Below are 144,179 nucleotides of genomic sequence, written 5' to 3'. Positions count from 1 at the left end.
AAATCATGCTTTGATTGGCTGGTGGAAGTGGAAATGCTTTATCTGAACCCTAGGGTTGGCCCTACCATTCGTAGTGTGAGACAGCTGTCTCAGGCAGCAGATGCTGAAGGGTATTGTTTAGGGACCGCTTTGTGAGTCCCACTTGTCCTTCCCTACATTCTCTGTTGTTGTCCTTAGGTGTGGTGAAGAGAATATGTTGGACTAATCTAAGAAAAGTTCCACATTGGAATACTGGCAGGTCTCCATATGCAGACACTTCATTTGATTTCTCATAAGTTGATTATTCAATACTTAGTGATTTGCAGCTGAATGTGAGAGCCAATTCCAGGGGTGGAGCTTGATAATATCGAATTCTGTGCGAGGTCAAAATTTGGCACCACTGCTGTGCTGGTCCCAGGGGGGATAAGGTACTATTACCGTAGCCCAAGATCAGTCCAGAGTCTCTAGCAGGGTAGACGATCACTAGATGAGACGCGAGGTCCGAGACAGGGAGCCGGGCGGGGTAACAGGAACGCTGGTAGGGCAGAAGCAGGAAGCCAGGCGAGGAACAGGAACACTGGTAGGGCAGAAGCAGGAGTCCAGGTGAGGAACAGGAACACCGGATAGTCAGGAACAGGAAGCCGGGCGAGGAACAGGCACACTGGGAGTGCAGATCAAGGACTGGGTAAAGCAGGTACTCCACAACGACGTTGCTGCCGCAACCTGGGACCGGGCTGCCTGACCTTTATCTTCTTATAAGGCCGGGGGCGGTCCCGGCCCCCAGAAGCCCCGCCTCTCTTGGCCTTAAGGCGAGCACTCCTCCTGGGAGACACCAGTTCCCTTCGCCTCTCTGCCCTAAGCCTCTGCAGATCAGGAGAGGCCGAAGGGTTACTGGGCCCCGGGGGAGGCTCACCTGTAGCCACTGAGTCTTCCAGCACCTCTGGGGCCAGAATGGTTTCACCTGGTGCCTGCTCTTGAGGTTCCTCAGCATCTAGGCCTTGCCCCAGTTCAGCCGGCCCTGGAGGCGGGGACTCCTGTGCCGGCTGGGATTCCTCCGGATCGCTCTCAGACTCTGAATCCCAGGCCATCACAACTGCCCAGCTATTGTGTTGCCTTTTCAAAGCCAACTAAGCAAGGCTCTGGACTTTGGGAAGAAGGCATGAGGCTCTGGCAGCATCCTAGAGCCCTTCCATCTCCTTTTCAAAGCTGAGCAAGTGCTAACTTGGCTTTGGGAAAGAGGTGGGAAAACACCCCTTGGACCCTGAACCCTGTGCAAGGAAACTGGTCACACTGCCCTAAATCCACCTCTGCCAACTCTATGGAAGAGCATTATGTTGGAGGGGATGGGTGTTGAAACATAAGTTCTACTTGTGATGTTTGATCCATGAGTGAACCATATTTCTGGATGGAACTCTCCTCACCAAGAGCATTGCACCAGACTCATGATAATTTGATTGCACATTCTGTATTTGGAGAATATTAGAATATTTAGTTATTTTCACAAATATGGAAATTGGCATGTCAACCCAAGAGAATCTGATGCAAATTAAAACAAATCAGTGCTAGGTTAAAATATGGCTGAGGGGTTGTCCTATTCTAGTTTGCATTTTGAAGCTCTTCAGTGGTTTTTAAAAATCTGGGTTCCACTAAATCCTTAGGTTCTTTGGAAGTTACAGATTGTAAACTCACATTTCTTCTGGTTGTGTGTGACTTTTGCCTCAAGAAGCTGTTGTAAGATCTGTCACAGTCGTGTATAAAGTAATTCCATATTGTGCACCATGATTATAACATTGTCCATATCACTCAGTACCCCCTCAACAGCCTCAAATTCTTTTCTTTTCTTTTCTTTTCTTTTCTGGAAGTGCTTGGAATTGAAGTGATTCTGAAGGGTATTGTTTTGAACTGGAAACACCCAAAGGGAATATTTTTAATTTATTTATTTATTTATTTATTCAAATTGTATACTGCCCTTCAGCCATAGATCTCAGGGCAGTTCACAGCATGAAAATACAAGATAAAACACAAAATAAATAATAAAAACAAAACAGTAATGAATTTTGTTAGTTTTGTTGAGCTTTCTGTCAATGAAACTGGTCAGAATCCACTGTTGGCATCTAATTTAGAAAAGAATTTGGACTTGCCTTCTCAACTGGCATGGGATACGGTTCTCTTCTATATTTCCATTGGGAATAATCAACACAGATCCATTCCAGTAATAACCATTGGACCGCACCAATCTGTGGGATCACCAACAGGTTCAGTGACCTCCATTTCCATTTCTTCCAGCTTTTTCATGAGTAAAATTGGCACTTGTCTGGGAACAAATATGGGGAAAAATGGAATTTGGTTTCAGTTTAATTTTATTTGAAGTTCCTATCCAGCCCAGACCCTGGAAGAGTGTGGGATAGTCTGTGTGTGGGTTGACTGCTGACAATGTTTCATGCCATTTATCCCAGCCATTTAAGCAACACCAGGTCCTCATATGCTCTGAGACTTAACAGGCATTGATCTCACATAAACAACTTTTCTTTCTTCACCATTACAATGCATAGTTGCTTTGAACCTTTCTGCTGTTGCAGAGTGTTTCTCTCATTGCTGCTTTAGGTTTTTATCTGACTCTAGAAGGCTCTATCTTGAATGTAGTCTAAATAGTCAGTGAGATAACTGTGACATCCACTCCAGCGTCTAGCTTACATTCAACTGGGTACCCATCCACATTTGTTTGTGCTGCCAGACTCTCATATTAACTACTGTATTGTCTGCCAATTATTCCAGAAAGTATTTATTTGTTGTACTGTTACTCCTGCAAAACATGCTCTTGTAAAATGTCTCATTTACATGCAGTTGCAGCAAACAGAACCTTCTGGTGGACAATTTTCCATTCTGGGTTTTTCTGTTTCACCACTGTAATTTTCCCTCCCTGTTTTTTGGTATGCCTGCTAAAATTCCCCGTACCTCCCATTAACAGCATGTGTGGTGGGCCATGGAGCTGCCCTTCTGACACTGGCATCACTGCTGCTTACCTACACAGAGCTGGGGCAGGGCAGGTTGGTGGTGAGGTTAAGGGCACTGGTGGAACCAATCCAGCACTCCTAATACAGCCCCAGCCTTGCTACTGCTTTGTCCCACCCCAGCCTGATAAGCAGCAGTGACACTGGTGTTGAGAGGGTGGGTCTTCCCCACCACACATGCTGCTATTAATACCTCTGAAAACTCTTTGTTGTGGCCCTTCCTTCAGCGTGTGAACATCTACCTGCTGTCATTGCTGCCATGGAGGTCTAATTGTTGCTTCCTAACTCTCTCATGGTGCCTCGCAGTAGTGACTAGGGAAGGGAGAGAGATTTGATTCAGTTCTCATTTAAAGCTGAATCTATCAAATCTGCACTTTCAGAAGCAACCTGAAAACTGGAACATAGCAATCTGTTGAAATTCTCACTTACCTGAAATTTTCAATGCAGTTCTCCAACCAAACCAAGTTTATAAATATATGGGGAAAGTGTGCATAAAAATGAATATATTAGCTTTTCTGCCTCTGCAAGCGAGCGGGACACGGGGAGGACTCCATAAAGACTGACTGGGAGACAGTCCCTGCTGTGGCAGAGACCCCTGATATCAAGTTGTTTGGAAAATGGGCCACAGATGATGTGCAGATCAGTGACATCTCCTTGCAGGATTACATTGCAGTGAAGGAGAAATATGCCAAGTATTTGCCACACAGTGCTGGGCGCTATGCTGCCAAGTGCTTCTGCAAAGCCCAGTGTCCTATTGTTGAGCGCCTCACTAACTCAATGATAATGCATGGATGCAACAATGGCAAGAAGCTCATGACTGTGCATCATCAAGCATGCCTTTGAGATCATTCATTTGCTCACAGGATAGAACCCCCTTCAAGTCCTGGTGAATGCCATCATCAACAGTGGCCCTCATGAAGACTCTACCTGTATTGGTTGAGCTGGCACAGTGAGGAGACAAGCAGTTGATGTGTCACCTTTCCATCGTGTCAGTCAGGCTCTCTGGTTGCTCTGCACTGGGGCTCATGAAGCTCGTGAAGCTGCTTTCTGCAACATAAAGACCATAGCTGAGTGCCTAGCAGATGAGCTGATCAATGCAGCTAAGGGTTCCTCCATCAAGAAGAAGGACGAGTTGGAGCATGTGGCCAAGTCCAACCATTAAGAGCTGCTGCTGCAGGATATCCAAAGCAAATACATTCTCATTTTCAAAATAAAATAAAAATATGAATATATTAGTGAAAATAACCTGCAAAAACTTGTTCATTAGTCTATATCAGTGGTTTCCAATTAGGGGTCCAGGGATCCCTGGAGATAGGCAGAACACACCTAGGGAGTCTGTGGCCCCATCCCTTCCCCCTCCAAATTATTTTCACAAATTATGGAGGGACGCGGGTGGCGCTGTGGGTTAAACCACAGTGCCTGGGGCTTGCTGATCAGAAGGTTGGCCGTTTGAATCCCTGTGATGAGGTGAGCTCCTAGCTAGCAGTTTGAAAGCACGTCAAAGTGCAAGTAGATAAATAGGTACTGCTCTGGTGGGAAGGTAAACGGCGTTTCCGTGTGCTGCTCTGGTTCACCAGAAGCGGCTTAGTCATGCTGGCCACATGACCCAGAAGCTGTACGCCGGCTCCCTCGGCCAATAAAGTGATATGAGCGCCGCAACCCCAGAGTCGGCCACAACTGGTCCTAACGGTCAGGGGTCCCTTTACCTTTACCTTTATCACAAATTTTATGGTCTGTTTTAGTGCTGTGTGATTTTTCAATATATTGGTCAAAATTGGTTTTGCAATCACACCACGATAGTGATTTTGACCTGGCAGTATGCAGCAATATATCACTTCTCGGCAAGGGAGAACAGGGCAGCCAATTTCATGGCACTGCCAATATTGCATGATAATCTCAGCCGATAATCTGAGCTGCCTTCCCTCATGCTGAGCGAGACCAGGGCAGCCAAGAATGCTGCAGTTTTCCCTCACGCTGAGGGAAAACAGGGCAGTCCGATTGTGAGGTGCTGCCTTCCCCTCACACTGATGGAGAACAAGACAGCTGATTGCCCTCACTTCAAGGCCTGTGGCATTACCTTCCCCAGGCACTGAGGCAGAACAGCTTTTCTCTGTTTGAAGGAAAGCAGCCACAGTGGATGTGCATCTTTGCTGGCTGCCCCACTGATGCACCCCCCAACCCCTTCCACTCAAACCATGTGGTGGAGTTGACTCTGCTTTCTCTCCTCCCTCCACCCATCCGATTTCTGTGACTGCTCCTTCCCTCATCCCCACACCTGATCCCTAATTTCAGACATCGTGATATATCAGAATATCACAATGTTTAGCTGCTGATATATCACAATGTTGAAAACCAGATGTCACTCAGCCTTACTCTGTTTTTTAGTATCCCTAAAATCCTTTGCTTATTAGGGGCTACACCACATTTTATTCAAAAAAATTGCTTTGCAGAGGTAACTAGCATAGAGTTATCAAAATTTTCAAAAGTAGGGGGTCCATGGCTTGGCTTTTGAGAAATGGGGGGTCCTCAGTAATCGGAAACCACTGGTCTGCATACAAAAATGTGTTTATTGGAAGAAATTTGCATTAAATGCTGCAGAATTTTTATGAGGATTTAAAGTAAACAGCAACAACAATTTTCTCCAGAAATATGGAGAATGGAATTTAAGATTGGGGAAATGAGCAACTGATGTTTGTTTTCTCCTGCTCTTGAGGGTAGGACTCGAGGCAATGGCTTCAAGTTATAAGAAAGGAGATTCCAATTAAACATTTAGAAAAACTTTCTGACAGTAAGAGCTGTTCGGCAGTGGAACAGACTACCACAAGAGGTGGTGGACTCTCCTTCCTTGGAGGTTTCTAAGCAGAGGTTGGATGGCCATCTCCGTCATGGATGCTTTAGCTGAGATTCCTGTGTTGCAAGGCGTTGGACTAGATGATCCTTGGGTCCCTTCCACCTCTATGATTCTATGATGAACTGAAATTGGCAGATCCTTCCATCCCTGGGAGACTTCTTTTTCCTAGGTGAGTTTCCCACCTAATTGTAGTTGTTCAGACATCTCTGGCCCCCACAAACGTTCTGTCCCTAAACATCTTGTCATGAAAGCTCAACTGCATACTATAGAGGTAATAAAATAATCCATGAGTTCATTTTCTCTTTGCAAGTTTGAGTTTCCCCTTCGTAAATCACTTTATATGTCAGAGTGAAATCTTCTTCAATACTATTATTCCCTATATAATATTTCTTTAATTCTTCCTCACTGAGCTGGAATGATAACAGGATATCATCTGACTCACTCTCCATTAGATTAAATCATTGTGTTAATCTGCTCCTCTTGTGGTTTGCTGTTTAACTCCTCCTGAAGACACAGGTTCATAGTTAGGGCATGCTGCTGGACTCAGTCGCGAGCATGGATGCTCAGGTTTCTGTGGTGGCCAGGAGAGCATTTGCACAGTTAAAGCTAGTGTGCCAGCTGTCCATCCCTTCTGATTTGGCCACAGTGACACACAACATCCTATTTGAATGACTTTAGTGCACTCTGTGTGGGGCCTGTCTTTGAAAAGTGCTCAGAAACTTCAACTGGCTCAAAGAGCTGTAGCCACATCGCTGACTGGGACTGGTTATAGGTATCATAAAGGTAAAGGTACCCCTGCCCATACGGGCCAGTCGTGTCCGACTCTAGGGTTGTGCGCTCATCTCACTTAAGAGGCCGGGTGCCAGCGCTGTCCGAAGATACTTCCGGGTCACTTGGCCAGCGTGACGAAGCTGCTCTGGCGTGCCAGCAACAGCACAGCACACGGAAATGCCGTTTACCTTCCCGCCATAAAGCGGTACCTATTTATCTATTTGCACTTAGGGGTGCTTTCGAACTGCTAGGTGGGCAGGAGCTGGGACCGAACGACGGGAGCTCACCCCGCCGCGGGGATTCGAACCGCCGACCATGCGATCGGCAAGTCCTAGGCGCTGAGGTTTCACCCACAGCGCCACCCACGTCCCTTATAGGTATCATACAACTCCCTTATTAGCTACACTGTTTCTGGGCACAATTCAAAGTGCTGGTTATGACCAATAAAGCCCTACATGGCTTAGGTCCAAGCTATCTGAAATATGGCATTCCCTCATACAAAACTGGCCAGGTTTTGAAGTCTTCAGTGGAGGCCCTTCTTTCAGTCCTGCCCACCCTTACAAGCATGCTTGGTGGGGATATGAGAGAGGGACTACTTGGTGGCTTCTGCCAACACCCTCCCTGGAGAAGCTAGTCTAGCTCCTTCCTTGTTGTCCTTCCACCTGCAGCTGACAACCTTCTTATTCCAACAGGCTTATCATGCAATGGCTGTTATCATGCTGTTTTTATTATAATTATTTGTATGTTTTAAACAGATTTTATATGTGTATGTAGTTTTAATTATATTAATCTTTAATTGTCCCCCCCCCCCTTGTTTTTAGCATTTCTTTTTTTATCTGTATGCCGCCTTGATTCCTGTCAGGAAAAAAGGTGGGGTATAAATAAATATATCATCATCATCCTATCTAAAGCTATTCAGAACCCCTCAAATCTGTACCTCCATTTGGACTAGTAACCTCGAAAACACTGTCCAACCATCTCATCCTCTGTCGTCCCCTTCTCCTTGTGCCCTCCATCTTTCCCAACATCAGGGTCTTTTCCAGGGAGTCTTCTCTTCTCATGAGGTGGCCAAAGTATTGGAGTCTCAGCTTCAGGATCTGTCCTTCCAGTGAGCACTCAGGGCTGATTTCCTTAAAAATGGAGAGGTTTGATCTTCTTGCAGTCCATGGGACTCTCAAGAATCTCCTCCAGCACCATAATTCAAAAGCATCGATTCTTCGATGATCAGCCTTCTTTATGGTCCAGCTCTCACTTCCATACTTCACTACTGGGAAAACCATCACTGCCTTGCCGTGGCGAAGGGGCTTGAATAACTCAGAGAAGCTATGAACTATGCCAAGCAGGGCACCCAAGATGGACAGGTCATAGTGGAGAATTTTGACCAAACGTGATCCACCTGGAGCGGGAACCGGCAAGCCACTCCCGTATCCCTGCCAAGAAAACTCAATGGACAAAGACAACAGGCATATAAAAGTACATTCTTGTTGTTGTTTAGTCGTTTAGTCGTGACCGACTCTTCGTGACCCCATGGACCAGAGCACGCCAGGCACTCCTGTCTTCCACTGCCTCCCGCAGTTTGGTCAGACTCATGTTTGTGGCTTCGAGAACACTGCCCAACCATCTCGTCCTCTGTCGTCCCCTTCTTCTTGTGCCCTCAATCTTTCCCAACATCAGGGTCTTTTCCAGGGAGTCTTCTCTTCTCATGAGGTGGCCAAAGTATTGTAGCCTCAGCTTCACAATCTGTCCTTCCAGTGAGCACTCAGGGCTGATTTCCTTCAGAATGGAGAGGTTTGATTTTCTTGCAGTCCATGGGACTCTCAAGAGTTTCCTCCAGCACCATAATTCAAAAGCATCAATTCTTCGGCGATCAGCCTTCTTTATGGTCCAGCTCTCACTTCCATACATCACTACTGGGAAAACCATGGCTTTAACTATACGGACCTTTGTTGGTAAGGTGATGTCTCTGCTTTTTAAGATGCTGTCTAGGTTTGCCATCGCCTTTCTCCCAAGGAGCAGGCATCTTTTAATTTCGTGACTGCTGTCACCATCTGCAGTGATCATGGAGCCCAAGAAGGTAAAATCTCTCACTGCCTCCATTTCTTCCCCTTCTATTTGCCAGGAGGTGATGGGCCCAGTGGCCATGATCTTCGTTTTTTTGATGTTGAGCTTCAGACCATATTTTGCGCTCTCCTCTTTCACCCTCATTAAAAGGTTCTTTAATTCCTCCTCATTTTCTGCCATCAAGGTTGTGTCATCTGCATATCTGAGGTTGTTGATATTTCTTCCGGCAATCTTAATTCCAGCTTGGGATTCATCCAGCCCAGCCTTTCGCATGATGAATTCTGCATGTAAGTTAAATAAGCAGGGAGACAATATACAGCCTTGTCGTACTCCTTTCCCAATTTTGAACCAATCAGTTGTTCCATATCCAGTTCTAACTGTAGCTTCTTGTCCCACATAGAGATTTCTCAGGAGGCAGATGAGGTGATCAGGCACTCCCATTTCTTTAAGAACTTGCCATAGTTTGCTGTGGTCGACACAGTCAAAGGCTTTTGCATAGTCAATGAAGCAGAAGTAGATGTCTTTCTGGAACTCTCTAGCTTTCTCCATAATCCAGCGCATGTTTGCAATTTGGTCTCTGGTTCCTCTGCCCCTTCGAAATCCAGCTTGCACTTCTGGGAGTTCTCAGTCCACATACTGCTTAAGCCTGCCTTGTAGAATTTTAAGCATAACCTTGCTATGTACATTCTTAGTTCTTCCTTATTCTCCTTCCAAGCTCCTTCCCACCCCCTGAACCAAGAAGTCCCATGACACTCTGCATGTCATGCTAGTCAAGCTGTTGTAGTATAATGGCTATCAGTGTGAAGACTGGAATGCTTCACTTCAAGTTTCACCTCAGACTGGAGCATGCTACTGGGTGACTTTAGCAAGCAACTGCCTCTAAAACACACCCTTGCAATAGAAGGGTAATGATGTTGGCCTACCTTTGGGTAGTTTCATACATTATGCAGCAGTAAAGTCCAAGTTTGCTCTTGAATATACACTTGACAGCTGTAGCCAGGAGTCCTCGCCATGTACACCAATATGATATACCAGAGGTTATATCTTCAGCTGAACCTTTAGAACATCTCAGGTACACTTACAGAAAGGTAATGAATAAAGTGGCCTTTGTAGGTTGTTGTAAAGATAATTACGATAGCATCTGGCCAATAGTTTGAGCTTTAAAAACCTATATAAATACTATTATTATTGCTACTAATGCATTAAAAGCCCTTTGCCCTTTCCTTCTCCTTCCATGATTCTTCCTCTTCTGTTTCCCACTTTTCTCTCTTTCAACTCTTATGAGCTTCCCATAGCTTTATAGTTGCTCTTTCCGTTTAATGTTTGTGCCTTTATTAGTCTACTGAAACTTTCAGGCTTCTAGCCTTGTCCCAACTTGTGTTTAGATTGTAGGCTGATCTAAAACAAATTTCATAAATTATTTTCCCCCCTTAATTTTGTAGAAACAAAACCAATGATTGAGTCAGCATATTATGAATCTGCCCTTAATGGGACAAATTAGTGGAGAAGAGGCTAAGAAATCACCAGCAAAGTATTGTTTTACGTGTAGGTAAGGCCCCCTGTGTTTTAAATGGCCTTGACAAAACTAAAAATGGGAAGGCATAAATCTCAAGGAAGCAAATAAGAGGAATGAGTGCCTAATTGCTGTACATTCTGTTCAGCTGACATACAGATATCAGGACAAACATTGCTAAGAGCATCCTGACAGCAATGACAAAACAATGCAATTGAAAAAGACAAACTAAAAGCTTGTTGCTTTTAATAGAAGCAGCAGTAGAATGAATGCATTTATGTAACATATGTTAGTGGTGTTTTTTTGAAGAGGTTGTTCCATAGGTTCTGAAACATGGTAGTTGGGATGTGTCATCCACACATACATGAGAACCATGCAAGTCCCATTAATTTTAGTGGAACTTGCACACCAAGTGATTTATGCCCTGGACTCCAGTGCCCGCTTCTCCAAAGGATGCAAGCCCAATAAGAGACAAACTTTCTGTTATGTGCAAACAGATGCATTTAAATTACAACAGCTGATTCTTCTAGTGAAAAACAGAATCAAGAGGTGGCAATTTTCAGTGTCAAAGTGGTGGGGTGCTTAACCCTTGCCTTTTCCCACCTGCACTTTTCTTCTACTTCTCTTTTGAAAATTGCCCTCCTCTCCTGGAGCTGCTTTTCTCTATCAAAAGCAGCTGCCAAGGTTTAAAATACACATCTTTATTCGAACATGTCATTTGGCCCTAAGTATTCCCCCTGTTTGACTGCTTGAGGAAGAATGAGCAAGGGACTATTACACTTCTGTAGATAACAGAAGTCTGTTTTTTCTCTCTCTTTGAAATCCTCAATGTATTCACTATAAGAGTACTCTCTGTTAACATTATCAAATAAATGTATTTTGATTTTGTGCAAAAGTAGCCTAGTATGTCTGTCCAAAGCTCAAAATATCTTTCTCACAAATTGCTTTTTTAAAAAAGGAAAGAGTTGGCAAAATACAGAAATTCCCCTTTATTCCTTATTTCTAAGGAAATAATATTGATGCAGCTGGTCCCTGAGTGCCTACTAGCAGCTGGTGAATTCAACAATCTCTTTTCCAAGATTGTGCACTGTCAGTCAAAGCTCTAGGGCCTACCTCCTCCTTGTTGCCTTCTTGTTGCTTTCCAATGTCACCTCCTTAGTCTTCTCAAGACAAGAGTTCTACCTGTTCAACTTTCATAGAATTGTAGAGTTGGGAGGAATCCCAAAGATCATGTAGTCCAACCCCCTGCAATGCAGGGATCTCAGCTTGCATACGTGAATGTTAACCAACCTCTGTTTAAAAACCTTCAAGGTCGGAAAGTCCTGAAGGAGTCCATTCGTCTGTTGAACAGTTCTTACTGTCAGATAGTTCTTCCTTATGTATAGTTGGAATCTCCTTTCTTGTAACTTGAATCCATTGGGTCAGGTCCTTAGCCTGCAGAGCAGGAGAAAAAAGCTAATTCCATCCTTCCATGTGACAGCCCTTTAGATATTTGAAGATGTCTGTGATAAAGAACAAAGACATGGAGGAACTAGCTACAAAATTCAAACATGGAAAAAAGGAAATGTGTCAATTAGCAGTCTAATCCATATGTTCCGCCCCCCCCCCCCCAAAAAAAATTAAACCAAATTTTCATATCACACTTCTGAAAACAAGTTACTCACCTATTCTTAAACCAAAAGTAAGAAATTGCACTTTGCCTACAAATGCTGCAATACCAGATCAGTGCATGAAGGCATCTCACTTGCCTTATTCAACCACAAGAACTGATGTTAAGTAACACAGGCTGGATCAGGTGTGACAGAGTTATGGAGTGTTATGGAGAAGATTTCCTTCTCCTCAAATTTAAAGATGTAAAGCTGATTTATGTTCTGCACAACGCCCTCAGCACACAACTATTGAAAATAGACACACTTGGAAATGGGCATCATTTCGGCTGTCGCAATAAGCAAACAGAAGTGGGTGTGGAGGTAAAGAACACCTGCCACCATCACCACACAGCTGGAGAATCACCAACATAACTTCATGTAATATTCTGTGTCTACACTTGCACTGGATGCAATACGAATTCAGATTAATTTCTGTTATTGAATTATACAGGGAGAGGGTAAATGTAGATTAAGGGGTGAGGAATGAACTGCCCTGAGACCTCCAGGTATAGGGCGGGTTATAAATTCAGTTATGGTAATAATAATTGCCAGGGGTTTAGGGAGAGAGGCACAGATGAGGGAGGAGACTGAGAGCGAGGGGGAAGAATCCAGGAACGAGGAGGAGGAGGATGACAATGACTTGAGGGCTTCCATGAGTCTCTCAAGTGAATCGGAGGATTCCCAAAAGGGGGCGCCCCTGGTCAGGCCAAGGGGAGCCACAGGGGGGACTCGTCAGGAGCAGGGGAGCAGCAGGGAAACCCCGAGTGGGAGTGGGAGATCGGGGCAGGCTTCCCAGCCGGAACGGAGTGAAGAGGGTGGAGTTCCCAGTGTGACAGGCGGAGCAGAGCAGGAAGCAGAGAGGGGAAGGAGATCGGGGCAAGACGTCCTGCCGGAAGGGGCGGAGAGTAGTACAGAGAGTAGTATAACTGTCAAGAGGAAGGTCAGGGGTAGCGAACGCGCGCCAAGTTCAAATGTGGAGGCGCGCGGAAATGCGGAGAGTCCGGAGGAGGAGCCTGGTCCCAAAGCACGGAGGAGGGGGGAGCAGGCGTCTGGGGACTCAGCGTCAGAGGAAAGCAGGAGGGAAGGAACCCAGGGGGGCAGAAAGACCCTGCGGAAAAGGAAGGACAGGAAGAGGTGGACCAGCAGAAGCCTCTTAAACTGGTGTGGAGGCAGGACTGATTCAGAGGGGACTTCAGCGGTCTAAGCGTAACAGACGTGGGGCTGCGCGCCTCGGCTGTGGAACAAACAATGTACTTCAATAAAGACTTTTGTAAATAAAGTGGACTTGGCGTTGGTCTCTTGTGAGCTGGGACCTGAGGCGGCCCTGACAATAATAAATAATGAAATAATAGTTTAAATGAGGAGGAAGTCATGTGGATACTGGGAAAAACTTGCACACCTGAGTAACAGCGAATCCACATTAAATTCCTTTGTGCATGCACCCCACCTTCCCAGTTTGAAGGTTTAATGCTACAGATCATCAGCAACTGTGTGAGCCATATGCCAACTGAACATGCATATCGTCTCAACCCTCTTATGTACATGTCATGCCAGGGATATTGTCCAGAAGCAGCCACTGCCAGCATCACTCTTGAAGCTGTGCAGGCATTTGGGCAACCATTGTATCACCAATTGCAACAGTGTGCAATTTAAATTCTATTGCAGCTGGCACTTAACTAACAGCACAGTGCAGATCCCATAGCTGAGTTGTTCCACGAACATCATTTATCTAACCTGTGAATTTCTGCCAAAACTTTGGAACAAGGCTTATGCAAGCATTACATGTAGTCTGGAATTTATTCCCCAAATCTGCCAACAGGCATAAACCACCAGAACCTGTACACATTTCTTTCAAATTAATAGGAGATATTCAAAAGCGCATCATAACTGATTATAGATTGAGACCATCCATGCCTCTCATAGAGGATTCTGATGTCGCTTAGTTCCATAGGAAGCTTACAAACTACCGGGATGGTTTGGGTTCTGTAGTTGTTGGCATCCATCTGTCTTGGGAGACAATAAACGGCCTCGGCCCAGTATACCTGAAGGAGCGTCTCCACCCCCATCGTTCTGCCCGGACACTGAGATCCAGCTCCAAGGGCCTTCTGGCGGTTGCCTCCCTGTGAGAAGTGAGGTTACAGGGAACCAGGCAGAGGGTCTTCTCGGTGGTGGCGCCCACCCTGTGGAACACCCTCCCATCAGATGTCAAGGAAATAAACAACTATCTGACTTTTAGAAGACATCTGAAGGCAGCCCTGTTTAGGGAAGTTTTTAATGTGTAATGTTTTATTCGGTTTTTAATCTGTTGGCAGCTGCCCAGAGTCGCTGGGGAAACCCAGCCGGATGGTCGGGTATAAATTATTGTTGCTGTTGTTGGGCGGGGTATAAATTGTTGCTGTTGTTGTTACTGCAATGTCCACTATAAACAGACCCAATAAATCAATTCACAAAACCTCTGTTTGGGAATGAAAGCAATTTAACTAGGGTAGAGAGGGGGAAATGGCTGCTGAGCGATGCCTATTACTTTGTAACTTATAAAGTAGCTTTATACCTTGGCAGCTAGGAAGATTAAAAAAGGTAAAGGACCCATGACAGTTAAGTCCAGTCGCGAACGACTCTGGGGTTGCGGCACTCATCTTGCTTTACTGGCCGAGGAAGCCAACGTTTGTCCGCAGACAGTTTTTCTGGGTCATGTGGCCAGCATGACTAAGCTGCTTCTGGCGAAACCAGAGCAGCACTTGGAAACGCTGTTTACCTTCCTGCCAGAGTGGTACCTATTTATCTACTTGCACTTTGACGTGCTTTCGAACTGCTAGGTTGTCAGGAGCAGGGACCGAGCAACAGGAGCTCACCCCGTCGCGGGGATTCAAACCGCCGACCTTCCGATCGGCAAGCCCTAGGCTCAGTGGTTTAGACCACAGCGCCACCCACGTCCCATGCTAGGAAGATTAGGGTGAAATAATTAGATAAACTAGTGGTCAACTTCAAAAGAGATTTGGAGATTTAATTTTTACATTTTATATGAGAACTACCTTTTATTCTATGTGACAAAGAATTTTAGTAGATTTGGCTGTGGTTTTACTGTATATTACTGTTTAGTGTTGGTGTTCTTGAATGATGCCATGGCCTTTGGCTATTGCCTTCTCTCTCTGTCTTCTCTCTTTGATCCAGTCTCACAGCCTCCACATGGTCAACTGGAACTGTGCAGGCTGGAGCTGATGCAAGACTCCAGTTTGTAAACAGATTGGTTAGATTTGCCTGTGAATTTGAATAAACACCTTACCAACAAATTGGCATTACTTTTCATAAGTTGCAGCTGACTCTTATTATATTCTCTCTCCCTTTCTGTTTTGCAAGGAGCAAAAATCATAAATCTGTGACTTAGAACAAATTGAGAAACAATTTTGTCAGTGTGTATGTATGTCCACGCATTCATTTCCTAATGGTGCTTTCCTCCACATGAAACCCTCAATAGCTGAGGTACTTGCAAAGTGTGTGTGTGTGTTGGAGAACACACAGAATGGAGAGATGAGTAAAATTCTATGCAACAGGATGCTCCTTTTTTCCTTCCACTCGTTTCTGTTCTAAGACCCTAACCCAAGAAAGCAAGAAAGGGAGCACCGCAAGCTCCCTTACAGGCATAGCACTTAGTCTCTTGGGAAGTTCTCATGTGGGAGTGGGAGCTATGCAAGAGTACTACTCAGTGCAAGAGCTCTTGTGCAGCTCCCATTCATTGCAGAGGGGCTTACACAGATGAACTTCCCAGTGGATTGTGCCCTTATTCAAAAGGCACTCTGTTTCTTCCCTGACCTGCTTTGCCTTCTCTTTCGTGTGAGTCGAAGGCATACAAGGGGTTAAACCATTAGCTTGCTTGTGAATAGCTGCCATCGCCAGGGATTGTGTGAAAAGCTGAGAGCACTTGGGATTCTCCAGTGGGCAGCTGCAGTAGCTGCTGCCTATTTTGACTGTTGCAAAATTAATTCCTGCCAACAACATATTTCTCTTGTCCTTTCTGCAATAAGTACTGTAGGAGTGCCAAAGAATTCCAATAGCCCCTCTTTCTATTAAACTATGAAGTCTTTTTTTCTAAGAAGAATAGTGTATGCAGTCCCTTATTTGACATTTGGGCTTGATTGGATTGTGACGCAATGGCGGCCTTGAAGTATTTTCATTTCAAATCCAAAAAGGGGACCAGTCTGGATGTGTTCCAGCTGAAATGAATCAGTCCTGTTGGGATCTCTCTCTGTGTGTGTGTGTGTGTGTGTGTGTGTGTGTGTGTGTGCGCGCGCGCATGTGTGTGTGTGTGTGTGTGTGTGTGTGTGCGCACACGCTTGGAGCCCCTGTGTGCCATTGATTACGCAAAAAACCCACCCTTTTACACACTCTGTAACATAATTACTAGATCTGAAAAGCATACTATTCTAAAGTGCGTATTTTAATAAATACCTTTAGCACTAGTTTTCTCCCTATGGGCATATTGCCAGTAGGTGGTATTCAAGGCTAAAGTCCTTACCTTTGTGCAGTTGCTAAAAAAGTATCAATTATAAAAAAGGTCCAACAATGTTCAGCCAATCAGATCAGTCTATTAACCGAACATTCCAATGTCTCTTTCAAAAAGAGTATGCAAGAGTGTTAATGGACCTTTCTGCCGTGCTTATTGTTGAAGGAGGGAGAGAAGGAGCAACTCAAATTTATGGGTGGTTTTTTTTAATTGGGCATCTCTGGAATTGAATAGAGTTGTTGTGGGAGAGGTTGTAGCACTTTTTATGCTACAGGCATTTCCAAGTCCTACAAAGCCATACAAAGCAACGTTGCTGTACTATATACCAACTGAGTATATAAACCCTTCATCTTTTAAACCTCACATAGAGCATAGCCTTGAAACCACTTAAACTCGAATAGTCTCATAAACATCAACAGTCTTACTGTAGGGGTTGTTTTTATGCCATCTTTTGCAATTTCATTCCTGTGGAAAGGAGCTACATGAGTAGCTTGTCCACATAATGAACGTATTCCACGGTCAGTGCTGAGCTGAAGTTGATAGTCAGAAGCAGGCTCTCCAAGACCATGGACAGCTCCAAGGCATCAATGTTGTTTCAAGCTGCAGCCCTCAAATAAGCCTCATATCTTGGTGGAAGCCCTTACGACTGCTGGAAGCCCTGCCCCACAGTGGAGCGTGAACAAAGACTAAAAGGGCAATTTTACAGCCTTGAGCTTTGATTTCCTGTAAATATTATGTAGCTTTTAGGAAGGTCTTTGGATCCCTGCATAACAGGGTCGTGACATTATATCCCCTTTGCTTCATCCCTGTGATGAAACGCTCCATCATAGCTTTCATCTACTCTTCCATCCGTAACTGCAGATAGTCTCAAACTTCTGGCTCATGTTTTAAAGTTCGGTTTTTTATTTCCCTGTCTCTGTGTTTCTACAAAACTTTGCATGGAACCTGAATTATGCCAAACATCCCTCCCCCACAAAAAAATCATATAATGTAATTATGTTTTTCCAGTGGATATATTGCAAGTAAATACAATATTGAAATTTAGCACCAAGTGGGGAGTCCTTTCCAAGTCTACAATTCTATGAAAAGGAAATACTATGTGCAAGAGAGCCCTCTATGGGCACCATACATTGGGTCACTCAAGCAGCTAGCCCAATGGTGGCCTGACTGTCATACCTTTTGGCTTGTGGATGCACTGGGGGCCAGACCTGGATGTTTGTGACTTTTCATTCTTGGATTGCATGTGAGAGAGGAGGGAGAAGAGAGAGAATTTTAAGGCAATGAAATCTATTTCTGTTTCATTAAGAGATAGACACCCTCCTCCCCATGTAAAGAATATAATAAGAGCCTGGCTTCTGAATCAAATCAAAGACCTGTCTAGTCCTGCAGCCTGTTTCCACAGTGGCCAACCAGGTGCTCTCAGGAAGCCCACAAGCATGGGGACATGAGGAAAACAGCTCTCTCATACTCTTCTTTGCCAGCAACTGTTTTTCAGAGGCACACTATATTAAAGAATGCATGTTAAACTAAACAAAGAGAGTCCCTGGCCCTCATGATTGTGTTGGAAGCAGTGCTTGAAACATCAAGTGACTGAAATTGTGATCTCATTGTTTTGTAAAGATACAAAAACAAAACAATGACTCTAAGGAATCTATATTTTATGCTTTCAAATCAGGAATTGCCTATCCCTTAAATAATATGGAAATCCTCAAAATCTCTGGAGATTCTATGCCTCTCTTAGACACTCGAGAATTAATGCTCTCTACATCACCAGTCAATTTGCAATCCTTATCCTCTAGATATTATCATCAGGATGTACTTGTGGCCACTCTCTTTTGAGATAGCTAAATGGCCTGAAAAGGTAGCTTGAAAGTCTGTTTGAATGTTCTCTCCTCTCCCTTCTTTCTTCACCTGTTCAGAGGTTTCAGCAGTCTTGGCTTTGGTTCAGAAATGTCCTACTGGTAATTACCCCACTTAAGGTTTTTTCCCCTCACTGCCCGGTAGGGACAGAGACCGCAGCCACTGTTGCAAGGTGATCCTTTTCTTTCCAGGCTGCAGAGGTTGAGCAAAGAGAGGACCAAATGACAGTAAGATTGCCTGGTATTGAAGATCTCTTGGTTTTCTAATAAGGGAGAAATATACAATTTAGCCACTGCTTTCCCGCCGGGCAAACTCGAGATGTCAAGTTCCTTCCTAGCTTTGTCTTTACTTATGGCAAATCAGTTGTTAGAGCATAAGAACATTTTACATTTGCCCTCTGCTGCTATTTTGTTCATGCTAAGCTTATCAGATCCTAATTTGTAGAAGCACTTTTTTAATATATAAAACTCAGAACTATCAGCTAGCGTTTTTAAAAGACCAAAACGTTCCACGTAGTGTATTTCCCTTTTCTTTGCTCCCCCCCCCTTTCCTTTAAAGGGCTCTAATGCTCGTTTTACTTATTCAGAACATTAAAATAGCAAATGGTTTATACGAGGTGTTGCTAATTACCTATATTACTGTACTACTGTGACAGATGTGAGCAAAAAAGAAGCTGAAAATGCCCACAGCTGCGCACTCCATGACACCGAGCTGATACACAGACAGAAGGCTAACAGATGTTCTGAACTGTCACTTTGCCTAAATCTCTCTCTCTCTCTCTCTCTCTCTCTCTCTCTCCCTCTCCCTCTCTTTCTTTCTTCTTCTTCTTCTTCTTCAAATAAGATGTATATACTTTTGGGGCTTTTTTAAACCCTCAAGTTAGTTTATCTTTTTAAAAACAAGCAATAAATAAAAACAGTATTAATGTAATAAAAATGCAAAGAAACTACAATTAATCCAATAGCAAAAAACAAAAACAAAAAAACCCATCAGCAACATTTTAGGATGATGCTTGGCAGAAAATGGAAGTTTATACAGCCCACTTAGCCATTTGTCAGGAGAGTGCTAAATGTGTCTCTTTTGGGCTGATGTTCCAGTGCTTCAGGGCAGCCATTGGGAATGAGGTATGCTGCCTCCCGCAGATCTAATGTCCCATGCAGAAAGAAGAAAAGGAAGAGCACCATCATCAGAATTTAGGATGGGGTAGTGGTCATCAGGGCAAAAGTGTTCCCTTAAGTCCACTAGGCCTGAACCATTTTTAATCTGAGGAGTGGAGTTCTTTTTAATTCACTGGGACCTGGTTTCATTTCAGATTCTTCCTCAGAATTTCCATTTGTGTTAATGGCCGTTGGAGACTTATCTTTAAAAGAGCTTTTTTATTTACTTGGGTTACACAAAATAATGAAGTTTTATATTTCCACTATCAAAACTGTTTTTATTTTCAAAACATAGTTGTGAAAAACTGCAAGAAAACATACAAAGAAGGAGCGACAGGGTAAGGCTAGATGGATATATCCACAACAGTAACCCCAGCATATTGCTGATGATCTGTCACAAAATATACTCTGCTATCTTCCTGCTGGGAATTTGCCGCATGGATAGAAACTGTTGGTGACTAAATATATTATGGACATTGTTTTAACCCAGCAGACTTTGGGCAAGTGCATTGAAATGTGTGCTTGGCTTCGGAGATAGTCGCAATATGATTTGACACATTAAAACATATGTCCTGCCATATACATTAAATTGTTAATTTGCGCACTGACAATGTTTTTTAAAGAGAAAGGGAGTATAAATTAAAGTCCACCCAAGTTTTATAATGTACCTTTCAAGTAAAAAAAGGGGGGGGCACACATCTGTCATGCAGAGAAACATAATACCTTCCTGAGAGGTATGGGGGGTTTTTAAGAAAGGGGGGGGCAGCAAAAGCAAAAGAAGAAGCAGGATCCCCGTCGTACAGAAGTTTTAATGGCTTAAACATTATGTTCAACATAATCAGCATTTGGCCTTTCCTATTCCTTGGTTCTGTTAAGAAACACGGCTCCAAAATGTACATCTTTGCTGGGTTTGTTTCTAAATTACTCCCCACACTTAATTACGAGGATGAGAGGAATGCCTTATTCCTCTTTGTTATAGGCTAAGCTCTCAGTAATCCCAAACAAAAGAGCCAGTTCTGGAAGATATAGGATTTGCTAGCAGGATTATGGTCTCATAGATAATGATGTGCAGTCAGCAGAAGCAAAGCTTTATTTTAATTCAAATAAGCCAATAAACAAACCACTGACAAGAGTAACTGGTTTCTGTTGCCACATTGGCAGCTGAATGATAGAAAATCTATTATACCCTGTTCACCGTATGTTTAATTTAATAGAGATACAAATTAAACTCTCTACATGGTCTATTAATATAACAATGTTTTTTATTAACAAGACCGATCTGTGTACATGTTGTGTACTCTGTGTGTGTACTCTGTGTGTGTACTCTGTGTGTGTGTGTGTGCTTTCAGATGTGTCCCCGTGACTATATGAAGGGCTTTGCTGATACTCATAATTTGAGCGAAGCATGTGATGTAATAGCCCACCAGATTTTCTTTACAAAAAAGGACAATTTGGAAGATATCAGACGAGCAATAGTAGAGTTTTGTCGGACATAATGAGGTAATTGGGGTTCATGGACCCTGGTAATTTGCTTTTGCATAGCTATTTCCTCCTTCAGTATGACTGCTGCAGCCTTAATGCAAGCTACAAAACTTAGGTGCAACCATAGACCTCCCCAGTGTGGCCCTTAGCTGATGGAACACCAGTTCATGCTGAGCCAAGCCGATACACTTGTTGGGCAGAGGTTGGAAAGGGCTTGCTTGGCATAGGTTTAATGAGATCAGCTGATAGAATTGCTCTCTGGCTCTTTTTTGACTGAACAAACAGGACTGTTTTTAATGCTTAGCTTACTCCTTAAGGGTGTTTTAAAGACTGAAGGAGAGTGAAGGGTTGGGTGCTGGAAATCACTGTCAAGGCCATATTAACAGCAAGGCCAATGTGACTGAGGGTTCAGAATCCTCTGCCCAGGAGGCTCCCCAATCTCCCTTCCCCTTGAACTCCTTCTTTTTTGTGGCATCTCTGAACTGTGTATTGGTGATTTTCCTGGGCTAGCAGAAATGTCCATCTTTAACACAGTGTGATAAATGCAATGCAATTATATTTTTATGGGGCAGGATCTCTACATGTTTCAGTGGGAATTCTGAACTTTGGTTGGGTTGATGTTACACTACTTGAAATGCAAGCAATTGCTATCAGTGTTTGTGGGCCATGGGGTTCTTTGGAGTCAGGGAGAACTAAATATCATATTTTAAAACTTCTGAAATATCTTTCATTGATAATGTACAAGGTGTTGTGAAATTTGAAATCCCACTCTTGGAGATAACCCATCCTTTTGGCTTTTGGTGAAGCCTCCTGATTCCTACTCCCACTTTTGTTATCATAGAGTCATAGAATTTTAGAGTTGGAAGGGACCCAAGGGGTCATCTAGTCCAACCGCCTGCAATGCAGGAATCTTAGCTAAAGCATCCATGACAGATGGCCATCCAACCTCTGTTTAAAAACCTCCAAGGAAGGAGAGTCCATCACCTCTCCTGCGAATCTGTTCCACTGCTGAACAGCTCTTGCTGTCAGAAAGTTTTTCTGAATGTTTAGTCAAATCTCCTTTCTTGCAACTTGAAGCCATGGGTTCAGGTCCTACCCTCCAGAGCAGGAGAAAACAAGCATGCTTCTTCCACCATGTGACAGCCCTTAAGATATTTGAAGATGGCTATCATATCTCCTCTCAGTCTCCCCTTTTCCAGGCTAAACAAACTCAGCTCCTTCAAGCGCTCCTCATAAGGCTTAGTTTCCAAACCCTTGATCATCTTGGTTGCCCTCTGCACACTTGCCGCTTGTTAACATCCTTCTTAAATTGTGGTGCCCAGAATTGGACATAGTATTCCAAGTGTGCTCTAACCAAGGCAGAATAGAGTGGTACTATTACTTCCCTTGATCTGGACACTATACTTCACTTGACCATTAGCCTTTTTTCGCTGCTGCATCATGCTATTATCTCATATTAAGCTTGTGGTCCACCAAGACCCCTAGATCCTTTTCACACATACTGCTAGTAAGCCAGGTGTCCCCCATCCTATATTTGGGCATCTGGTTCTTCCTGCCTAAATGCAGAACCTTACATTTGTCCCTATTGAAATTCATTTTGTTAGCTTTCGCCCAGTTCTCCAATCTGTTAAGGTCATTTTGAATACTGATTCTGTCTTCTGCGGCATTAGCTACCCCTCCCAGTTTTGGGTCATCTGCAAATTTGATGAGCATCCCCTCAATTCCTCCATCTAAGTCATTTCATTTATAAAGACAACTACGGGCCCAGGACAGAACCCTGTGGCACCCCATTTGTCACTTTTCCCCCAGGATGATGAGGAACCATTAATGAGTACTTTTTGAGTTTGGTCAGTCAACCAGCTACAAATCCACCTAACAGTTACATCATTCAACCCACATTTTACCAGCTTCCTCACAAGAATATCATGGGGGACTTTGTCAAAAGCCTTACTAAAATCAAGATACACTATGTCCACAGCACTTCCCTGGTCCACTAAGTTTGTAAATCCATCCAAAAAGAAAAAAGAAAAGAAATCAGATTCATGTGGCATGACTTATTTTTGAGAAACCTGTGCTGGATCTTAGTATCACAGCATCCTTTTCTAAATGCTCACAGACTGACTGTTGAATTATCTGTTCTAGGACCTTTCCTGGTATTGCTGTCACACTCACCAGTCGGTAGTTACCTGGGTCTTCCTTTCCCCTCTTTTTGAAGATGGGAATAACATTTGCCTGCCTCCAGTCTGTTGGGACCTCACCTGTTCTCCAATAATTCTCAAAGATAATAGACAAAGGCTCTGAAATTACAAGTGTACACATCCTTTATATACAGTACTACTCCTCCCTTCCTGTTTGGTCTACAGTGGTACCTCGGGATGTGAACGGGATCTGTTCCAGAGCCCTGTTCACATCCCGAATGGAATGCAAGACGTGACGGCGCGTATGCGCGTGTGCCGGTCGCGTTTCGCCGCTTCTGCGCATGCGCATTACGTCATTTTGAGCGTCAGCGCATGTGCGAGCGGCGAAACCCGGAAGTAACGCGCTCCGTTACTTCCGGGTTGCTGTGGAGCGCAACTCGAACACGCTCAACCTGAAGCACATTCAACTTGAGGTATGACTGTATTCCTTTTGAACAGGAATATGCATCTGACCTACGACTTTGTGCGGAATGCCAACATATTCCTTATTTATTAGTGTTCCTAGTAATTACAACTGGAACACATCAGGAATCCTCAAAGTTGCTAGTTATTACATGGCAGGGAATATTTTTACTAAATTTCATCTCTGCCATATTTAATCAGTTTAAAAATCCCAAGGAGATACCAGATGTTCACCAGATACTGCAGTCTTGCACATTAAAATTATCATGACTGTTGACCAAATGAAACAGCCATATCAGCAGGACAAAGGACCATTGAGCCCCATTGAGACTTTTTCCCAGGAAAGTGTGGATTTCTGTTCGGATTTCTTTCACAACCAATAGTATGGAAAGCTATGCCAACTTCCCTTCCCAACCTGAAAGAAAGGCACAAGAGTGACAGAGAACATTGAGTCTGCCCTTAGCAATTACTGGGGCTCTTTTATTTGCAGTACTTATTTATTGTTTTTCAGGTGGGGTTAGGTAGTTCTGAAAATGGTTTTTTGTTTTTTTAAAGTATTAAATAATAAAACTTCATAAAACCAATCCATTAAAAAAAGGAAAAAAATGAAAACAGTTAAAACTAATGTACAAACCTAAACCCAACCATGTGGCAAACTAAAAATGTCTTCCACTTGCCTCTCACAAAACAGCAATGTAAGAAGACAAATAGACCCTTGTAAAAAAGGCATTCCAGAACGACAATTGCAGTGCTTATAGTGGAAATTAACCTAACATCTGAAAAGGGCAAGATCTGGATCAGGTTGGATCATAGGAGTTGGATCATAGGAGAAGCAGAATGTTTTGAGATCAAGAAACAAACTCTGGTTCCTGATTATGACAGGATTTGGTATTTTAGGATTTTAAAGTTCAGCCAAAGCTACTTCAGCTGGATTCAGGAAAAAAACAAAACTGAATTTCATTGCAACTGTTAATAATTTCTTCAAAGTAATTGAGTCCAGGGGACTGAGGCCCAAGTAAGTGTAAATAAGATTGTGCCTTCAAAGTAGGTATAATATGATCACAGTATATTATGCTCTTCAGTCCTGAGGCAGTGGTTTCTAGACTATCTTCAAGATAACCCACATATATACACTGTACGTTTGTGAATCAATCAAAGCTGGAAAAAGTCACTCTAATCCTGGGCCTCCAGGAGTGAAGCTAGGTCCAGGAGCACCCACTGGCTGCAAAGCTTTTCCTTTGTGGGGAGTGTAGGACATTAATTTTCCCATCCAGCTCATCTACTGTGTCCTGTCCAATCATAGTCTCCACTTATCTGGCTGATTAAACTTAAATATATTCATCCAGTGTACCACTTACCCAGTACTCTGATCCAACTCCTTGAAAGATTCCATCAACGGTATCTCCAAAATATTTTACACATCACTTGGGAAGACAGACGAACTAATATCAGTGTACTGGAAGAAGCAAAGATCACCAGTGTTGAAGCAATGATGCTTCAACATCAACTTCGTTGGACTGGTCATGTTCTGCAGATGTCTGATGATTGTCTTCCAAAGCAACTACTCTATTCCGAACTTAAAAATGGAAAGCGTAATGCTGGTGGTCAACAAAAGAGGTTTAAAGACTGTCTCAAGGCAAATCTAAAAAAATGTAATATAAACACTGACAACTGGGAAACACTGGCCTGCGAGCACTCCAGTTGGAGAACAGCCTTTACCAAAGGTGTCATGAGCTTTGAAGACATTTGAACTCAGGACGCAAGGGAGAAATGTGCTAGCAGGAAGGCACGCTTGGCAAATCCACACCATGATCAACTCCCACCCAGAAACCAATGTCCCCACTGTGGAAGGACGTGTGGATCCAGAATTGTCCTCCACAGTCACTTACGGACTCATTGTTAAGACTGTGTTTATGGAAGACAATCTTACTCGGCTATGAGTGATCGCCGAAGAAGAACTCTGATCCCATTGCAATATGTGGATCAGACAAAAAAAGAGAAAAGTTTTCCATAGATATATGAATCCCATCTCACACTTGAAGAATGGTGGACCTAGGGAAGACTGTGACTGAACTTGATGCAAGCTTGGGTAAATTATCTCCAAAGCAGGGCACAATAGTATGCTGAAAGTTCCTAAGACCATAGCATGCATTGGCTAGAGAGCTGACCTCACCATTAGGTAAAGTGAGCCAATTGTTTCAGGCAGCAGATATTGGAGGTACCCTGGTCATTCTTCCAGAGCTCCCTGGTCATTCCCCTCTGCTGGAAATCAGTGGTGTATGTCACAGTCTGTCATGTACCCCAAAAAACTAGCCTGCTGCTGTTAGGTGCATAGGGGATGCTATTCCATTGCCAGTGTTAAAATAAGAGTCAATTGCCAGTCAAGTCAGCTTCTGTACATGAGGGAGAACCATCTTGTCTTTTTCATCAGACAGCAAAATGTCTTGGGCTGGCACTGCTTAGCTTTCTAAAATCAGGCTGATAGTTACAGGGGCACCACCTTTTCTCTAGTGTTGCTTTCCCAGTCATACTCCCTACTGAAGGAAATTCAATAGACAAGCTTTCCTTGGTCTTTTAGATCTTACGTTATGGGCATTTTCAGAGATCTGGCCAGATAATATATTGCTGCTGTTTCTGTCCTCTTTTATAGTTTCCAGTTGGGTTTAATTGTGTCTTAGATTTTTTAAAACAAAGCAAATGTGGATTAAAAGGTATGCATGAGGTGTCTTGAGGACACTTTCTAGGACAGAAAAGTGACAGAACTTTTTAAAAAGAAATCCATCTGAATTCAGCAAATATCCCATTAAAGTTGGGATATCCTGGATCTCTGTGTGAGTAACCAAGGCTTTCTTTATAATAAATAACCAATATGGACAAAAGCAATGAAGTTGGAAAGGAGGTCTGGGTAGGAGACTGTATGAAACCACAAAGATGAGTGCAGGTCTGGTAATAGCCCTCTCCACATTCCTGTTATGGCTTAATTATGTTGAATACACAAAGGGAGGCAAGGACCAGGTGGAACTCGGCTTTATTTAGCCCAGAGGAATTTCCAATTGAGGGCTGCTCTTTCCTTGCTAATTGGACGAGTGGAAGACACACACATTCTCTCTCTCTCGTTCACTCTCGCCACACTCATTCTCTCTCTCATAAGTCTTGGTAAATAAGAAAATTAATTCAGGATAGATTTATTTTTACTGGGCTGGCTCACAAACAATCCAATAGATCACTTCAAATAGCAATGTTTTTAAGGGAAGCCAATGTGGAGTGGTGTGTGATCTGAGAGGAGGACCCCAGCAGCATCTGCTACAGTGGGATCCTGGATGATCCCTCTTCAAGGCAGCAAAATGCTTTGGGGCTGGGATGGGTCCTGTCTTTCAGTGTAAATAAAAGGCTGCTTTCTCTGGAGTTATTCCATCAGCATCATTGGAGAAAAGGTAGAAAGCTTCAAACTGCTGTCTCATTTAATGTTAACCTTCTGTACCTAACCGATTTCATCAGCGTTCTCTATCACCTTCATCTGCCATTCTTCCAAGGTGGGTAGTTCTTGTAAGGTGATAGACTATATGGGACTGGCAGAAATGACTGGCAGAATCCGAGACCAGGGAAGAGAGACAGTGGAAGAAGATTGGAAGAAATTTAAGGACTACCTTAAGAAACATTGTAAAATTAATGAATGTTAGAATGACGTTGGTTTAGAAATTATGTGGTTTCTAGCGGTAATGGTTAAGTAAAGAAAAGAAAGATTAAAAATTTAAATGAAAAATAAGGGTGAGGATTTGCTGAATTAATAATTGGAAATTGGAATACAGAAAGGGGAGGTACGAGGAAGTCGGGGAAGTAAGTTACAAGAAAACAAGGGATTGAAACTATACTTGTTTTTGTTTGTTTGTTTTATTGTTCTGTTTTGCTTTTATATAATCTTTGAAACTTTAATAAAAATCTTTTTTTAAAAAAAAGCATTATCCAGGACTAGGAATCCTAAACATAGGCTGTATCAAACTAAGTTATACTCAAAGTAGACCCATTGAAAATAATGGACCTAATTTAGCCATCTCCGTTAATTTTAATGGGTCTCCTCTGAGTAGGACTAAAGTTGGATACAACTCCATGTGTGCTACTTGAAAATAAGTTCCATTGATTTCAAGGTCACAGCAGATGCACTGAGCAAGGAATGTCCTCTTCTCTTCAGGGTTGTGGGTATGTTCAACCTGTGTATACTTACAGGGCACTCACAGTGAAGTCAGTGGCACTGACACAGAACTCAGTCAGTCATTGCATCAAGGAAAATCTGTTCAGGATCAGAATCTGCCAGTTCTGAGTACAAGTACATCAGCTTAAGTGGTTAGTATTTTTACATACATACATGCATGCATGCACCCATCATTTAATTTGTATGCCACCTTTCCATAGTTCAAACCATGCTCAACAACATGAAAAAAATTATATAATGTAACAATAGTAGTCATAAACAATAAATAAAACACCAAAAAGTACAGAACCAAATTAAACAATTTCCACATAAATTACCATAAGATAAAATAAATATACAAATAATAATATCAATAACAGCAACAACCTCCCACCCAGCAAAAACCCCTAACAATGCCCCAACCCAAGAGTCTGTTCAGCAACCTCAGCTTTTGTAGCTGGAGTCAATCAGGGCCCCACCCTCCCATGAAGAACTGTTTTAGATTGTTGACTTTTCTTATTGCATGTGGCACTTTCAGAAAAATGTTACAGTATAGAGTGCTCCAGTTTAGGATTCCAGCCATGCCCTTTTCTTTGATGTGCCATTTGATTCCTGCTCACCCAGTTTTCTGCTTCCCTACATAGCATAATATTCCCACCGAACATGCTCTGTCCTCATTGGTCTATTTTGGGATTCCACACACCCCTTTAGGGTTTTTATTTATTTATATACTTCTATATACTTCTGCAAACCTTGGGATTCCCCCAAGCCTGCTGATACTTCTGTTGTTGTTGTTGTTGTTGTTGTTGTTGTTTAGTTGTTTAGTCGTGTCCGACTCTTCGTGACCCCATGGACCAGAGCACGCCAGGCACTCCTGTCTTCCACTGCCTCCCGCAGCTTGGTCAAACTCATGCTGGTAGCTTCAAGAACACTGTCCCACCATCTCGTCCTCTGTCATCCCCTTCTCCTTGTGCCCTCCATCTTTCCCAACATCAGGGTCAGCGATCCACATTTGAAAATAAGTTTACTATTCGTATGTTTGATTCTTGTTTGTTTATTATTTGAAGAGCTCCCCTGAATCAGACCAAAGTCTCATCTAGTCCAGCATTCCATTCCCATGGTGGCCAGCTAGATGCATATGGGAATGGAATGCTAGAGGACATGAACACAATGAACCCCAGCAAATGGTATATTGAGGCATGCAGAAGGCTCTTTCTGTATTACAGTGGTACCTTGGAACTCGAACGCAATCCCTTCCGAAAGACCGTTCAATTTCCGAAACGCTCAAGTTCCAAGGCCTGGCTTCCAATTGGGCGACAGCTAGATTTTTGCACAGCGTAAGCTGTGCTGGACCTTTGTGTTCCGAGAAACATTAAAAAATTGGAGCACTTACTTCTGAGTTCTCAGCATTTGGGAGCCGAAATGTTCAAGAAAGGGGCCGTTTGAGTTCCGAGGTACCACTGTATCTATATCTATATACCGTATTTTTCACTCCATAAGATGCACTTTTTTCCTCCTAAAAGGTAAGGGGAAATGTGAGTGTGTCTTATGGAGCGAATGGCGCTGCACAGAGATGCAGCACCCCTTCAGCGACGCGCCTGTCCTGCGAAGCTGGAGGAGGAACAGAAGGGTCTCCTGTTCCTTCTCCAGCTTCGCTTGAAGGGGTGCTGCGCAGTTCTCCCTCTCTGCACAGCGCCTCTCCTGCGAAGGAGAGGTGTTGTGCAGAGAAGGAGAACTGTGCAGCGCCCCTTCAGCGACGCGCCTGTCCTGACTTCTGCCTTAGCCATGCACAGCCTCTTTGGGCAGGGGGAGCCTTCATCCCGCTGCCCTGAAGAAGCTTGGCACAGTTATCCCAGAAGCCAGAACAGCCACACGGTATCCCAGAAATCAGATCCCTCTTGCTGTTCTGGCTTCTGGGATTCAGAATATTTTTTTCTTGTTTTCCTCCTCCCGAACCTAGGTGCGCCTTATGGTCTGGTGCATCTTATGGAGTGAAAAATACGGTATGTTTGCCAAAACTATCCCAAATGTATATTGCAACACTGAAAGTTGAAGTTACTCTGATTTGCTTCCCATTTCATAGAATTGTAGAGTTGAAAGTGACCCCAAGGGTCATCTAGTCCAACCCCCTGCAATGCAGGAATCTCAGCTAAAGCAGCCATGGCAGAAGGCCACCCAACCTCTGCTTTAAAACATCCAATGAAGAAGAGCCCACCACCTGCCAAGGGAGACAGTTCCACTGTCTAACAGCTCTCACTGTCAGAAGGTTCTTCCTGATGTTTAGTCGGAATCTCCTTTCTTGTAACTTGAAGCCATTGGTTTGAGCCCTGCCACCCAGAGCAGGAGGAAACAAGCTTTTTCCATCTTCCATAGGGCAGCCCTTAAGATATTTGACCCAGGACAGACCCCTGCAGCACTGCACTTCTCACTTTTCCCCATGATGATGAGAAACCATGGTGCAGGGGGCAGCTGCCCCCGTAATCAAGTAAATGAATAAAAATACTTAACTAACTGACCAGTTGCATCACAGATAACTCGGTTCTGCCTCCCCTGATAAGGCTGCCTGCCCCCCCCCCCCAATAAATCCTGGCTATGCCCATGTATACCAGTTTCCTTGTTCAACCCACATTTTACCAGCTTCCTCACAAGAATATTATGGGGGGCTTTGTCAAAAGCCTTACTGAAATCAAGATACACTATGTCCACAGCATTCCCCTGATCCACCAAGCTTGTAACTCCATAAAAAAAGAAAGAAATGAGATTTGTCTGGCATGACATGTCCCCTGTGGAACACCCTCTCATCAGATGCCAAAGAAATAAACAACTATCTGACTTTTAAAAGACATCTGAAGGCAGCCCTGTTTAGGGAAGTTTTTAATGACTGGTGTTTTATTGTATTTTTAATATTTTGTTGGAAGCGGCCCAGAGTGGCTGGGGAAACCTATTCAGATGGGTGGAATGAATGAATGAATGAATGAATGAATGAATGAATGAATGAATGAATTTATTTATTTATTTATTTATTTATTTATTTATTTATTTATTTAACTAACTCATGCTGTGTCTTAGTATCACAGCATATTTTCTAAGTGCTCACAGACCAGCTGTTGATTTAGCTGTTCTAGGACCTTTCCTGGTATTGATGTCAAGCTCACCAGTCAGTGGTTACCTGGGTCTTCTTTTTTCCTCTTTTTGAAGATGGGAATAACATTCGCCCACCTCCAGTCTGTAGGGACCTCATCTGTTCTCCAAGAATTCTCAAAGATTATAGACAGAAGCTCTGGGATTACATCCACAAGCTCCTTTAGTACCTTTGGGTGCAGCTCATCAGGCCCTGGAAATTTGAATTAATTTAAAGTAGCCTAGTGTTCCCTTACCACCTCTTTTCCTATCTTGGTCTGCAGCTCCCTCCTTGCATCATTTATTCTGTTATCACAAAGTTGGACACCACTTTCCTTTTGGATGAAGACAGAGGCAAAGTTGTTGAATCTCAGGTGGTTTTAATCTCAGTGAAGACAGCAGCACCCATAGCCTGGTCCTAATGCAAGTCCCATTCACTTCAATGGGATTTGTGCAGAAATTCACTGGTAAATTGGGTGAAGACTACATCGTAAATTAGCTCAGTTTTCAATTGGACACATTTTCTTGCAGGAGATGGTGCTGAAAGAGTTAAAATACATTGCAGGATTCTAAATCCCATGCTCTTATATTCTGGAGGAAATCCTGAACTATAGCAAGTGGTTACATAGCTTTCAAGGTATTTCTGGCACTATAGCAACTGGTGACAAGGAATTCTGTAGCAAATAATGAGAGTTATTTTCTCCCTGTAATATGAATGAGACAGTTCTCAGATATCAGTATTGGCCTAGCAATCAGAGCTTGTAAACATCCCTCTTTTGGGGCCATGAATTGCAACTGGGACAAAGACAAATCTGTTCCTTAAACGTTTTGGTCGTTTGAAGGTGCTTTCGATCACATTTAATTGTCTGAACAATTTCCCCAGCACATTATAGAGGAAAAGTTAATTTGTGGTTTATAGGTAGTATGTTATAATGTTTGGAAAAAGTGAGCAGATCTAGTGGCCTTCTCTCACAGACTTGCCATTTCACCATTTTCCCTTGGTTTGGATGCTGAACAATAATTCAATGGTGGGTCAGTTTGTCTTATCTACCTGTAAAAGACAGAAAATTGGGAGGTGGAGGCGGGGGAACAATTTATGGAAGTTCTAGGAAGCATTAGGGGGGTGTGATTGACCCACCAAGTGTGTGTCGGGAGAGAATTCAGCGGAAACATTTCCCCTGTGATAAGCTGCAATTTAATTTGAAAACTTTAAAACCTCTCAGCCTCCTTTAATGGTGGAAAGATACACAATACTTTTCACATTATAATATATGTAATGCACTACAATTGCCAGCCGTCTTAATTCTGAAAGGTTTCTTTCAACCTCCATTGGCTATGGTGTGAGGCGATAGCAGTGGCAGCAAGCATACTAAAACCAAGTTCCAGCCTTGTTATGGGGGAAATGTTTAATGGGGAGAGGTTTTAATGCTAACCCTTTCTCTATTGAAGAGATAATGGATGTGGAATACAGAAAATATTTTTAGAGGAAGAATTTCAGGAGGAAATGTAAGAACTGTGCTACCAAAACTACTCATCATGAGTTTATTCAGTGATATTTTAAGCATCATCTTCCTATCCATCTGTATAAACTTGTCAAAATCTATGCTTTGGGGAAGGTTGTTTTGTGAAATGTTCACACACACACACACACACACAGAGAGAGAGAGAGAGAGAGAGAGAGAGAGAGAGAGAGATTTATACTGTAATAGCAAATGGTCCTTGTGCCTTAAGATAGGATGCTAAGGAATTCTTAAGATCTAGATTGAGTGATTGATTGATTGATTGATTGATTCAGAATAAGTAGTACCATTCCTTGGTTTCATACATACTCTTCTGGAAATCTTTTACAAAAAGAAAACCCGTCTTTGACCACTCCATAAATCCTTTGACTGTGAATTGTAGAAATGTACCAAGGAAGGGAAACATATTCGTGGGTGTTCAGCTGAGCAGTGGCTGCTGTGCAGGATATCGCTCAACAGTCAAAAAGCACATCTGAGCCCCTTCTGCAGTTTGTGATTTCACGGGGGTAATTTCACATGTATGGCTCAGAATGACTGTTAATTCAACCAGCATTACAAATGTCTTTGTTATTTATTTAACACTTTAGAGTGTTCAAAGGTATTCATATATATCGAAACAACCTTATAAGGAAAGCTCTCTCTGCTGTTATCCCAGTAGTGTGGGTGCAGAGCTGATCTTGCCAAAGGAGCTATTGAGTTCATGGAGAGGTTAAAACGTGGGTTTTTGTTGTTGTTGTTCGCAGCTCAGTTTCTTAGGCATTAGCCAGAGTGTATGGAAAGCCAGCATTGGCCAGAATGCTCATTAGCATTACAAATGTCTCTCCTCCACGTTCTCTTCTACATTAACAGTGATTAGAGGTTGGCATAAATACATGAATAGGGGCTGGCTAGAAGATCACTTAAGCCTCAGGTGCCAAAACACGGGAATGCCGTTCATGTGGGTTGAGAAATCAAGTGTTCCTTCTAGCCAATGTAAAGTTTTTAAGCACAAACCAGTTTAAGCCTGGTGTGAAAGCACCCAAATTGCTGCTAATGCAGATTAGAAAGGACATCCATTATAGTTTCTAGCAGTTGCAGATTTTAGATTTGAAATACGGTAATGCAAAATAATAATAATAATAATAATAATAATAATAATAATAATAATAATAATAATAATAATAATAATTGTTTTAAGTATCAAGTGTGGAAACGCCTGGTGATATATTTCCTGCCTCCCGGCTCTCTCTCACGGGACTCTCCGCTAAGCAAAACTTTCATTCACTTGGGTGGAAGCTCAAGAAGCCGCATCTCCGAAGAGGCAAGGTTTGTCTTGTCTGGATAATGTGGCTGTAGGCTGTGGGTGGAAACTGCGAGGCGCAGACTTTCTGCACGCGGCTGTTCATAACCTAGATATGTGAGAACTCAGAATTAAAAATACTATCCGGAAAGGACCTGGGGCCCAATCCACCGGGGCGTTCTTCTTGTGCAAGCCCAGCTCGCTTTAAGCAGGGCTTAAGCAAGAGAGTTTCCAGTTTCCAGTTGTCATTTCCCGAACCTTCGCAGCACTTTGGTAGTTGGTACCTGTGTGTCTTGAAATGCTTTAGGGCGGAGGGCTTTCAGAGGAGGACTGCGACCCACCCTGGAGCGCACGTACACACCGGCTTATCCGTTTCAAGTGGCGCAGTAAAAGATGAGTTAATTCCTCTTGCTGAGTGGTAGTTTTAGGGGCAACTTCCATAGACAGCGCAGCTCCTGCGTAGACGTTTGCTGGAGAAATCTGTAGCAGTTGCTGCTCCGGCTGTAGAGAAATGATGCCCACAGGTTTTGCCTCCTCACCCCAAAGACGTTTACTTGGAAGTCAGACCAATTGATCGCCATGGAAATGGACTTCTAATTCTGCTGTGTTTAGAATCGGGCTGTTGCGGACTCCGGAGTCCGATCCTGCCGTTTGGCGGGTAACCGGTCTTGCGGCTACAACTGAGCTCAATCATTGCCGGATGCGACGACAAGGGTGTCACATAGGATGCCAAAATTGCGCTTCTCTTCCATAAACATGGTTATCCAGTTCTCAGCCCAATTAAACTGAAGTCACGCATTAAAACTGTGTAGATAGCCCGATCCATAATCCTGTTGGTACATTTCAGATCCAATTGCTGTGAGCCACAATATCTTTACTCCGAAATAATTTTTATGTCAATGGGCTTCCTCCAGAGTAAGTGGTGTTTGGTGCATTGACGTGATGAAAAGGTAAAACGTGAAACCCTCGTGTAATCGAAGTACTTTCGCTTTACTCGACCACAGACTGAGCTGTGGTCCGATTGACTTCAATGAGATTTAAATCTGCTCCAATCCGAATTATTCCGTCGTGTTGCTAGATGAATGAATTTATACGTGTCGGTGAATAGAAGCGAGTTCAACTTAAATTTGTACGCGGCACAGACACCCATTTACGGGGAAGTAAATCGATTTCAATGGGACTTCACCTCCAGGTGAAATATGTTAATGAAACTTAATTTCTCCTTGGAAGTCTGTCTATATGAATGGATTGTGTCAGGACAGTCTTTTTAAGATCCAAAACGTTATTTGTGTTGGGTTAATTCAGGACAAACATATCCGGTCTAGATAATATAATTAATATATTTCCGGAGACGTTCAGACGGAGGTGAAGGAAAATTCACAGCACTCAACAGATGGGAATTTATTTATTGATTAAAAAAAATAAAGTAAAATCATTTTGGCTCCTGATAAGTCCACTTAATTAGAATTTGTTCCGTTTTAGGATACAGACGTTATTACTGTGTAAGAAAAAGAATATCAACCCCGAGTGATCATTTCTCTTCTTTAGCTCTGGAAGTTGGGCAGAGATACAGTTGCCTCTTCCTTTACCCGCAGGCGTCCCTAATAACTAAAATCAGTCATCCCCGGTCCTTGAACTTAAGCCTTTGGCTCCCATTAAATTTAGCATAATTTAAGTGCATCTTCTGAAGCTGGCTGTGGATGGAAGTGCCCCAGAGGCAAAGAGAGAGCGGCAGACTTTTTGGAACTTGTTGGATTAAGGAGATTCGGAAAAGAAACTTTCAAGACTCACAAGCTTTAGACCGGCCAATTTTTAGTTTAGGAGCCTGAAAAAGATGGATATAGATTGCGGAACGACGTTGACTGTCGTTGTCCCGACCCCATCTGTTCTTAAAATTGTTCCACCGCGATCGACAAATCATCTAAGCCGAAGCACTTAGAGGATAAAACGGGAGGCGGATAAAAGAAGGGTGTAGCCACCTTGTGCTTTTGGGAGGTCAGTTAGGATATAGATGTAATGATAAACGAAACAAACTGTGGCGGTAAAGTGCGTTCTGCCTGCGATGCACATTCCAATGGAAAAGTCCTGACTACGTTAATGATTCTGCCTTGTGCAATGCAACTGTACAGGCTTGAATCCGGAGAGGCGGAACCAAGCTGTGGATCAGGCTGCTAGAAGCAGACATTGGAGCTAATTTGGCTCCTAATCCGTGTATTGCTTCGCCTGAACCAGTTTGGGGATCACGTTATTTGAAAGCGACATAGTGGTATAGGATTATCAGTCTGCCTTTCTAGAAAAAGCTCTGCATACATACACGTACACAAAACATGCCTTGATTAAGATACTCATCTCTCACTCTCTTTTATTTTCTGATTATGTGATCAGCAACCCCTTTCCTATAACTTTTAGACATCTAAACCGGCACAGAGAGACGCCAACCGAGAAGAACTCTGCGACAGACCCATCTACAACTGTTGAGCCGAATTAGGCAAGCCTAAACGGGTCCTTTATATGCATTATTTGTGTTTGAGTTCTGTGTTATTTACACATTACCGACAGTATTAGAGCTGGAGCGCTTGTAAATATCCTCCTGAGGTAAGAAGGGAATCGTGATGGCGGGTTCCTTTATTTCCTGGCCAATCGCGATTCTCTACAAAGTTTGCTGGGCGCTTTTCTGTTTGGCGGAATTCCCTGTTTCTGCTCTTCCACTTTAAGGGACCCCATTTTCAGATCCTGTTGGAAGAGACTCCTTTCTTCATCTGCATTTCCATCGCTGAAGCAAGGGATTGGGGATCAGTTAGTATTAACTAAACCGGATTAGTGATCATTGATCGTGGTGGTGGTAGCAGGATCTCGGCATATTCCCGATCCACGGCCCAGTGAAGGCCAACAGCCCGCGTGCGTAAAGCCGTGTGTGTTACCTTCAGACGCCTAGACCCACCCTTCCTCCGTGTACTGGAGCTGACCCCAGGCAATCCCTTGGGAGCTCCTCCCGTGAGATGAGGATTGGAAGTCCGGCCCCATCAAAATCGCCATCTATACAAAGCGAGAAGGGGGCAGGCTAAGGGAGCATTTCAGCTTAACTGCTTTGCGGATCGCCTTTGGTCCAGAGCGTTAAGGCTGCAGCCCGGACGCCTGAGTCCTTGCGGCGCGGACTGTCCTCCGGCGCGCTACTTACTCTGGGATAGATAGATTGACTCCCGGTGTGAGCGCGCAGAGGCGACGGTGGCAGCTCGAGAAGCAAGATCGGTTGCAATCGAGGGACTGGCTGTCAAGTTAAACAAGCTTATGGGGTCAGGGTGGTGGGGTGCGTCATATAATTAATTTATACTTCATCCTTAGGCTCGTTTTAAAAGACGTGGGTAATAATCTCCGCTATTCTCTCTGCTTTAAATGGTCTTTCAAAAATGAAGCGCCAGCGCAATGAATCTTCAGAAGAAAGGGGGAAGGCAAAAAAGTGAGGGGGGGGGGGGGACGGAAAGCCTAAAAATGGGATGCGAGGGTATAGGAGAATTGCCACCGTCTCTTCGGAGAAGTGCTACGAACCGTTAAGCCGAATAACTCCTACTGAAATCTGCGGGACTAAATGAAAGAAGCTCTGACGTTGCGATCCACAAATCTGCTAAGCCGAAGTGAAGCGGCGTCCCTTCCCCTTCCTGCTTAAATGTGGGTTATTATGAATAGTATTATTTGAGTCTAAGAGAAAGAAAAGTGGAGTTGGTCGATTTTCGCCTCATTGTTTCAGCTCGGAGTGAGATACCTTATGGTTCTGTTGATTTCAACGGACCTTAATTCCAGGTCATGGGGCTTGAGATCAGGAAAACGATTGTCCTCATATCCCATTACTTTGGCTTATGTGACTTGTGGCTCCAGGTTCCAGGAACAATCTCGGAGTATATACGCCCTATTAAAGATTGGCTCTATTTCTGGAGGCACAGACGCCGAACGCCTTTCCCACGACCTCTGGAACACGGTTCCTGGTCTCGCACGGCCCCTCTTGCTTGCTCTGAACAAGCCGAGGGAAGGGGAAAGGATTGGGGCAAGGCGAGCCACGTGCTGTGGGAAATGCCGCTCTCCGGGCGCCCGTTCCCCCCGAAGTGGTGTGGGGAGGGGCTGGCTTCGGCGCGTGTCACTTCTAATTCCCCAATAATCCCTTATTAGGTGACTTTCCAAGATGCGGCCTCTAAACCAATAATGGGAGGGGGGATTAAAAGGGAAAAGTGAAGACTGCAAAGGGGAAGCACATTTTATATGCTGGAAGAGGGGGAGTGCGATGTGGGATGTGGGAAAACTAATTAAAGAGTGGCACTCCCCCCCAAGGTTAAAAAGTCACGGAGGTAGGTTACGGTCAGGACAGGGTTACAGAAGCGTCTCGGACCGGAGCATCAATTCCTAAAGAAAGGTAGAGGAGCACAGAGCCCCGCACCCCAACTTCCCCGCCGCGCTCCCATTGTCTCTAGGCGCTCCTCTTCGGCCAATGGACGCCGCCTTCCTCCGGTGCGAAGCAAGCGCCCGCAACTCCGTTTGCTAAAGGCGTTGGAGTGGGGAGGACTTCTGCGCCTCGTGCGCCTCCTTTCCCAGGAATCCGAGAAAGGTGGCCCCTCCCCGTCGACACCCGGGCATCTCCCGTCGCCCCAATTAGCGCTGCTAATTTATTCGTGGCAAATAACGAACGAGGGTGGGTGGGTGTCTCCACTGGAGAGGGGGGGGGGAAACAGTCGTGCTCATGTGACAAAGCTGTGACTTAAAATTATCCACTTTAACTTTTAGCACCGATTCGAGTTGAAATATATGGAAACAATGCCTTCTTCCTTCTGGAGGCTGCTTTGCTAGGGATTGCATGCCCCGGATCACAATCCGGTGTCCTTTTCGTGTGCCTCCTCGCTGTGCCAGTGTGTGCTGGGGGCTGGGGAGGAATCGCCGGGATCCGAATCGCCCCTCGCCACCGCAGGGGGGTGGGGGGCCCAAGCAGTGCTGAGGGGAAGTGTCACGATGAACTTATCCTGTGTAAACGTTCTTGTGAATCGAATCCATTCTGGAGAGGTTTGGGGCGCTTAAAAGGACGAGTAATCTTGACGGAGCAGAGATGCGTGTTAAACTTATGTGGGAGGGACCCTTCAGACGTGACGTTGGTGCAGAAGGAAAGGAAGCGCGTTGATTCGCAGCAGCGTCGGGGCTGAAGGCTGAGCAGGACCGGAGAGGGAGCGAGCCGGGTGGGGGGAAGCTTGAATACTCTTAGAGTAGGTGCCCTGCGTTGCAGAGATTAGATGTGAAGATAGCCTTTTCGAGTGGCGAATGTTTTAGCTTGATCTACAGCCCAATTAAACCGAGGTCCTTGAAAGTGTCGCCATTAGGTTCTATTGACTGTCATTTGCTTGTGGGGTTGTGTAAAGAAAACTTTTTGTGGAGCTGGATCGGACTGAGCTGAGAGTGGAGAGAGAGGCAAGCGTCTCTTCCTTGGTCACGCAGCTTGGACTGGGGGGTCTGTTGAAACCCTGTGGGGGGGGGGGACCAGGGCATAGACACGCACGCACAAATGTGTACAAATGTGTGGTCCACTTCAGTATTGCATATCCAATAATACCCTTCTCATGCCCTCCTCTGTAATTCTAATTTTCCTTTTTCCTTTTAAGCAATGGACACCACCCCCCAACTAGTACCACCACCCCATTGAAATAAACAGATGTTAGGGCCGATTAAGACCCGAGCGGGAGACACAAGCCCCCATCTTTAAAAAGAAATAGATCTATAGCAATAATAATAATAATAATAATAATAATAATAATAATAATAATAATAGGAGAGAGGCTAGGTCTTGCGAAGTCCTTTTCCATTTGTGTGCCTCCATTGGGCGGGAGCGGGGGGGGGGGCAACCAAACCTAAATCTTTATCAAGCCCCTATTCTGTGGCTTCAATAAACAGAATCCCCATTACTTCACGGCGCCTTTTGTTGCCCCTATACAAATGAGAACAAAATGGTTATTCAGGAAAACGCTTTTCGATTTGTATTGTGTGTGGCATGCACAAAGCGCACTGTTATTGTATTAAAAAGAACCATCTGTAGCAGAAACAATAGCATCAAATTATCTTTGAATACCCACTGCAAAAATATAAAGCTTTTATTCTTTATTCTTATTCTCCTCTGCGGACGGAGGGGGGGGGGCGTTGAGGGAGAGAGAGGAGGAGAGAGAAAGAGACGGAGAATTGACTTTTTTGTTGTTGTGGGTGCATTCTTATAACACACACACACACACACACACACACACAAAATCAGCCATTTGGATTTTTTAAGCCATACCATAAACGATTTTCCTCTCTCCCTGTCTCCCTCTCTCTCTCTCTCCCTCTCTCTTTCTCCCTCTCCCCCCTTGTTCCAGGGGCTGCAGTTTAAAGCTAGGACTAGGATTTGAAGGATGTGTAGGCAACCCGGGTTGCCGGGGGAAGAAAAACGGAACTGGATTCACTCTGGCTGGAGAAGAAGAGGAAGGCTGGAGCGCGGGGGCTGGCGGGGGTGGGGGGCGCGAGAGAGGAGCCTCCGAGCATCCGCAAGTGCCGCCGTCCGGGGGAAAGTGCTCCAAGCCCCCGAGGAGGCCGAGCTGGGACGGAGGAGCCCCCGCGGACTTTGTCTTCCTTCTGCCAATCAAACGCCCTCCGAGCCGAGAGCCCGAAGTGGAGTGGCAGAAACCTGTAAGTAACTTGCACCAACTTTGACATGCACTGCCAGTCTCTGCTTTTACTTGCCTTCTCCGATACTTGAGGGGCGGGGGGGGGGTTGGAATTAGATCTGGGAAATATACACACCTCCTGTGTTCCAGGAGGTGTGTATATCAGGAAAAGAGCGTTGCACTTTGCAAATACTTAATATTTCTCGCTCTCTCCCTTCCGCTTCTTCCTCCCACCCTCCCCTTTTTGGACTGAAAAGTACAGTTTCTGGAAAAATAAAATAATTGTTCTCCCCTTTCCTTCCTTCCTTCCTTCCTTCCTTCCTTCCTTCCTTCCTTCCTTCCTTCCTTCCTTCCTTCCTTCCTTCCTTCCTTCCTTCCTTCCTTCTCCCCCCCCCCTTCTTGTTTGGGTTTGAGAGCGAAAGAGCCGTGTATTGCTTAATTGTGTGGGGTTTTTTCTTTAAAAAGGTTTGCCCCTATTAGAGCGGGAAGTCCGAAGAAGCCTTGTTGTTGGTGTGTGTGTGTGTTCCCGTAAACGCCATTTGGCAAGAAAAAAAAGAGATTTAGTTGAGCCAAACCGATTTTTTTTAAAAAAAATGATGAAGACACCAAACTATCGGGGACGATCTGCCCGTGCCCTATCTGAATCTATGACACCGTGCACGTTGAGTTTCCGGGAAACGGGTTAATGAAGGAAGATGTGTAGGCAGGAGCCGGGGGTGGGAGGAGAGGAGGGAAGGAAGGAAGGAAGGAAGGAAGAGGGAAATCGGGGAAGATGCATTACCTGAAATCTGCAAGGTGTTGTACGGTACCAGCTGCCGAGGCTCGCGCTTGCTCTCTCGCGCCCCCTAATGGTAAAATTAAGATCAGGCTTTAGTTTAAGCGCACGGAGGGGTGGGGGGTGTCAGCTGTTTCTCTGCCTCTCTTCCCCACCCCCAACTTTCGTTATCGATTTGCAGCCCCCTTGAAAAAGAAAGGGGGGGGGTTTCCCTCACTGGCACTGCAATGCCTTCACAAAAAAGCCTTACCGAACGCCTGACAATGCAAAAAAAAAAAAAGGCTAATTATAATTCAGGAACCCCCCCCCCCCATTTTAATTTTAAAAAGGAGGTAGCTCCCTTTACGAAGTTGTGAGTGTTTTGGATTTTCCCTCTATTTCTTTTTCATTATTTTTTTTAAAAAGCATTTGATAGATAAAGGTTAATCTTGGGTTGAATGACGGAGCTGTGATTGACAAGAGGAAAGGTGTTGAGGGCAGGTCGAGCTGTCTTATTTACAGCCCACTGCTTGCTATAGAGCCTTTGTTAGGACTGGGAAGCTAATTTAGCGCTGATCAAAAGCACCACGGAGTTAAAGGGCCTGGTAATGACTGCTAATTTCATTTCAGCCTCATACATCCCCGACCGCTGTAATTAAAGACGTGCTATTTAAATACAGGTGAAGAGGCTTTAAAAAAAGAAAAGGAAAAAAAGAGGGGGGGTTGCTGTTGCAATTTTATTTAGCCTTTCCATCATAAATGGGTCCAGCTACAATGTGTGACTTAGTATTTAATTCTTAGCTTGTTTTGCTCTCCCCTCTAATGATTTGGCTTTTCTCTCGGGCACTCTCTAGTAATTTTAAAAAATAAAATAAAATAAAATAGATTCGAATGGAATAAATAAATGCAAGCCTTAATAGAAAGATCGCCCACAAATGCAGAAGGAGAAGAGGGTTTAATGTGCAGATATTTATTTTTGTTTGATACATTCAATCTGATGCAGCGACAGTCAGCGAAAAAGGACTGCGCTGGTAATGTGGGGTGCGGGGTGGAAAAAAAAGGGGAGGCAAAGATCAGGCTGCTTCTTTTTTTTAAGTGCCTCTAAGGAAGATCATTTATTAATTAAATTATTTCCCCCACTTCATGTTAGATTTGTTGGCTCTGCAAACGATGTAATTTCTCAGCTGATGTAACAGTTTCTTTCTAGAGAGACATCAAAGGATAAAAGCTCTACATTTTTGTAGTTGGTTAAAATTGATACCAAAAAAGGGGGGGGAGAGAGAGAAAGAAAGAGAGGGAGAGAGGCGGAAGTTAGCCTTTAATCTCTTTTTATCCATGAGGACTAAAGATCTGTACTCGACCCTGCTAAGCTTGCAAGCTTGTACCCGCTTCTTCCGGGGTTGTGATGGGCTTAGATGAGAGGCGGGGGCTGAGCTGGATGTCTGAGCGCCCCCTGTTGGCCACAGCGCCAGTCCTACGTAGAGCAATAACCTTGTTCTTGGGTGTTGGGTTCTGTGTCTTGCACATACAGTTTAGCAAACTTAACAAGATAAAATAGGCTAGCAATTAAAATCAAAGAATAGAAAAGGGACGTACCTACCACACACTGCGCTTGCAAAAGTTTCCTTTTCAACATCAGTGAGCATTTCGAGGATCCAACCCAGACCCCTACTTAAAGGGGGTGAAATGCTTCTTTCTTGAGTTTTTAAAGTCCTCCTTCAATTCATAAGAGGCTTTTTTTAAAAAAGTAAGAAAGTAACATATATATAATTTTAAAATAATTCCAACTCCCCCCGTTTTTTTAAAAAAAGTATCTACTTTTTTTAAAAAGAGAGAGAGAGAAAAGTATGGCATCGTGGCATATGTTTAATTTGGAAATAATTAAAAGCCCATATGCTGGACTTCTAAAACAACAGAATCAGCATAACTGGAGATAGTTTAAAAAGCTCCAGTTGCAATGAAACGTCTTTACTGATATTTGGAGACCCTCCTGGGGGTGGGGGATCCGGGCAACAGGTTTCTTTTGAAATAAGATTTTAAATATTAGAGTAATAAAACAACAACACTTAACAAGTTGCCAGTCAAAAGAATAATATTTTTCTAAATCTTTCTGAAGAGAATGTTTCAGCATCTCCCCCCCCCCCCCATAATTTTCTTGTCAACGTTATCTGAAAACACTGGTAAAATTAATAATAATAATAAAGCAAAATAAAATTGTTCAGATTCACCTCTTTCCCTCATGTAAAAATATCTAGAAGAGTTAGACGTCTGGTCTTTGTGTTTGTAGCTTCTTGTCAATAGACAGAGGTCACAATCCTGAGAACTCCTACTCGTTTGTTTTAAATTGTGCAGCCTTTTGAAAACGTGCTCAAAGTTGCTGACAGCAACAGATGGGTAAAAATTAAAACTACAGTCTGTAAAAAGTCAAAAACAAGCAAATAGCCTGCAATCACATCCATAAACATCTAAAGGGAGAATGTGGTACAAACCCAGGGTCACAACTGTTACTGAGTAAGGGCCATTGACATCATGGCACTTGCTTCTGAATAAATGCTTCTTAATCCTAATGGGTCTGATCCTCTACCCTCAAATATTGGTAATATAAACACTGCTCCTTGAAAACAGGTCCTCTTTATTTCAGTTGAAGCTACGTCCCAACAATAAGGCTGGCTGTATGAACCTATCCATATATACTCAAAAGTAAGAGCCACTGAGTTCCATGGGACTTGCTCCCAGAGAAGGATGTGTAGGAATGAATCCCTAAAATTTCATTCTTCATCGTCGTGTTCTGTCTCAAGCCGCCTCCCAAATCAAATTCTCTTGCTGCTGGTTTTTAATGAAACCACCTCTGTATGACCTCATGATCCGGGAAAGTTGTCGTCCCTCAGCTTCCCAAAGTTTCCAATGTGAGAAGTACTGTGTGGGGTGGGGAGTTAGGTGCATTGCGGGGGGGGGGGCTTTGTGTGGAGGTGGTATTTCTTTTGATATGAGCCGAACAGAGTTTAGAGGGGGCAAGTGAGAAAGAAGTGCCTTCAACAACCGGTGGCAAACCAGACTCATTCAGTTCGATGGCAGTATCGCCCTGGAACGTGGCTTGCGTCCTCGACTGCGGTCATAGGTACACTGTCAACCCCATTGAACTGGGTGTGATTGAATAAACCTCCAGAGGGTCGTCCTAGGTAAGCCCTAGGCCCAACTTCTAGGGTCCTTGCCCGTTTCCTGTGTGAAAAGTAACCGGGCAAGGATAAGACTCCACCGAGCTCTTCAGAGGTGCCGCGGTCAAAACAAACAAACAAAGCCACGATGAGCAGCTTCTTCATCGCAACCCGGAGTCTTTTGTCTCCCTTGTGAAAACGCTCTGCTTTGAGAAGCGAAAAGGTTTCCCTTGTAGAGGTCCTCTAGGAAGCGGCCAGAGACAATTCGCCACCGAGGTATGGACGCTTTCCTCCTTGGAAAGGAATCTGAGAGGGCAAGCAACACGGCTTAACAATCCTTCAGCGAAACAGAAGTCCATACCCCAAACGCCCTTGCAGCTGCAGGAGCCTGGAAGGAAGAGCGGCGTCCCAAAGAGATCTCTTCCTAGCAACGGATTGGAGGGTCTGTGCGCACTCTATATTCGAGTGTACATACAGTATTATATGTAAGAGGAAATCAGTCTTATTCATACAGAGTGCCATGTATAAACCACCGGATCCCGTGATGCTTCTGTCCGGAACCTTTCTTAACATTTGCTTGAACCTCCATGTAAAATGTACCGTTTTAAAAGCTTTAGGATGGAGAGTCCATCCACACCCTCTGGAGGGCCCTGCTGCAAAGAGTCCTATTGCACGCCCGTTAAGCAGGAAAATTTCGACTGAAAGTGGTTAAGCCTACCACCCTGACCCAAGCAGTTAACGTGGAAGCGACAAATGTAGCTTGTGTTAAGTATGACTCCCAGGAAATTCGCATTCAGATAGGCAGGCTTTTATTTTTACCTGTAGTAAAAATGCATCTAGGCCTTCGTTGCCTGTTTCTCTATCCATCTTTCTGCATCCATCCTGAGTGTGAATTCTTTCATTAAGATTATATGCGGATAGTTACATAAGAATTAAAATATACTTCGCCTCCCCACTGCTAAACTTTCATGGCTGCTCTCAGACAATAACATCCCAATCAAAACAAGCTACAATCCATGCAACCACCTGATCTATCCAATAATGAAAGGACAACAATGACAGAATAACAAACCTTTTCCTGGTCGCCTCTGGCCTAACCCCCGAAGGTGTGTCACCTGTTTGAGCAGGACCTCAGATGACGATGTTGAGGGCAAATTCACATCTAGACAAGCGTTTCTGTTAAAAACCAATCCCTCAGGTCCGAGCTTGCCATTTTTAGACCGCGGAGCAAGCACACCTGTAACACATCTCTAGTCTAGAGTCACCCCACAGCAATGACTCAAAATAACGTACGTGGGAGCTCAGTCTTCCCAAGGCCTCGTCCAGCTGAGTTTTCCTTAACACATTTGCAGATGTTCCAGTGTGGTGTGGTGTGGTGGTTAGGGTGTTGGACGAGACTAGGGTTCAAATTCCCATTCAGCTATGAAGCTGACTGGGTGACCTTGGGCCGGCCACCATCCCTTAGCGGCTTAGCCAAAGGATTGTTGCGAAGATAATATGGAGAGGGGCAGAGCCATATACGTCACCCCGAGCTCCTTGGAATGAAGGTGGAATATGAAAGCAAAAGGGCAAAATAACACTAAAATAAAGGTTACTAGATTAGACTCTCTGGGATTCCAGGCAGGATGGATTCCCAGTATTTTCTCTTGGCCTTGCCACCTTGTTTTCTAGGCTCAAAAACTTATGAAGTGACCTCTCACTAAATATTCAAAGAAGCATCCCAGTCCTTCTGCAGCCTAGGCGCATTTACATGAGGTCGGTTGTCTCTGGGCTCGATCCAGAGGGGATTATTGACACTGCGAATCATAACGACCGGAGAAGCCTCTTCTTGTCTGCTAGATCAATCAGTGAGCTCCACATTACAGTATTTAGTGAACTGAGTGTAGATCAGCCCTTCATTAGGGTTGATATCGAGAGTGAATCGTGAAGCAAATGAATTAGGAGGTATTTCATAACAAAACCTACTCAGAGAATATCACGTTTTCTCCTTTATGTTAATATTTTTACTTGGTAATATTCGCTGCTCGCCTTGAGCCCTTGTAGATCAGGTGTGCTGGTAGCCTCAGTACGCACCCCCGACCCCTTCTTTCCAGTGTCCGCCATTCGCATTCCGAGGTTGCAAAAAACAAGAAGCTTTCAAGAACTTCTCCGCTGTCAGGCCTGTCTGTTTGGAATAGAAAGAAAAGTGTCTCTTTGGATTCGGATCGACGTGCTCTGATCTCTAGGCCATTTCTTAAAATGGGTAGGAAGTTCATCCCATAGACACAAACACAAAATTATTTAAAAGTCCTGCCTCGGAACTGCTTGGAGAGTTTCTCCCTTCCCGCCCCGCGGACCCCTGGCCCTGGAGAACTGACTCAGCCCAGTTAAGATACCCCACCACTCTGAACGCTTTTCTGGAAAGCAGAGTCCCACAATTTTCAGTTAGAGTTACACAGCAGCCCAAAGCTGTTTCTTGAAGCCCCATAAAGTAAAATGGGGGTTATTTTGCGCAACGGATGTGCTTGGGATTGCGGCAGCTCCGCCCCCCCCCCCGAAAGCTGGAGGCAGTTTTGCAGAGTTGACATTGTCCCCGAGACACGCGTCCATCTCTGTCTCATTAGTTGCAGCTCTGCGCACAGTTGGGCAGCTTAAATCCTATTGAAGTCCATGGGACCGGCGCAGCATTTTTGCAGGAATGCAGCTCTTGACTCCAGTGACACCAGCAGCTTGTTCCCCGACCCAGATGGATTTAAACTGAGTTAAAACCCGGACTCGGCAGTACTGCTTGACTAGAAGTCCCATTATAATTATTGAAACATTCATGTGATTGTATCAGAGTACTAATCCCGGAGTAGTAAATCTGCAGCAATAGTGACAGGCCGTCCGACCTTGAACACATTTACTATTAATGTAATGTACCTACAGTTTTCTAGAAACGGATTCAAGCATTTCCGCTGAAGAAGTACTTTGACCTCAACTGCATTTGCTTGGATATGGCTTATTGACATCAATAGGATTTACTTCCGAGTATATTCTGGTCCGAAGCACATTAGCTAGAACTGCATTCCACAGAATTTACTTCCATCTGACACTCCTCTGGGTTGCCGCCATAAAGCGTTTGGCTGGCCAGGGTGTGAGGATGAAGACTCAGCTAGTACAATCTTACTTTTGACATGTTGTTGAAAGGAATGGGCATTTCCTCCAAGTAATGAATCAGAGGACCTTATTGCCACGTGAGTGTGCATAGGACTGCAACCCTGTTCAACAGGAATTTAGCAAGTTTCAGTGGGAAAGAAAGTTTGCTTGTTAAAAACCGTCAGGCAAAAGTGATCCTGACGGGAGATCACGGAGGCTGCGCTCTGCGCGCTCTTTCCCAAAGGGAGACCTGTTAGGTTGCTGCCGCAAAATCAGCCGAGATTCTTGTGGCACCTTAAGCACGAAAACACATATTGTGAAGTGGAATGGCGTCGACGCTGTCACTTGCAAACTATCCACGCTTTCCTTGAAAAAAACGCTTTGGTCTGCGCTGTGAGACTTTGACTTCCGATTAAAGGTGCAGCGCAGCGCACCGAAAGAGTCTTTATTTAGCGGTCCTGGAATGTCGCATTTCTTTTTAAGATTCTGGGGTGCTTATTTTAAAGCAAGGGTGTGTGATCACATTTATTCGGAAGAAGGAGAGAATGGGGGATAGAGTAGTATTGGAGTGGGGTGTTGAAGCAGAAGGGGAATTACGAGGGTTTTTAAAGACGCCAGCTGCGTCTAAACACACCACTTGGAAGTTAGTCTCCGCTGGATCCTATGGAATTTATTTCCAGGAAGGCTATTTAGGATCTTGGTGCAAAGGCGCAGACAAGATAAGGAGGATTGAGGTGCCCCTGAATAGGCATTAACCACCCTGCCCATATTCAGGGTGGTCAAAGAGGGGCAAAGGAGTTAGCTTTGTTCTCTGCCTATCAATGCAATTTTAGGAGTGGAGGGAGGTTTGTAATCCTCTTTGCAGCATTTACTGCGAGATCGTCTGATGCAGATTAGTAATATTCTTTAGAGGGAACGTGTTTAGGATTGGGCTCCTCAGGGTATCTCGAGGAGCCCAATCCTAATCACGTTCCCTCTAAAATCCCACCGAACTGAATGGGACTTACTTTCCATGGCTGCGATCCTAAAGCTACTTGATTTGAAAGTAAGCTCAACATAGTGCAATTTGCTTTAAAGAGAATGTGTGAAGAATTGAGGGTAAAAATCTTGCTCAGTATCAGGATAGTTAAGGGGTGATCACGCCTACCTTTACCACCAAGAGAAATGGAAATTCCGATCAGTATTTGCAGATAGGCAACTGAGGGTGGAATTTAATTTGGGTTACTTGAGGGGATACAAATATGCGATCTTATGCGCCTAGTTTGTGGGGTCTGGGATGGGAGTTGGTGGCTATTACAAATTCATTCATTATGAATGAAAGCCTTGGTTTCCTGGCCTCCTCCTCCTCCTCCTCCTCCTTCTTCAATCACTCGTTGCCGAGTAAGATTGTCTTCCATGAAAACGGTCTTAACAGTGAGTCCGTAAGTGACTGTGGAGGCCATTCCTGGATCCACACATCCTTCCACAGAGGGGACATAGGTTTCCGGGCGGGAGTTGATCACTGTGAGGGTTTGCCAAGCACGTTTCTCCCTTTCGTCCTGAGTTCGAGCGTCTTCAAAATCCATGACACCTTTGGTAAAAAGGCTGTTCTCCAGTTAGAGCGCTCGCAGGCCAACCTACAGGATGCACTCATCAAGCTCCTTACTCTGGAGTAGCCCCTCTAGAATTAAGGGGACTGTTTGGTTTGCTAAACTGTGCAGCCCGGTGACCTTTCATCCAATCACTCTAACAGGTGGTTTGCTATCCTCTCCGCTGTTTTCAGTACTACCCGGATATACCCAACAACCTCTTTAAAAACAAGCAAAAAACCAAAACAAAACCCCGTTGTTTTAGAGGGAGAGGTGGTCGCATCGTACCCATTGAGGTCGACGAATTCATTAAGGAGATTTTGTTTTTGTTACCTTATTTTTATTATCTTATTTTGTCTTGGGGTCCTTCATCTGAAACCGCGTGTTTGTGTGTAAATGTAGGACAACCTGGAAGAGCGCGGGTGGCAGTTCGGTCAAGGCTCTCTCACTACCGAGAGAAAAGAAATACTCCTTTCTTATATAATAATGTCATTAATGGTAGTTAAGACTAAAGAATTATCTGCAAAAACCTTGACCTGCCTTCTTTCGGTTGTTGGAGGTAAAAGGAGGGGAGACAATCTGAGAGTCTGGCGACTTATGGGGCAGAGTTGGGTTTAGTGAGGAATCACTGTCGCCCCCTCCCCCTAAGAAACATAATACTGCATCTGAGAGTGACAATCGGGTGGCTTGCTGGACAAAGAGCCAAAGCAGTTTAAACACCTTCAGGTAGCAATTTCAAAGTAATAAGCGATTTTTAACTATTATAAAAGTAATTTTAAAGACTGAAACCACTCGTTTACATCTTTTGAAATGTGTATTTACACACACACGATTTCTTATTAATTCACTGTGAGCACCGTGATCTGGGTTTCTAAAAATGAAATGAAATAAAATAAGGTACATCATTTTTCACCACCTCCCTTTTCTCTTTCTCCTACTACCCAAAAAAGTTCCACTTTCACAGTTATTGGTGTGGGTGTTGCGTTATTTGTGCTATCTAGGAATCCATAACCGATATATAGGAGAAAACGTCGAGTTTACTTTAAATCAGTCCTGAGTGGAATTCTCCTTTATTCTAGAACGGAAATGTTTCTTAACATAGGGGAAGTCCACATGCTAGGTGCATATTCAGAATGCTACTAAACAAACAAACAAAAGTATTGGTGTTGCTCCTATTATAAGCCTGTATCTAGCATAACATAGATAGGATCATACTAGCATATGGCTGGGGTGGGATATAATATAAGACCTCCGGGTATAGGGCGGTGTACAAAGTCAATAATAATAAAAAAGATATAGCTGTCCTAATGGATTATGTCTATATAATATAACTGTATATAACTATTAACTTACATGGTAGTTCATACAAGATGAATAATATTGTACAATAATTCCCAAGTGATGAACCAAATACATATATTATCCTATATTACATGATATATTAAATTACTATACTGCTCTTATTACAGTTAGCTCTGAACAGTCTCTAGGGGTGCATTTTCTTGTTTATCTAGCTTTTAAGGTGTCTAGCTTTCAAAGAAAGCATGACATTCCATTATTTGAGTGGTGTTCTGAATTTTTGGCAGTCAATGATGAGTTTTAATATATAACTGTCAATATAGTTTTAAAAGTGAAAACAAAACATTTCTTTCTTGAATGTACTATCTACTATGGAGGGCCCTTCTTTCCAACAGATTTATTGGACCTGGAACTATTTCTTATCCCTCCCTCCACCGAAATTCATCAGCACACTCATTTTTCTTGCGACTTTTTGAAATAACTAGAATTTACAGTAGTTGGCGACTACTTTGTTTTAAAGAACCATGTTAAAATAGGGTTTTTGAAAAATGTATTCAAGCAAGTCAAAGAGTACAGGGAGAGTATTTGTGTACTCGTTACATTTGTTATTTAAAAAGAAATCTTTGGGGGCAATAAAATAAAAACTTTTGAGGTCGCAGGTTGACATTTTGCAGACAATTGAGTTATCAAGGCAGTAATTATTTCACAGGGAGATAAAAATTCTCTTAGCCCCTAACTGTCAAACAGGAGGCTCTTTTCAGAGTCCCCTCCCCCTTCAAATTACAACATTAAATAAAGAAAAGAACTCGGTCCTTCCTAGCCAAAGGGTCTGTGAGTGGTTAAACAGAGCCCCCACCCCCACCCCACCCCAATACTGGTGGTCGTCAAACTCTGCTAATTAACAGTGCTGAGAAATTCCATCCTAACAAGGACATTCTCTAAGTCTCCGCTGGTTCCCTGCCGCTCGCCTTCATTTCCATAAGAAGATTAAGAGTACAGGAGAACACACTCAAATGCAGATGTAGAAAAGAAGGGTTTTTAACGAGCATCATAATAGTAAGATGCTTGGCTAGCTCCCGCCTAATTGCTGCAAGTTAAACCTCTATTTGCAGCTCAGGACCAAATAAAATAAAATAAAATAAAACAGGGGGCCGTAATCTTTCCATCTCCTGAAGACAAGATAACTTGGTAAGTTAAGACTGAGCAAAGACAAACCAATAATTGTGCTAATAAAAATATATACCCCCCCTTTGCAGGCGAACACACACACACACACACACGTCGGGATATGCCAGCCTTTGCTGACTTAAGTGGTAGTTTAGATCAGAAAGAAAGTAAATACAAATCCGAGGCATTAAAACATTCAACACCTCTTCTTAATAAGCTCATAACAGTAACTCTCCCCCCCCCCCTTAAACACACTGTCGCTGTGAAACATTGGGAGGGGGCTGTTTATTTCATTTCCATAAATTATACCAAAGGCAACGAATTTTAAATCCATTCAGATTAAAACGCCGCTCTCCAGGCCTCTCTTTAGAGAATGTCTGTATCCTACCATTGGCGGAGGGGGGAAATGAATGAGGTGCTGTTACTCTGAATCAGAAGATAAAACCGTGGGTGACTCTATCGCTATCTCAGTTTATCTTTACCTATGTGTGCACAAATATTGTTTAAGAGGAAAGCCAGGATCTCTCGACACATATACGTGTATACCTAGGTCTGAAAAAGGAAAAGTGAAGATTGGGCGCGGGTGGGGGGGGGGGCGTGCAATGCGCTATCGCTTTTATCTTATTTTTCTATAGCGCATTATTATGTATATATGCCAGAGACAGTTCATTGCACTGATAAGGAAAACACGGCTAATTAAAATAAAGCGGTAAATACTCGTGATAACGCAATTGTTAGGTAGCTCCATACCTTATTTAGATGATAAATGCAATTAACAAAGAGCGAAACCAGCCACTTTAACCTCTTAACTGTGTTATTATAGAGTTCAGTGCCAATAAAAAGCATCTAGTTATGCGTTTGTGTGTGTGTGGATTGGGGGGGGGGGTCACTCCCAGCCTCTCCTCTTCCCCAATCCGCTAGGAGACTGCCTCCGTGTACAGTAAGATGTGTGTGCTGCCCCCCCCCCTTTAAAAAAAAAATATACCTCACCAGCCATCAGTTATCATTGTATTAACAGAGACAAAATCACAGCCTCCCACACCCACCCCTTTTCTTCGAACTTAATTATCCATAAGATTTTTTTTTAAGGACGTTATCAACTATTTAGGCTAAATTATAAACAACAACAAAGTTAAATATGGTGCCTGGACAACTAGGCGTGCTCCATATATGTGTGGGGCGGAGAGTCGGTGGGAGAGGAGCTCAGCGTTAAGTGTCTGTTTTCTTCCACATACGTACGGGAAAATGTAAGGGCCACGGTTGGGTATTATTTACTACGATTGCAATGAATAAAATCAAGGAGGCTATGTGAAAGCTAGCGGTCTGAGGATTGCAGGCGCAGGCTTCTATTCCTAATTTGTAAGTCTCAGTAAGGAAATATACAAATAAATAAACTAATATTCATGAGCCTAACGAAGTAGAGTAGCGATGATATTCACATTGCCAAGCTACCTGCTCTATTATTTCAAGCCTTGTTGAGAAGTATTTGGTTTATAGGGAAAATAAGTGTGTATGAGAGAGTGAGAGAGTGTGTGTGTGTTTTAAAGGGGGAAAGGCGAATTGACCAGTAGGGGGCGCACCAGCCCCATGCGTAAAACCCCCAGCGCTAAAAGTCCAGGCCTCCTTCCAGACGCTTCTCCTTTCCTTTTGTGTTTCAAAATCACTTCTCAGCTTTTTTTTTTTTTTAACTGACCCGATTAAGAGTTTTAAAATGTTATCAAGACTTTCTCAGTTTGTGCAGTCTCTCTCCAAGTCCCAAAGAAGAAATAAAAATATAGTTCATATTAGGGAAGCCATTCCCCACCCAGCCCCCTCCCCACTCTCCTTCTTCCTTCCGTGGCATCCCTTTGAAGTTTTCCAACAAACTTAAAAAAGAAGAATCGGGGCTAGCGGGAAAACCCGTTTTATTTCGTGTATATGTGTCGGGCCTTTTCTTTCTAAGTTAGATGTGGCTTGCTGAACGTGGTCTGAAAAGGGTCCTTCACGTGCATGCAGAAAAAGCGTGAAAGCAATGTCGAGTGAGGAGGAGGTGGGGGAGAAAATAATCTATTTGCCGGAGTTTCCAACAAAACGGAACGTGTCCAGCAATAGAAATCTCTACATTTTTTCTTATTCAGTTTCAGGGGTTAAAGCGGCGCTGGGGGGGAGAGCGAGCCCCCGCAACAATGTTTAAGCACTTTATAAAGCTGAAACGGTGCGCGGGGGAGGGGTGCGCGCGTGCGTTTCTTTGTATTCAAGTGCGTTTTAGCCCCAAAGATCCTAATGAGAGCTCCGAAGTAAACTTAGCTGGCGCTTTGTTGCGCATCATGACAGGGGGAAAAGAAGAGCTACCTATTTGTAACAGCTGGGTCGCCACCTCGCCGTGGCCGGGGGAAAAAAATCTCATCTCCCCCCTCTCTCCCCCCACCCACTCCCACTCCCCCGCGGGCCCCAGTCGAAAAGCTTCCCTCCAGCACCTCCTGCGCGCGCGCCCGTGGCTCTCCCTCCTGCCCCGTCCCTTCCCCACTTCCTATCGTCCCTGCGCACCTGCTTCGCGAGGCTGGCAAGGGAGGGGAAGGAGGAAGGCCACGCTTTGTAACCGTGGAGAAGAAGGTTGCGGGGAGGGTGGGGAGCGATTGCGGCGCAAGGAGGGGGATACAGTTTTTAGGAGGGTTTCTGGGCTTTAGACTTTTGAGGGAGTAGAGGAGTGCGGGGTAAGGGGAGAGAAAGACAGGCAGGCAAGCAGCACTCCTTTATTCCGCGTAGAAATGTCTGCGGCAAAGCAGCCACCAGAGGAATATTGGAGAGGATCAGATGTTGAGGGGGGCGGGAGAGGGAGCCCAGCTTGGCGTTGCTTTCAGGCGTGGAATTGGGGGAAGGGGCAGAAAGAGGCCAACGAGCCTGGAGGGAACTTGGCGTCGGTCGAGAAAGGAAAACAGCCCTCCAAACCGAAATGCCTTGCCTGTGGAAGTAAATCCCGCGGGTGCCAATGACACGGATGCGCGCAAGGGAACCTCGTGTAAATTAAGAGTCACCGAAGGCCAGGCAAATCGCAGTAGCCCTGGGTCGCAGCGATAGCCGAAGAACCCAGCCATACACAAGTTTATTAAGAAATATGTCCCCTTGCCTGCGGTGTGAGGACCTCAAGTGAGCGTGCAGGGAGGTCATCGCAGCCTTGTCCATAAACAGGACCAGGAGGGGTCTGCTGCTCTTGCCGAGGCTGGGTTCTGCCCATGTGTCTGCTCCTAAGTGCCCCGGGTGCCACCATGGGCCTTGCTTTCTAGTAAACTTGGTTGCACAGCCACCAGAAGGATGGCAACCTCAGCGGAGAGGGCGTAAGGGGTCAGGTCGGTTGGAGCAGAAGGCATCTAGGCCTAGCGCAGGGGCCTTATTTTGCAGGAGGGGCTGTCAGCAGTTTTGGGCAGCAGAGGAGGTCCTTACAAAAGCAGTGGGGACTGTTTGTGGGCTCCCTGCGTTTCGTGCTGGTTAGCAGCCTGCGCTGATCGTAGAGGCCTTGTTATGGGGGGGGCGGGGCGGGCTGAGCAATTGGGAAAGGAAGCCAAACTAGCAGATCCCTCGTCCTGCTAAAATCCTAAGAAGGAGCCTTCAGAAGCAGGGTTGCTGCCTTTCCTTCTCTCCCCACCCCCCATCTGTCACGCAAAAAATGAAAATAAAGAGGGGGGAGTTGCAACCTTCCTCACTCAGTCTCAAGTCAACATCAAGTTGTTGCGGAGTGGGGCTTTTTGTTGTTTTGTTTTTAATGTCGCAAGAATGCTGTTTACACACTTCCTCCTCAAGGCGTGTGTGACCTGTTGCTTGTAAGAGGAGCTCCAAGGGGCCCTTTCAGTGGCTGCCTCGAAGACCCGCCTCCTCGTCCTCCTCCTCGCCCTCCCTCTCTCTCTCTCTCTCTCTCTCTCTCTCTCTCTCTCTCTCTCTTCCCGCTTCCCCAAGCCGAGCTGTCCCGGCTGGCGCGCGGGAAGCCCCGCCCCCTTTCATGCAAAACTCCAAGTCGAGGCTTGTGCTCAGTGGAGGAGCCGGCGGGCGCTGATTGGCCGGGGCAAACGCATTTATTCCCTGACAAGCCCCCCATCACATGGATGGTTGTCTATTAACTTGTTCAAAAAAGTATCAGGAGTTGTCAAGGCAGAGAGAGAGAGAGAGAAAGACAGAGGGAGAGAGTGTGAGAGTGAGTGTTTAGGAGGGGAAAAACACACACACACGCACACAAAAACAACAACAACAAAAAAGGGGGGAAAGGGACTTTTGCTGGCTCTTTTAGTCTTACAGAGATACAGAAAGAGAGAGAGAGAGAGAGAAAAGAAGGAAAGAATCACAAGGAAGAAAGGAGGGGAAACGGACCAGGAAGAAGTTTCTCAATCAAGACTCTCCAAGCCTTCTTTGTTATGCTTCTCCCGCTTGAATAGTCGTCCGTGGGCTGCTTGCAGAGGGAGGAAGATCCCGGTGTTGATCCGATCGGGGGAGGATCTGTTTTGGAGGGGGAGCTCTCCCCTCCCTCCCCCCTCCTAGAGAAGACAAGTCCAGGTTGGGACACTCTCGAGCTCCTGTCGGCTGCCTTTCCTCTTCGCTTTTGTCCCACCTACAGCCCCTTCCTTTTCTTTTTTTGGGGGGGCGATTGTCGGATTCCTCTCTCCCTCGCCGGTGTGCTTTTTAATAGCCGGAGTTCCTCGAAGCTGCGTTGGTTTGTTTGCCCACCACCATTCCGAGACCTCCCGGCCGCCCGTTGCTGCGCCCCCTCGGCCGAAGAAAGCCGTTTGAATGTACAACATGATGGAAACCGAACTGAAGCCTCCCGCCCCCCAGCAGACAGCGGGGGGAGGCGCGGGGGGCAACAGCAATTCCGGGGCCAACAACCAGAAGAACAGCCCGGACCGGGTCAAGAGACCCATGAACGCCTTTATGGTGTGGTCCCGGGGCCAGCGGCGGAAGATGGCGCAGGAGAACCCTAAGATGCACAACTCGGAGATCAGCAAGCGCCTCGGGGCCGAGTGGAAACTTCTCTCGGAGGCTGAGAAGAGACCTTTCATCGACGAAGCCAAGCGGCTGCGCGCCTTGCACATGAAGGAACACCCGGATTATAAATACCGACCCCGGAGGAAAACCAAGACGCTGATGAAGAAGGATAAGTACACTTTGCCGGGCGGGTTGCTGGCGCCGGGCTCCAACTCCATGGGCGCGGGGGTCGGCGTGGGGGCCACGCTGGGCGCGGCCGGAGTCAACCAGCGGATGGACAGCTACGCGCACATGAACGGCTGGACCAACGGCGGCTACGGGATGATGCAGGAGCAGCTGGGCTACCCGCAGCACCCGGGCCTGAACGCGCACAACGCCGCCGCCGCGGCCGCCGCCGCCCAGATGCAGCCCATGCACCGCTACGACGTGAGCGCCTTGCAGTACAACTCCATGGCGGGCTCTCAGACTTACATGAACGGCTCGCCCACCTACAGCAGCATGTCCTATTCGCAGCAGGGGACCCCGGGGATGAGCCTGGGCTCCATGGGATCGGTGGTCAAGACGGAGTCCAGCTCCAGTCCCCCCGTGGTCACGTCTTCTTCCCATTCCAGGGCTCCGTGCCAAACCGGAGACCTCCGGGACATGATCAGCATGTACCTGCCCGGGCCTGAAGTGGCGGAGCCGGCCGCCCCCAGCAGACTGCACATGTCGCAGCATTACCAGAACGCACCTGTGCCCGGCACGGCCATAAACGGCACGCTCCCGCTCTCCCATATGTAAGACCCACGGGGGGTGGGCGAGACGCAAGGAAGGCGCGAGGGCGAGAAATCTAGACCGAGCAACAAACTTTTATTAGGAATTCTGAACTTCTGACTCCCCCCCCCCCTTTCTCCCCTTCCTGTCCTCTTTTTCTGGGGGGGACACTATTTTTGTACAGAGAATAACTGGGTAGGGAGAAACCAATCAGATACAAAAAAAAAAGGGGAAAAAAATTCCAAACCCATCAAGGAACTTGTATAGATCTTTTTATTTTTGTTTTCTCCCTCCCTCTCCTTTGGAAAGGGATGCGACTCCACCAAACCTGTTCTCCCCCACCCCTCCCACCCCCACCCCCGAAGTTCCTATGGAAATGGTACTTTGCAGAAAAGGTTTTTAAAAGTAAAAAATAAAAAAAGTCTTGACCCATAATCTTTAGAACTAGACTCCAGAAAGCGACGTAGGAAGGTGGGAGGGGGGAAGGGAAGGAGACTGGGAAATGGGGTGGGAAATGTTTTAATATTTGCAAGCAACTTTTGTACAGTATTTATCAAAATAAACATGGCAATCGAAAAGCCCATTGTTTATATTAAAAAGAGGAGGGGGGAAACCTTGAGAATTTGCCAATTATTTTTAAACTACATCAGAGTCTACTTAAGACGCTCTGATAATTGGATAGATGGATTTATAGCAGCTGCACAAAAAAGGAAGCTGAATTTTATTTTAAAACAAAAATCTGGACGTTTTAATTGTTTTAGCAATTGTACAAAAGGCAAAAAAATAAATAGAATAAGTACTTGCATACCATTGAACTGGAACTGTTTTTTTTTATATAAAAGGGCAAAAGTTTAGGGTGTACTACATTTTTTACACGTTGTTTAAAAAGCAAAAATTGTCTTGCAGGTTCACACACATTTGTTAATTTAAATAGCTTTTTTTGTTTTCAAACTTTCTCCTGTTCAGCTAAAACGACAGCAAAACAATCTGAAAATCTTGTGTTTGAAATATTTTCTTATGGTTTGTAATATTTCTGTAAATTTATTGTGACGCTATTTTAAGTTCTTTTAATTTTTGTCCCTCCTCATTTCCCGTAGTTGTACTCGGCTGTGTATTATCTGAAATCAGTCCGCCGGCAGTCCATGTGTATGTGAGTGTACATATATGTATATTATATATATAGACACACACATATACATACATACATCTATATATACACATGTATATATATATATATACATATACATGGATATGTATATATACACAGACATATATATATTTGAACTAATACCATCCTTATAAACAGGTACATATTTGAGTTAAGTTTTTACTCCATTATGCACAGTTTGAGATAAATAAATTTTTGAAATATGGACACTGAAATAACACTTGAGTCTTCGATTTATTTTCAGAAAGCAGGATGAATTTTATGTTATTTTTTTTATTCCGTGCTGCTCAAGGACCAGTTATAAACTGGTGTGATGAATAATATTGTAGAATAAAACTCTAGGAATGAGGAAATTTTTTCCTGCTTTGTTTTCAGAAGGTAATTTCAATGCCAATTAGTTTCTACTTAAAATAATGCGAGGCCTGAAATTGGATGTGGCCCAGATAACTATATGAAATGAGTAATCCTTCGACAATGGAAAACGCAGCCGACTGTAAGTGACACTTTTCTTCTGCTATAATAAATGAGAAAAGTAACATGGCATAGAAAGTCGGCTGGGTGATTTTCGCTGCTGGAAGAAACGACCACTTGTTGCCACCTGAAAGCTGACCAAAGCCCCCGGAGTTCAGATGAGGCTGGACTGTTAACGCGAGGAGAACCAGCAGAAATAGGAAGCGAGCGAGGTGCGTGGCTCTCTTAACTTCTCTCGTAAGCAGGGCGATCTCCGCTTGAAGCGCTGTGCTTTGGGAGAAAATGGACTTGAAGCGAGGCTTGGTTGGCTGGGGTGTGCGTGTGTGATGCTGTGTGTTTTCTACAGTCCTCCGTGTGTCTTTTGGGGAAATTGCAAAGTCGCGGTTTCAAAACAATTGCACCACAACAACGCAAAAACGGGCAGCTCTCTGCGCCTTTCTAAACTTTCCCTGGTTTGTTTTTTTCATTGCAGTCGAGGGAGTTTTGGGTCTCTGAGGAGGTGGGGAAAGAGAAAGCCAGGGAGAGGGGGTGGGGTGGGGTGGATTTAAATGTAAGCCATCAATACTGAGAATAATAATCTATTCAATTTTGTAATGCCATAGGCTTTCACAAAAGCTCTCTCTTCCTAGTTCATAATTCACCAGCGAGGTGAAGCAGCCAGTTTCAGGAAAAAGCTGCGAAACTCAAGCCCTCTCCCACCCCTCCAAAACGCACATTAAAGAAGACAACTTCGTCTGCCCGAGAGGTATATCTTGTTTAACTTTATGCTGTTATTTTCATTGTACCCTTAAATATACTTTTTTAAAAGTAAGAAAAAGTATGTCGAGTCTTAGCTTGTAAAGATATCTGCTTTCCCACATCTCTCCGTTTGTAATGCACCTGTTTGTTGGGTAAATTCTACTGGAATCAATGGGACTTTATTTGCAATCCTGAAATACTTATGCGGAAGTAAAGCCCGATGAAAATCAATAGGACTTATTTTCAAGTATAGGTATTTAGGACTGGGCTGCGATTCTTGCAGACAAATGCCTGAGGATCCTGAAAGTGAGAGTTTTGTGAATCGTGGTTTGCATTTTAAACAGGCTTATAGAGAAGTATGCTCTGTGGGAATCAATGGAAAAAACTAATGCCAAATCTGGGGTGAAAATGGAATAAATCCGGGCCTGTACGGTAGAGCCCTCGCCAGAAGCTTAAGACATTGGCGCAGACTAGATTTCTTTCTGGAAATCCTTCAGGCACTATAGAGCCATTTCCCTCCTACATACAGCAAATTTCAGAAAGTATACATTTCACCACCCGAACCAAAAATGAATACTGTTGTTTAGGATTTCTGAAAGCCATTTCAGAGTAGAACGTTTTGGGGGAAATCGTACATTATTTTTTTTTAAAGCTGAAGAAGCAAGTGTTTAATTATTCCTCAGCAAACTATTATTTCTCAGTGAATGGCAATTGTTAGCTGTTTCAATTTATTCATTTATTTTAGAGATTCTTCCTTAGCTGCTAGCTTAGGCCGCTTACTGGCATCTCAGTTGAAATCCATTTGTTTGGGAAAGTGGCACCCGTGTGCTTGGACGGCTTCCTAACAGACCCTAAACATACTTACTGGGAGGGAATTTCCAGTAAAGCTGTTCCAAATCGGGCTCCAAGGCAAGAATTAGGACACAGCTTGCTGGAAAGTCAGTCCCACGACTGTACATCCTTGCAATGTGTTCTTAGGGACCCGTTCACGCGGAATCAAGTGCCATTGATGTGAGTGAGGTTCTTCCTCGTAAAAGTGCTTAAATGCGGGTTCTTAGGAGCAAGGTGTTTAATTACAAAAGTCCGGGGCATTTTATTGAATTCTTGAAACCCTCTCCACCAGCCCTTTGTGTGACTCCACAATTTGCAAACTACAATCGGTGGGTTTGATTTCAGGCCTTGCTTTCTAGAAGGCCGCTCTACAAAGAGTCTCACACTTTGGGCTACTGGGCGCTCAGGAGCGATCTGCTCGCTTTCCAGAAAGGAACAGGACAGAAGGGTTAAATTAATATTTGGAATTCTGAGTCCTCCGCCCGATTTCCTCCCCACGTTTATGAATGTAAAACGGTCTTGAAGGATTTGCTTGCGATGGTAAACGCGCCCAGGAGAGATTCTTCACGTGCCGTGGTAAAAAGCTTTCCTCCCCTCTCGCTCACATTTCAAATTGTTGAATGTTCACTTTTCACGATAATTCTCTCATCCCGTACTACCGATTTCGACACTGTTATTGTTGTTGTTAATTTTAGTTGATTACCTGGAAGGGAGAGCTTGGTCTGAATCCGTCGTCAAAGAAACTGAGCGACGTGGCGGGATGGCTAGGTGAACGCTTGCAAATACATCCAGGGCCGCAGATAATCATTTGCTTTTAAACAAAATTTGCTTAATGAATTCTGCCACCTTCCCCCTCCGTTCCAAACTGTGAGGTGACCAAAACTTATTATTATTATGAAAATTATAATGAGCTTTTGTATGCGCGATTAAGAAAACGCATTTGAAATCCGCTCTCTTGCCGTGATTGAGGCCGTGAGATAGGCACAGTTAAATGAACTGAGCAGAAACGTTATTCATGCAAATCTAGAAAGGGCTCCCCCCCCCCCTTATTCAGCCGCTTTAACAAATAGGAGGCAGCATTTTCGATTTCCCTCCTATCTCTGAAATATAGGAATAACAGTTGTTTAGCGCCCCTGTTTTCTTCCCTCAGCGTGTAGAAATGTATTTTCCCCCAGATCCCTTTTAAGTGGGGCTCATGATCTTTTTTAAGGGCAGGTCTCTCCACCTTTTTTCTTCTCCTTTTAAAAATAGGCACGTTGCTTGGATGTCGGGTGGCAGAGATGGAGTGTCACATTTCCTTAAGCTTAGCCCCAGCAAATAGACAGACCATGGATAAAGATTAGGAGATCCCCTGTGAGGTTTTTTTTTGGGGGGGGGAAGGATTATTATTATTATTATTATTGTTATTATTATTATTATTATTATTGGTAGCATTTTAAGGACGGGGTGTTAAAATATTTTGCTGACCTGGAGAGGTAGATTAACAGGGTTTCTTGGCAAGCCGGAGAGGCTGGTATTACAGGCTGTCCCAAGGGGAAATGGCTCGAATTAACCACTAAATGAATATTTGACAAGGGCTCGTTTGGGGGGTATTATTACTACAAACGGGTCCCTATTGGACTTTGCAAGGGTCAAAGAGCAATGGTTCAATTAATTATTTAGACTGCTAGTAGATTTGGTTGTAATAGCTGTACTTATTCCTCCAAGCGACAAATTCTTGCGGTAGAGCAATCTCTGGAGGATCTCTCTCCACCCCCCCCACCCCCCTCAAGCTTCTCCATCCAGCTCTGAACACAAACCCAGAAGCAAGCAAGGCTGGGCTCCAAGACTCAAGGGGGGTTGGGGAATGACTGCCTGAATCTGCACGGCAAACAGATTTCGGCTTTTAAGGTACTTCGGGCTTCTCTTTTCCAACAAGGGCCGTGCAATGGAGCATAGAGCCGGGAGGTGGTTTGATATTTTGGGTCTGTGGGATAGGCTGCGGTAGCTCATCGTAGGCATTTGCCTATTTTAAATACAGATGTGAAAATACAGATATATCTATATAAATCCTACAGCTATTCTGGGCATAAAAGCCAGAACTGGCAATTGTATAGAGAGCATTTTTATTGGATATCTGCTTTAGGTAGGTAGATATTCAAAGTACCCAGAAAAAAAGTTCCATTCAAGGAAATAAGGACTGGTTTTGTGTTGAGGACGATTCCAGTGTGCATGAAGTATCCCATAAAAGACATTATGAAGTGAATCTCAGTTTAAGGTATCTGTATTGGACTGGAGTATACTTGTGTGATATGTACACACATAATATACTATGACAGAAAGATTGGATGTATTTTAATTCATTCTTGATTAATCAGTAGTGATTAGGTATGTGGTGTTACTCCTATTGAATTCAGTTTGACTCACATGCATGGAATCAGGTTTTGATACTGTCTTCAAGTACTAAAATAATCAGAGCTGAGGTCCTCAACACACAGCCCAATCCTATGTAGATTTACTGAGGAGTCCTGCTGAATTCAGGAACTTACTCCCAAGAAAATGTGGCCATGATTGCAGCCCTACTAGTAAGTCAATTCTGTTTAAGGCAGTTGGACTTCCGGCTAAGTCAATACGTTAAGAGCAAAGACCAAACCTTATAGTTCCCGTGATGTAAGTAAACAAAACAAAACTTAGTCAAAGCATCCTTCCTTGTGGGGAAGACGCAGATTGCAATGACTCCCTAAACTCTGGGGAAGAGTAATTAGCAAACCACCTTTTAATAACTAACCCCTCCCATTTTTCACAAGTTTTCACCTTTGCCTCTTTGTTTTGCGACAGATACGAAGTTTTGGTTAATTTCTGCCGGGAAGGAATTTGTCATAGTAGTTGTTGTGTTGGTAGCTGCTTACAAAAAAAGAAAAGCGAGGGAGCGCAATATTGAGGGTGAGATTAGGTGACAATATATGTTGCATGAATAAGAGATAAGCTGCAAAGGATAGGAGTGTGTGTGTGTGTGTGTGTGTGTAAAAGAAGTAATTATATGCCCAATTCATTCAGCTTTTCAGGACTTTTGTTATGGGAGTTCCGCTGACGGCCTTGGAGCTGCCAGTTTCCTCACATGGGAAAAGAACTGATCAAACGCCTCAGGGAGACAAGGAATAACGTATAAGTGCATAGTGATGGGGTCCTCATTTTAGCCCACTGGACGAAAAAAATTAAACAGATCCTTTGTGTGTTTGGGGTTTACTTTTCAGTTGCTGGTAGTTTTAAGCTAAGAGTTCCGAGATTGAAGTTTGATTGTGCCAGCAAGTTAGTAATATTAGTTTTATACCCACACATACTGTATAAACTAACTCCCCTCGCCTCATTTCCCACAAACTCAGCCGTAGACAACGTGATGCTCGTTTTTTAAACTTCTGGGGAAACTACTTCCATTTGCAAAGAGTTAAAAGGCCAGGTGCGATCTTACGTTGTCTTCTTCTTTACATATCGTTTTGATGTTGCTTTCCTCGTTTTTCCCCCTTAAGTAAATGCTAGAGAGCGTGTATTCTCTGAAGGTCAAATTAGCATCGAGGGGAAAGTAGCCCCTTTCCATTAGGAATGTAATTCAAGTTGTCACCTTGGCAGCTGAGGAACAACCCCGGTCAATTTCCCTCTCGTACATTTCACTTGTGTCCCTGGTGTTCTGAAGGTGACAAGCTGACGCGGTTAATTGTTTTACATGCAGGTAAACTATACATTGCGGTGAAACTGGCGTGCGGTAGAAGTGTGTGTGTGTATTACATATTATATATATATATAATTTCAACCCCAAAACTGTACTACTACTGGTATTTATCATATGGGCATGCCGCATCGACTGTATCTAGTCTTTGTGGGGAAGAAAACTGTAGAGAGAAATTTACAGTTTCCACACCTGGGTTAAAACCCTTTTTAAAATGAATGAATGAATGAATGAATGAATGAATGATTGAGAGATTTAGTTAAAGTACTCAAATGAGAAGTATCTCTGAATAATACCTTCAGTGTTTGTGAGGAGCAATAGAGATTATGGGAATGCCTAGCCGCTAGTTAACTCATGCTGCAGAACCTGCTATCCCGAGCTCTAATGTATTCCGTGTTCAGCTATTAAGTTTTCGCTGTTACATCCCTTAGTTTGCGTTACTTTATTTGAAAAGGTGACGGGTTAAACGATGAAAAGCCTCTCCAACCAGCCTCTTTCCCCAATAATTCTCACTTATTTTCCCTTGTTAAAAATATAGATTACTTGAAACAATTAGTTTCCAGAGCCCTATATTTGCGCCACTCTTCAGAATTTGTGGCTTTCACATTTCTATTATAGTTTGTAGGCGAAACACCTCACCTGCGAACAGGACCTTAGTTATCGGCTTTTAGGTACGTAAGAGGGAAGTACATTTCAAATGTCTGCGATGGTCGTTTGTAGGGAAAGGGCTGAGTTTGCGCGTTCTTGAGATTTGGAGTGGGGTGGCATGTTTCAAATTTAGAAACTGCTCTTCTAACCGGGCCAAAAAAGAATAGTGAACACCTGCCTGTCTCCTGCGTATTTCAGTGTTGTGTTTATCGTATACTTATAAGCTGTTTGTGAATGCACTGCAGACCCATTTAAATTAGTAGAAATTTTGTCACTGGCGTCAAATGGGATGTGAAGATGGCCTGTCTGCTGATACGATCCACATATCCCATTACTTGGAATGGATTTAGATTCTTTCCTCTCCCTACATCTGTACTTACACTTACATAGTACAGCTATGATAATAACGCAACATCTAGGTTTAGGTATCTGTCTGTATGTGTATATATGTCATCACAGACAAAAAGAATTGCACGTGTCCCAGTTCTAAACCACTTGTGTAAAGAAGGATTGTCGACACAGTCCTAAACACTTTTAGGGCTAGGCTCCAAACCAGGCCTGTGACGAAATATCATTGATTTCAATGGGACTTGCTTCTGAGTAAACTTGCATATGACTGCGATCAGGAGGGTTGGGGCAGTACTGTATGTGTTCAGGAAGGGACAGCCCGTCAGCTCAAACCCTTGAGCTTCAGTTAAGTGGTTGGGTTGTGGATCCAGGTTGCAATCCAGACCCATCAGAGTCTTTCTGTTGTTTTTAGTGAGGCCTATACGATATCTCCTGGGTTCGGTATGTGCGCTGAACAGACGCACCAACGTTACAACTCTTTGGCAAATAGAAAACATTTCGCACTGGAGAAGTCCCATTGACCTTAGTAACATTACACGCCTAGAGTGACAAAAGCAGGAATGCACGCCATAGTTTCCTAGCCTGCAGGTTCGCGCGGTTTCCTGGGCGCTTTTTCGTTCGCATTTGTAGCACATGTCTTCGCAGGTCTTCTTTTAGAAGGGTTGATGTGAGCGTAATGAGACTAGGAAGGATTTTTGGGGACGCTTGTCGCGGATGTCACCAGCCAAGGCGGGTTCGAGTCCAGTTCAGGACAGAGGCTATCACCGCTGCGGGCTCCCGACAGAGCAAAGCCTTGGGTTTGCGGAGAACACCCCGGGGCTGCTGCTAAGAGGGCCCTGCGAACCTGCCATTCTCATTCCCTCAGTACAAAATTATATCTCTGTGTTCTAATCCGTTTGCTGTCGGATTTGAAGGAATCCCTGGCGGACAGAGAAGGGCCTGTCTCCCCCCTCCCCCTTGAGATGCCCCTTCATAAAGCGGGGCAGAGTTTGGCTCTGCATTATCGTCTCTTGGGTCTTTCGTTTCCTTGCCAGCTGTTCAGCCAGGATCCGTCGCCCAGTTAAGCTGAGCTGTTCTGCGATGGAGGTTCCCTGGGAAGCGTTGCGGCTGCTCCTGAAATGTGCTTAGGAGAGATCTCCGAATTCCAAGAGACCTGAAGCTTAACTGGGGCAATGGATCAGCCCATGAAGATCCTCTCTCCAGTTTTCCCCACCCTTATTATTCCCAACAGCACCTGATCAGACGGGGCATCTCAATCTTGAGCGTGCTTGCCCAGAAGTAAATGCCACTGACCGGAAGAGGACTTACTCCAAATATTTTTGCCTAAAATTATTGGGCGTTCCTTTGAGAGTGGAAGAACAGGGTGAGATATATATACACATACGTGTGTGTGTGTGAAAAGTAAGTTTTATATAGCAACACACTGAGCGGCAGAATCAGCTTCCTTCTGATGGGACTGGGGAAGAGGACGGAGGTGCTGAGACTTCCCCTGTCGCCAGGGAACATCTTGACATCAGCGCAATACAGCACCTATCCTGTGCTGCATCCCATTTAAGCATCTTCGGGCTGCGATCCTGCAAGGGCTCCACTCCAGAGCCGGGGAAAGACCTCTCCCAGTGAGGCAGGGCTGTCCTCCCCACTTCCCTAGCTCAGGACATCTCCCCGGCTGTAGGATGTGTCGCAGATAGCCTGTATGTACGTAAATAGTACGGATTACTACTCAGTACCCCATCCGTATTTCAAAAGGAGCAGTATAGCAACCCATGGCTTTCCTTCTTTTCTGAGAGGAGGGGACGGGCGTGAGATCCCCCTGAGCAATTCCTCCCGCTCGTCGACCTAGAAGACATTCTGCAAAGGGATTCTTTGCACCCTTAACCCGCCCAGTCCCTTCTCCACGAGAAGGCTTAAGCTCTTACAAATGGCAAAAACTTGCGGGCAGCGGCGAAATAATTAATGTATTAAAACAAGCGGTGAATTCCTCAGGAGGGGCCTTATCACCCTCAGCCACACTGACTTTATCCCCTCCTCATATGCTAATACCCCCGTGACGTCACCGCCGCTCCATTGAATGTTTTGAAATTATTAGGGTTTTTCTTTTTTCTTTTTTTGCCAGGCGATCCGCAATCTTCGACTCCCCACTAAGAGCAGCTGACAGTTAAACATACACAAGACACTTGCATACAAAGCCCGTATTTTATACAGTATACAATTCCCTCGCACAAGCAATGATTATTTGGGAGTTGTTGGAGATGTTCATGGAAATCTCCATGCTGGAGATGTTGGAGATGGTTTTGCTCACACCTCATCTCCATCTTCCTCAGTGCAGTGATCAAGTATTTAAGTCAAAAACGATTCCGTTAAATATTTCTAAACGATAGTGCGGTTTGTCTATATACCATGTATAGGAAACTGAAATGTCTCTCTCTCTCTCTCTCTCTCTCACACACACACACACACACACCTTTCCTGGTGACCCTGAGATACAGGCTCGCTTTCCATTTCAAATCAGCTTGGGCTACGCTCCACAAAACCATTTGTCTCCATAAGTCCCGTTAACTTTCATGATCTGCTCTGGAGAGGAGGGGGGAATTAATTCTGGGAGACGTGTGCTCTGAGATATTTTGAAACGAAATGGGGAGGGAGGGAGAGAGTTTCTTTAGAATGGTATTTTGTTGTGCGAGTTTTAAATGAACAAATCTGCTTAACGGGGTCTTTTGAACGTGCAGGGCAGAATCTGGTTTCAATTTTCGACTCCGAAAACTGTTCAGTGGAACCCACTAGGTCCGATCACCGCCTACAATGCGAGTTTAGCTTCCAGTCCTAATGGGGCTCTAAAAGTGATCTTGAAAAGAGGTTTTGTCAGCCTAATCCACAAGCTACTTCAGCCGGAGTACTTGTATCAAAGCTCAGCAACCCGATTATTGCTAAATTTGAAAGGAAGCTTCATAGATTTCAGTGGCTTTGACTTCCGGTGTAGGGTCGGGCAGGCTCTGGGCCTCTTCACTGGTTTAAGATTTCAGTTTTCATTCCCTGGTGAAATAACCCCCCCCCCTCGTTTTTTAGTGTGTGTGGAGGGGTGTTTTTTCTCACGACACTAAACCTTGATATTTGGAAGCAGAACTTATGATGATACCATTCTGGACTCTGAGCAACCGGCTCAGGAAGAACTCTTGCCAGAATTGTACTGATACTTTTAATATTTATTGTAAGCCGCGTAGAGCTTTTATTACAACCGAGTTATAAATATATACATTCTGCTAAGTAAATAAAACAAAATCCGCTTACTACCAGTTAACATGTGTTGGATCTCGCGTGGATTCTTGAGTGCCCAGTCCGAGCCGCATCCCAACTCAACTTGAGGGGAGAGATTTAACCTCTACTCCTAATCCTGGGCACAAACCGGGCCTCATTCTCACGTACATGTATCCAGGGCTGATTTGTGAGATAAACCTAGCCCTACTGACGTGTGGGTTTCTTGTAAGTGGGGGTTGCGCATTCTCTTTACCCCCCGGCGGAAGACAAACCCCTCCCTTTCAAGTCACTGGGACTTCCTTGCAAGAGAACCAGGTTACCGGACTTCTCCTTTCTCCACTCCACACTGGGGGTGGTGGTGGTTATAATTTCTTTCTGGACCACAGAACATTAATGAAGTGTTACCCCTCCTAACAAAACCTAACTCATTTCCTTGCTGCCTTTAAGGAGAGACGAGTTGTTAACGGAAGCTAGTTCACTTCTTCATGCAATCGCCAAAGGAGCGCCGCCACCACCATACATACAACTTTATTGTACGATTTTTGGGAGGGCGGGCAGAGAGGGAGGGAGGGGAGAGGACTGTCACTCACCGGCAAGGCTCATTTGGTGAGTGTGTGTGCGTGTGTTGGTTGGTTTGAAAAGCAGGAAGAAATGTAATGAATTGAGTGCTGTCAAAGATGTCTTCTGCGCTGATGTGGTGAATGGCTGCAGTTCCCTCAGCCAGTGCAGGTGCAGTAATGCTAGGGTGGAAAGCGTGAGGGGTGGGGGGGGGAGAGAGAAGGTTCTGTTCAGTGGAAGAGGCACATTCCCTACAATAGACCACACACTGTCAGCCGGCAGGGCATCAGCTAACACGTTCAGGCTCTCACACCCTTTAACCCCCTCCCCTTCTCCTCTCCACAGTTCTCAGTTCAGAAAGTGTCTATGCGGTGACGCTAGCTGGAGTTATTCATTTAATGAACATTTGGGCCTTCCCCCCTCCTCCCACTAACACAAAATCTGATGCCTTTTCTCCCTAGGTAGGCACTTAAAAATAAGTAAATCGCAGCCTTTAAAAGTATCTCCAGTTTATGAAACTAGACGCCTCAGGAGTACGCGAGCCTACAAAGATTACATAAAACTCTGTTAATAAAAACTTCCTTCAGTATTGCAAAAAAAAAAGAGGGGGTGTTATAGCCATTTATATCAAGCTTTCAGAACAACAGGGCAAGTAAAGATCAGGACTAGACGAATCTTCCTTTGTGTGTTTTCTTTAATTCAGTGGTTCAGAGTGCTTAGGATGGCAACCTGCCCTATCGAAATCATTTGGCGCGACTTAAGGCAGGGCTCACTTAGGCCCAGTTACTTGGATTGAAGTCGGTCTACAATCACGGGCCGTTACCAGCATTTTGATTTAGTTGTTTAAACTGTCAGCTGAATGGAGATATTCCAACTTCGGTTGTAGACACGCACACATACACGCACGGATTCTACCGTTAGAGGCGCCCATTCCCCCTTTTCAGTCCCATCCGCTCCAGTAGGCGGAAGTCTGTAGACCCCGCCCCGTGTATACAAATGAACGTTTAAATTTGCTTGAAATTCCATGGACTTCGCTGTGGTCTCGATCATAAAAGACATTTTCTTGATACCTTTAATTAACTAATTTTAATGGGACTTCCGCCCTGGTCTGCACACCTATACCTGAATATAAGCTCTGTCTAACAAAGTGTGAGTTGCAGCCTGATGCTGTGCATGCTTACTCGAAAGTAAGTCACACTCAGGCTTGCAATCCTAACCCCATCTACCTGGGAGTAAACCCCATTAAATTCAACAGGACTTAGGTCTGAATAAGCATGTTTAGGCTTGGGCTGCTAAATTAGACAGGACTTACTCTTGAATATTTGTGCTAAAGCCTGCAATCATATGTCTACTTTTTTGAAATAGGAAACCCTGTCTCCTACTACAGTGGGGTTCATTTCCCTGTAAGGACCAGGCTGGGCTGTTTCTCAGCCTTGGCCGGCTGAGAACCCAAAGGCTAGTGCACATATGCTTATATACTGCTTGGAGACTATTGTAGCTAAGCGGTATATAAATTGTTTAAATAATAGAACAAGTTCCTGCTATGGAACATGCTTTCACTTAAGCTGTTAAGCACATTGAGATAAAAGTCATCCCCGCTGATTTCAGTAAGATTTAGATCTACTTGCATACATTTAGGGTTGCTGTATCAACAGCTTCATTCCTCAATCTCTCGGCTATTTAGTAACTCCCACCTGTCTACTTTGGCTTACGTGATCTGAGAATTGCACAGGCAGTTGTGAGTTGAACCGCAAGAAGAGTATCTTAACTTGTTTGTTGGTTGGTCTCTGGCATCTGAGATCCCCTTACCGTGTCAGCCTTACAAGGGAAGCAAATTTCATTCATTTCAGCCTGATGTCCTCATGTTTAGCAGACCATCCTATCTATATACAGAGTCGGGACTTAGCTAACCTTTTAAGGCGCGCGGACTTCCATGAATGAAGGATTCCTGCATCACTTTGGCTGGATCTGTGTACCCAACCCGGATCTCTGGATCCGCTAGTAAACTTGGACCAGTTCCTTCGCGACTCAATTAATCTCAGGAACCTGAAGCCTTATATGCGAGAAAATAAACGCGTTGTATTCCAGTATAATCGAGTTGTTGCTTGGCTGGGCTACAATTGAGCAGCGTATCATAATTTCGGGATAGGGAGGGGGAGAGAATGAAGGTAGAGCTTGGAAAGTTTGCATTCTGTGCAAGTGTTGATGGCTTATTTGGACACGATCAGGGTATTAAGGCAAAGGACGGACCCCATCCACCCCCCTCCCCACCCTCGCGTCTCTCTTCTTCTATTCTTCCTATTGCGGGGGGGCAAGTTACTGAGAAGGTATTTTCCTGGCTTCACAAGGGCAGCCTACCAGGCTGTTACTGCTTGGTTTCTGCGCGAAGCAGATTAGACCCTTTTGGATGGGCTTGGTGATGCATTGCGCCGAGGAAATGGCTCAGTGTTTGCTTATGAAAAACCATGTAACCGGAAAAGGGGCTTGGGGGGGTGGAGAATTATGGTAACAAATAGCAACAACTTCTGGAGCGGTTGGCAAAGCAGTTCTCTTCTGCTGACTCTTCCTGCTCAGAGGACGGAGAGGCTGGGTCTCGGAGCGTCTCCATGTCAACAGAGAGAACCCGGGTACCAGGGCCAGAAGGATGCAACAGCCCCCTCCTTCCCCTCCCTCCTCCGGTTTCAATGCCCTTTCCAGCATTGTGTTTCTAGGGGAGACATACAGAAAAAGCCCCGAGGAAGCGTTATGCGCATGTTCACGTGGTTCTTTCCCTTTTCCAAAAGCACAAAATATTAAATAGTGTTCTGCTCAGCTTCAGCGAGACCCGTTCGAAGTGCAACAGCCCACAAGTGGGTGCATTATAAATTGCCGACCTGACGCCACTTCTGGAGAGTGGCCTCATTGACCTCAAGGATGCTGCCTCCTCGCAAGTGACTGAGGATCGAGGCCATAACCCGACCAATTTCTTATTTTCTTTATCCATATAAACTCGCTGGGTCTATTCAGCACACAAGCCAGCCAGGCCCAGATCTTGTGGAAAGATGAGGGGGCGGGCGAAGCTGACCGGCATGTAGAGACTGATCACTAACCACACTATCGATAAATCACTAATTTGGAGTGTTCAGCTTTTAAAATGAAGGATTTCGGCAGGGGCACGTTGTGGTGGAGGGGGTTAATAGTTCCAATGATAAGCTTGCGCCTAAATGGCTTAACTGAGCTGCGGATCGACTTCAGCGAAACCGAATCCTTCACAGTTTAGAGGAAATCATTTAGAGACTTATAAAAGGGTTTTGACGCAAAGACTTCGGCTTTACTAATTGTGGATCGAGACAGTAGAGTTAATTACTTCAGTCAGCTCAAGGATTTCGGCTTAACTGAGTCATGGATCGGGTTCTAAAAGCAGTCGATGGAAATAGGACACTTAAAAATATACCCACGGGAGAAAGTCGCATTGACTTCCACGCATGAGACTTCCATGCATATTTTACCTCCTAAAATATGCCTTTCGGATGGGAGTCTGCCCTCAGCGTGGAGAACCTGCGCCATCCCTTAGACCAGGCATCCCCAAACTCGGCCCTCCAGATGTTTTGGGACTGCAGTTCCCATCATCCCTGACCACTGGTCCTGTTAGGTAGGGATGATGGGAGTTGTAGTCCCAAAACATCGGGAGGGCCGAGTTTGGGGATGCCTGCCTTAGACGAAATGCAGCTCTTCACTGGCTGCCTGCGACTCCCCCCCCCCCGTGCTACTTGATAGTCTTTGTGCCCCATTGATGTACACACCCATAATTAATCCTTCTTATTAATGCCTGCTTGCGGTACCCACGAGGCTGCTGCAGCCTATTTAGATTGCCTTGGTTGGTTGCACAAATTTAAGTGGGAAACGAGTTATAAACCTAATAACTGCTTTAAAGCAAAAAAGAAAAAAATTATTTGATTATGGCGGAGAACACTAAGGCGAGGGTTTAGGTTTGGGTTGGGCTTTCTCTCTCACGCAGATTTAAGTCGAGGGTTGCATGTGGGGCTTGCAAACTATATGTGCGTGCGCGTGTATGCGTGCATAACACACACACACACACACACACACAATTATATATATATATATATATATATATATATATATATATATATATATATACACCACAGCTGCAAAAGTCACAGCAATGAAGGAGCCCTATTTCGCCCGCTCTCCCCTCCCCCTCTTTAGAGGATTAATTAATTCCTAAAACATTTCCAAACGGGAACTCGGGAATCAGATTTGGGTGGGCTCAGAATTAATTGAAAACAATCGTTGCTGGAGAGCTTCCTGTACTTGCACGCGCGGTTATACCCTCTTCCCACCCCCCATTTTAATTTTAATTTTCTTCCTTCTGTGTTTTGTTTGTTATCTTTTTAGCAGGAAGCGTCAATTCATCTTTCAAGTGCATTTCTGTGTTTCTGATTATTAATATTATTAATTATCATTGTATTATTAATATTATCATTAAGGAATTTAAAAGAAAGGAAGAATTCAGGGAAGACAACACACCCGGTATGCAACAGTAACATCCGTATTGTCACCCCTTCTGTACTCTTTCCTTTTCCTTTTTTTCTTTTTTAAGACAGCGTATTGTTAGATTACTAATTCGAGTTAATATGATCTTTATGGCAACATAACAGTGGTTAATTGGCCCTTTTTTCCAGCACCACAATGTAAATCACAATCGCTTTATTATTTAATAACCTCAAACGCTTCCTTGGATTGGCCCCGACAGAGAGGACCTTTTCTTTCCACGCCGTGTTGTTGGGAAAGAACAATGCAGATCTAATTGTGGAGATTTTCAGAAAGTTGCCTCCTGGAAATGACCAGCTTAGAGATGGAAGCTTCAGCAGATGTCTGCACTTTCCCCCTGCCACAAACCCTCTGCCCCTCCTCCCCATCCCCTTTGGGGAGATCTCTCCGGTTGGGTTTTGTTGTTGTTGTTTTGTTCTGACATCCTAGCAACAACCTAAATATTCCAGAAACAAATACAAACAGCCCCCTCTCCCTTTCCCCTTGTGCCTGGTTGCAATACAGCCTGTTTATATGGTAGGTTTCACAGGAAAGGAGAAAGGGACACTACACAGCAAATTAATGCCGGGTCCTTAAAACTCTCTCTCTCACAACTGCGCTCATGGTTTCCTCTCCTAGAGATTTTGCCTTCCCCATCTCTCTCTCTCTCTCTCTCTCTCCACTTCTGTATGAGTGCTTCTGTTTTCTTCTGAGTTATTCAGCCTCATTTTGTTTATAAGCACGAGAGGCTCAGCCTCAAACTGGGAGAAAGCTTCAGTTTCGCAGCAATTCCAAGACTTTTTGCTCCAGTTGAATTCGGGTTCCGCTGCAGCAATGAACAGCCTGAAAAAATATCCAGTTCTGTTCGGCCGCTGCTTACTGAGGGAATTTCGCCTTCTGGTCTCCCTTCTGTTCATTCAACTACCTGTTAGTCAATTTCTCATCTGGGAGCAGCAGCGGCTGCCCTTCTCTCGATCTCTCTCTCTCCCCCCGCCCCTCTTTTCTCAGTTCGTGTGAAACTGATCAAACTCTCAGCAAGATGCGAGGTACTAATGGGCCGTCAACAGAGAAACAAAACACCTGTTTTCTGCCACTAGGGCGACCCTCAGTGTTTACACCAAGTGGCACATACAATGCAACAGGATCCCGGTTTTTAAAAAACCCATCTCTGATGCTCCTCACTCCGGTATAGCTGCCCTTTTATATTAAAAGGGAAGGTGGATCTGAGAGGGACGCCGAAATACTTAGCTAGAGAATTCGGTTCAGCCCGCTCCAAAACCCAGTCTCAGGCTTGAGCCTATGCAATAAAATGCCACAGTCCAGATAAATCATGTCCCAAACATCCCAGTAGGGTTTACTTCCGAGTAAACCTATAGGATAGACCTACCTAAAGAAATATCTGGAGATTCAAGGTTGCAGCCCTAAGCACGTCTGCTTGGGAATCGCCCCACTAAAACAAACGGGGCTTACTTCGGAGTAAGGATGGTGTACACCAGGATCGAAGCCATTTGGGATTATACACTAAATCTGAAGAAGTATATTGCACTAAACCTCACAGTCAGGAGGGTTAAGATGGAGTCCCAAATTGCTTGTGGGTTTGACTTTCCCATCGCCTCCAAATATATCCTAGTCCGGGGGCACGTTTTGGACCGGGCAGTGCGTGCTTGGATCGCCAACCTGTTGGGAAAATAGCGACGGAGGGCAATAGACCAGCACCCCTCCCCCAATTCCCATCCACTGCCACCCCTTTAAATCTAACTGTGCTGAAAGGAGTTTATTTAGAAAACTTTTCCCCAACAAGCCTTGGGAACAATGCCGATCCTCCGCCTAGTCTTGTTGGTTCTCCCCCAAGCGTTCAACAATGCGCGCTTTGATGCGCTCCGGAGTTCACTCAGTAGGAGATTAAAGGGTGATGTATAGCATTCTTCTTCTCCAAGGGTGTAAAGAGCTGAGCTAAACAAGCGGCCAGAAGCGCCAGATAGAGCTCTCCACCGAGCAAATCCATTGGATTTCCTTGGTGTTTTGCTTACCACTTCCAAGCACACAGAGAGTTTTACCCGGGGGTTGGTGGGACACTGTGCGAGTTTTCGCAAGGCTCCCTTGTCTCCGTTTTAATTTGCAAAAACCGCCAAGTGTAGACTGGGTTGTTCCACACAAACGGACCTCCCCCCTTTCTCGTATGGCGCATCACCCCGTTTATACTTGTCAATACTTTTATGGAAGAGTAGGAAGTTTTCGGTTGCCCCCTTTTTAGGCATTTGGATTTGTGGAGAGACGGCTAAACCCACTGGCAAGTTTTTTGGAAGCAACTCCTATTGATTTAAATGCAACTCTCTTCCAAGTAATATATTCAGGATTGGTGACTCAGACTGGAGACACTTAGATTAGGCTCGCTTACTTGAAAGTAAATCACATTGAAATCAGCCGGACTTGCTTCCGAGGAGGTGGCAAAGGCGTCGTTGCAAATAGGTATGCAAATTGCAAATTTGCATGACATTTCTTTTTTGCGCTCGCTGAAGAGGACTTCCCTCCCGGCCCGCTCTTATCTCCCCGCCGCCACTTTCCCCTAAATTGTTGTGAGGTCTCTGCCGCCGTGCGAAGGGTTAATGATAACACAACAGGTACGGCTGTCTGCGAAGGGATACAGGGAGCGAGAGAGAGAAGCCCGCTCAGCGCGATCTAAACAAAACGCTGCATAATCGTTGAAATTGACATATTTGTACAGGCGAAACTGCAGTTGGTAGCTTCTTGGCGAGGACTTGTTTTGGCTGATTTCGTGTTTAGATGATCCCAGGATTGGGAGTTGTGGAAGCAGGAGGGAGAGCAGGGGCACTGCCTGCTGCCCCTCCCTCCACATAATGAGCTCATTTCCATATTTGCGCCTCCCGCAGCTGTGAGAAAATCTTTGCAGGGACTTTTAAACGTTCCGATACGTCCCAGCTCTCCTTCCGTCTCCCCGGTTACGGTGGCAACTCGAAGGAGAAGTAACCGATCTACTGATCGCTCCGCTGACGCTCAAAGGGGAAAAGATATATGTTGATCTTGGCTGGCATGTCGCAAGCTGCTGCTGGGGTTTGGAGTGGGGAGAAACCAAACCGAGCCGCACGCAAGGAAATAACTCTTCTCTGCCTTCCTGGGTTGCCAAACTCGCGTGCACTTTTCCCAGGGTCTTTGGGGTTTTCGCATTTCCTAGTCTCCCCCTTCCCTTCTCTCTCTCTCTCTCCCTCCCTCCCTCCCCCCTCTCCCTCTCTCCTTTCCTGATTTCATCTCCCCAAAGTGTGTTCAAAAGAAGCAAATCAGCCGCTCCCCCCCCCAACAGACAACAAAAAGACCGGGATCACCCCTGGAGTGGTGGGTGGGTCCTTGGGTGACTTGCAGAAATGGGGCTCAGCTGGAGTTAGGAAAGGAAAGGGGTCACTCCAGAATTGCATTGCTATGATCTCAGGCGGCAGCCTTACTTGGATGGAGGTCCCACTGAACACTGGCGCTTACTACCGAGTAACCTGTCAGGCCCCGAAACCATAACTTCACTTTCAAGCGAGCCCCCCTGGTTTAGAATCGAGGGCAAAACTCCAGAGGGACAGCTTCTCTTCCCCCTCCCCCTCTTCTTTCTATTAGCATAGCATGATTATGGGGTGTGTGTGAATATATAGAACTATAGTTGGGTTTAAAAGCAAAGGCATTATAAAAAGAAAATGTAAGATACATCCAAAGTGAGGCTGAGGGAGTCTTCTGCAGAATTACTCCGGAGAAAACCCCATTCAACTCGGAGGGTATTTCCTTGCCAGTAAACGCGCTGAGCCTACGTGCGCATTTATCTTCCACGGGACAACTGCGCGCCTGAAATTCGTGAAAGGTGAAAATGCTTCACTTCTGCCAGATCTGGTTTCAGATGAATAGGTTTATTTATCTAGAACAGGCATGTCCAACTTTCAAGAGACTGAGATCCACTATATAAAAAAACTGGCAGTGATCTACCAAAGTTGTTGAGCTTTTTTTTGGTCTCGAGATCTACCTGTTGGACATCCCTGATCTTTGGAGATTTGTATCCCGCCACTTGGGGGACGCGGGTGGCGCTGTGGTTAAAAGCCTCAGCGCCTAGGGCTTGCCGATCGAAAGGTCGGCGGTTCGAATCCCCGCGGCGGGGTGCGCTCCCGTTGCTCGGTCCCAGCGCCTGCCAACCTAGCAGTTCGAAAGCACCCTTAAGTGCAAGTAGATAAATAGGGACCGCTTACTAGCGGGAAGGTAAACGGCGTTTCCGTGTGCGGCTCTGGCTCGCCAGAGCAGTGATGTCACGCTGGCCACGTGACCCGGAAGTGTCTCCGGACAGCGCTGGCCCCCGGCCTCTTGAGTGAGATGGGCGCACAACCCTAGAGTCTGTCAAGACTGGCCCGTACGGGCAGGGGTACCTTTACCTTTTATCCCGCCACTAGAGACACACAGGCGGGGAAACGTCCCACGTACTATATAATTCGAACCCCGGTTCATTTAAATTGCTTGGGTTTGGGCCGGTTTACATCTAGGACTTAATAAAGCATTGCATATGAGAATTGAGCCAACAACTTTCTGTGGCACTCAGGCAACTTTTAAGTCAGTTACGCAGTTCTGCGGTTAGGTGACGTTTGCCACTGTCGTCCTCCCAAACATTTCCGTAGGACTGTTTCAGTGGGGAGGCTCGCTAGACTGAGCCCAGGAAAAGCAAATCGCCTCGTCTGTATCAACCTTAGGCCAGCAGTCCAAAGGGGTTGTCCCATCAGCACACGCAGTTAAGCAGCAGTTTTCCCTTTTAAGCTGAGCTGAGCTTCAGCTCTCCAAAAGACTTCCTCCGGCTATGACATCATCGGGCTTACTTCGGTGTAAGCGGCCTGAGGTCTGCAGACCACACAGCCTCATTAAATCAATGGAGCGATATGGGCTCAGCCCCTAATTCTCTCTGGGCCTGATCAATTCAGCAGCAGGTTTGGAGATGGGGTTCCTCCGGTTGGGACTCCTGGGGCGCTGTTTCACCCGGGGGCTTGGCCAGTTATTTCAAGGACACTGAGCCGCAGGATTACTCCCACAGAGTCCATTTGCAGAAACGTATTGGTGTGTGTGTGTGTGTGTGTGTGTGTTCAGGGATTCTTCTTTCTTTCTTTTTCCTTTTCAAAAAAAAATCTCTTATCTGTAACAAGATGTATAAATATCATCAAAGGAAAGAAGCCCTGTAACTCTTGGGAGAAGCAAAGAGGAAGCATAAGCGGCTTTTTCGCCTGATGATTTGTAGCTCGGCGAGGGGCTCGGCGAGCAAACACCCTGCAGGTGCAGGCTGTAACATCGCCATCCGGACTTTTAATGTAGATTACTCTGCAACTTGTTTGATCGGTCCTTTGAACCCCCTTTACAATTGCCTGTGACGAAACGCCAGGCTGGTTCTCTCCCCCCCCTCCCTCCTCTCTCTCTCTTTCTTTGAATAAGGCCTTGAGGGTAAGTCCTCAGGGCTTTGAAAGATTTCCAGTCCCCTCCTTTTTAAAGTTAGATTAACTCTCCCAACCCAAACTCTGCTCAACTTTAGAACCTAGGTCCGTCTGTCACTTTGGAGTCTTCAAAGGGCGTATTTTCAAGCGAAGATCGTTCCTCAGCCTGCAACTTTATTTAAGCCCAAGAAACTTTCCTCTCTTAAGACCCCTTCCTCTCGCCCTTGCTCAAAATTAACCCCATCCCAAATGCATTTCAATGGAGCTAAAGCCTACACTAATTTCAATGCAGTTGATTTCCATATAAGTACACTTATCACTGGGGAATAAGGACACAAACACACATATATATGAAGGCTGCAGCTTTGGGGAAGAGGAAGAACCCTTGAACTCAGCGGGGCGCACTTCAGAATCAGCATACGTAGGATCAGGCTGCGACACTACAATGGACGGCTGGAGAACCTTTTGTGGGTCTTTTTCACATGCAAAATTCTCATGTAAGAGTGAATTCGGGTTGTAGCCTCTAGCCGCGAGGGATACTGGGAGACCCCATCCTTACTTAGACCACAACAAGAAGGAACCTTTCCTTCGTGAGGGAATGTGTCCTATCCACAATGCAGGATTAAGTATTTGGATAAAAGCTGCTGCGTTTGGGTGTTTATTTGGAAACAAGTTCCCTTGGAGTAAACGGGCCGTGACGCTTGCTCAGATGGGGCTACTTGCACCTGAACATTTTTTTTACCTGGGAAACGAAGTTGGGGGTGGGGGGGACAGCTTCCAGATACACAAGTGCCTTCTATTCCTAAATCGACTATGTGGAAGTAACAGGCTGCAGTCATAACGGGATGTGGGGGCAGCAGGTGCAATCATAGAGTTAGGCGCCACCACCTTGCTCCTGCTGCTACTACTGGTCTCTTTCTCTGTAGTCAGCTTCATGTCACCGCCTTAAATGAGCTTTTACTTCACATGGCAGTTACGTAGTGCATTCAGACATTTCTTCAATTTGAAGTTGTCCTTTCCAACGCCATTTGCGTGTTGGCTTCCAGGAGCTGTAGGTAGCGTGAGATCACTTATTTTAATGAAAACGGAGTTAATTTTCTTCGAGTACTTGTGCACCAAATTTTAACATAGGAAGCATGTACGGGATATAACATGTATCGTAATCTACAAGCCATTCACACCGCAGCCTTCGTATTTAAGTGGATTTGATGTCCACGGGACTAAATTCGAATCCACAACCAGTTTAGCCGAGTTAGGTATCGGCATATGCTTGGGAATCGAAACCGGAAGGTCCTTATTGTGCTATATAAGACATTTTAAGCTGTTGTCCTGGTTTTAAATTTATTTCGTCCCACAAAGGTAAATCTGCTAAAAACGTAAAAACTTCTGTTTAATTCTGTCGAGCCCCTCCCCCACCGGACCCATTCTTTGCTGGTGTGTTGGGGCAACATATCTGGACTTAAGGATGTGATTCGCAAACGTGTTAAGACGCAGCAGTTGGATGTGAGCAGGCTTTGTGTCCTGCCTGCAAATACTTGCCCGCCACTGTCCCTCCAGCACTACTGCGAATCCGGTTGGAAGACACCGGGATCTCTAGGTCACCACCGACTCCGGAATGAAACGCAGGAGTTAAGTCAGACTGCAGGGCTAACGCCGAGTGCGTAATGCCAGTTTTTACAAGTTGATGGAGGCTAAACTGAAATAAACTGCAAACACAGCATGATCCACAAAGCTATTTAGGCTGAAGGATTTGGGATTCAACCTATAGAGATTGCGACCCTATTGAACACATGGATGTGGCAGCAACAGGGAACTTCCGGTGGCATCGAAGTTACGTTTTACTCGGAGGAGACCCCTTGAAGTTAATGACGCTCACTTGCTCATGTTCATTAATTTCAATGGGTTTACTCGGAGTAAAGCAACAGAATCCCACTTGCAATGTTGAGTCCACTCTCATTCATAGGAGCCAACTCCTAGGGACCGTGGGGCCTTCAGCCCTCACAATAAAGTATTTGCGGGGGCCGGGCCCCCACAAAGTTGATGGGCATTCCCATTCAAATGAGGTGTGTGCACTGCGTCACGTGATCGATTACGTGGGTGGGGCTTACCTGGGCCCCCACAATATTTTATTCAAATTGGCACCCCTGCTTCAATTCAATGACGTCATCACAACCTGGGAGAAAAGTAACTCAGACATTAGTCTGAATAAAAAGGTACGTTTCACTGTGTGGCTCGTGGAGCAAGCGACCTCTGCATCCTTACTCGATCGAAAGCCCCACAGATTTCATGAGGGCTGGAACTGGTGTACGTAAAATTGCCGCATTCTGTCTTCTTGATGTTTCCCGGGACTGAGGGATGTGTGGCTGCAATCTCAGGCGTGCTTACCCAGGTCTAAGCCACTTAGATCAGTGAACACGGACAGGATCGGGCTAGATTTTTATCGCCGGGACGTTCGTAGCAACAGAATCGAAGGAATGCTGCCCCATAAAGCTCCGCAAGAGGAACAGCAGGGCTTCAGGAAGCCTGGAATGCCCCGTCCTCTCTTCTGCCCGAGGAGCTGACTGCGCCCCACCCCTTCAGATTTGCTTGATCCGGCTTACCAGCCGCCTCCCCCCAATAACCATTGAACTCTTTGCCCCTTCCAAACTTGCACAAGCGGCGCTTTGTTTCCATCAAAATAAACTCGGGCGAATCAATCTCTCCCTATCAAACCAGGGATTTGAATTAAAGGCCCATTGGGGACACTTGAGGCGACAAAGGGTTACACATAAATAAATGCCACATTTGCCTATTGCAAAAAGTTTATCTCTGGCCCTTTCTGGCGCACAACAGGGGGAAGCCGGGGGCGGGGAGATGGACCCTCGTTTATTATCCAGCTGTAGGCAGAATGGAAGGAGACCCTCCTCCCACTTTCCTCTATTTGGTCAACAGCAACCGTCTTTGTTCGCCAGATCTCTTCCCCAATTTTAAGCTTCACTTGTCCATCCCACGTTTGTTTGTTAATGACGCGATTACCATCTGGCTCGTCCTACTTTCCAGAAGATATAAATCTTCGCCTCTCCCCTTCCCCCATTGCTCTCCATCCTCCCTCTTTTAAAAAAAAAAGTTTAATTCTCTTCCCCCTCCCGCCTCACTCCCGCCGCCGCCGCCGCCCATTATCGTTTAAGTACTACTATAGCCAGAAGAAAAATACGCTCTCAAGGCTGCGAATTCTTCAGTACGGTCTCAAGTCGGGGCCAAGTAATGTCACCACCTGCCCCTATAAAGGGGGTCTGCCAATTTCACATCCAAACCAAAACGACGCCAAAGAAACAACTTTCAGCACCGCCCGGGAGGGTTTTTCTCAGTGCCCCCTCCCCCCGTGTGATCTAAGACTCTGTGGGATTCCGGTTGAGGACAGAAACGGAGCAGGTTGTGTGCAGCGATGGCACTTCACTAGATCGAATCTGCTTATAGTGGGATGAATCACAGAATCGCAGAATTGCAGCGCTGGAAGGCACCCAAAGGCCATCTAGTCCAGCCCCCTTACAACGCATCAATCACAACTAAAGAATCCTTGACAGAAGTCCATCCACCCTCTGATGTTTAAACTTCCTTTCTCCATCCTTCTACTCCGGATTCTGCACTTTCCAACTTATTGGGAAGCAGATCCCAGGATGCCTAGGGATACGAATCCTTCAGTTATCCCCCACATTTCCCCGTGGTGCGGTTCTCGACCACATGTTCCCCTTTTGGGGCTACTTCCTTTAAGCGAGGACACTGGGTGCACCTTTCCTCCAGGCGTGATCCGGCAAAATTTGAGCTTCCCCCAGCCTTTTCTAAACTAAGGCAAGTGTGTGCTTTTGAGAGAATAAAAGGGTTGGGGCGGGGGAAGCGAGCGAGCCAGAAGTTGGCTTGTGTCGCGGTTCCACAATGACCAGTTTATTCATTGCCTCCAACCCGAGTGAAAGAAAAGGCCAGGAAGGAACCTAATCTCCCAGAAGCCCCCGAGGAAGCCCAACCATTTCAATTCAAAACTACCAAGGCTGGGATCCGAAGGAGTTTACTCTGGAAGAAAAGTTCCGTGGGGTTTCCGCCGGGTTTCATCCCGAATCAACCCGGTGTTAAATTTGAAACAGAGTGCGCTTCTGTTTAGCAGGGTTCATGTGAGGGTGGGGGCAGGACTTGGTTAGGGGGGAGCAGGACTTTTGTTAGGGGGGCAGAACCGACGTGATTGGTCAGCTAGTTCAGAATTTCTATTGTTTTACTTGATCTAGGGAGGCAACTGCCTCCCCCTCGGCTACGCCCATGACAGGATTACTGCGATGCAAGGCAGGCTTTGTGGAGTATATCGCCCTTCTACCACCACCCCGCTTTCTCTGTCAGGCTTCCGCGCTAGATTCCTCTAGAATCTGCTGCAAATAAGCCCCCCCCCCCCCCGCCACAGCCGCCGCTCCATCGTCCCCTTGTGTACGCACTGTCAGAAATAAGTTAGGATAATATGCACTAAATATTATTATTTCCACGCTGAGTAGCTGATGGGTAAGAGAGAATCTCCCTCCTCCCACTGTTTCCCCAAAGAGCAGCCAAAGAAAAGAAAGCAGCCCTTTTAGAATTCAAGGAATAAACGGGAGGATTGTGCAGGCACGCGCACATACGCGCGCCCGCGCATATATACGCCAGCCTCCTCCACAATTCATCTGATATAAATAATTAAGAAAACGCACTCACTTCAGTCTGCGTTTCTAATTCTGTGACCCAGCTAAGGAAAGGGTGCCCTTAAACAGTGATTAATTAATATAACACTGGAGTAAGCTGTTTCCTTGCAAAGGATGCTTCTTTTACTGCATGCAAACACCCCCTCGTAGATTATAAAGTAAATGTCGAGCTCAACTTTCCCTAAAACCAGAGCATGTAAGCTTTGGAATTACACAGAATTCTTTTCGGAGGGGAATGGGAGATGCGAAGAGAAAGAACTGCTGATGACAAACGCACATCTTTTAGGGACTTCAGGAAAAGAGTGGAGGCAAACCCCAACAAAAGTTCTCTGCAATGGGCAGCAGACTTAGCTAGTTGCCTGCATGTGTTATTGTCTTTCTGAACTGACCCAAAACACTCATATGAGAAACACTCATTTGAGAAATAAGAATGCTGAGTAACTCAAAAGCCTGCATATTCCCTGGACAAAAGCAATCAATGACGCTGTTGTCTGGAAACAACCCAATTCACCGCCATACAGAACTGATTATAAAATAAATGTCATACTGTCTTTTATTGGTGCAAGTTCGTTTAAACTTTAGAGTTACCACTGATTTGCTTTTCTTCAAAAGGTGAAGGAATTGATGTCTTTACTACGTTTAGCCCTGCAATGCATACCATGTCTCCAAACGTAATACCTAAATGGGAAGATGCCATGGACCAGCTGGTCTGCTGGCGGCAGATTCTTAAATGCACTCTGCACATGCTCAAATGAACATATTATTTCCCAGCTTCCCGGGACTAGCCTTTGCTTATTAATATAGCGGCACCCGTCTGCATGATTTATTTTATTTTATTGTTACAAAAAAGGAGAGGACAGGTCCATTACAGTAAGAAATAAAATAAAATAGAGATGGGGGGCCTGAAATTTGATATAGGAGGAGGTCCAAGAAAAGCGGAGGAAATGGAGGCAGGAATCATCATCATCATCATCATTATTCAATGAAACTTGGAGTACCTGCTGAAAGGTAGTCCCCCCCCCGCCCATGCCAACACGATTAAGGCCAGGGTGAGACCCTCCCTTCTGAAACCAACAAGTAAAAAACGCTTTGTGATATTTTGTTTCTTTACGCGTGAGATAGATTGATATGTCCCTCAGAGTTGTTCAGAACAAATTGCGGAGGTCCCCAACTTCCATGAGGGTGCACTTTTAATCACTAATCATTAAAATAGTTATGTTAAATATACTCAATTACATGCATGACTTCCTCCACCCCACCCCCGACGGGTCTTTCTATTCTCCCAGCTGCTCCCCTATTCCTTGACTATAGACACCAGAGGAGCGGCGGGGGTAGGGTTGGGACACCCTCGATTATAGCGAATCTATACATTTCTGGGGATTTCATCAGCCTAATTAAGGCTTTCCGTGTGGTCCACGGACCTGAATGGGCCTTTTACTATTTACTTTGAGCCAGGAGGGGAGAGAGAGTGGTGGAATGCAGCCGGAGAGGGAGGGAGGGGACGAGGGTGCGGGGCTTGGAATTATCTTTCCGATGTTGACCCGGAGAGGTAGCTAGCTGTCTCTGTAGGTGTGTCAATTTAGTGTTAAAGTAGGGAAAATAGCAGGGGGAGAAAAATAAACCAAACCGGAAATAATTCCAAACAAACAGAGACACAAACACCAAGCGGGAGTCAGCGATAATCGCCTGGAGAAGGCATATAAGGAGGACGATGCGCCCTCTCCGAGGACTTTAGTCCGGTGCCTAACAAGCGAATCGGGCCGTGGGAAAACACTATTTACAGATTGATCCAGGCGGAATAATGGAAAAGTTGCAAGCGGGCGACCGAAGTTGTCGCCATAACTCCTCAACTATGGGCCTCCTTGGTTTCCTTAAGCGAGTCTGAGTGGCTGAGCTACTCTGGATTCACTGCGATGGGACGGGTGGTGTCTTTTGACATTTTAAAAACAAAATCTATTTCAGTAAATCCATTTTAGTACAGAGTATCAAAACGTCGAGGGTTGTCCGTCTAGATAGGAAAACACAGACAATCCCTAATCTGTCTGATGCATAAGGGAAAAGCTCCCAGGGAGAGCTGTTCATAGAGATCAATCTATCCCATAATGTTTGGCATGTATTTCTATTTGGTTTTCTTCCCCCTGGAGCCAGATCTGGATTCTGCTTCAGGTTGATCGATTAGCAGACTGACGTGGCAATAAAAGGAAATTTTCGTTGATGAATTCGTTCCTGTTTATGAAGATGCTATCGCTCTATCCGCCCGAGGTATTCTTTACACTACAGAGATAGCTACAATATACGTGTTTTTATACGAAGATAATTATCTTCTAATCAGTCTCTCGCTAATCTCGCCGACATCCCGATCCAAAACGCAGTTTACACGGCAGCAAACCCCGCTGATTTCAAGATAATCTCCTGGCAATTAACTGACATTTAGGAGATCAGATATCCTAACTTGGAACATTCAAATAAATAGTCCGAGAAGAGACTGTCAATAATCAGAGAATAAAAATAATAGCAGGAAACAGATTTGCACTTCGTGCAATTCCTGTCTTCACAAGAGATGGACATAATAGAATGTGTGAGAGAGATTCAGTTGATCATCCATTTATTCAGACGGACAGAATTACATTAGCATTGCAGATTCTCTGTGAAAGGACTTTCCTCTGGAAATTCTCCTGCCCAATATAGGCCCACTGAAATAAACGCGAGTTGCGCAAAATGCAGAAGATCTTTCTACCTAGATTCTGCCATAAATATTTGGGTATTCCCTAGATTAATTTGATATTTTTAAATATATAGATATACACCGCTTATACAACACTCCTGCTTTTGTCAAAAGTATTTTCCTCTCCTGCTCAAACACAGGTCAGTCCAACGAACCACACATGCAATATTAGAATTTAAGACGATTTATGCCCAAATCTTACAAACCTTTTACTTGCAAGAAAACCCCACTGAGAACCAACAGGCTGGTTTCTCAAGGAAATGTGCTCACTGATTGGATTAGATGGAGAAAGAAGACCGATCAGATAAATCCTTCAGCTTCACCATCAGGGCTGACAAAGTAGATTAAGTTTTTCCATTCCCTCTACTTTTTAACTTTAATGCGCAAAACTATATATTTTTTTCAAAAGAAACGGTCTGAAATATTGCCGTCTATTTGCCCCTGGCCTGTTTAAATAAGAGCCTCCAAAGGAAGAAGGGGCGAAAATGCTAGTTGCGGCTTTCAGAGACACCTGTTGTGGAGAGGGGAAGAGAAAGATCGGCGGCTAAAACGGTGATCCTAAACGCCTTTAGCTGAATTTATTGAAATCAAGGTGGTTCCTTCCACAGGAAGCGTTGTGTTTAGGATCTGGTTGTCAAAGAATTCGGTCAGATAAGCTCTTCGAGAGGAAAAGAGACGGGGGGGGGGGAGCTGGGAGAGGGACGGGGAAATGTCACCAAAGGGAAATAATATTTTATTCTTTTGGGAACTTGTTGATACGGGCGGGGTGTTCTTTCCTCCCGCCCCGCCCGGGCCAACCAGTTCTCTTGCCCCGTACTGGGCGAGTCTGGCTGGCTTCCTTGCAAAGGGAAGACCTGAGATCCGAAACCAAATAACCATTTGGGATCTATAGGGATTTCTTGCTGATTTGGCTAGGACAGCCGTCGGTGGGGAAATTGTGGGGAAACCCAGCCAGATGGACGGGGTAGAAATAATGAATTATTATTATTTCCCATCTTTACAGAAAATTTAGCCCTTTAGGGCGACGGGAATGAGAAACAAGCGGGCACCAGAATCCTATAAATAGAGGCGAGGCAGAGGAGATCAGGGTGCATATTTCAATGTCTTTTCCTGAATTAATTGTCTGAACTGGAGTGGGATCCGAATCTATTAAAAGTACGGGGGGTGTAGAATCTGCTTTGATCAGCAGATTGCAGATAAAATACTTATCTACAAAGCAGTGGACAGCGCTTAACACTTGAATAGCAAGTTTGTAGATAGACCTCCAATCTTATTCAACAGAAGCACCTAAATTATAACTGAGTCATAGTCAACGGGATATACTGTTGCAGAAACGTGTTTAGAATTGGCCTGTATGGACGCAGTTCTACAAACGGTACTGCTGCTGAAGTCAGTCCCACTTCTTTTCAAGGAAAAATCCGATCCTAAATATGTCAATAGGCAACTTGTAGTACTTTCTTCCTAGTTAAGAAGGCCACAATCCGGCGCGCCTTTACTTCAGACTCAATGGGGTTGTTCTTCTGCGTAAATACGCATAGGACTGATAGGAATAATTAGGCAGAGGCGTTGGCTATAAACGTGTTTACTTGGGAGCTGCAACCATTAAATCCAATGAAGCCTACTTCCAAGTAAGCGTGGTTAGGAACCCAGATATCTGAAATAACTAGAATCATAGAATTGTGGACTTGGAAGGGACCCCAAGGGCCATCTAGTCCAACCCCCTAGATCATACATGACAGATGACCATCCTTCTATAGGTGAAATAAGCCAAGAATCTCGGAGCAACTCAGGAGCAATCCTCCCGTCAGTTATCCAGGGTGCCCTTGAAATGTCTGGTGAAGTTTTTGTATGGGGTGTCCCAGTGCAAGGCTGCAACTCTGAACACACTTATTAGGGAGTAAATCCCCACCAAACTCGATAAATACGCTCAAAATCCAAATGTACATATCTCTCACATACAAGTGCACAGATTTAAGTAACCTGTGAACAGCTTGAACAGCCAGCCTTATGTATGGCCCAAGCCGTCAAAGGGTAAAAACTATAGCAAAGGGGCGGATCTTTCCTGTGCCATTTTGGGTGTGTGTGTGTGATAATAGATGCGCCATAGCTGTGCGAAACTTTTATGTGCTCCTAAAGCCCCCGGCGTTTTTCGTGACCCGTGAATCCTCCTAGACCTAAGTGTCGGCTGCCTAAGAACTGGCCGTGATGATGCTCCAAGGAAAAGCGAAGCGAAGCGGCGAGAGAGAGAGAAAGAGGAGGGAGGGGAGTTCTCAGGGCATTGAAATCTGGGGAGACTGAGTCGTCTTTGCCCAGAATAGTAAGTAAGGCAAGTTCACACGACGATCGAGTAACCGAGAGAACAAGAGGCCCATTTTAATCAGGTGGTTATCTCTCTCCGAGGTGGAGATCAGAGCTCCGTCCCTCCTGGCCCTGCCATTGTGTCCCCCCTGCTGGAAATGACAGCTCCTTCAGAAATAAGCAACTTTGTCCCTGGATGGGATTTCACCTCTCTTGCACTACACATGTCCCCATTGTCATTTTACAGCTCTGGCGAATCCTCTAAATTATAGAAGGGTCTAAGCTCGGCCTCATTAAATCCCTCTTTTTCTTTTTTGGGGGGGGAGGGGGAAGAGCCTCATGGTTGGCAGAGTATATTACTGTAAGCCGAGGGAGAGACTTGAATCTTATCCAGATGGGGATTGAAGGAGCTGTGGTACTTAAGAGCACTCTTCCGCGCGCCCGTGGACGTGCGTGCACACAACCCCCAGTCGCCTGATTAGTTTTCCTATATATTATACAGTATATATATATATATGTATAATGCACGCATGCGCGCGCGCTCACACACTCATTTCTGGACAGTTCTAATCTGATAAACGCGCAACAGTTTCCCTCTGTCAGAATCAAAGGATCATCTGCAACGCAATTTCTTCATTCTTTCCCTTCAGGTTCCTATTGTTCAGGCAACACTCAAATAAAGATATGATCAAATGAAGCTGCAGTTCCACCAAAGGGAAGCTGCCCTTTCATCTGACAGAGTTTCCTAATTTGAAGTTAAAAAGGGAAGTGCAGCCATGTATCCTTTGCAAGATTTCTCTTCAGGCGCAACGTGCTTGGATCCATTTAAAAAAAATATTAATATGAGGGCATTTCATATTTATTTGGAGCTTCAGCCTCCTCAGCCCATCCTTCCAGAAAACACAGCAGGGAAACGCTAAACTGATGGACAATATAAGAGACATTCGGTCCCTTCCCCTCCATGTGAAGCGGGAGACAAAGATTGTGCCACCGGTGGCAACTCAGGATAAGTCGACGCCTTGTCTGCAACATCAAGTGATGGCCAGCACGAGTGAAAGGACCGTCATAGATCAAACACCACAAATAACTTCAAAACGCAATGGTTGTATTTTTTTCTATTGAGTCAGTCAGTCAGTGATGCGACGCTGAGGCAGAGCTCCTGCGCATGGAGGTGTGAAACCTCTCGGGCTCGGCCTTTGGCGATTCTCCCGCAGAAGGAATTACTGATCCAAGGTTCTAATGGAGCTCAGGGCGGACGTCTTTAAGAAGCCAGCCTTAGACAAGTGCATAATAGTTGGACCCCTCAATCAGATATTTTAAGCCCCGGCATTTAAACATTTTTAGTGCTATATACTATAGGAGCATTTGACACTTTGTCGGGAAAATACTCAGAGATCCAGCGCAGATGTACTATTGGGGAAATACCCTCCCGTGAGCAACCCACCCTCCTTCAGGAGAACGTCGCCTTCTGCTCTATGGAGAGCTTCTGCTCTATGGAGAGCGCCTTCAGCTCTATGGAGAGCGCTGCAGAAGACCCAGGCAAGGAGATTATCCAATAGTTGTAATTCCCGGCATCTTCATTAGCCAATCCAGTCCCGGAAGTCCTTTCCCCGACCAATCAGAAATCGGCTTTCCTGGCAGCCTTCTTTTCCTAGCCCCGGGTTCACTTCGTTTTTCATAAATTTATCATCGAACACGGGTGCTTTTAAATATTCAGAGAACAACAACAGCCAGGTGCCCGCTGAACGCTGCGCATTAACTATGAATTAACTAAGATCCCTTTCCACAAGCTAACCGGATCACGATTTCAAAGGCAGCAACCTTACACCGAAGCTGAAACATTCCCTTGCTAAGCCCTATACACGAACACGCTATTGCCGGTTTCTTATTCAAAATAAAGTTCAGGGAAAAAGTCACTGCAGGTGACGTTGACAAATCATCCAAGAGTCATTAGCTGAAATCCAAATATTTTCGCATCTCTCCAACAATATTTATTCTGGAAGTTTAAAGTCGGCGGAATTTATTCCGAAGTATGTTGATTGGGCGCTGCACATTTACTCTCTTGAAGGCCCACTGATTTTTATCTAACGCTTCGGTTTAATTCAATTGTAGGTCAAGCGGTCAGCTTCCCCCCTAAATCTTGGGACCGGGCGCAGGGCTAAAACCAACGCGAACTACACCTCCGAATTCTTTATAAAGAATTTCTCCACTACTTCTCAGGGTTTTTATAGCTTTAACTGCTGCGTGACAGGGATAAATCCAACAGGTGCAGACTTCCCCACTACTGTAGCTCTAGCGTTGTTAATAAAAACTAAGCCATAGAATCGCTGCTCTTTTGCAAATGGTGGTTACATATCTCCCCCTGGAGTGATGCGCAAGGGTGGGGAGTTGCGATCTTATTTTAACACGCCCCGATGAGGTCCTTTTCACACACTGGAAGCTCCTGGAAGCTCCGTTTATTGGATCACTGGATCCAGGTGTGGCCCACGGCCTGCTCCTTCGATCCTTAGCAATCTTCTTTGACTTCGTTCTTGTAACAGTGTTAGAATCACAGCCTTACTTGGAAGTAAGTTCCATCAGAATCCACTTCCGAAAACATGCATTTGCCATTGCGAGAGGAGGGGGAGGGGGACGTTCAGTTTTTGTTTTAAGTGGTGGTCTCACAATACTCCCCGTTGAACTTTCTGTCCAGGTTGCCAAACCATTTGGAGATGCAAGGAGCTCTTCAGCCTTCGGCATGGAATTGAATCGAGACGTATTGGAGATGGCTTGGAGAACAGTGGGGCAGGATGACAACAGCAAACTTGGCGGTAAGGGATCAGCTCGCTCTCCCCCCCCCCCCTTCCCCAAATCGTGGAGCTGAAAATGTTCGCCCGAGGGAGAGGAATCTGAACAAAAATGCCAAACCGGAGCCCTTCAGACTCCTGGGTTGCTGCCGCCACCCACCTACCCACCCACTCCTCTGGCCCCCGCCCGTCTCTTCCCTCGCATCGTCTTAGTAGCCCAGGCTGCCCATCCCCAAACCTGAAGGTGCCAAATCACGTTACTGCTGGCGTCGGAAGCCCCTTTCGGATCCGTGACAGCTGAGCCCTCCTTATCGATTATGTGACAGTGCGCTTCATCGGCGCAGCCCCAGAAGCTCCCGTTTGGACAAGGAAGCCTCCCAGAGAAGCGACTCCACTTCCTGTAGGCCCTGGAACCTGATCGATCAGATTTTAATGCGGAGAGACACTCCCGAGCCGGTCGCCGAACGGGTCCAGGCAGCGTCTGCTTCCCGCCTGACCTGGCCAGACAACCGCCTTGAAGCAAGAGGTCAAGGCGAGCAGGCACCCGGAAAGACAACAACCGTCTCGACTAAGCGCTGCCCAGGGGGTGTGGGTGGGGAGGCAGTAGGAGCAATCGGGACCCCATAGGTGTGAATGGGGAATATTCTCTGCGGCTTGGGTGGACCCGGGCACCACCCATAATACGCGTCCCCGAGGGCTGAAGATGGTTGCTCAGGCCTCAGTTGCCTACAAGGTGGCATTGGCCATATTTTGGGAGCAGGCTGGCGCTGGCTGCCTCGTTCGATAAGGCTGATGCGGAAATAAATCTCATCTCCTAGCATCTAATCCAGGCATAGGCTAACTCGGCCCTCCAGATGTTATGGGACTACAACTCCCATCATCCCTAGCTAACAGGAACAGTGGTCAGGGGTGATGGGAATTGTAGTCCACAAACACCTGGAGGGCCGAGTTTGCCTATGCCTGATCTAATCGCACCCCAGCAATTGGTTTCCAGTAACATTCCGAAGAGCAGCGCATCTGAGTAGGAAGGAAGCTTTTCTGGAACTTGCCTTTTCCAAGCCTGATATGTTCCTAAGGTTTGTATGAGGCCTGTTCCCGCATCACACTGAACACAGATGCAAGTGGTCTGTAGACAAGTGTTTGTGTGAAAGAACGTTCATTTGTTGATCTGTACAGTTCCGCTCTTTTGTCCACAGGTACACAGACTGTGCACTCTTGAACGTTACGTGTGAATCGCTGTACACGTGTGGAGCTCAGTTTAATGACTTATATCCGGTTATACATTCGCTGAAGGGAACCTGAGGGCATCCCTGTGCGCAGGTGTGCTTCTGCCTGTCCCTTTCCATAGGATGGGCAGACAGAGGGACACTCGCAATGGCTCTTTCCTTCTTGCTCTACAGTACTGTATCTTGTTTCTCAAGGCCTTCCTGGCGAGACCGCGGGCAAGATGGACCGAGCAAGATTTCAGCTAGATAATGGGACATGGGTTGACAAATATGATTGAGAAAATGGGGCACACACCTGCACGCACTTTTAAAAAGGGTGTTGGAAGCGAGTTACGAAAAGCAAGCGAAGCCCTATAAGTCCTTGGGATGGGGACTCACAATCCACTGACTAGGGCCAAGCAAAGTCGAAGCGAGTTGTTTCAGGACTGCAGGACATTCCGAGTTGGTGTTAAACAAGGAATTGCCCCGGCAAAGCGAAAAGCTTAGATGGCCAGCCGCTTTTGCAGCAGAATCCTGAACATTACAACTTATTGCAAGCCATAGCTCCTTCAGGTGTATTTAAGACCTCGGCTTTAAGATGCTAACGTGCCCGGCCTACGTTTGCTGAGCTGGTTGGGTTCCAGTCTCGTGGGGTTTGTTCCCGAGTAAATATAGGGAAGATTCGTGTATAGGATTGTGGTGTCATTTTTGTCTAACGCCCTATTCACATGTGTGTGAGAGAGGAAGGGAGGGAGAGAGCGCAAACGAAATACACAGACAAACGCGTTGATTTGGAAGTAAGTCCCGCTACATTCTGTGTCGCTTATTCCCGGGTTAAGGGGCACAAGGTTGCAGCCTGAAGCATCCATATACACGCGCTTATTATTTCCAAAGAAGTTTTGTTGACTCAATAAGATCTGCTTCTAATGCAATAGCATTTAGGAAAGGGCGTAAAGGACGTGCAAAACTGCCTTTCCTATCCTTCTGGATATACACGGCGTGTGGCATTAGCGATGTTATACGACACGTGTGTTCGCATACGAATTGTTTGGGCACTTGCACGTTTTACGTTTCATCCGTGTTCCACTCACGTCGCGGAATTGCGAAATATGCTTCTTAATTCCTTAGTAAGGCGCTTTAGGAGGGATCGCACCCTTCGGGACAGAGAATCGGTGACACTTGGATTCTAAATCCTATGCAGTGGTACCTCTGATTATGAAATTAATTCGTTCCGGAGGTCCGTTCTTAACCTGAAACTGTTCTTAACCTGAAGCACCATCTTAGCTAATGGGGCTTCCCGCTGCCGCACGATTTCTGTTCTCATCCTGAAGCAAAGTTCTTAACCCGAGGTACTATTTCTGGGTCAGCGGAGTCTGTAACCTGAAGCGTATGTAACCCGAGGTACCACTGTACTTTTAAAAGCAATTCAATTATTTCAGTGAAACTTACCTCCAAGTAATGGACATAGGGAGCGTGTGTGTGTGTCTATTGTTAATTCTGCTCAGACTACACCCATGACTATCTTAAACCCATTCATTTCAGGGAGGTCTTCTCCGAGCATGACTTTTAGGGTTGCTTCTGTGACCTGGCATCCTTACCCATCAGCCAGTCCCTGAGCTCAGCTGCGGCTTCCTCGGCCCCCTCCAGCTTGGGAGAGAAGTGCCCGGAGTCTGTTTTGCAGCGTCAACTCCCTGGGGCCGGAAGGGAGAGCCTCTCCCACCTCCCTCCAACACGTGTCCCCAATGATATTATACCTCTGCGCAGATTTTCACTGTAAGCCCATCTTGGTTGAAAAGCCGGGGGCTCGAACGAAACAAATAAGCAAAGTCAACCAAGCTGAGACTCGACTCCTCACCCTAAACACAACGGCGCGGGGACTTTTTCGCTGCTCCTTTTCTTTTGCGCACAACTGACCCGATGGCTTTTTGTTTAAAAACGTATTTCCGCACTTCCGCGCTCTGCTACAAAGTGACCGGCATTAGGATGTTACGAATCACCTGCTTGTTAGTCAACAAGAAATTGGAGGGAGGGGAGGGGAGTGACCCACCCCAATTAAAAAGCGATTCGTTACCCAATGGAAGCCCGCAGCCAACCTCTCTCCGTTTCCCCCCACGCTGAAGGCAGAGCCTCGACATTTTAAAAATGATTTTAATTAAGGTTGATGAGAAGACCAGATCTGCCTATGAGGTGAGGCCATTAATCCGGCTTCTGGAGCCGGGGGCTCCCCCGCAGAAGGTCTCCAAGTGGGGGGCGCCCCCCTGCCTGCCCGCCGCCTTCTTCTTCTCCCTTCCAGCAGAGGTTTCATTACTTGCCGTTAGTGCCTGAAAACAATGAAGGATGTCGAACTGGGCTTTTATTGATTATTTGTCACCCTGTATTTGTCAGTTTCAATCACTTCCCCCCCTGAAGTTTTACTTACGGGCACTTGAGTTTTCGGATTAGCGCAGCTCTGAGGATTGAAGGGAGGGGGTTGCAATTATCCGCTGGCCTGCTCCCCCCCCCCCCAGAGAACAGGAGAGTGGTGAGAAACGAGGGGAGGGGAATCGAGGTGGGCGCAGGCATTAATGTACAGAAGCGTTCATCGGTCCTCACTCAAAAGCGGAGGATTGCGGAGCCCAAAGGAGTTTGACCCTGCCTGGAAAAAATAATACCCAAAAGGCATTTGCTACTTTGCCCCGCGACTGGTCAGTTTATTCTCTGTAGCCCTACAGGGCATTGCTCAGTATGGTTTTCTCTCAGGGCCTGTTCGGCTCTAGTGTCTCCGTTTTCAGTTGCCTGTATCTCTTTCGCTTTCAAAAGTGGGAGACTTTGGAACTGGGAGGTTAACTGGCCCCATGAAAACTGAAACGCTTGAGGCCCCCTTACCCAGTGCAGGGGTGCCAATTTGAATTAAATATTGGGGAGGCCCAGGTAAGCCCCACCCTGCAGAATCGATCACAAGATGCTGCACATGCACACCATTCAAATGGCAATGGCTTTCAACTGGGGGGAGGGAGGCAACCCCGGCCCAATCAAATATTTTATTGGGTGTGTGTGTGTGTGAAGGGACCTTGCCCCCTAGGAGTTGGCTCCTATGACGCCCACACTTGGCAAATAATATACAGTGGTACCTCGGGTTACAGACGCTTCATGTTACAGACTCCGCTAACCCAGAAATAGTACCTCGGGTTAAGAACTTTGCTTCAGGATGAGAACAGAAATCGCGCGGTGGCACTGCAGCAGTGGGATGCCCCATTAGCTAAAGTGGTGCTTCAGGTTAAGAACAGTTTCAGGTTAAGAACGGACCTCCGGAACGAATTAAATACGTAACCAGAGGTACCACTGTACAGACACACACACACACACACACACACACACACACACACACACTTTCCACAGAGCTTATTTTAGAAGTGCATGAACAACTCTATGCATGCCCACTGAGAAGTGAGCTCCACTCAGTGAGTCTTACTCCTAGGTAAAGGTGTATAGGTTTGCAGTGTCGGGAGACTGCCTTCACATGAAAAATAAAAATTGTTCTTGGGATGGCTACTATTACTATCATCAGCATTAGCATAAATAGTAGTAGTAGTAGCAGTAGTATTTATAGTTATACCACATGATAAGAATATCAAGTGTTCCAATTGCAGACTACTCTCCTGTAGTCTGCAATTGGATCAAATCCAGTTTGTTCCAGTGATTCCTCCTCACTCTCTGGGGGAGGTGGAAGAGAGATAATTTCATGCTCTTGAGAAATTTGCCAACAAACCAGTCTCTGACTGTGTTGGAAAGTAAGCCCCTCTATTTATTAGGAAATTTCCCCAGGTAAATGTGCAGATAGCTGTATACCAGGGATGCAGCCCTCTAGATATTGCTGGACTGCAGCTTCCATCATCCTTCACCATTGGCCATGCCGGCTGGGGCTGATGGGAATTGGAGTTCAGCAACACCCTGAGGATCGTAAGCTCCCCAACCCTGCTACAGTATAAACAAAAGCAAGTCTGCAGCTCTTTCTAAGGACACTGGGTAAAGGTAAAGGGACCCCTGACCATTAGGTCCAGTCGTGGCAGACTCTGGGGTTGTGGCGCTCATCTCGCTTTATTGGCTGAGGGAGCCGGCGTACAGCTTCCGGGTCATGTGGCCAGCATGACTAAGCTGCTTCTGGAGAACCAGAGCAGTGCACGGAAACACCATTTACCTTCCCGCTGGAGTGGTACCTATTGATCTACTTGCACTTTGACGTGCTTTCAAACTGCTAGGTTGGCAGGAGCTGGGACCGAGCAATGGGAGCTCACCCCGTGGTGGGGATTCAAACCGCCAACCTTCTGATCAGCAAGTCCTAGGCTCTGTGGTTTAACCCACAGCGCCACCCGCATCCCTCTAAGGACACTGGGTAGTAAGGCCTATTAAATACAGCAGGTAGTATTTCCAAGGATTGGGTTGGATTTAAAGTTGGATTCAAAGTGAAAGCATTCTGATTCACAGCGCACGTAGGCCAAATTCTTGAAAGAAGTTTTAGTCCCCAAATGGCACTAAATTGTTTTCTAATCTAAATACTTAACCTGAACTAGTTTGAGCTGAGGTGCCAGGAAAGTCATGTATTATCCAGTAAATTTAATTCAATTCTGTTGTAGATGCTGCTGCTCTGTTGGTTGGCATCAGCACAGCTAACTCAGGTCAGTTCCAATGTTTGTACTACCTGAGCCAACATAGTTTCCAGAAAAAAATCATTGAGAGTAGATATCATTGTAAAGTTAGCTGGGATGAGATTTCATTGCAATCTGATTTTGCTCTCAAAGTCCCATAGATTTCCATGGGAGACAGAATCAAGTTTTATTTTGAAAGCTTTAAGATACGTAATATTTTAGTTTTCTGTTATGTTGCTTTGACATACTCTATATTTGACTTTCTTCAGATTGTTTTATTTATGTTTTATTGAATTAATATGCTGTAAACCGCTTTGAGTTTTTTCTTAATAATATAAAGTGGTATAGAAATTAAAAATAAATAAAATAAAGTGCTTAGAAGTTTTTCCATAGCGACATAGAAGTGCTTGACATTGGTTGGATCATGTTGATTGAGATTTACTTTTAAGTTAACATGGATAGATTTTCAGCTTAATTCCATGCATGTTTCCACTCAAGTATGTCCCATTGAGTACAATGGGTTTACTCACAGGTAAGGGGATACAGAATTGTGGTTGTAGGTTTTGATATGCAGGGCTTGACTACAAAGCACATGATGCATTGCCCCTGTGAGCAAAAAACCATACACTGGGACATCTGAGGCCTTGAAGAATTGACAGCAAAACTGGGATTTGGAACCTGTGACCCTGGATGTTGTTAGACTTCAACTTTCATTAGCCCCAATCAGCACACCCAATAGGGGCGATGGGATTTGTCCAGCAACATATGAATATCCCCAGGTTCCCCAACCCAGCAATATAGAATCAGTGAACGAAAGTAAAAACAGAGCAAGCAAAAATTCAGTCATCTGGCTTGAAGCTGAGAACAATTATATGGAAATAACATTCCCCCTGCATCTTTTGGGCATCACTAGTTTGAAGACTGCAGAGTGCAGAGGATCAACAGTGGGAGTGCATTTTACTTAAAGGGACAGTGAGACGGGTGCAAAAATTACCTGACACATGCTACCTTATCTCCCCCACCCACCCCATTTCCCCCCTATTCAGTATCATCAGTGAACCAGGAAGCAATGTTTTATCATAATGCTTCTCCTTCGATACCTTATTATGACCTCAACAATTAACAATTAACAAATAACAGCAGCAGTAGCAGCAACTTCCTTTATCAGATGTATGAAGTGGGTGAGTAGAGTCTTTTAAATAAAAGTTACTGCGCGGGTGATTCAGTTGCCCCACATAGCACCACATCCCTAAGTGTTCTCATGAGATCTGTTTCCACCTTAGAATCTTGATACATAAGTCACAAACACGAACCTTGCTGTAGTCACAGCACTAGCTCTGAAGATGCCCCTGAAATTAATGAGAACACTCCAGAATAGCTTGTTGAAGCCAGGGGCCAATCTACTATGAAACTAATTTGTTGTTGTTTAGTCTCATGGAACTTTGGAGTGTCAGGCATAGCCCTACTGGCTTTAGCCCAAACGTAGCAGAGTTTTCCTGCACACAAATACAATACAAAATAAATCCTCTCTTTCTCTCTCTCAAAACCATACACAGCACTTCTACTCCTAACAACACCTCACATCAAACTGAGCTAGCAATCCCTTGATAACAGAGCAGAGTGCTGGTCGTTAACCAATCAGAGTGAGTAGTTTCTAGGTCAAGCAGACCTGGGCTTTCTGCCAAGAGTAAATTGACACCACCTTGAGTTAATTGTGAGAAGCCAGAATCTGCAAGTTTCCCACGAGAACCAATTAACAGAAACTGAAACTGAAACTGAACACCCCCTCACAGATTCTGCTGAACAATTAACACCAAATACACCTATGTAGGAGATCATTTTTCCAGCAAACCTAAACCCTTGCACATTCGCTTGTTCTTTATCTTTGCCAATGGTTTAGTTAACACATCTGCTACATTTTCTTCACTTGATACATAAGTACAGGTGATTATATTGTCTTGTACACAGCAACGTACATTTTGGTATTTTACAGAGATATGTTTGGAACGTGATTTGAAACCCTCTGTTTTACTTAATGTTATACAAGCTTGATTATCAATGTAAACTTGTACTGGTTCTCCACAATTTACGTTTAAATCTGTTAACAAATGCTTGAAATAAATCACCTCGTTGCACAATTCACTCAATGCGGCGTATTCTGATTCCGTTGATGACACACTTACAACGTCTTGCTTGCGAGACCGCCAGCTGATTAAAGCTCCACCGACCATTATAACTAGTCCTGTGACAGATTTTCTATCCGGCAAATTTCCCCAGTCACTATCACAGTAGCAACTCAACATTTCATCCTCTGAAGAATTTAATTGTAACATATAGCCAATTGTCTGTTTGAGATACCTCAGAACTTGTTTTACCCCTTTCCAGGCATTTAGTGTGGGTTTTGAGACCAATCTACTTAATATGCCTACTGCATAGCTAATATCAGGTCTGGACCACTGTGCTAGATACAATAAACTTCCAATTACAGAGTGATATACATCAGGATGTTCAAATTCAGGACCCTCATCTATATGAAGTGTTTTTATGAAACCTGGATCCATAGGCACCACTGCCCCTTTGCAATCCTGCATCCTGTATGTAGTCAGTAGTTGTTTAACTTTGTTCTGCTGACTAATTAAGCAGCTGCCATCTTGGGCCCAGCACACTTCCAACCCTAGATATGTCCTAACCGGGCCTAGGTCTTTCACTTTGAACTTACTGGACAATTGTTTGGCAAACCTTTTAGTTTGTTTACCCACCTGCAGCCTACAATCTTTGCCCCCTCAGGCGCTGCTACTGGTGTAAAGACCTTGTGCTCATTCAGAGAGGACATCTCTTCCTCCATTGCCTGTTTCCAGAGCTCTGCCTCCTCTTTTGGTAACTTTAACACCTCCTGAAAACTCTTGGGTTCTGCACTTACACTAAACACATTTGCAGTATCTGGAGAAAAACGCACCGGAGGCACTCCTTTGTTTTGTCTTTTAGATCTTCTGGGAGAAAATTTTTCTTCTGACCCACTTTCCTCCTCAGAACTACGACCTCTCTTTTGTTGCTTAGCAACTGGTCTTTGGCTAACTCCACTTTCTTGAGAGCTCTTATCTGAACTTTCCTCCCCCTCAGACTCTGATTCTCTGTGTCCACTTTCAGAGTCATGAAGCTCCTGGGAAGGTTCAAACCAAACCTCAGTATTGGCATGTAGTCTCTCCCAGCCACTATGTTCACAAAAACTGGCATTCCTGGAGATCACAATGCCATTTGTCCCTTCAGCAAAACGGAAACCTTTTCCCAGCTCCTGGTAACCCACAAACACTAACTGTTTGGTCTTAGGATCTCCCTTTTTCCTCATTTGTTTCGGAATTAATACCCAGGCTTTTGATCCAAACACATGCAAATGGTCAATTTTGGGTTTTTTCTTAAACAATTTAAAGTACGGAGTTGTACCTATTGTTTGATGAAAGAGCCTGTTTTGGAGATAACACGCGGTGAGCATGCTCTCCCCCCAATAAGACATGGGCAAATCAGCATCGTCAAGCATGGCAAACATCATATCTTGTAAAGATCTGTTTTTCCGTTCTGCCACGCCATTCTCCTCTGGGGAAAAAACGTTCGTTTTTCTATGCCCAATGCCACGCTTTTGTAACCAATCTTTAAAGGCATTTGACATAAATTCGCCACCTCTGTCCGTCTGAATCCTTTTGAGTTTAATGGACAGAAATCTTTCCACAGATGCCACCCAGCCTTTAAACTTAGTGAACACGTCACCCTTATTCTTCATGGGAAAAACCCAGGAGTAACGCGTGGCGTCATCCACAATTGTTAGTGAAAAGCGCGATCCACCCCTGCTTACAGCAAATGGACCAATTACGTCCATGTGAACCAGCTGTAGCGGTGACTCACTAACTCTGTCACTTCTGGGGTAAGAGACTCTGTGGGTTTTAACCTTTTTACAAACATTACAATCAAGGTACTTGTTACAACTCTTTAAATTACCCCCATCAGCCAATTCAGACATTTTTAGTACACTTTTCCAGCAAGCATGCCCCATTTTCCTATGCAATAAGTGCACACAGTTGTCATGTATAGCTTTGTTATTCACTGCAGGCTGAGATTTACTGACTACTGCTGCAACTTGAGATCCTGCTTTAAGCCAAAACAAGCCTCCCTCTGACTTAGCAGTGCCTAAAATCTCACCAGCCTTCTTAATAATGCAACTGTCTCCTTCAAAATACACTTTAAACCCAGCTTTTAGCAAACAATCTACAGACATCAGATTGCTCCTTAATGACGGCACACAAAGTACATTTTTCAGGCATTCACGAAGACAAGGAACAAAAACTGCACCCCCCGAAATCACTTCGGAAGTACTTCCGTCTGCTAGAGCCACCTGGCTGCGCTGTGCTGAGTTCTTGGAAACAAACAATTCATCTGTATTTACGATGTGGCGAGATGCTCCCGAATCGACCACCCAGACCGCTTGTTTCTCATCAGCAATCTTGACCTCGCCGGTCACCAGCTGAGCCGACTGTTTTCGTTTGAAGAATTTCTTTTTACGCTGCTGCTGCTGCTGATCTCGTCTCTGCTCCTGCACCGGCAACTGAGACTTGACCAACTCCGGACATTGTCGTTTTAGATGCGCTGAAGACCCACATCGGAAACAACGCCTAACAGCAAACGCTGACTCCTCACCGGTACGCTGCTTTTGCGTCACCTCTGGCACGGCATGAGAACTCCTTCCAAACCGCCCGCCTGTAGAAGCCTCTGCAGCCAACGACCTTTCTTGCCTCTTCTGCCATTCTTCAATCAAACGCCCAGTAACGTAACTGACTGATAAATCATGCTCCTGCATGCCTTCTAGAGACAAAACTAAATTATCCCAGCTTTCCGGGAGAGAACTCAAAATAATAGCCACCTTCTCCTGCTGGTCTAACGCACAGTCTCTTTCCTGTAGCGCAGCAAACTTTAACTGTAAACTGTGTAGGTGTTCCTGCATTGTAACCCCAGGCTGTAACATTGCCTTGTACAATGCCTTGCGAATGAACAGCTTGGAAACCGCTGTCTCACGCACATGGAGTTCTTTAAGTGCTTGCCACACACCTCTAGCTGTCTTGATTCCCCTCACATACGGCAACTGGGAATCTTCCAGCCCCAAGACAATTGTGGCCCTTGCTCTTTGGTCTTTATCGAGGTCTTCATCATCAGGCTTCGCAGGAAACTTACTCACCACTTGCCAGAGACGATCCCTCTGCAGCACTGCCTGCATGCGTTCTGACCACAGCAAGTAATTGGAGTCATTCAGACGCTCAAAAGCCATCTGAACTGGTTGTGAGGCCATCTTGAGAGCGATGTCCCTGGAACCCGGAACCAGCTACTCACGACCACCGAGAGAGAAAACAGGAACCACAGCACCCAGCACTCACACACTGCAGCTGTTGTCCTTGTGTCCGCTGCGTCACCAGCTCACCACGGTCAGGAACCAGCCAGAGAACAACAACTTCTGGAACTACTGGAACCAACGCCGTTGATGCTGACACCACCGCAACTCAGGCTGGCAGCACAATGCCCATAACCTCATGGAACTTTGGAGTGTCAGGCATAGCCCTACTGGCTTTAGCCCAAACGTAGCAGAGTTTTCCTGCACACAAATACAATACAAAATAAATCCTCTCTTTCTCTCTCTCAAAACCATACACAGCACTTCTACTCCTAACAACACCTCACATCAAACTGAGCTAGCAATCCCTTGATAACAGAGCAGAGTGCTGGTCGTTAACCAATCAGAGTGAGTAGTTTCTAGGTCAAGCAGACCTGGGCTTTCTGCCAAGAGTAAATTGACACCACCTTGAGTTAATTGTGAGAAGCCAGAATCTGCAAGTTTCCCACGAGAACCAATTAACAGAAACTGAAACTGAAACTGAACATAGTCGTGTCCGACTCTTTGTGACCCCATGAACCAGAGCACGCCAGGCACTCCTGTCTTCCACTGCCTCCCGCAGTTTGGTCAAACTCATGCTGGTAGCTTCGAGAACACTGTCCAACCATTTCGTCCTCTGTCATCCCCTTCTCCTTGTGACCTCAATCTTTCCCAGCACCAGGGTCTATTCCAGGGAGCCTTCTCTTCTCCTGAGGTGGATAAAGCTTATTTATTTATTTATTAAATTTATATACCTGCAAGTCTCAGGGAGGCTCACTGCTTAAACTTCAGGGCCCCTAATACCAGAGGAGCTCCATAAGTAACTTTAGTCCACATTGCTTTTTTTAAAAAAAGCTTTAAATAGTGCATTATGCATATATATATATTTCCCTCATTTCCCCTCAATCTGCTCCTCATAACCCAAAAACCATAAGGCATAGGAATTTTTTATTCACACCAGTGACTTTGACATGTGGGATAATCTAGGACATTTTAAATCAAAATTTTGAGATGCAGGAGTTAAATTTCTTTTTTAAATGGTGGTGATTTGTCATGCCTGGACACTGAGATCCTGTGCTGAGGACCTTCTGGCGGTTCCCTCACTGCAAGAAGCCAAGCTACAGGGAACCAGGCAGAGAGCCTTCTCAGTAATGGTGCCCGCTCTGTGGAACGCCCTCCCATCAGATGTCAAAGAGATAAACAACTACCTGACGTTTAGAAGACATCTGAAGGCAGCCCTCTTTAGGGAAGTTTTTAATGATTGATGTTTTAATGTATTTTTAATCTTTGTTGGAAGCCGCCCAGAGTGGCTGGGGAAACCCAGTCAGAGGAACGGGGTATTATTATTATGGAACAACCCCACTGAAGAAGATAACAGTGGTTACCCAGAATTTGTTGCTGGTTGTGAAGGGGTCTGCATAACACTTCAGGGCCCCCAAAATGTGGGTCCACCACCCTCATGAAGTACAAACTATAGGAGGCCACCCACTGCCCCCCTTCCCCACAACCAATGCCCCTCTTTCCATCTCCCCTTCTCCAAAGATTGCTTCCGTTTTTCTCTTGATGTTGTGCCTGAGATGATGCTAGCATCTTGTGTGGACACGAAAGGCAAGCTTGTATAATAGCCCCGGGAGTTGGCAGGGAGCCTATCTTGTACAGTAGTACTCCATTTGATGTACGGTATTTCATGGCACAGTAAGCTAAGAGACAAGTGAACACCAAGAGGCCTGTAATATGGGCTTTAATTACAGCTGAGAGGGTTCTCCAGGCTGATTAGCAAGAGGAGGGTGAAAAAATCAATTGCAGGCATCCCTGCCACAATGTGCTAATAAAAATTAAAAAGCACACCATTTATGAGGGCAAACATATTATTGTTGTTTTTAATCACAGGGAGGGTATGGAGGTTAAAAATACTATACCACACAAATAACTCCATGCAATTACGGGGACAAGCTGTCACCTTCTTCCAAGAGACTGTGTATTAGACCAGGCTTTGCCAACCTGCTGGCTGCGGCTGATGGGAGGGCACCAGGTTGGTGGAGCCTGTATCAGCCAAAAAAATTCAAGATCCTTCATGTTCACACTCACTCACTTCACACACATATATCACAACCGCTGGCAGAATAACCCATGCACGCCAGATCACAATGGGGCAATTCATGACATCATAGTGCTTACACACACTTCAACAGATGGGATGTTGACTCACAAATCCCTGTGAATCCTTTTACTTGTGTCCACATCAGGACACGGTGGAACTATTCTGAAAAAATCTTTAGTAAATGTGGTATAGATGATTCTTGACTCCTGCACTGTAGTTGCTAATCTCACTATTTAAAAAACACATCCTGTTTGGTCCTCAACCCTGTTCCCCATCTGTACCTTGCCTAGGGATTAATGGCAATGCAAATAAAACCTGACTCATTCTTTCTCAGGAAAGTCCAGAATTGGGATGGAGTGCTGGAATCTGAGCAATATTCAAGTGAATTCCTGACCTTGCTTTTTGTTCCATTTAATTCATTCTTGAACACTTGGAATATTAAGATCTGAGATTTTCTTTACTTTTGTGTGTCTCTGTGTAGCAGAAGTTAAGAACCTGTGTGGTTGCAGTAGTTAGTCAAAATTATGCATGGCATGGAGAAAATGCTTAAAGAGTACTTTTCCTGCCTCTCTCATAGTATTAGAACAATGAAGCTGAAAGTTGGAAGGTTCAGGACTGACAAATGGGAGTACTTAATCACATCTCACAGTTGAATTATGGCATATGGATTAGGATATAAGTGGCTACTAGCCAGTCAGAGGCAGTAATAATTATGAATACCAGTTGCAGGAAACCAGAGGAGGAAAGAGTTCTATCGGGATGCCAATACACTGTGCATTTGAGTACTCAGCTGTCCCTTCCCCCTTTGGAACCTCTAGTCTACTGCACAACCACTGATTCGGGGTCAGTAGGGAAAAGTTGGCCAAGTTTGGGCAAAGGAGATTCACCGCCTGATCAGTGCTTGGATTAATGTGTGTGCGAAAATGGGCAGTCCTTAAGAAAGCCCACAAACTCCACCCCCAGAAGCTATGAAAAACAGTAGCTATGGGGACATCACAAAGATGATTTGTGGGCTCCTGTAACTTAAGCACTCCACCATACTCATTCCTGCTGCTTCTCTTGATGTGCTCTTTAGTCTTCATCCAACAGGGAACAGTGGGGGTGGCTGCAAAAATATATCCTTGCTGATTCTGGTTGACCAATGTAGATCCTTGCAAATTTTGGCTTGTTTCGGCATATGTTTGGTTTTTCAGGTCACATTCACCCTCTGCTTCATCCCACTCATCAGCACCTGAGGAAAGAGAGAGTTTTGAATTTAGTTTTGGAGTATTGTCTTCTATTTACTGGATGGCGTTAGAAATGATTCCCACAAACATGTTTGGATCAAAAGGGTCATCTATACAACATGCTTGGAGGTGGTCTATTTCCACTTCTGAAGTACAAAATGTATTATAATGTGAGGTAGGCATTGCTCATGCTAGCGGTGTGCAGGTCAGGATATAATGACTTGCCTAAAACCATCCAGTATGAATGCTTGGTTTTTTATATTATTAATCCATTGAGTATGTCTGCTTTTATTTAGAATCCTGCAGGGGTCTTATGCCTCAGAAGCATGGTAGTGGATTCAGGGATACAATGAACAGGCAGGATGTGGACAATGCAAGCAAGGTTTTGCACAAACTTCTTTTGTTCACTTTCTTACCTGGGGAAAAATGAGTATGTTTGCAGGGTTGATGGTGGGATGGTAAACATTTAGCAGGTGGCAAAAGAAACAGACAAAGGAGAAAATGAGCAGGAGACAGGACTAGGTTTGGCCAGTGTGGGAGCAGATATTGTGAGAATACACCTGAGCAAAATGGAAATAAATGATTTGTTGGGCACCCTTGTGAATGCTTTTTGCAAAACGTTTCTCCATAGATAGCCATGAAGGGAGATATTTATTTCCATGGGGGAAATAAAAGCTGGTGGCCCAGACTGTAACAAAAGGAAGGCAGGTTAGGACACCTTCCCCCCCCCCCCCACAAAACAAAGCAGGTTGAGGGGCATGTCCCTTCTGAGCCACCAGCCTGTGAATCTTCCCCTCCCCTAAGTAACATCAGCACATGCATACTGAGCCTTAAAGGTAAAGGGACCCCTGACCATTAGGTCCAGTTGTGGCAGACTCTGGGGTTGTGGCACTCATCTCGTTTTATTGGCCAAGGGAGCTGGCGTACAGTTTCTGGGTCATGTGGCCAGCATGACTAAGCCGCTTCTTGCAAACCAGAGCAGTGCACGGAAACACCGTTTACCTTCCCGCCGGAGCAGTACCTCTTTATCTACTTGCACTTTGACGTGCTTTCGAACTGTTAGGTTGGCAGGAGCAAGGACCAAGCAATGGGAGCTCACCCTGTTGCGGGGATTTGAACCGCCAACCTTCTGATCGGCAAGTCCTAGGCTCTGGTTTAACCCACAGGACTAGCGCCACCAGGCAGCAAATGGTGGAATCAATGGAGGTAGGTCTGTGATAGCCTTGGCTTACTCCCATCCCAAGCATAGGTTGAAATTAGATATGGAAGTGAACTGGAAGTCAGCACTTCTGTGCATCTAATAAATGCAGAAGAGAGTGTTCTGATGGTACAGTTTATCACTGTCACAGTGCTGTAGACATAAAAAATGTGTACTTCTCCAACCTCCCTCTGCTATACAACTATTAATGATACAGAAGTCCAGTCTTCTTTTCTGCCCTCATTATACCTCTACATCCTACCAGCATCCAGTGGATCTCCTCCCCATGAAGTGTGTGACTCAGGAGCTTCAGGCTTTCTTGATGAAATCCTACCACTTCAGGCTTTTCTGCTTTCAAACTAGACTGAGATTTCATTTCCGGTCTGAGGAGCTCACAGCTCTACCAGCCGCAAGGCCTTTTTTTTTTGTAATGTCACCAAGGGGGTGCTTGGCTGTGGGCAGAACAGTCAGCATTTTACCATGTCACCCGGGAATGAGTTGGCACCATGGTTCTCATGTGAATCACCAACCCACAGCATGAGTTCATCAGCAACCAGGAAGGGCACGCTCTCGGATGGACAGAGCTGTTCCACAAGAATGTGACAGAAAATGTCAAAAGAAAAGCTTCACTGTCCCAACTGATCACTCAATGAACCCAGTGAGCTGCTACATTCAGTGTTCACTATAACACATCCACCCCTCTCTGAATGACATAGTTCTGTTGTAGAGGCCTGAGATTTGGAGCCAGTTTCTGTGCAAGGCAGAAGAAGCTGCCTTATAATGTCAGACTAATGGTCCATCTAAGCCAGCATTGTCCACCCTGGCTGGCAGAATTCCTAGAAAGGTTGCAGGTGTGGTGTGTTTGGCACTGATAAACAGAAGACTTGAGGTTGGAGGGGCTCGGGGAAGATCTTTCTTCCCCAGTCTCCAGTTGCAGCTGCCTGTATGTACTTCTGTTTTCAAAGAGAAAGCCGAATGTTGAGAATGTGGACTGGGTGTATCTATTCACATTTCAAATCACGATGTGATTGCTTCAGCTTGCACCAACCTTACAAAAGTGCCCATATGCCATGCATCTGATGAAATGGACTCTAGCTAACAAAAGCTTGCATTGCGATAAATTTGTTAGTCTTCTTAAAAGTTATTTTTTATTGCAAATTTATTCACCTTCAAGTTGTCTCCTTAACATTTTTGCCGCAGCAGGCTAACATAGCTATCTACCGGGAACCTGATCCAGGCAAATCAATCTTCTGCTGGACACAATCCAGCCTTGGATGCTTTGGAGAGGCATGGGATGCGTGTCTTGGATTGTGAACTGAGTTGCGAGCATTCTGAATTCTGGATCATGGCCATTTGCTATGCGCACTGATTGATGGGGGTGCCGGTGGCGCTGTGGGTTAAAGCACAGAGCCTAGGACTTGCTTATCAGAAGGTCGGCGGTTCGAATCCCCGCGACAGGTTGAGCTCCCATTGTTCGGTCCCTGCTCCTGCCAACCTAGCAGTTCGAAAGCACGTCAAAGTGCAAGTAGATAAATAGGTACCTCTCCGGCGGGAAGGTAAATGGCATTTCCGTGCGCTGCTCTGGTTCACCAGAAGTGGCTTAGTTATGCTGGCCACATGACCTGGAAGCTGGACATCGGCTCCCTAGGCCAATAAAGCAAGATGAGCACCGCAACCCCAGAGTCGGCCATGACTGGACCTAATGGTCTGGGGTTCCTTTACCTTTACCTTTTAATGGGCCTCCATGGTCCGTCCCAACTCTAAAATTCTATGAATCTTTGCTTGAATCTAAAGTTCAGTTAGCTTGCTGCAGTGTGGATTGGTCTGGCGCAAAGAGCAAAAGGACTCCTTTTGAACGCACTCTTGCACATTGGAAGCTAAAGCCTCAACATTCAGACTATTCTTAGCAATTTTGCTTGGAGATTTGTTGTCTTCTTATAACAATATCTCTCTACAGCTATTGTTTTGCAGAATATTCTTCTTATTGCCTCCTTTACCCATACTTTTTTGGTTTCTTCCCATTTCCATTAGCCTCTTGAAACTTGTTTTCTTGATTAAATATAATTAGCTCATTGATTCATTTTTATGTATTTGATATTCTGCTGTACTCCATTATTCCCATTGTTCACTCTTTTACCAAACCATTATTTGATATGTTATATCTTGTCATATAAGGGTGATTTTGCAGCCCTGTGTTAATTCCTAAATAAAGAATTGAGGGGCAGGGAGAGAATCCTGAAGAGGAGTTTTATGGAGTCTACATGACTCACTGAGCCACTTTTCTCTCTGTTTAATTTCCAGACACCAAGAAACTTTATGAACTTAGATCTGTAAAGAGACTCAAAATCCCATTGAATTCAGTGAGATTTATTTTTGAGAAAGCATGTTTAGGATTGTTCCTCATATCCTTTGGAGCACTTGCTAAGGCACACAAACTTTCTTTTCGACTTTGCTTACATCCAGTAATTGACACCCTTTCCTGAAAGCCAGTAGGTACCTCTACTCCTTCCCTCCCTCCCGTGCATGCAGCTATCATTTTATAGGATAATATTTACTTTGGATAATTTTAAGAAGGAGTCGATTAGCATTTATATCAGACAGGATTTTTTAAATAAATAAATAAATTGTGTTTATATCGGACCATTTAAAAAAGGAGAAGTCAATAAAGTTTTGATGTGTGGGCTTTTCGTTGTTGCTGTTGGTGGTGAAATTATTGGTTGGACTGTATTATTGGTTGCCTCTGGTTTTTAACCAGCACATCTTGAAGTAGCTGTTGTGGTGGAAAAGGCAACGCTACTTGTTCTAAGCACCGCTCCTCACTTTTAATGGGAAACTCAAAACATTTTTTTTATATTAATTGTCTTCTTGATGTTAGAATTTTGAACTTAATGGCAGAGCAGACAGCGCAAAAAGCAAACAATTAAAACATTTTATGTATTTGATCTCTGATAGGCATCTCTGCAAGATAGATTTTAACATTTTTTCTTCTTAATTCCGCCCCCCTTCCAGTAAGAAGGATAAGCTTGGAGTGCCCAGTCGCCGTGGTAACTGCCAGAAAAATTCTCCAGAAGTTTGAAGAGGTCAGCTAACAGGGTCAACAACTCTGGCCTCTTTCTGAGCTGGGGCAGGCAGGCCCCATCCTGCTGGCAGAATGTTCGCCAAGGCCTAACCCTGGGAGGTGGGCCATTCCAGCTCTGATATAAATTTTTTGAGTCAGTTCACGGCCTGGACTCTCCAGGTGGCCTCCAAAATCGATGGTGACCTCTTGACCCTGTCTAACGTCGGCATTGCATCCAACCTAAGGAAGGATTTAGGGAGGAATGACAGCTTTCCACTGAGTGTTATTGGGGACAGTACAAACAGTTTGGGAAGCAAGGAGGTAGGGATGAGGAGAGCAGGTCATTAAAAGCATATTAAAAAACAATTGCAGTGGTTGAGATGGGGCGGGGGGGGCAGGGCGGGAGGAACAATCCTTGTTAATGGTTACTTTCTGGTTAGCATTTATTTATCTATCTATTTTTTGTTTGTTTGTTTGTAAATCTTTGCAGAGGGCTGCTTCCATCCTTGTCTTCAGATCTTGCTTTTAACGTTAAGGACATCCCTGGTTTTTGGTGTAGAAAGGAGGCTTTTCCTTTGTGCTGGAAGTCAAAACTCTTTTTGCATCCACATATAAATAACAGATGGGTAAATAAAAATGGATAGATTCAGAACACAATAGTCATTTTCCTTCACTGTCTAGGTATCTTCCTAGAATTGCTAAAAATGTATGTATTAAAATGCCTCTTCTGCTTTTCTTGGCAGGAATAGTCCAGGAATTGTTAAAGAAGGTTCTATATTCAAAAGAGTAACTTTGGAATATATGCAACCATCCTGAGATTTAACAAAACATTAAGGGCACAGTCCAGCCAAAGCTAAGCACATTCTAATCCCATTGATTTTCCTGGGACTGACAAGTGCTTAACTTTGTTTGGATTGTGCCCAAGTAAAACAGGTGCTTTAAAAAATTAAGACAAGGAAATTACATGGTATGCAAAAAATGCTCTGGAATGAGGGTGAGCTGGTTTAACTGGGCTGTTCCACTTCTGCTTTGTAAAACAAATAGTTAAGCGCACATTTGATTCCATGGGATCCAGTTCTAATGTGGGGAAGAAATGTAATCTGCACAAGATAACAAATATTCATAGATAATTTTATGTAAGTGTTTTATCAGTGCCAGGAGTTTGCTAACAAATCAGTTGAACTCTGATTTCCTTAGCAAGTGGATTCTTTGTTCAGCTTTAGTTACAAAAATAGAATCCAGTGCTACAACCATTACTCATGTAGTCCTCATGTATAGAGACACTCTTGCCACAGAGCAAGGTGAGAAGGATACTTCAGAGTGTGGGCACCAGGAAGAAGGGGAGGGAGAGCTAACCCCATGTCCTGTTCACACCCAGCCAAGGAAGGCAAATGCCGGCTAGTTAATACTTTGTTGACAAAAGCACACACACTTCTAGATCCGTGTCTGGTGGAGCATTTGACGCAACAGTGGGACCATGCGCCCCCAGGTTTATGTACCCTTGTCTGATGGAGTGTGCACATGCAACCTGAGACGACTTCTTCCTGGAAGTCGTTGCTGTGCTTGCCTCTTCAAGCCCCTCCTGGTTCTTAGGAGACAGCAGGGTAGATGGCGGCAGCAGTTTGACTGGCCCATCCCTCATCTGATCAGCCTCGTCCTCTGCTTCCAACCTGCCCTGTGCCCCCACCTCCTTCTCTGACTGCTAGGACCCTTCTCCTAAACCCCATAAATTGCTGCCTCCCTTTCCTGGGTCCTCCTCTGGCCCCGTTGTCTCCGTCGCACAATCATCAGGGCCCTGCTAGTCCCTGGCACTCCACAGAGCATAATCCACCAGGAGATTCTCCCCACATAAGCTATGCTGAGATGTTGTTGTTTAGTCGTTTAGTCGTGTCCTACACTTCGTGACCCCCTGGACCAGAGCACGCCAGGCACTCCTGTCTTCCACTGCCTCCCGCAGTTTGGTCAAACTCATGCTGGTAGCTTCGAGAACACTATCCAACCATGTCATCCTCTGTCGTCCCCTTCTCCTTGTGCCCTCAATCTTTCCCAACATCAGGGTCTTTTACAGGGAGTCTTCTCTTCTCATGAGGTGGCCAAAGTCTTGGAGCCTCAGCTTCACGATCTGTCCTTCCAGGGCTGCACTCAGCACTCAGGGCCGATTTCCTTAAGAATGGAGACGTTTGATCTTCTTGCAGTCCATGGGACTCTCAAGAGTCTCGTCCAACACCATAATTCAAAAGCATCAATTTTTCAGCGATCAGCCTTCTTTATGGTCCAGCTCTCACTTCCATACATCACTACTGGGAAAACCATAGCTTTTACTATACGGACCTTTGTTGGCAAGGTGGTGTCTCTGCTTTTTAAGATGCTGTCTAGATTTGTCATTGCTTTTCTCCCAAGAAGCAGGCAGCTTTTAATTTCATGACTGCTGTCACCATCTGAGATGACCTGCATAAAATTAACGTTGATATACAATGAACATGTGCTTTTCTCGTTTATCAGAATGTTCACAAAATATTGGGATTGAGGATTGCAGCTCAGGGGTAGAACACCTAACATGCATGGGAAAACTCAATGTACGACTCTTTGCATCATTAACTAAAGCCGAGGGGGGAGCCTTTTTCAGTTTGAGGGCCATACGTCCTCATAGGCAACCTTCTAGGGGCTGCATGTCAGCAGTGGGCAGGGCTGCAGGCAAAAGTGGGAAGAGCTTTAATGGATGTGACTCACACCTTCATACAAAAGGCTACATTCCAGCCTTATGAACATCAGAGATGTCTACATTCACCCACATATCTCCATCATCTAGGCCAGTACAAAGCATCATATTCCAGCCAAGGAGGACACAGAGGAGAACTGATGCAGGGTGTGACCTGGGGAAGAGACATGGTCCAGGAGAGTCCTGAGGGCCAGATAAGGAAACACAGAGGGCCGCATGGGAGACCCCGGGCCTGAGGTTCCCCACCTCTGAGTTAAAGGAACTTGGGTAGGAAGGCAGGAAAAGGCCACTGCTTGAAATCTCATGGAGCCACCTGGAGTCAGATTAGCAGAATATAGTGAGGTAGGTGGACCCATGGCCTGACATAAGGCAGTTTAATATGTTCAACTTTGTTGTGCTTGCATTACTTTGATGCTGAATTTTAGAAATAATTTTGCGGGGGAGAAGGCATGCGGATAACACAGAACATAACCAGCAGTTTCAGAGGCTATTAGAATTGCCCACAAGTGAATTCATGAGTTGCTTATACGAAACTCAAAGGGGAACTTACTTCCCTGTGCAAGTTCCCCATTGGGCATTGCTGAGAGAAACTTCAAAAAGCAGAACCATGACACTCTGGTTGGTGCGAATAACACCCAGCGTCTTCTCAGGACTCTATAAATCTGAACCAGTTTATCAAGCCTCTTGTACTGATTTGGCTGCCACCCAAAGAGCCCTGGGAACTGCAGTTCTGAGAAGAGGCTACGGAGCATTGACAAAGGCTACTTAAGCCCCAGCTTTTGGAGCCGGGAAGGGAAGCGTCTTACAATTAAATGGGTTTCAAACTGGATTAAATTTGTTGCACTATGAGACACTGTCCTGAGAACTACTCTGTCCCTATAACTTAATATTTAATTTAAGAAAGGGGGGGAGGTGTTACACCTTGTACATTTGGGTTGTTGTTGCTAGAGAATCCAACATTTAGAAGACGGGAGACATTATAGAGATGTATAAAATCATGTATGGCATGGAGAAGATGGACAGAGAAAAGTTTTTCGCCCTCATGACACCAGAACATCAAGCTGAATGTTAGAAGATTCAGGACAGACCAAAGTATGTACTTCATGCAGTGCATCATTAAACTGTGGGATTTGCTCTCACAAGTGGCACTGATGGCCACCAACTTGGATGGTTTTAAGATAGGATTGGGCCAATTCATGGAGGAAAAGGATATCAGTGGCCAGTAGGCATGCTGGCTATGTTCACCTCCACTGTCAGAAGGAGTAATGCTCCTGAATGCCAGTTGCTAGAAATTGCAGGAGGGAAGAGTGCTGCTGCACCCAGGTCTTGCTTGTGGGCTTTCCTTGGGTATCTTGTTAGCCAGTGTGAGAACAGGATACTGGACTAGATGGGTCATTAGCTTAATCCACCAGGCTCTCCTTATCCATGCAAAGTTTTGCCAGGAAGACCAGGAGCAGGATCTGGAGTTTAGACGAGCACAAGAACAGGAGGGTCAGTGGAGACAAATTTCAGTGAAGAAGGCGGAAGTCACAGGAACACAATGCAGCAAAAAAGATTCCTGTTGTTCAGTTAAGCCTTGATAGCTGATGTGGAAATGTTTGCAGCTAATCAGATTTATCAGGGATCACTCAGCTTCCTGTGGGATTGGGTGACCCTTTCACTCTTAAGTGCTGGACTACAGCAAGGACTTGGGAATCTGATGAGCTGTCTAAAAAGACAGCTTCAGGGCCTTAAATGAAAACCTAAAATACCACAGGTGAGACATTTCAGTTGAAATAAAATTATGGCTTAATGAACTTGCATTACTGTTGTTTGGTCTGGTCTGGAGGGAAGATCTGGGTTGTTTGTCAACAGACACGAAGGGTTTCTATTAGAGTAATGTAATATCATTGTAAATTTGAGGCTCTTATTGGCCATGATGTACTCTGTATTGGATTACAGATAGGTAGCCGTGTTGGTCTGCCATAGTCAAAACAAAAAAAATTCCTTCCAGTAGCACCTTAAAGACCAACTAAGTTAGTTCTTGGTATGAACTTTCGTGTGCATGCACACTTCTTCAGATACACACATGAAGTGTGCATGCACACGAAAGCTCATACCAAGAACTAACTTAGTTGGTCTTTAAGGTGCTACTGGAAGGAATTTTTTTTGTTCTGTATTGGATGTAACTCTTACAATGTTGAAAATTGAGCACTGCATTCTGAACAGAGCTGTAGAAATTATCTCTAATGATCAGCTCCTTACTGCTGAACTTGCATCACCTAGAATACAATTCTGTGCATAAAGAGAGAGCGGGAACAGCCAGGGGGACCCACCTTGAAATACCTGCAGAGCAACTTTAATTACTGCCAGGTGCTAGAGCTGCAATCCTATGTACACTTACTTGGGAGCAAGCCACAGTGAACTCAGAAGGGCTTGTTTCTGTGTAAACATGTATAAGACTGAAATGCATAAGAAAAGACAAAATCTCTTCCTCATCCCTGGTGACTGACCCATTTGACCTTTCCTTTCCCCAACATGTGGATCCGTTACATGTTCAGAAGTGGCTCAAACATCTTTTTCTTCCATGTGTGAGTAGCGCTACCATCTGAAGCATGTATTTTGGGAGACAACTTCCCAAGTGAAATGAGAGATTGCAAAAGCCCATCTGCCAAAGGCTGCATTCAATGGCATTTGCAGTCCTTCTATTCACATGCTACTTTAAAGTGAGGACTCTTCTTTTCTCCATGATCCAGCAAAGCAGAGAAACTGCTCCCACATATAGGAGTAGTAGCCAACGTACTTGTTCTGTTACTGCAAGGATTTCCATTTGCGCAGCAGAACTACCCCCTCTCTTCTCCCAGTGTGCCCTGCATCCTCCCCCAATCCGTTTTGCAGGGTTGGAGAAAATCCCATGGGGGGGTGGGGTGGGGAGGGAAGTTCTGCTGCGTGGTCAAAAGTGTTTGTGCTGATGGAACGCGTGTGCGGAATACCAGCCATAATTTTCCTTCCTGGAAAGGAAACTTTATGAAAGGACCATAGATTTATATGGCACTTCAAAGCATTAAAAAAAGAAAAGAAAAAGTTCCATCTACGTTATCTTGTACTCTTTGTAACAGTGCTTCTCCCATTCCATATGCAGATGGATTGGCATAAAGTCTGAAGAAGTGTGAGTTCAATGGAGAAGCGAGATGTGAATCAGAGGCTTCCTGGTCACTACACCACAGCTGTGTCAGGATGTACAGTCAAATATGACTAAGGTGCTAGGCCTGGTCCCCATGCTGTGAGGATGTGGGTGTACATGTCCACCTGCACAGAAAAGCCTGCCACAGGCTAGGTATATGCAACTGTGTTTGGAGCCTAACTGTTAAGCCAAACCTTCCCACTGATTTTCTTCCCAAAAGGTGTGTTATTGGGGAACAACTCCAGCTCACCTCACAGTTCTTCAGCTGTGTCTTTGGCCTTGGTGCTCCAGAGAAAAAGGCAGGGAGCCCACCTTACCTCTGAAGATTTCAGGTAAGTAAAATGTCTTTCTCAACCCTGAAGCATCTCATCTGGGTACCAAAAGAACTACACATCTATCCTTCATTAAATACAGACACATCTGCCTCAAAACAAGGTCCATAGTAAGCATAACTGCTGCAAGGAACCAATTCAGTGTCCACTGCTGCTAGGGAGGACTCAGCCCTGCTCCCACCACATTGAATCAACCCACAAGCCCAGGCCACAACGGTTGGCCCCAGGTGACCTGCTTATTCAGGTGTGGCACATCCTCTTTCACCACCTGAGGGAAAAAGGAAAGGTGTTGTCTCAATGCTTCTCTGCCAGTGGTGAAAGAGACGGAGTGCCCATGGGGGCACCACCTCTTGGGGTTCCACCCCCTGAGGCAGCTGCCTTAGACTGCCTCATGGGTGGGCTGGCCCTGTGTTTATTGAGCATTCAGCGTTATCCACCTACATGCAAATGAGCATTCTGATTTGTTTGTGGGGAGGTTTGATATGACACTGTGTCACGCAATGGTGATCCCACCCTTTCCAGTGCACTTCCCCATAACTTTCATTACTGCAGAATGGCCCGGTTTGTTTTGGGAGTGGGCTTATTGCACAGGAATCCAAATCCACTTTAGCAGTGCAACCCCCTCCTATATCACCTTAACTATCATGGATTCCTCCCACCCCCACCCCAAGAATCATGATAACTGGTTTGTTAAGAGCCTCCTAACAGCTCTCAGCACCCTTAACAATGGACAACGCCCATGATTCCTTGTGGGGAGGGGGAGCCATGGCTGCTGAAGTGATATAAGAGGGCTTTAAATAGACGGTGTTGGTGTGACCTGAATTTGTTGGCATGTCACTGAATCCCACCTGCAAAATAGCAACAAGTCTGGAAGCATCCGGAGTGTGATGAACTGAAAACAGCTATGCTACCCATCAGCACAACAAACATTGCTCCCTGGCAACTCCAGGAAGGATGGGAATGTCCTCTGCCTACAATCCAGAAAAGTTGCACCCAGTTGGTGTAGACAATAGTGAGCTAGATGGACCAGTGTAACGCGGTATGAGGGAGCTTCCTCAGTTCCTCTCAAGCCATCAATCTGTCTTGTCATGAGAGGCAGTCAAGGGAATTTTAAAAACTTTACCTAAGCAAAATAAAGCTAGTCAATAAAATTTGACCATCTTTGAATCTTAAACGTGGCACTCAGTAAATGAGAGTTTAACAGGGCTAGTTCTAGAAAGCTTTGGTTTTTCTACAACCTCATATCACAGCATTGTGTTAAGGCCAGTCAGCTAGCTACCAACAGTGGCAGTGGACCTGTTTTGTATCTTGTCCCTGTCTTAGCTTATTATTTAATGGAGGGTTGTTGGGGTTTTGATTGATTGATTGATTGATTGATTGTGTGTGTATGTGTGTTGTCATTAAATCTATATATCAGTTTACTTATGCAATGTGCCTCATCAATCCATTGGTCCTTATTTCTTAAAGCAGTGATGTGTGGTAGTTGGCGACAGCTATTTCAGCTAAACTAACTAGAAAATAGGGTCAACTTCCTGAAGACCCAGAAACTCCATGTCAGCGTGCGGATTTGAACTCAAGCTTCCCCAATACCCCTTGGTCAACATGACATCCAGCGGCGGACTCACCTTCACAAAGGAGCATTTTCTTCCCGCTGCAAACCGCACGCCGCACTTTAGAGCATGGAAATGCAGCATGCAGGAAATTAAGGGGTGAAATAATGGAAGGCGAGACCCACACGGGGTATATGTGCCGGCGGAGGAATGGTGGATTTTTGAAACAGTAGATAATGTCTTGGCCAAGATCTCCTTAAGCCTGGGTCTGATGGGTGAGGTCTTTAAGACATCCAAGGCCTACTCCATTAAGAGCTTTAAAAAGGAACAGCGCAGGCTTAAAGCCAATCCCTCTCTTTAGAGACAACCATGGTGGGCGTAATATGATCGCGGCAGTGTAGGCCATGAGCAAACATGCAGCTGCATTCTGAAGCATCAGAGAAGCCTTGTCAGCAATCAACTGTCAGAATAACCAGGGCGTGGGTTGCTGCTGAAGGCAGAGCCCGCGCCAAGACCCCTGCTTCTGAGAGCCAACGTGGATCTGCAGAGAGGATGTTGAATTTGGAATGGCACCACGTGCCTCTATTGCTGTTAAAATCACTTACCTCCCTGCTTTATCTGTGAACAGAGCAAACAGGTGGTTGAACAAATGGGGCACAACTAGTTTGGCTCTGTGAGGCAACACGAAGCAGTAGCTGGGAATGAATGAAGAACTGTTTTGTGCATCCAGATCAGCGGGGGGGGGGGGGGGAGTGGGATGTGACTCTTGTTTGTGTGAGTTGGGAGGGGTGAAACTGGCATGTCTCTCCCAGAGCGAATTGTACAAGTTACTCTTTTTTATTTTAATTTGATAAATTCATATGCCACACCCTCTACTCTCAAGAGTTCCTGTACATTTAGAACTTGTGCAGGAGGGATGCACAAATTCTGCCTTTCTTGCTAGATAATTTGCAGTGGGGAGGATGGTGTGATGTGGGCGCACTGGCAGGGCATCTGCAGCAGAGATTGCTAAAACACTCAGATAAACTTGCTGACAAGAAAAACAGTTCAACGTGGAACAGACTTCCTCCTCTGCTTTACTGCAGGCATTTAAACAGAGGTTGCAGAGCCATTTCTCATGAATGCTGTTGATGCTTCCTATGTTGAATATTCCGATTAAGCAGTAGGTTAGTCTGGATGACCTCCAAGATTCATTTCAACCACAGTTTTAAATTGCAATGATTCTATATCAGCATGGCCTGACTCACAGGGTTGCTGTGAGGATAAAAGGAGAGAGGAGAAATATTCTTTATTTGCTCTTGAGTTTTGCGGAGGAAGGACGAGTTTATAAAGGCAAGTAGTAATTGTAAAAATTGTTCCCCCTTCCCCGAGAAGGAACAACAGCAGCAGCAGCAGCAGCAGCAGCAACAACCATGCACTTTCTAGCCAGTCTATGAGTGCTTGAGGGCTTGAAACTTAAAAAATAAATAAGTGAAAACTGAGGTTCTTGGGATGAACAAAATTCTGTGGCCAGTAGCAATTACAGTGCAGGTCTAGTTACAGTACAATAGCACACTGGGGATAAATATTCCCAAGGTACAGGTGGGGAATTGATGTAGACAGAGCATGACTAAATCAGTGGCCCACACAATGAGTCCTTGGCCAAGGGGAGCTTAACCTCAGGTGCCCCTGAGTTACACCTGGGGCACTGATCCCACAACAGCCTCTCACTCACTCACTCGTTGATGATGACTGGTGAGTAATCACTTTCATTTTCCATTTACTACATCTCTCTCTCTCTCTCTCTCTCTCTCTCTCTCTCTCTCTCTCTCTCTCTTGTTACCCATGAGTTATGATAACATGTAAGCAGCTTATAGAATTCTTATCAGTAGACGCTGAACACAATGCAACAATTAACTCTTAACGACAGCCGCCTCTAACTATGAGTGACATGTCATAAATTATGTTTGAACTGGCTCCTTCCACTCTGGAGAGTCTCTCCGCCACACAGCCAGACCTCATAAAGTTGCACTCGCAGGCTTAATCCCACTTGGACGGGTGCCCTGCCTCTCTCTCTCTCTCTCTCTCTCTCTCTCTCTCTCTCTCTCTCTCTCTCTCTCTCTCTCACACACACACACACACACACACACACACACACACACACTCCCAGCCCCAAACTTGGGCACAGTCGCCTTTCCCAACAAGGGAACAATCTTTGTTTCTGTTACCTTATTCGGCCAAAGACCTGAACAACTAGCTATGGCATTAGCAGGGCCTGCAGGCAGGACTCTCGGCAGGCCAGCCAACCTCCAACAAACCCCTTTTTATCCTCTGGTTTCTAGGAAGAATTATGATGGCGGTGCCCTGCTGCTGATGAGTCAGATCTGTGGTGGGCCTGGAGAGAAGTCCTGTAAGTGGGGTGTACTGTAAAACAGGGGCTCCCATTCATCAAGGACCCTGTGTGTAATAAACCACAAAAAACGGAGGGGGGAGGGGAGGGAGGAAGAGAAGGGGGGAAGCAGCTGCGGAGAGCAGGAACAAACAACCCAGCTCATTCTTTAGGAGCCAAAAGTTTCTAATTTGCTGCTGGGCGGCTCAGCTCCCTGGCATCCTTTAGGAGCGGACAATGTCTGGCACTTGCTTGCACCCAGTTCTGCTCCTAGAAGTTCTGAGGTCCAGGGAACAGCTTTGTTTGGAACCCAAAATGTAGGCACAAGTTGAATAGAGAAAGAAAAGCACCACTCAGGGACATCAGAAAAAGTTGAAAGTTTCGCTGTGTGGGGGCCCTGAATCTAGCCGACCTACTGGGGGTAGGGGGTGAAATGGTACTTGGCCTTGTCTCTGGAGGCAATTATAAACAAAGCATCATGTGAGCAGTGCGAGAGCAAAGGGAGTCTGATGGATGTATAAGGAAGTTTGTGGGGGGAGGTGAGAGAGTGACATATTCTGGAGCAGCTGAGACCACTGGGTGCTGCTTTTTTCAGGAGCAGGCTAGATATTTTCCCCAGCTTCAAATTGCACAGCCAGCCATGCATCCGCTTGCTAAAAATGCAAGTTTTCAAAATTTTAAAAGTGAAATACCTTGATAAAAAGCATATAGAAAAGGAAGGAGAAGAGATGGGTGTCAAAGAGTTAAGAAATATTTGATCTAGGCTTGCATTAAGGGGCCTCACAGTCAGGTTGGAAAATGTCGTGTGAGACCACCTCTCCTATAAAAGAACCCAGAAGGAAAGTGGAAATTGCAAAATAAACTGGTGCTTCCTACAGTCCTTATTTCCCAGGACCAAGTTCCACACAAATTGAAAATAAATAGCCAATGGATTATATGTGATGAGTAAAGTAAAAAACCAAAACAGGATTTACATTTGGACTGATCCAAAATGAGAGTGATTGGTAAAATAATTTAGAGTGAGTTAAAAAGTAATTGTAGATTTTGTTTCTTGCACCAAACTTTTCAGAAAAAGTGGTTATCTCCCTTTTCACCCATCACCATGTCTCAATATTTCAATTTCAAGAGGGGGAAAAATGCAACAGAATTCAGATTTGTTTTGATAACTATTAATATATTACATGAATGACCTTTAATGCCCATTTTGTGCCTCAGCCAGGTTGCACCAGGGGCAGGTCTTGCCATCTCCCCATCCTTGCTATGTTACTGAAGTTAGGTATGTGTTCTGCAACCGCTTAGTGATTTATAAGAGAGCAGATGGCATGAACACTGACACAGGTTGCAATTCCAGACCATTGGCTCATGTAGTGAAGCTCAGGGTCCTGACAACTTCCCTCTGGAAAATACATGTTTTGAGGTATTGCATTGTACCCAACCCTCAAATAGCAAAATGCACTCGCTTGGATAACGCAATTATTTTAACAGCAGGGAGGACACTTGAAATATGCAGTAGTGTGCAGGTGCCACAAGCCCATGACGTTGGTGGCAATGGACACCCATTTCATGCCAGCCCTTTTGTTCAGCCTAAAAAGCAGGGGCTCTTCCAGAAAGGAGGTGTGTAAAATTCCCTCGTCGATTTCACCCTCCTCCGCCACCTTTCATGGACTTCTTAGTTGGATGCACTGCCCACACAAAACTGACACCGGGGATGGCCTTTTCTTTCTCTCTGGCGAGGGAGACGTTGCTGCTGTAACCACGGTTTGAGGATTAGGCTGAGAGATTAGAAGGGAATCCTTTCATTCTTGGTTTCCCAAGCAGGTGCAAGGCATTGTGGGAATGCCACAGGAAGAACTCCCCCTCCCTTCCCCACTGTTCTTCACCACAGGGATGGGATAGCACAAATTCCAGGAGTTGTTCTATCACAGCCAAGCCTGGACCCAGCTGACCTCGACGGGAGAGCAAGGGATGCTCAGCAGCATCCCCTGGGATGAGGTGCTTTGTGTGTGTGTAGATATGTGTGAGGATCCACACACCCCCTCCCCGGATGCATTAGGGTAGAAGGCATTCCTGTGCTTCTGGAATTCCTGCAGGTGTTTCTGAATGCAAAGGGGTCCTTTCAGAGCCTCACATCTGCATCCATCATGTGCATTTGGGCATATGATCAGGCTGTTTGTTTGTTTGTCCGGCTGACTGACGTGGAGTGACTGGAGCTGTTGATCGAAGGTCATCAACAGAATAGCTCTGTTCTCTGGAGTTTACTGGACCCCAACCATCCTGGGTGACTCCTGACAGCCTTCTGTTTTTTGGCGGACGCTGCACAGTAGTAGCAGGATTTCTAATAAAGTTGAAAACAATTTGTCTTTTTAGTGTGACAATTGCCTTTGGGGAAGGGGGAGAATGGTCTAGGCTGTGCATTAAAAAAACAAAACTATGAGGATTAATATATCATGCTGTCTCATTGGCTCAATGTGGGTGACAAGATGTTTTTAAAAGATTAATTTTAAAAAAATAATCAACCAGAGCGCTAAGTTTTCGTCACCATAAGCAGCAGATTAATCTAATAAAGCACTCACAGATAATTTGGGGGAGGATTTAATTGGCAGGGCTGAGGGGCACTTTTCTTTTTGTTTTTCAGAGACCCTCTTAGCTCCAGCACATTTTAGCATAATATGGACCGGAGAAGACAAGATCAAAAATGGAATTTCCTTTGGAGAATTATTGGCAGGGGTTTAGGTTGTCTCTCCCCACTTTTTCTTTTATGAAAATAAACTTCCTTCACGCTTCTTTTGCTATCCTCAAAATATATTGAGGTTTAGCACTATGCAGACTTATCTATAGTTGACTCTTTAATTAGTCAGTTGATCAATCATTGAGCATACAGGCTTAAAGAGAAAAGGCCCTTTGATTGGCTGGCCGTGGAAGCTGCTGGGGTATGTGGGACTCAAGCCACATCTCCCGGCTGCCTTGCTCCTCGCCTCCAGTATCACCAGCATCCTGTTTCCACTATGAGGGTCTGCTGGGCAAAGCTCTGGGATTCAAGCGCACCATCAGTACCAACTTCTCTGAATACCTAGCCAGCTAGCACTCCCAAGAGACAGTCCCAGCTCAGCAGACCCTACAATAGGGATGAGGAATCTCAGGCCCTGAGATTCTGCTCTCCGGGCAATTGGGACTCTCCCAAGGCTACAGCCCTCACTTCCCTGCCATTGCACCCATTGTTTGCCTGGTTAGAACTCTGATAGTGCTTCATGTGCAGAAGCCTGTACAAAATGAAAATTTGCATTCATTGCTCTGCCCGTATTGCCTCTATTCTCACCCATCACTGGCAAGTGGCCTCAGAAGGCTGCTCAGTCACTGTGCAGGACACACAGCTGAGCAGCCCGTTCTTTGGGACAGCAAGTGGAAGCAACTTTAGTCAATCAGCAAAACTCAGTAAAAGTTCTTGTTAGATTATAATTGAATCTCTCTCCCTGGTTTTGGGGAGATAGTTGTGATCAGCTAGCAGACTGCTTTGTTATCCTAGCATGCTGGTATATCAGGCTGTATGCATGATCTCAGCATGCTCTCCTGAGAGCAGAGGAATCATGCTGAGTGGGAGGCCCTATCCCACAAGGCAGTGTACATGGGCCCACTGGTTTCCCAGCCAGGTGGTGACCAGGCCCAGATCTATTAAACTTCAGCAAGGAGGCCACAAAGTGTGTCCTCTAACCATGCCCCTGGGACCATGACTTGATGATGCATTGAATATGAGGAGCAAAGCATACGTGTGTGTGTGTGTGTGTGTGTGTGTGTGTGTGTGTGTGTGTACAAGAATCAAAGCCCCAAATTGAAGTTTCACTTAATATGAGCAGAAAGTGTAAGCAGTAGTTTAAGGATTGGTTGCTAAATGCCCAGGAATCAAGATTGCAAAGAAGATAGTAGGAGAACAGGATGAATTTGCTTGTGTTCTTCTTCCCTTCCCATCCCTTTTACCTTTCGTGCCATGCATTTTAAAATTGAAGGTCCAAAAGCACGGACTTTTTATTTATTAATTTGTAGGCTACTATGGAGTATAAAGGCTCTGGATGAAGGGATCTTCCAAAACAGTGTGACTTACAGCACAAACCTAACTTGGTCTACTTGGGATTAAGTTGTGTATAGGACTCAGTGCCTTTAGAAGGCTGCTAGAAAAGGAAGTTCTCTAAATAAACTCGCTTTCAGGATTTGAAAACTATCTTTCAAAGTTCAAAATTCACAACAATTTTTTTTGGCGTTTATTTCTTAAAATACAAGCTCGTTTTATAGCATTTTTTCATGTTATGAACTGATTTGAGTTGTCTGCTCTTTTGATAATGAAACACACACACTTTAAACTACTTCCCACATTTCAATCCCTGGCAGAGTGCTTCCTAATGAGCCAGAAATTGAAACTTTGCCTCCTTTGTCCTTAACACTGGAAGCAGAATCTCACAGTAATCCACTGTGGATCAATCAATTGTGGACTGAATCCACAGCAGAACAATTTAACAAGCCACCCAGAAAGAGTGAACTGGAAGCTGTTTTGTAGAAAGACGGGGCCCTACATTAAAATATATATACCTTACATTTAAAAGTTTGCTTTCCACAAACTGTTCAGAGTTGCTGAATGATCTCCAGAATGCAAATGCAAGACACAAAATAAAATAAAACCAGGGCAAACCCAACAAATCTAATCATTTCTAGAGCTGTTATATTGCTGGCACGCTATTAAGATTTAAATTCAAGTTGCAAATCAGATTCTCACTATTTCTATCATTGCCAAGGGAAACTTTGGTGAGCAGCCCTACATATTCTTTTCTTTTTTTAAATGAAGAGTTGGTGATGGAAGAGTTAAAGATACAATGAAAGGCTGTTTTTAATTTCAGCATGAGCACCACTGATGCACTCTGAAAATCTATCCTGCAATGCTGAAATCCTAAATTGCCAGTGCCCTGCACCCCACTGGAACATTTCAGTCTGCTGTTAGTGATCCTCAGCATGTGAAAGATTTGAAGGGGGAGGCGAGCTCTCCAAAGAGGGGTTGGAGCTTGGGGTCTTTGTAGCCAAGAGGCAAAACATTGTGAACCTGTGGAGAAGGAACTCAGAAACCCCCTTGAGGCACCAGGAAAGAGACAGAGACAAAAAGCCTGTTACATGCTTGCAAATCACTCCACTGCTGTTATTTTATTTACTGGGGTCCGCAGGAGGATTGTTTCACTTTGCACAATTTTTTAAAGCTTTGTGAGCTGGATTCTTTTTCTTCCCTTGCACCCCGTCAGAGTGGTGGAGCACCACTTGCACCGAGAAATGTGCAGAGGAAAAAAGACCCCCCAAAGCTAGGGGGGGGGGAAGGGATGAATTAGAAATTATATTAGGAAAGAGGGAACGAGGGGAAAAGAAAGAAAAGCATGCGCAGATATCCAGGTCAACATCTTGCACCTGCTTTCAAGTTTGCAGGCTGTATTAAAAATAATCGAAACACTTTGGGCCAGGCTTTCAAAGGCGTGATATCCAAAATTGTTGTTTTAAACTTCAGGCTGCAGATACCTCTCCAACATTTACATGGGAAACTTTGCTATCCATGAAAGTAACATGGGAATTGATGCAAACAGACCAGTCACCCCAAAGTATGGTGGATTAATGAGTCAACAGCAGCAAACAAATTTACAGCTTCGGTTTTCCCCCTGAGAACTACAATCCAACAAAATGTAAGCATTCTGATTCCCGCTGATGTCAGCAAGAGAGATTAAAGCTCAAGTAAGCCTCACTGAATGCAGAGGGGCTTCCTTCTGATTAAACATGTATTGGTTTGCATTGTTAGTACCAAATGCATTTCCACCACTGAAATCAGTGGTGTATAAAGTGGTTTAACTTAGGCTGGATGCTGCCCATTAATTCGTTCAAAGCTGTTGTATACACTGTAAAATAAATAAAAGAGAGGGCATGGTCTGGCCAGTAATAAAACACTGAAAACACATGGATTTCAATAGGAGAGAATCAAACATACCGTAGGTCATCAACAATGCTAGTGATACTCATTGAAATTAAGAGACGTTCAATTTCAGAGGGTCTACTCTGAGTATGACTTAGTTGGGCATCTCCCTATGTGTTTAACTCTCCCACTGAAATGGATGAGACATGGATGCATAACTTTGATAGACCATGCCCTATGTATTAATAAATGTTTATTGTTTAGCACTGTGATTGAAAATTCTCAAATCGGCTAAGTGCACTTCAAGCAGCAATTCAGCACAAGGTAACCTGGGACCAAGTCCCTTTGAACAGTGAGATTCTGGCTAGACATGTGCATGATTATGCCTGTAGTCTGTGTTTGAAGGTTGCTAGTTTATACTTGAGCTGCCTGTCCTTGTGCCCAACTAATAAGATTAATTTGATGTGAGTTTTAAGAAAATCATCAGTCCTTTGCTCTAGCTTCCTGATTGTGGCATAGTGTCATCAGAATGATGTGGTTTGGGGCTGATGTGTCTTTCTTTAGAGCAGAAGGCCTAGAACAGGGATGGAGGAATCTTCATGGCCTTCCAGATTTTGTTGGACTACAATGCCCATCATCCCTGACCATGGCCATGCTGGGAGATGTAGTCCAACAACTCCAGATAGGCCTCATGTTCCTTATCCCTAGTCTACGCCTTATGAACCTATGGCAACTGACTAAATTGGCAATAAGTAAGTGACACATATACTAGGAGGTCATGATTTAGAAGGTTGGTCACATAGTTCTGCGTGTGCAGATGCTGGAAAGCAGACTTCTGTGTTGAACAAATTCTAGATTAAGGCAGCTACCAAATTCCACTGAAAGTATAACTGGAGGAAAATTGGGGTTCAGCAACTGAGGGATAGTGTTTTGACATTTCTGAGAGTCTCACCTCTCCTGGTAAGCCAGAAGTCACTGGTTGAGACAGTGTTTTAAACTGTTTTTAGTGGATTGTAGCCAGTGCTGGCCCTACTTAGAGTAGACCCATTGAAATTGGTGGACCTAAATTAATTTCAGTGTGCATAATCAGTGTAGGACTGCCATTGGATACAGCTCAGAATGTTTTTAACTGTTTTTCAATTACTTATTTTTTTAAAAATATATTTTTTAGTATCGCTGTGTTTGCTGCCCAGGCTAGCAAGGTGTACAAAGTGGGATATTTGTTGAAATAACAGTAGCAGCAGCAGCAACAATAATAATGCCTTCTTGGGGTGGGGGTGGGGATAGCTTAGTGATATGGCATTTGCTTTGCATATAGAAGGCTTTTGGTTCAATTCCTGGCATCTCCATCAAGTGCTAGGTGATGGGAAAAACCATTTCTGTGATCCCAGATAACCCCTGTTGGTCAGAAGACTACACTGGGCTAGATACTGAGACAGTGTGGTACAGTGGTCATAGCAGGGGTCAGCAAACTTTTTCAGTAGGGGGCCGGTCCACTGTTCCTTAGACCTTGTGCGGGGCCAGACTATATTTTTTTTGGGGGGGGGGGATGAACAAATTCCTATGCCCTACAAATAACCCAGAGATGCATTTTAAATAAAAGCACACATTCTACTCATGTAAAAACACGCTGATTCCTGGACAGTCCGCTGGCCGGATTGAGAAGGCAATTGGGCCAGATCCGGCCCCCGGGCCTTAGTTTGCCTACCCATGGGTCATAGCCTCTGACTAGGACCGGCGACACCCACGCTCAGATTTTCACTATGCCATGAAACTTGTTTTGTGATTTTGAGCCAGTCACTCTTTCTCAGTCTAGCCTACCTCACAGGGTTGCTGTGGGATAAAATGGAAGTACCGTATTTTTCGCACGATTGGACGCACCGGACCATAGGACGCACCTAGTTTTCAGGGGGGGAAATCAAGGAAAAAATATGATTCCCCCCCCCAGCTCTGGGAGCAGTGGACAGGCTGCACGCAGCCTGTGCGCTACTCCAAGACCTTCTCTCTGCTTTTGCGGGAGGTGCCGGAATTCCCCCATCTCCCGCAAAAGCCCGCAGGAGGGAGAAGGGACTGACTCGGCCAGTCAGTCCCTTCTCCCTCCTTGGGGAAAAGCCCCCAAGAGCTGCGCGCTCTGTAAAGGCTGCGCGGCTCTTGCAGGCTTTTCTGCGAGGTGGGGGAATCCCCCCACCTCCTAGAAAAGCCAGCAAAGCCGCGCAGCCCCTTTAAAGAGCGCACGGCTTTTGCCTGCTTTTGCGGGAGGTGGGGGAATTCCCCCATCTCCCGCAAAAGCGCGCAGGAGGGAGAAGGGACTGACTCAGCCAGTCAGTCCCTTCTCCCTCCTTGGGGAAAAGCCCCCAAGAGCCGCTCGCTCTTTAAAGGGTGCGCGGCTCCTGCGGGCTTTTCTGCGAGGTGGGGGAATTCCCCCACCTCCTAGAAAAGCCAGCAGAAGCCACGGAGCCTCTTTAAAGAGCGTGCGGCTTTTGCCTGCTTTTGCGGGAGGTGGGGGAATTCCCCCATCTCCCGCAAAAGCCCACAGGAGGGTTGGAGAGTAGCGGGAAGGCGTCGCGCGCCTTCCTGCTGCCCCCCATCCTCTGGGGCTGGCGATGGGGGAAGCGCTGCTTTTCCCCCGCCAGCCTCAAAGAGCAGACTCTCCTGGCTTCAGCGGAAGCAACGGGAAGCCTCCGGAGCGCAGGCTTCGGAGGCTTTGCCTTGCTATCGCTGAAGCCTGGGAGCCTGCATTCGCTCCATAGGACGCACACACATTTCCCCTTAGTTTTTAAGACGGAAAAACTGCGTCCTATGGTGCGAAAAATACGGTACATTGCGACTTGCATACCAAGTATACTGCCTGATGGAAGATTATAATTTGAAACCCATTTTCTTGCAACATTTCCTCAACTGAACCCCTTCCCCCCTAAACATGTGGTACCTATATGTCTCCTTTCATAAAGCAGCTTTTTGTGTTTGAGTGTGTGTTTTTAATTGGGATGGAATGATTTTTTTGGAGGGGAAACCCATCTCTCATCATGCCTCAGGTAGCCGCCACCCCCCATTTTAATACTAAATACAAAGAACCAACTGGATATCCCGATCCTGTCTTTCACCTAGCCAAGCCATGCGATTCTGAATTCATACAGTGGCATTTTGACTTCTAGTTCATCTGAAAGCACTGTAAGATCTTCTTGGTTGTGTGATAGCTTTTAAAGGGCAAAGTTGAGAAGGGGCAAAGCCATTTCACTCTTGTCTTATTCCTCAGCAATAAATTACTTTAATGTTTATTGTATCCTATTGTACAATAAAATTGTGTGGGTGTGGGTGTGTGGTGTTGTCGTTGTCGCTGCTGCTGCTGCTCCTTTAGGGTGCAATCGCTCAAGCTCAGCCATTAGAAATAGGTCAGAACTTGAGATAAAGTTTAGATAATACATATGTGCAGTGTGTGGTTTGTGGTGCAGGAGAGACAATACCAGCAACAAGGGGCGGGGGAATTTCAGTTGATGAAATCCCTCTCCTGGAGAAACAGGTTTACTGCGTAGTCCCCCCCACTCCCTGCCCTTGTTCTCTTTTGCCTCCCAACCAGTGTGGCTGGTAAGAAAAGCACTCTGCAGAGTTGGGGGGCGGGAGACAGAACGGAGGAGAGAGATGAAAAAAGAGAGAGTCACTTGCAAACAACACAAAAATGCTGTCTTTAGACAGCTCCAACTTAGGAAGTTGAAAAGAGAACAGGTAATAAGTGTGTAAGCCTGAAAAGGTAGCTTCTTCCTCCTGGGTGACAGGTTTTCGGAGGTATTTGCAAGGTGCCTGAGCTGGTAATTAGCACCCAGAGCCAGATGCAGGAAATAGTTCTGGTCACCTCAGACACAGAATGCATAATAAGCTGAAGGGCTTGCTTTTCAATGGGTGATTGACTCCGAACAAAGGCCCCAAACAGAAGAGAGTGCAGGACTTAGAGAACGGTAACCCAAGAGCCACTGGGCTCCTTTCCCATCAGTTTGCAGGGCTCCCCACCACCACCCCGTCACTCTCTTCTAAAGGCTGATAACATATTAAACATTTTGCAAGGCAACGTTTTCTTTAGCGGAAGAAAGAGCAAGGATCTAATGCGTTAGAAAGAAACGTTTTGATGGATAAGGGAAACATATACTGTTCACAGCCAAAGAGAAATTGCTGGTGATTTATTCCCTACAGATACGGTCAGAAGAACTTGCTTTAAAAACAAAACAAAACTACATTCCTTCGCAGGGGGTTATTTAGGCAGAAGTCTGCAAGCCACTTGGGACCTAAGTTGATTTTGCCTCCTTGATATCAAATGTTTCAATGAATTAATTCAGTCGGGATGCACTGGAGTCTTTTCTTTCTTTCTTTCTTTCTTTCTTTCTTTCTTTCTTTCTTTCTTTCTTTCTTTCTTTCTTTCTTTCTAAAAAAATCTTTTTATTTTACAAGATTTATATAACACTTGATTGTAATACCTCAAAAGCAGTTTATGAAAAGATTAGAACAAAATTATCAGTAAAAACACAGTTAAGAACAGCTATTCAACATGTTCAAAGAATGATCGAACATAAACTGAAAAACACACGCCGCCATTCTACATGTTTAGATAACGGTAAAGGTAAAGGGACCCCTGACCATTAGGTCCAATCGTGACCGACTCTGGGGTTGCGCCGCTCATCTCTCTTTATTGGCCGAGGGAGCCAGTGTACAGCTTCCGGGTCATGTGGCCAGCATGACTAAGCCGTTTTGGCAAACCAGAGCAGCACACGGAAACGCCGTTTACCTTCTCGCCGGAGCGGTACCTATTTATCTACCTGCACTTTGACGGGCTTTTGAACTGCTAGGTTGGCAGGAGCAGGGACCGAGCAACGGGAGCTCACCCTGTTGCGGGGATTCAAACCGCCAACCTTCTGATTGGCAAGTCCTAGGCTCTGTGGTTTAACCCACAGCGCCACCCGCGTCCCTTACATGTTTAGATAGGCTCGCCTAAAATGTTTTTAGTGGGTGAACAATGAGTGTACCTGCCCAATCTCAATAAGCAGGGAGTTCCAAAGTGTGCTGCCACTCTAAAAGATCAATTTCTTACATATGTGTAACAAGACCTGTGTGGTGCCTGTACCAGTGCCAGTTCCACAGATCGAAGAGGCTGAGTGGGCATATATGGGGGGAAACCTTTGGGCTGGTCTAGCAGGGCTCTCTTGTTTTATGTCGCCTCTCTCTTGGATCAGAGACAGTGTGCCTCTGTCTACCACCTGCCGGGAACTGTGAATGGGGAGTGTTGCTTTTGGTCCCTAGCTAAGGTCAACCAAACCTCAGGGACCTGGGGAACCACCAGACCTGCCCCATCAGAGGCTCTCATTGATGCAAGGTTTGTGGCAATCCTCAAATTATGGGAGGAAAGGTGAGGCATTGTAGCCCCAGCAAGATAGCAGAGGCAAAGCGCTGGTGGGCAGGCAACAATTGCTTAGCTGAATTCTCAAAGTACCTGTTCCCATTTCTTAGTGATAGAGCTGGATGGAGCTTTCCCTACAGCCCTTGTGAGCAACTGGAAGACTTGATAACCATCATTGTATCTGATGTACACTCATGCATACCTTTTCTATCATTTTCAGAAGTCTGTGTGGAAGTTTCTCATTTTGCGAATCTTCGATTCTTCACATTTCCCTATAAGTTTGCATTTTTTTTAAAAAGATCCTCATGAAAGGTTGACAGCATTTCCTGCTAATATACATGTGTTAGCATGCAATTTTCTCCAATACGCATAGATTTGTAAGCAATTTCCTCTAATGCCTTTTTGTGTTAATTTAAGCATATTATTTATTTATTTGCCTGCCCTTCACACTAAGGTCTCAGGTCAGGTTACAACAATTAAAATACAGTATCACACAGTACTAAAAACAGCTCAAGATAACTTAAAACTGCAAAAATAAGGTGAGTTCTAAAAACATACATCTCAAGTGTCAAAAGCCAGAGAGAACAGGTTCATTATCAGCATTTGCCAAAAACCCTGAAATGAGTCCCACAAATGATATATTTGTTTATGCATACTTTCTCCAGTAAATGCTTTATTTGGTTGGAGAACATTGCAAAATTTGGAGAAGTGCGAATTTCCAAGGATGGAAATTAGGGGTGGAAATTTCCAGAAATGGAAATTAAGGGTTGCAGAATCAGTGAATGCAAATTAGGCAGATTCGCCAAACTGAATTGAATTTCTCCCGCCACCCTTAAGACCACCCCAAAATGCTTGTCCGCAGGTGCACTATCTGTGGCTTAGCTCTTTTATCTGAGCTGTTCCTCAGCCTTTCTGGCTGGCTTGTCCAGTGCCATTTTATTAGCACGGCATCTCCTTTGACATTCGGTGGCATGACTTCTTACGCAGTTTAAAATAAATCGCCCCCATTGCTCCCTGGCTGCCTTTATGAGGCCTCTGCTTTCAATTAAATCCATCATCGACTTTAAAGGTATGGCCTCAATATATAGGGTTTACAATGACCCTGAAATACCTTTATCCACACCATCTGAGACTCCTTGAACAACCTTCTGTAGACTCCAGCTTGTGGTTTAAAATACCTAGACACATGGCTTTGCTGTTAGATCCTGTAGCAAAGTACAAGCATCAAGCTGTTTAAAGTCTTTCAAGGTATGACCAAGGCTCAAACTGTCCTCCGCAGTGAGAAATCAGGGGAAGCCTAAATCTCTGGAGGCATTGAATAAAAGATTTTAAAAGCCTTCTTGTGAGTTAAAGACTTCCTTGTTTCATTCTAGCACACGTAGCCTTTTAATCACGTGTGTTTCTGCCAGAGCATCATCACAACTCGTACCACATTGTGGGCACACAGGAATCCTTTGCCCATTGAACTTCTGCCTTTTCATTTGTTTCTGGTTTCTGGTTTTATTTTATTTTCTTAAAGCAGGGATACCAGCTTACATTTGATTGCCTGGAGTTTAAAGACATTTCTGGACTCAATCATGCTATAAAGAAAGCTATTGTTTTGCCCAGAAGGGCTACTCTGCAGAGATAACCAGCAATATGCCAGGGCTTCTCCAGGCCTCAGAAAGGGAGGTCGTAACAACTTCATAGAGAAAACGGCGAGCTGTGCAGATGGATCAAAGGCAGCAAATGCCACAAAGTAGCAATTTAGATCTAGGACTCTGTATCTGCAGGAAGACACAAAGACTGGAGGCCATTATCCTCCAAGGTGCCCAAGCAGTTGCCTTGCGTTCTGACCTTTCAAAAAAATAATTAAAAAAAATGCCACATCAGCAATCTTCTTTAACTGTTGCAAGAAGAGATGTCACAGCTGATTTACCGACTGACCAAAGGTTGCAACACTAAACATATCTGGCAAAACTGTTTAGGGTTCTATGGTAGGGGTGCTTCTACATTGTAGACTCCAGGATGATAATGCAACATCTGCACATCACCCTCCTCAAACTGCCACCCTATTTCCCTCCCTATCCCACCCAGTAATAGAGATTAACTGATTCTGTTTTTTTAAAAAATGGATTTTCTACAGAACTGGTAAATCCAGATTGCACGGGGGAATAATGAGATGGCATTTCAAGGAAGTTGTTGTCATGTGTGAACTGCTCTGAGCTTTTCGGGGTTAGGGTTTTTGTTTTTACGATCCAGTGGCGTATAAATTTTAATTAATTAATTAATTAATTAATGAAAATGCATGAGCAGCACTAAGTCCACAATAAGCTGCTGTGTGGAAGCACCGTCCCTCTTTGTTTCTGTATTCTCCTAGAGGGTATCAGCACGCTGCTCAGGCCAGAGGACAGTCCTTCAAGATTCAGGACCGCTTCGATTAAAAATGATGCCATTTATAGGAACACAGGAATCTTCCTTATATTAAGCCAGCCCATCAACCCATTTAGCTTGATATTGTCAACACCGATTGGTAGACGCTCCCCAGGGTTTCAGATACAAACCTTTCCCAGTCCTACCAGGAGAAGTCAGGGATTGAACTTGGGATCAGGGTAGTTATCCCTACTGGGCATGTTTAGCCTGGAGAAGAGGAGGTTAAGGGGTGATATGATAGCCATGTTCAAATATATAAAAGGATGTCACATAGAGGAGGGAGAAAGGTTGTTTTCTGCTGCTCCAGAGAAGCGGACACGGAGCAATGGATCCAAACTACAAGAAAGAAGATTCCACCTAAACATTAGGAAGAACTTCCTGACAGTAAGAGCTGTTCGACAGTGGAATTTGCTGCCAAGGAGTGTGGTGGAGTCTCCGTCTTTGGAGGTCTTTAAGCAGAGGCTTGACAACCATATGTCAGGAGTGCTCTGATGGTGTTTCCTGCTTGGCAGGGGGTTGGACTCGATGGCCCTTGTGGTCTCTTCCAACTCTATGATTCTATGATTCTATGATGTGCTTCTCCTGCAAACTGGCTTGAAGATTCTGATCTGACAGGTGGCAAGATCACCTTATGAAAACATAAGCACAAAGTGTTTTATCAAGCTAGATGCTATACAAAGCTACAAAGACAGGTCCAGTCTAAAATTTAGTACATGGTGAAAGACTAAACAAGGAAGAGGTGGAGCCCAAATCTTGCTCAACCCTCCTCCGTTGCTCCTCTCTCTCCTTCCCCTCACTTTAGTCCTTCATGAGATCTGATCTCTTTGGCCTAACATCGATCCTGCTACCCCAACTATGCATGTGTGAAATGGAACTGCAGCCCCCAGGATCCCGGGCAGGGGAAGCCACGACCAATTCAGGTTTATAGCACAGACAAAACTTAAGTTCATTTATTTTTAAAATAGACGGGAGATCCTTAGAATTCTGATAGCTGCGCCAGAGCCTGGATTGCTCAAGCCTAGATTCCTGCTATTAATAGCTGGTTTCCAGATCCCTTTAATAATAAAGGAACTCCAGCAGATGAAAAACTGATCTCTCTCTCCTCACTTAAATTTAATCTGCCATTCTTTGCCAGCAGCACACATAGCTGAGAGGGTCAGGGAATCATTGTGAGAGTGGAAAAAACACAATTAATTTGGTATCAAAAGGTAATAGGATAAGGCCTCGGAAACTCTTGCCTATTGTTCTGTAGAATTAACTTCTGTAGGTCAGATGCCGCTGGTCACTGACCTCAAACTAAACAAGATATGAACAGGCTGGTTACAAAAAAAGAAATGAGTGCTTTTTATTGATCCCAGCCTGACTTCTGCAAGGGAGGTGTCTTTATCTCTCCTTCCTCCCTCCCTTCCTTCCTTCCTCCCTCCCTCCCTTTTCCTAAAGGATAGCCAAACAAAAAACATTTCACATTTGACATATAACTACATATAATTTCAACCATTTGTTGTACGAAAGGCACCCAACTTTTGATGTGTAATCTTTCAGCTCATCTCCTACCCCTTTCAGGTGCTACCTGAAGCCATCCCACCCCCCTTGAACACTTGAACTCTGGAGAGGTATATAATGATCGACCCATTTCTGAGGAACTTGTACCACCTGGCCCACAATTCTATTCACAAGAAGAGAGCAAGAGCAGGCAGGGGAACTCCCTTGAGGTACCTGCAGGGCTCTTCTTTTTCTTCTCTCTTTTTCTTTTGGGTCTGTGTTTTTCTTTAGATTACTTTTTTTTATCCTTGAGAAAAAGGTTTCTGATATTAATCTTTGAATTCTTTTTTGAACACTAATAAAATTTATTTTTTAAAAACAGATACCTGCAGGGTGACTTGAATGACTTCAGTATGCTAAACCTGCAACTGTACATACACTTATTGGGAGTAATTGGACATTTTTCTGAGCAAACATTGCCAAATTCGGGGGTGCCCAAACTTTTTTCAAAAAGGGCCAGATTTGATGAAGTGAACATGCGGGAGGGCCAACCAAAGTTCTTGAGCTTTTTTTTGCAATTCTACCCTCAAAGTTGTTCAGCTTTTTAAAGGATTTTACCCCAGGACATATACTGCCACGGGGCCAGATTAAATTGACCAGAGGGCCAGATTAGGCCCCTGAGATGGACTTTGGACATGCCTGGCCTAATTTCATATGCGCCCACATGACTACTTTGGTCTGAGGAAATAGCCCTGTTACAGGAGCCGGGAGTTCTGCAGCTGTACAAAATCAATCTTTTCTTCAAATGGCCCCTAAACTTTGGAACTCCCTGCTTGAAACATTTTTGCTTTGGCAAGGCTATCCTTTTTATCGGTAATGTTAATATTTCTCATAAACCGCATAGAGGCTTTCCTGCAATCAAGGCATTTAACTGCATGACATAACAATGCACTGCCTAATTTTGGGTGGATGAAAACCTCGTGAAATGGACTTCAGACATGTCACGCCTGAGCACAACTAATTGATATTCTGCCCATAGAAGACTTGATCAAGGACCCTCATAGGCCAGCGTTCCTCAGCCAGATATTTTGGGCCACCACGCCCATTTCCCTACTTAGTTGGAGCTGTCACAGGCTGAAGTTGCCAACCAGTCTAGTCGCAAGCCTGGCACTAGGGAGGGTAGTGAACTACCCAGCACTAGGCTCAGAACTTGGAGAGGTAGAATTTCCAGCCATTCTGAAGCTATGCAAGCAAAAAACCCAACTCATTCCCCCCCCCCCGAAACAAACAAATAAATAAATGGAAATTTTGGGGAAATGTGAAATATATATACAACAATACGTATTTTCTTATTGAACCCAAACACATTTTTAATGCTTTAAGAACATGAAGCCGCTTTAGGAACCACCCTGAGCCCCCCCTTACAAACTTGTGGCATATAAATTTCCTTAAATGAATGAATGAATGAATGAATGTATAGCTGTCACATCAACTTCAGAACTGGAACACTGGTGCAAGTGCAGGAAGTTTTCTGTTCTGCAACAGGCTGTGGGTCCACCTCGCTCAATATTGTCTACACCGATTGGCATGAAGGCAACAGAGCTCCAGAGCTCCTCTAACGTGTGAAGAGCAGAGAGGGCGACGAGAGGTGGGTCAGGGGCAGTAAGCAGTGGTAATGTGAGGAGGGAATGAGTGTCTGAATGGTTCTGTATTTCCTTCTGAGCAAGCTTCCAGAGGCCACAAGCCAGCGGCAGGCAGGGCAAGAGGCAAAAAGGGGAGGAGCAATGAATGCAAATTTCACTTTTGTAGTATAGGCTAGTTTCTACACATGCTCATGCACCCCCTCCCTCCTCAAAACTTCCATCCAGGCAGGCAAGAGGCATTATTAGAGATCAAGGGGAAATTTCAGCCAGACAACACCATTTGGGCTGCGAAACAGGGCCACGGAGGCATGTTGCTTGGGGAGCATTCCAAGGGCCAGGTGGAGAGACACAGAGGGCATTTCATCCCCAGGCTTGAGAGTCCACATCCCTGGAATAGGGTTTTAATATCACCAATATTAAAGAAGAGAAGAGAAGACTCCCTGGAAAAGACCCTGATGTTGGGAAAGATGGAGGGCACAAGGAGAAGGGGATGATAGAGGACGAGATGGCGGGACAGTGTTCTCAAAGCTACCAGCATGAGTTTGACCAAACTGTGGGAGGCAGTGGAAGACAGGAGTGCCTGGCGTGCTCTGGTCCATGGGGTCACGAAGAGTCGGACATGACTAAATGACTAAGCAACAACAAAATCACCAATATGGTGGGATGCCATTTGAACAGTCTGCCTAAAGCATGGAAATATATTGAGTTGTCTCTGCATGCACACCCAAATGTGCATGTGCGTGCATGTAAGTGTGTGCATGTGCATGTATACACACAAGAACAACCAGTGGCGTAGCGTGGGGGGTGCAGGGGGGGCCGGCCGCACCGGGCACAACATCTGGGGTTAGGGCAAATCCACAGGTTAGGGGGCGCAAATCCACGGGTTAGGGGGCACAAATTACTTGCCTTGCCCCGGGTGCTGACAACCCACGCTACGCCACTGAGAACAACATTAAGAATTTATTATTTAAATGCCTCCCATCTGACTGGGTTGCCCCAGCCACTCTGGGTGGCTTCCAACAAATACACGTATAAATTGAATTAAATAACAGAGGATCTTTAAGGGTGCCAGAATCAATTGCTTGAGGCACTGATTTATTCTACCCAATAATTGAGCTGGCCCTGGCATTTTCTACTTGAGCAGGGACTTGACACCAGGTCTTCTCAGTCCAGCTCTGCTTCTCTAACCACCGATTTGGCTGTGGATTCCGAAGGCCAATTGATTTATTCTTGTAATGCCTAATTCATGCCAGATTTCAGGAATGGTCATCTTGCACCTTCGGAGCCTACGTATCTTATACTTGGCATGGGATCATTTTCATTAAACACATTGTGATGACAGGGCTTTGCTTGGTTCTTATTACAGCTGGGTCTTCCTCAGCACGCTGAGTCGCACATCACTGTGGAGACACCCAAAGCCTCAGTGTTTGAACACATATTCAGGGTCATGATGATATCCACGATAAGCTTAACTTCTGTGCCAAATGTTTGGAAAGGGTTCACCTGCTTCTCTGAAGGCATCCAGGTGCAAAGGCAGGTATTTGTGGACTAGGAACAGGCTAAACATGCACGCCTACATGTGTACACAGTGTTGATGAATAGCACATCAGAGGAAGGTGGCACAAAGGCAGCGATATGTCAGGAGAACTTCTCCTGATTTTTTAAGAATAAAAACTGCCCTTCCAAATATTCCTTGCTTTTCAGAGAGTTCCCCTTCAGTTTCCTATCCTCTTTGTTACTGCTGCACAGTCTTTGAGTGAGTCACCAACGGCAGCTGCTGAAGCCTTGATCAAACCACCAGGGCCAACCCAGATCCTATTACCCTCTCTTTCGTCACTGCCAAAGTGATCCAGCAAGTTTGTGGGATTATTGTAAAGCCAGAGAGCAATGGCGCTAGGAACACTTTCAGTTTGCAAGTCTGGGAGAGTTTTCACAGGTGACAATAAAAGCATCTTTGATGGGTATGATCCATTCTCCTAAGGGCATAGCGATGTAGGACTTACACATGTCAGACCATTGTCTACACTGACTGACAGCAGGGTTGTCTCTAGGGTTTCAGGTGTAAGTAACTCCCAGCGAGATTGTTGGACAACTGCCAACGAGATGGTTGGACAGTGTTCTCCAAGCTACCAGCATGAGTTTGACCAATCTGGGGGAGGCAGTGGAAGACAGGAGTGCCTGGCGTGCTCTGGTCCATGGGGTCACGAAGAGTCGGACACAACTAAACAACAACAACAACTCCCAGCCATACCTAGAGATGCTCAGGATTGAACCTGGGACCTTCTGCATGCAAAGCAGATGTTCTACCACCAAGCTCCAGCCCTTCCCTGTTTGAGCATGTTTGAGAACAGGAGAAGTGATCCGCACAGGAATCGGCACAACCCTCTTCCTTCTCCTGCTTCACTGTACAGTGGCCATTACTCAGAACAGAATATCCCCTATCCTTCTCAACTCCTGGCTACTTGCCTGCAAATTACTCATGTCTGTGTAGGGTGCGAGACCTTCTCCTAGGTCTTCCCACGTTTCCCCCCCCAGAAATAATATGTTCACACTGCATTTTGTGCCTGTCTCCCCTTTCTCTTTTTCATCGCCACTCTTTACCAACACGTCAGCATAAGTAAATCTACAAGAGCAGCTTTGCAAAGATGTGCTCTGTTTGAGGGTCAAAAGGTCAGCACACAGAGGTGAAAAAGAAGAAATAATTTGCATGATTTCCTTAACTGTGGGAGATCTTTTGTGTGTTGGGCAAATTCCCCCAAGGTGTCCCCTGTTGAGAAGATTTGTAGAAGAAATCTCTGGTAAGGTCCACCCCCCCTTTCTTTGAGAATCTGTAGAATTCAAATTAGGCAAACCCCCCTCCCAAATTCATCATTTAAACAGCTACACAAAATAGATTAAGGGTGACTCAAATTGGTCCCTGAGGTCTAGTTTACACAACAGAGGGTAGCTGGAATGATTTAATTTTTTTTTGGTGAAACTTAAAAATCAGATGCATTTTCCAGATTTTGAAATCCAGATTTTTGATGTCAGAAATTTTGAACTGAAATTTAACATGAAAAGCCCAAATCTCTTTTAACTGGTTTCTATGAACAAACAAACAAACAAACAAACAAACAAACAAACAAACAAACAAAGTCTATTGTGCTAGCTGCTGGATGCTGATTCAGAATGCCCTTTTTCTGTCAGAAACTCAACATTTGATGCCATCTCATATGTAGCAGACAGTATTTAACAATATCTTAAAATACTGACTGCTATAGATCAGATGGTGACAAATGCTGCAGCTGAAGCTTGAATATTGTCCAAGTATTCACACTGCCAGAGTTGCCATGTTGCTTTAGATACCCACTTTAAAGTGTTTCTCATTTCAGCAAATCCTATCCACATGGATAATTTAGCTACGTATGCTTGTTTTCTGATCTGTGCTACGGGTAATGTTATTTTGTTTTATGTACATTGATGCAAGGGTTTGTTTTTATTATGTAGCTTAGACATTTTTCAAAATAAATAAAAATGCTATACTTGAACAAACATCTTTAAAAAATAGAATGTGATTTTGCTTTATGCAGCTACATGGTTATGAAAAGGGAGACATTTAAAAATTCATGTGAACTCACATAAATACAAATAGACTAGGGCAGATTGTTCCAGCCGCTTTGGCAAACCTGGAAGTGGAAACTAAAGGCTGCCTATTTTGTCATCTTCCCAGATCAATTGTTGGGCCTGAAGTAGCTGCTATAGACTTTGGATAAATTCCCAAACCTTCAGCTGCACGTAACAGGACTTCAGAAAAACCATCAAAGCGTCACTAAATATAACACTGCAATTTATTTTGGGTGTTGATAGCTCCTTCAGCTTAGCTGGCTGGCTCATCCAAGCTTTCTGTAACAATTCAGCGTTAGAAAACTGATTCGTGCATTTGTTGCCACTGGGAGAAAACCAACGCTCTTCTTATTCATTCAGATCTGGGTAGCAACTGGAAAACCAGCTCACTCCTCAGTAATACTATAATTCCTTCCCTTTATGATTCTTTACCAGAAAACATCCCCCGGGTCTCATTCATAAAGTCCAGTTGTGAGGCAAGAAATGTCAGGAGTGTACACTTAAAGAGTAGGCGGAGAAAACAGAACAGAGCATTGTAGCTTTGTAAGAACAGCTAAGCGTTTCCTCTGGAGTTGTTTTCAGTGCCTTTGTCAGCTGATTACATGGTCTTTTATAATTTCTCATCTACGGAATAGAGCTATTTGCTTGTGGATTATTTGAAAGACACAGCCTTACGCACAAGAAAAACAATTTTTTAAAAAGTGAAGTGATTTCGTTGATTACATCAAACTTTGCTTAAACGGTTTTTTTCAGGGCATGGGCTTTAAAGGAGTGTTTCTATCTGGAGGTGGGATGGAAACCTTGCCTTTTTCTGAGTTTCTTTTTGCCACAAATCCACAGTTTGACATTTAATTGTGTGGATTTGGTTTGCCAGAGGACTCCAGTGGTTCATTTCATGCCTAGGTATGAAATAGAGTTGCTCGCAGCCACATTGCACTTGAAATGAAATTTTGAGGTGAATTCAAACAATTCCTGCTCAGGTGGAACATTTGAGGAGTTTCAAAGGGAGGAGGAAGAATTCTGATCACAGCAGCAAAATCGCTCAGTATGATTTTGAACAGTGCCGTGTTGAAAATTCATCCTGAAAATTTACCTCACCATTCTCCATCAACGAATGAGACAAGAAATTGCATTCAAAAATTAGGGAAAGGGAGAGAGAAAAAATAGATGAGCTCCTCAAGGGTCCACCTTACTTTTGAGGTGTCTGATGGGTGTGGTATTTCCTTTATTTCATTCTACAAATCATCTCACCAGTGGTCTGCACACGGAAGCTTTCCTGGGTGATAGGCCAGGGAAATTGCCACCATAAGGCTAACTTCTCTGATGGGACTGTTTCAGATCAGTAGCCTGGGCAGCCATGGCTGAGGCTGCAGTCCTGTACCCCGCTTACTTGGGAGTTTGTGCCACTGAACTGAACAGAGCTCACTTATATATATTTTTTTCCAAGTGAATTTTTATTGTTTTCCTTACATATTCTTTTCCAACAAATTGTAATAGCACCATACATTCCCTTTGACTCTGCCAAGTCACGACCCCCCTCCCTCCCCACAACTGGTATATTTATCCTCTTTCCATCACACACATCATTCTCAAATTAGTACTATTATACATTGGAGGTATTATGTCAATCCTGCTAGTGTCTTGACCTCTTTACAATTCTTCTTTAAATATTCAATAAATTTACTCCAGTTATTTTGGTATCTTTGATCTCCCTGGTCCCGGATCCCCCCTGACAGTTTGGCAAGTTCTGCATATTCTGTCAACTTCGCCTGCCACTCCTGGATAGTTGGTATATCTTGTACTTTCCATCTTTGGGCCAGAAGGGTCCTCGCGGCAGCTGTAGCATACATGAACAAATTTTGATCTTCTATTTTAATTCCTGTTCCTATTAAGCCTAATAGACACGCTTCCGGTCTTTTAGGGAAAGTATATCTAAATATTTTTTTGAGTTCATTATAAATTGCTTCCCAAAATTTTTTTACCTTATCGCAGGTCCACCACATATGGAAATAGTCCCCATCTGCCTTTTTACATTTCCAACACTTACTTTCTTTTTTCCTATACATTTTAGCTAATTTTACTGGCGTCAAATGCCATCTATACATCATTTTTAGCAAGTTTTCCTTTAAAGCCATGCATCCTGTGAATCTTATAAGACTGCTCTGGCAAGATCTTAAAAACGACTCTAGTGCTGGAGGGCACTTCTATAGCACCATCCATAAAGTATGCCACTGTTTTTAGAATTATTTTTTTATTTATTTTTATATACAGCCCTTCATCTGTGGATCTCATGGCTGTTCACAGGCTAAAATACAGAATAAAACCACAAAGTACATAATAAGAACAAGAACAAAACAACCCCTGCTCCCACCTTATCACACGGTTGCACCCTTGTTAAATCCTTTTCTTGTCAAAACATTGCTGTCCCCTCTTGGTGAGTGATATCCTCTATGGATGCTGTCTACTCTACTCTACTCTACTTTTTCTTTTTTAAAGGCAAGCAGCCATGTGTTCATCACAAGTCTACCCCTTCTGCAGCATGGCTGGCACTTCCCCCATTCATTATCTGAGGACTGGATTTCACAGCACGGATGTTGATAAGGATGGACATGGATATAGTCTTGAAGGGAAATTGCAGACTTTCAAATACTTTTCTGAAAGGGGATTTAGCATTGGAAGGTGGCTTTAAAAAGGTAAAGGGTAAAGGGACCCCTAACCATTAGGTCCAGTAGTGGCCGACTCTGGGGTTGCGGCGCTCATCTTGCTTTATTGGCCGAGGGAGCCAGCATACAGCTTCCGGGTCATGTGGCCAGCATGACTAAGCCGCTTCTGGCGAACCAGAGCAGCGCACGGAAACGCCGTTTACCTTCCGCCGGAGCGGTACCTATTTATCTACTTGCACTTTGACGTGCTTTCTGCTAGGTTGCTTTACTCTGTGCTAAATTTTAATCATGAATTTTGGGACTCGACAGCAGATTTGCATTTCTCTGTTTTATTCAGCAGTTCTTACCACTTAACTCATCCATAATAGTCCCTGAGCACAACTCAACACCAACTTGATCCTCCCCTCCATTCATGAAATATTTCCTAGGACATGCTGAATATTTCCATAGGGGCTGAATATTTCCATATGGACCCATTGTGAAACATTTGGACTACCAATGGCATAGGCCAGATTCACACTAAATGGGCAACTTGAGTTTAGTAGATTTAAATATATGAATTGTGCCTGGTACTGAGTTGTGCTCATCTTTCAAAGAGACAGGAATGCAAGCAGGAAACTTTCCCACATAAATATTAAAAGCAATTTCAAAAAAGCACAACAAAATCAGTGCCTTTTTCTTAAAAAGCAGAACTAATCTAGCTCTGTAAAATGATTCAGTCAAATTTAAATCCCCCCAGCAGAATATTGAGTGACTGCACACTCAACTAATGAAACACAAGGTCGGGGGATTACATTGTAGGAACAACTCTCTGTGCCTAATCATGCCCGGAGGCCAGGATGTAAGAGGCCAACTACTTCTGAAAGCCGATGGACCTCTTTGATAGCATCCCATTCCTGCTCTTGCCTGGGCAGTCTTTTTGCACTTTCTGA

General features: G+C 44.9%; 2 protein-coding genes and 1 pseudogene across 2 annotated transcripts; all 3 read left to right on the top strand.

The window, feature by feature from the left end:
- Nucleotides 1–3,487: 3,487 nt before the first annotated feature.
- LOC114598024 (small ribosomal subunit protein uS7 pseudogene) lies at nucleotides 3,488–4,167 on the top strand (annotated as a pseudogene).
- Nucleotides 4,168–39,850: 35,683 nt separating this feature from the next.
- On the top strand, nucleotides 39,851–138,322 carry LOC114598025 (uncharacterized). Its single transcript, XM_077929747.1, has 5 exons — nucleotides 39,851–40,230; nucleotides 91,084–91,201; nucleotides 96,996–97,037; nucleotides 116,103–116,214; nucleotides 135,721–138,322. Exons 2-5 carry the CDS (start codon nucleotides 91,129–91,131, stop codon nucleotides 135,944–135,946), a joined length of 453 nt encoding a protein of 150 aa, XP_077785873.1. The 5' UTR covers nucleotides 39,851–40,230; nucleotides 91,084–91,128; the 3' UTR covers nucleotides 135,947–138,322.
- SOX2 (SRY-box transcription factor 2) lies at nucleotides 55,335–58,357 on the top strand. The gene has a single exon (XM_028731643.2). It carries the CDS (start codon nucleotides 56,024–56,026, stop codon nucleotides 56,996–56,998), a length of 975 nt encoding a protein of 324 aa, XP_028587476.1. The 5' UTR covers nucleotides 55,335–56,023; the 3' UTR covers nucleotides 56,999–58,357.
- Nucleotides 138,323–144,179: the final 5,857 nt, after the last annotated feature.

This window comes from Podarcis muralis, chromosome 6, assembly GCF_964188315.1.
Source record: "Podarcis muralis chromosome 6, rPodMur119.hap1.1, whole genome shotgun sequence".
NCBI classification, from domain to species: Eukaryota; Metazoa; Chordata; class Lepidosauria; order Squamata; family Lacertidae; genus Podarcis; species Podarcis muralis.
This window is presented reverse-complemented; position numbering and strand designations above follow the sequence as displayed.

What these genes read in the sequence shown, in the direction of transcription:
- LOC114598025 (XM_077929747.1), top strand. Translation starts at nt 91,129, where the DNA reads ATGGAATTGAATCGAGACGTATTGGAGATGGCTTGGAGAACAGTGGGG. An exon ending in CATCAGCACAGCTAACTCAG is followed by an intron (nt 97,038 to 116,102) that starts GTCAGTTCCAAT and finishes TCTTCCCAAAAG; the next exon opens with GTGTGTTATTGGGGAACAAC. An exon ending in CTTACCTCTGAAGATTTCAG is followed by an intron (nt 116,215 to 135,720) that starts GTAAGTAAAATG and finishes TTTTAAAAACAG; the next exon opens with ATACCTGCAGGGTGACTTGA.
- SOX2 (XM_028731643.2), top strand. Translation starts at nt 56,024, where the DNA reads ATGTACAACATGATGGAAACCGAACTGAAGCCTCCCGCCCCCCAGCAG.